The 128423-nt window shown below is 58.7% G+C and overlaps 6 protein-coding genes across 12 annotated transcripts in view; 5 read left to right on the forward strand and 1 right to left on the reverse strand.

Moving 5' to 3' along the window:
- Nucleotides 1–8738: 8738 nt before the first annotated feature.
- PRX (periaxin) lies at nucleotides 8739–37859 on the forward strand. Of its 2 annotated transcripts, none has more exons than XM_084612150.1 (7): nucleotides 8739–8803; nucleotides 22936–22991; nucleotides 23865–23948; nucleotides 24322–24450; nucleotides 25396–25582; nucleotides 26809–27002; nucleotides 29056–37859. In XM_084612150.1, the coding sequence occupies exons 1-7, from the start codon at nucleotides 8746–8748 to the stop codon at nucleotides 35314–35316; spliced, it is 6969 nt and encodes a 2322-aa protein (XP_084468276.1). In that variant the 5' UTR covers nucleotides 8739–8745; the 3' UTR covers nucleotides 35317–37859. The 2 variants fall into 2 exon arrangements, with proteins under 2 accessions (XP_084468276.1, XP_084468277.1); XM_084612151.1 differs by having other exon boundaries at nucleotides 25423–25603.
- Nucleotides 37860–41520: 3661 nt separating this feature from the next.
- On the forward strand, nucleotides 41521–43659 carry HIPK4 (homeodomain interacting protein kinase 4; the record flags this gene model as incomplete). Its single annotated transcript, XM_084612440.1, has 1 exon — nucleotides 41521–43659. The coding sequence occupies exon 1, from the start codon at nucleotides 41752–41754 to the stop codon at nucleotides 43657–43659; it is 1908 nt and encodes a 635-aa protein (XP_084468566.1). The 5' UTR covers nucleotides 41521–41751.
- Nucleotides 43660–51263: 7604 nt separating this feature from the next.
- PLD3 (phospholipase D family member 3) lies at nucleotides 51264–68623 on the reverse strand. Of its 2 annotated transcripts, XM_084612688.1 has the most exons (13): nucleotides 68321–68397; nucleotides 67654–67794; nucleotides 63339–63518; nucleotides 60209–60274; nucleotides 59178–59326; nucleotides 58639–58822; nucleotides 57608–57728; nucleotides 56710–56837; nucleotides 55666–55866; nucleotides 55277–55416; nucleotides 54524–54689; nucleotides 53503–53602; nucleotides 51264–52387 (listed from the first exon to the last, which is right to left on the reverse strand). In XM_084612688.1, the coding sequence occupies exons 2-13, from the start codon at nucleotides 67663–67665 to the stop codon at nucleotides 52188–52190; spliced, it is 1647 nt and encodes a 548-aa protein (XP_084468814.1). In that variant the 5' UTR covers nucleotides 67666–67794; nucleotides 68321–68397; the 3' UTR covers nucleotides 51264–52187. The 2 variants fall into 2 exon arrangements, with proteins under 2 accessions (XP_084468814.1, XP_084468813.1); XM_084612687.1 differs by lacking the exon at nucleotides 67654–67794 and having other exon boundaries at nucleotides 68321–68623.
- A 5299-nt stretch (nucleotides 68624–73922) lies between these two features.
- Nucleotides 73923–87114, forward strand: LOC311511851 (uncharacterized protein C19orf47). Of its 3 annotated transcripts, XM_084612761.1 has the most exons (9): nucleotides 74005–74106; nucleotides 75408–75495; nucleotides 76601–76715; nucleotides 77767–77848; nucleotides 78501–78635; nucleotides 80849–81004; nucleotides 82351–82421; nucleotides 83724–84128; nucleotides 84766–87114. In XM_084612761.1, the coding sequence occupies exons 1-9, from the start codon at nucleotides 74016–74018 to the stop codon at nucleotides 84781–84783; spliced, it is 1161 nt and encodes a 386-aa protein (XP_084468887.1). In that variant the 5' UTR covers nucleotides 74005–74015; the 3' UTR covers nucleotides 84784–87114. The 3 variants fall into 3 exon arrangements, with proteins under 3 accessions (XP_084468886.1, XP_084468887.1, XP_084468885.1); XM_084612760.1 differs by lacking the exon at nucleotides 84766–87114 and having other exon boundaries at nucleotides 73923–74106; nucleotides 80849–80995; nucleotides 83724–84462; XM_084612759.1 differs by lacking the exon at nucleotides 84766–87114 and having other exon boundaries at nucleotides 83724–84462.
- Nucleotides 87115–88702: 1588 nt separating this feature from the next.
- Nucleotides 88703–121605, forward strand: AKT2 (AKT serine/threonine kinase 2). Of its 3 annotated transcripts, XM_084612624.1 has the most exons (15): nucleotides 88704–88816; nucleotides 91501–91601; nucleotides 104817–104957; nucleotides 107290–107418; nucleotides 108039–108150; nucleotides 109816–109969; nucleotides 110797–110928; nucleotides 111564–111629; nucleotides 112285–112353; nucleotides 113222–113344; nucleotides 114118–114246; nucleotides 114864–115078; nucleotides 115625–115712; nucleotides 116384–116486; nucleotides 117177–121605. In XM_084612624.1, exons 3-15 carry the CDS (start codon nucleotides 104912–104914, stop codon nucleotides 117254–117256), a joined length of 1446 nt encoding a protein of 481 aa, XP_084468750.1. In that variant the 5' UTR covers nucleotides 88704–88816; nucleotides 91501–91601; nucleotides 104817–104911; the 3' UTR covers nucleotides 117257–121605. The 3 variants fall into 3 exon arrangements, with proteins under 3 accessions (XP_084468749.1, XP_084468750.1, XP_084468748.1); XM_084612623.1 differs by lacking the exon at nucleotides 91501–91601 and having other exon boundaries at nucleotides 88703–88816; XM_084612622.1 differs by lacking the exons at nucleotides 88704–88816; nucleotides 91501–91601 and adding an exon at nucleotides 101851–104144.
- Nucleotides 121606–126454: 4849 nt separating this feature from the next.
- The window catches only part of CCNP (cyclin P), a 6381-nt gene continuing 4412 nt past the window's right edge, over nucleotides 126455–128423 (forward strand). Inside the window, exons 1-3 of the mRNA XM_084612816.1 lie at nucleotides 126455–126555; nucleotides 127187–127264; nucleotides 128212–128305. Coding sequence (XP_084468942.1) covers nucleotides 126484–126555; nucleotides 127187–127264; nucleotides 128212–128305 — 244 coding nt within the window. The 5' untranslated portion in view covers nucleotides 126455–126483. The remainder of the gene's footprint in view (nucleotides 126556–127186; nucleotides 127265–128211; nucleotides 128306–128423) is intronic.

Consider the following 128423-nt stretch of genomic DNA (forward strand, 5'->3'; position numbering starts at 1 on the left):
CAGCAGAGCCTGCGTCTGACCCCCGCCCAATCCCAGGGACTCCCGCGCGGCAGAGAGCCCAGGAGTCCCGACTCCCAGCCCTGGCTGCAGGCACCCGGCTCCGGGCCCCCCGCTGCAGGCAGTCTTGGTGCTGAGTGCCCAGGCCCCAGCCCCCGGGCGCTACCCCCTTTCCCCTCTGTGCACTGGCAGCGCCGGCCCTGCGGCACCGGGTGTTTGCAAGGTGCCCCGCATAGCTGACCTGCAGGGCTCTCCCCAGCCCCGGGCACGGTACGTGCTGTGATCCTGCAGTGCTGGCCTGGGACAGCCAGGTACCATGAATCCAGGGTCCCAAAAGCCTCCTGCCCGGCCCTGCAGCACCGGGTGTTTGCAAGGTGCCCCGCATAGCTGACCTGCAGGGCTCTCCCCAGCCCCGGGCACGGTACGTGCTGTGATCCTGCAGTGCTGGCCTGGGACAGCCAGGTACCATGAATCCAGGGTCCCAAAAGCCTCCTGCCCGGCCCTGCAGCACCGGGTGTTTGCAAGGTGCCCCGCATAGCTGACCTGCAGGGCTCTCCCCAGCCCCCGGGCACGGTACGTGCTGTGATCCTGCAGTGCTGGCCTGGGACAGCCAGGTACCATGAATCCAGGGTCCCAAAAGCCTCCTGCCCGGCCCTGCGGCAAGACGCCATCTCCTGGGACCAGCCTTGGCATCAGGACAGGGCTGCTCTGGGGTTCTGGGAGGGCTCCTGAGGGGGCTGTGGCTGCAAAGACCCTCGCAAACTACTCGACTCCCCCCCTCTTTCAGGGGCTCTGTTTGCGAGGGGCTTTCTCCTTCCACCGGGTGTGACGCTCCTTCCAGCCACCTGGGCGGCTCCTCCATTGCCCTGGGTGGTGGCTTCCCACAGACCGTGCCCCGTGGGAGCCGCAGTGTGTGGGGGCAGGGCAGGGCCCCGTTCCCTTGTCGGGGTCACGGGGCTCTCTGCAGGAGCTGCCAGTCCATGCAGCCAGGCCTGGCACGCGGCTGTGGCGTTAATCGGGGGGGGGGGTTGGGGCAGACCCAAGTGGCTGCTTCCTATTTCCTCCTCTGCTCGTTACACACGACTGGTGCGTGGCGTCCCCTCTGCGTGGGTGGGAACGGCTGCCCGGGGCGCAGGACGGCTGGGACTCGGGGCCTGGGGACTTACGAGCGGGACCTGGGCAAAGTGCTTCTCTCAGGAGGGGTAGGGACTCGGACGCCTGGGTTCTGTTCCTAGCTTGGCCGCTGTCCCACGGGGGGATCTTGGGCAAGCTGCTTCCCCCCCACTGAGCCTGGCAGATAATGACCTGCCCTCTCTGGAAAGCACAAAGCCCAAGAGGCGTGCTGGGCGTTGGACACGCCGCACTCCACTGCCCCGGTCAGGTGCGACGCGGCTCTCGGCGGAAGGCCCGGCTCACGGGAGCGCGTCGGACGCCCCCAGCAGCAGTAAGTGCTACGTCCCGCCCCGAGCTGGGTCTGGCGCCGGAGTGATTTACACGGCCGCTTCTCCGCTCCCAGCACGCTCCTGCCGGAAGGAGGGGGACTGAGGTGCTGATGCCGAGTGTAGGCTGGGGTCGCTGACGGCGGCAGGGGGAGGCCGGCAGAGTGTCTCTTCGGAGCCGGGGCTGGCTTGCACGGCCCTGAGCGTGTTCGGTGCATCGCACACAATGGTGCGAGGTGTGCGTCTGTTACTGGGGGGGGCAGGGACCCGATGGACACACGGGCTCCATGGTGATCAGATGGTGAGCTGAATTGGGTCAAACTTAATTGAAACCAGGTGTAACAGCTGCAGAGAGCTCGGTGATGGAACCAGGTCACTAAAACAACCGCAGCCTCCTCCCAGACCACAGGCACACCTGAGCAGAGGGGGTTTGATGGCTGGGAATTGCCCGCTGGAGCGGGGCGTCTGCGTGAGAGAAGCTGCGGAAAGCCGAAGCGGCAGCCAGAACTAGCACTGGGAGGAACCTGGCTCAGAGCAAAGCCGCCCGTGGGAGCGCTTTTGGGCAGAGTGCTGGCTGGGAAGGGGCGTGAAGCTCTTTGCTGATGCTGTCTGCTGGTGTTTTATTCGTGCTGCCCGAGGGAAAGCTGTGTCTGTAAGCGACCAAAGACATTGTCACAGCGTTGTGTCCCCCAGCTTCTCCATCAGCTTCTCTTCTGCACCAAAACAGCTCTGGAATGTGGGCGACCTGCCTGGGCCCGAAAGGGGCACCAGTAGCAGACTGTCCTTGCCCTGAAGAGCTTCGTGTTGACGTAAAGCAGACCCAGGAAGGCTTTGCCCCGTGTCAGGGGGTGAACAGAGGCCCCAGGTCGGCGGCAGAGCTGGGACTCCAAACCCAGAGCTCCACAGACCGAAGTCGGGATCTGAGGCGGTGCAGAAGGGACGCTGCCGGAGCTGGAGTGGGGGAACTGAGGCAGCGTCCAGTGCCGCTTCCGGCAGCCTGGCCCCGGGGCTTTCCAGAGGCTGCGAGGTGGGGCCGGGGGCATGTCCGCTTGTCTCCTGGTGGAAGCTGCCGCAGGCGGAGGATGTCCTGTGTTTATGATAGCTGGGCAGGGCTTCTCTCCCAGAGCTTGGCCTGTTCCCAGGGAAAGGGCACAAACCGTGTCTCCCCTGACGGGATCTGGGGCGGGGGTGGCTGGGCTTCAAAGGGGGCTCCATATCTATCTCCCCTCGGCCCGGCTTTCCTCCTGGCTCGTTCGGAGCAGAACCTGGCACCTCCTGGGCGCTGCCTTGGGAAGTGCTGAGAACCCGGAGCCTGGCAGTGCAGCAGCCAAGGGGCCGGGGTCCTGTGCGGAGCGGTCCTGGCCTCGCATCCCCTGGCGCACCATGGACAGCCGAGGTCCTAGCGCGCCAACAGCCCGGCCCCTGTGAGGGGAAATGAGCAGAGCCCAACCTTCTCCCTTGAGAGCAAGCCTGGGATTCGGAAAGCAGCCTTGTGACTCTGGGGAGGGCCTGAGTCCCGGCTGTGGGCGTCATGGGCCCCTCCCCAGAGTCACTCACCGCCTTGGAGAACTTGGGTCTTCAGTTCTCAGCTTCTCCTTTATTTCTCCCCTTTTGCAAACGGGAATCTTGTGAGGAGACTCGCTGCAGCCGGCTTGGAGCCCCTCAGGCCCGCTTTGCCTGGCCACTGAGGTGTCCCTTCCCCTTGGGCTGAAGAGCGGCTCCCCTCTGCCTCGGTGGGGTCTAAACCGTGCACTCAGAGAAGGAGAAACCCCCCAGGGCTGCTGGCACATGGCGCTGCTGGCAGAGCTGGGAATGGAACCCAGGAGTCCTGATTCTCCCCCCCCACCCCCCGCTCTAACCACTAGCCTACATTCCCTCTCCTCCATGGATGCTGCTTTCTGGTCAAACTTCCTCTCTCTGACCGATTCAAGTGCCAGTCACTGAAAGTCCTGGGTCAATCTACCCACCTCCTCTAGCCCGTGCCCTTGTCTTCACGGCCACACCGGCTGCTGCTGTGAGACACGAGGCGCGGTCTTCCATCCGTGACCCAAGGGACGTGGTTTTCGGGGCCCGGGGGCAGATCTCCAGCGAGGGCCGGGGCCCCCCACCACGCCGCACTCCGGTATCGGCGGGAGGGCAGGTCTCTTCCTTTCCTGTTTGGAGTCGGACAAGTATCCGCACAAGCCTCCCTCGGGCCCGATGCTGCATCTCCGCCCTTCGCGTCACTCCTGCAGATCTCAGCACAGAGCCATTCCCCTGCCCGGCCGCTGGGTCCCCGATGGGCAACAGGCTCCGGGTTGTGCGGCTCGGGCCTGGGCTCCCCTCCTGCTCCTGGGGTGCCCACACGCTGCTGCCAGCCCGGTCCCTCCGCCCCGACACGGGGAGCAGCCAATTGCACTTTAATTAACACCTTGCGAGACCTGCTGTTTGCAAGGTGCTGACGAGGGTGCATAGATCAAGGTGCTGCTCCCACGCTGCCCCAGGAGGACATGCTGGGGCCAGCTGGGAAAAGCACGACACACACACCCCCCCCCCCCCCGTGATGAAGTGGGACTGTTCTTAATGTTTCCTCTGAATAGTGTGGGGTTGCCTCAGTTTCCCTAGGCAGTTCTTAAGTATCTAAGGGGTGGGATAAGGGTGTATGATTGTTGCAGAGCCCTAGAGGGCAGGTGTGTGCAGGGGTCTGGACACAGACAATGGCCGACACCCTGTTTCCTGGCCACTGATGGCCTGGGCCCTTCCCCCCTGCAAGGTGAGAGCTAAAGGGTTGGAGAACAAAGGAATCCGGTGGCCTCCTGGCCTGAGAAAGGGACAAAGCCCAGAGGAGGAGGGGCTGGAGGGAATTTCAGTTTGGGGCTGGCTGGGGACATGGAGTGAAGGGCAGACGTGGTTGTCTGGCTCCCTGCCCCCCAAAATGGACCCGGCTGAAGGGTCCTGTTCTCTGCACCTGCAAGCTCTGTGTTAGACCATGTTCCTGTCGTCTAATAAACCTTCTGTTTTACTGGCTGGCTGAGAGTCCCGTCTGACTGCGGAGTTGGGGGGCAGGACCCTCTGGCTTCCCCAGGAGCCCGCCTGGGCGGACTGGCTGTGGGAAGTGCACGGAGGGGCAGAGGATGCTGAATGCTCCAAGGTCAGAGCCAGGAAGGTGGAAGCCGGGGAAGTCTCTTGCCCTGCAGACAGGCTGCTCCCTGAGAGGAGACTCCCACAGAGTCCTGCCTGGCTTCGTAGGGAGCCGTTCCAGAGCATCACCCGGGGACTCCAGGACAACTGGTGGCAGGGGTGGGATGTACTGCACCCCGCGGATGGCGCTTCCTGCAGTAAGTGACAGGGGAGCAGTAAAACAAAGGGGGATTGCTGAGGACCAGGCGTGCTGAAGGCTCAGAGAGGAGCGGTTTCAGGGGGCGGTTAACCCCTGGGAGTGTGTGACCAGCGAGAAGGACTGTGCAGTAGTGGGGTCCCCTTGGGGACTGCGGTGAGCAGTTTCAGGGGCGGAGGAGCCTGCGACTTGGGTCTGGGAGAGAGAAGGACTTTTGCAGTAACAGGGTCCCCCGGGGGATTGCAGCGAATGGTCCCGGGCCGGAGGAGTCTGCAGCTCGATGCTGGCAAAGAGGTGGTGACCTCGAGAAGGGCTGGCACACTAGGGATTCTCCCTGGAAACCGTGGGGAGCTGAGAACACACGGGCCTGTGAGTCCACAACACCTTGGGAGGAGCGGAGTGATGGCCTGTCACCGTCTCCTTCAGAAGGACATTGTAACCCTGTGCAGAAAGAGGGTTGAGCATTGGGAAGTTCACCAAAGCAGAGTTAATCATGCAGCTGGAGGAGGATGACCGCTCTAAGGAACAGATTCCTGACCCCAAATGGGGCTACAGCAGGATCTGGAAGCAGCTGGAGCGGGAGCCAGACATCCCCAAGACTCCTGTCCCTGACCAGATGGGGGTCTTCACGATCGGGTTCCCCATCGGGGGATCGGAGACGGACGGGATTGGAGCTGAGTCCGAGAGAGCAAGAGGACCGTGAGAGACAGCGAGAGCCCGAGAAAGAGCTGCAGAAGCAGGAGCAGCATGAACTGGCGGTGGGGGAGCAGAGAGGCCTAGGGGACCTCCCCGGGGTGAGTGGGGATAGATCCCGGGGGGCCAGTTCCGCAGGGAACCTCAAGACTAAATTGCTGCCCCTGGTTAAGGAGGTGGGGGGTGTGGATGCCCACCTCACTGACTTTAGCAGGCTGGCGATTTGAACCAGGGGGACCCTGCGGAAAAGCCCCGGTGTCTAGCTCCCTTGCTGGGTCCCGAGGCCATAGACTCCGTCAGCCAGATGGGTGGGGAGGTGGACAGGCTCCCACTCCTGACCCCAACCTGTATGTCTGTGTGGAGTTCCCTGGGGCCAGGCCCCTCGGACCCCCAGTGGGAGCGGAAGGGGATGGCCAATGGGGAGACATTCCTGGGGTGGCGAGATCCTGGGACAGAGGGAACTGGTGTCAGGCCCTGGGTGGTGCAGCCTCAGATGCTGAGGGGCTGTGTGAGCTGGGTGAGGGTCCCAGGGACGAAGCCCCTCGCCCTGCCTATGCAGACCCAGGAGGGGTCGGGCTGGCTGGTCGTTGGGGTGCCCCAGGACACCAGCTGCGAGACCCTGTTGTGGGGTGACTGTATCTCTTTGGGACAGGATCCAGGCCCTGCTCCTGTAATGTCCAAGGGTTTGAATTTGAATCCAGGGAACCAATCGGCAGAGAGGGAAATGGTCAGTGAAAATGCAGATGACCTGGCTGGCAGGGGGGAGGAGCTGCTAGGCTCAGGCTACCTGCCTGCCTGTAACCAGACCCCTGGGGCTGGGTGGGACAGAGAGATGCTCCCTGCCCCCTTGCACACCGGAGAGGGGGGCTCAGGGGGCTCACCCTGGCTCTGATGCAGTGAGGAAAGCAGCGAGCTCGCTGCCTACCCCCACTGGAACAGCAAGGGCAGCCCTGAGCACGGGGAGAGCTGAGACCCCAGCTGAGTGGGGGGAGACACAGGCAGGGCAGGGGATCTGTGGGGAGTGGCAAGGTGCTGGGTAAGGAAAGTCTGGATGAGCCTAGGCAGCCTTGTGAGCTGATGGCTGTGTCCAGTCAGCAGGGTGGGAAGGCGAGGAGAGTGGAAGATGAGTGTCCCTGGACCTTACCTGTTATCTGGTTCTGGATTCAGCTAAAGTCCAGGAAGGGAAAAGGGTCCTAAGTTTGTCTCTGCTCGGGAGAATGGCCCTGTAACTAGGGTGCATCCAGTTAGTGTCTATGTAAAATCCCAGAGACCAGACAATTCTGGTGCTTGTATTTTGCCTGTTGCTAGTGTGTTGTTGGGAAAGGGTGTAGCAACTCTGTCTAATCAGGGTGAGATCCTAGCCAGGGCACAAGGAGAGCATGAAGGTGTGTGATTGTGTTACCTACTGAGGGTGTGGAAACCTGTAGCAAGAAGGAAAAGATTCCTGAACTTGTGTGTAGCAAAGGGAAGGAGAATGCTTCTAGCCTTTTATCTAGGAAGTCTGTCAGTTTGCCTGAAAGGGGATTGTGTAGGAATCCGCCGGATGGGCCAGAGGTAATTCTGGATGTAAGGGAGACCCAGAAAGAGTCTGTTGTTGCTCAGGAAAGTGTTCCTCTAGAGCAAGCCCTAGGGAAAGAGGGTAAGAGCATTTCTGTGAGGGGTGACTTGTTGCATAGAAAAGCCCCTAGGGAAAGGAATCCTCAAGGAGTCTTTGCAAGCAGTTTACTGCAACTGAAGGGTGTGAAAGTGATTTAATCAAGCAAGTTTCAGTTCCTAACAGCCAGAAATTTTCTGTTGTGAATGGATCCACTGACTTTCCTGTTGAAAGATCCAGTGTGGAGAGCTTTGAGAAGGTCTCAGATGAAGTGAAAACTGTTAAGAACGTTAAACAGTCCGATAACCAAGTGGCTGTGTTTGGCCAGCTTGTTGGGGAGAAGACCCAATCCCAGTTTGACCCCCTGGGGTTTTGGGGTGGCCAAAGGGCACAGGCCGCATAAACCTTCCCACATGCGGCCTGCAAGTGTTGTTGACCACCCCCGACCTAAGGGAGGGCGTGAAACTGGAAGGGCCTGGTGTAACTCCTACCAAGGAATGGGAGAGATGCTGGGGCATCCCCGGGAACGTTGGTGGCTTCGAACTTCCCCAGGTCACTGGCTAAAGTGACCCCACTCAGTTCGTCACATCTCTCCCCCCTTCGAGATCGAAGTGGGACTGTTCTTAATGTTTCCTCTGAATAGTGTGGGGGTGCCTCAGTTTCCCCTAGGCAGTTCTTAAGTCTCTAGGGGGTGGGATAAGGGTGTGTGATCATTGCAGAGCCCTAGAGGGCGGGTGTGTGCAGGGGTCTGGACACAGACAATGGCCGACACCCTGTTTCCTGGCCACTGATGGCCTGGCCCTTCCCCCCTGCAAGGTGAGAGCTAAAGGGTTGGAGAACAAAGGAATCCGGTGACCTCCTGGCCCGGGAAAGGCACAAAGCCCAGAGGAGGAGGGGCTGGAGGGAGTTTCAGTTTGGGGCTGGCTGGGGACATGGAGTGAAGGGCAGACGTGGTTGTCTGGCTCCCTGCCCCCCAAAATGGACCGAGCTGAGGGGTCCTGTTCTCTGCACGTACAAGCTCTGTGTTAGACCATGTTCCTGTCGTCTAATAAACCTTCTGTTTTACTGGCTGGCTGAGAGTCCCATCTGACTGCGGAGTTGGGGGCAGGACCCTCTGGCTTCCCCAGGACCCCACCTGGGTGGACTGGCTGGGGGAAGCGCACGGAGGGGCAGAGGAGGCTGAATGCTCCGAGGTCAGACCCAGGAAGGTGGAAGCCGGGTGAGCTGTGTGGCCTGCAGACAGGCTGCTCCCAGAGAGGAGACTCCCCCAGAGCCCTGCCTGGCTTCGCGGGGAGCAGTTCCAGAGCATGGCCTGGGGACCCCGTGACAGGGCGTATTGCTGAGATGGAGAGCCAGGACTCCTGGGTTCTATCCCCAAAAAAGCGAGTGCCTCCTCCAGCACCCAGCCCTGGCCCAGCGTGGCCTCCGGGGGCCTGGCATTGGCCCGGCCTGCCCTTCCCCTGCGCCGCCCGGGCACCGAAGCCAGGGGCTTTAACTTCTTGTCTCCCTCGTCAAATCCGCCCTGCGCAGGGAGGGGGAACAATGGGCCGCTGCCTGAGTGGAAATGCTGACGCCGGGTTTGCGCTAATCTGCTGGGTCCGCGGCCCATTCTCTGCTGTGAGCAGGGGGCTTTAGCCTCCGGCGGCCGGGAGCGGGGTGGTGGGGAGAGCGGGCCGCGGCCAGGCTGGGGACGGCGCGGCGGGAAGATGTGCGACTGCTTCACCAAGGCTCTCGGCACCGCCTGGTCCCTGGCCGCTCGGTGTGGTAAGCCGAGATCTGGGGGCGAGGGGATTTCTGCACCCAGGAGCTGGCCCGAAGGCCAGCGCCCAGTGCCCGGGAGGTGGGGGTGATTCCCAGCCGCTGGGACCGGAGGTTCGGCTCTGAGAACCGGGAGCAGCTTCCCCCGGGCCAGCGCTTCCCGAGCCCGTTGCTGTCGCAGTGACCCGCGGGTGGGGGTCTCGCTCCGTGTCTGCCCAGGGCCAGGGCCGGGGCTGCTCCGGGCGATCGCTCAGCTACATCCGGGTCCCGCTGCTGCCAGGGCCCCTGCTCCATCTGAATGCCCTGCAGCCAGCCAGGGGCTCCTCCTGTCCCGCTGCCAGCAAGGCCAAGCCCCAGAGCGGGGAAGGGGAGCCCTGAACTCCGGGGTCCCAGCCCTACCCGGGGGTTTGGCAGCTTCTGGTTCTTCACCTGGGAGCTTCCCCGAGGCCGCTGGGGGTCAGGGCAGGTGTGGCTGGGATGGATTGCCGCGATTTTGTTTCCAGCAGGCCTGGAACAGACCCTCCTGGTTCAGCCTCATCTTTGCGCGTTTACTGCCCCGGTCTGCTGCTGCCTGCGGTCCCAGCCGAGGTGGCAGACCCCTCCTCCCTCTCCGGCCGTCAGGCCCAGCAGTGCACGATGCTAACCAGTCATCCCCCTAGTGCTTTGCACGGCTGTGAGGGACATGGCACCATCTCCTCCCCTCCCCCCCCCATCACGGTAGGCAGGGGCGTGCTGGACAGGACAGTTCCTGAGTCCTGACCCCTGCCTCAGTTTCCCCCACCTGGGAACGGGCTAACCCTGAGAAATGGAGAGTGAAGGGTTATAAAGCGCTCGCACCGGTTCTGCTGGCAGGCCGAGGGCTCAGCTCGCTGCTGACAGCAGTGAACGCGGGAGCTGCCAGGCGCAGTTAGCTCAGTGCGGGGCCCTGTGCGGCAAGCAGCCGAAATTCCCTTCCCCGTCCCTCGTGCGGACGCTTGCCCTGCTGTGCAAGGTGGCTGGCGCGACTGGGTCGCACGTTGCATCGTGACACTGGGGCAGGGTAGGGGCAACCGGCCTCCGTGCAAACCGCGGCAGCGTGAACTCCCTCCGCACTCGGCCGCAGGCTGCCGCGCCCTGGAGAAGGTCCCTAAAAACACCAACCCGTGGCTGGTCTCTGGAGCCCATGTGCTGTGGGTCGCTGTCTCCCTGGCCGTCGGCTCTCACTGGGCCCTGCTGCCTGCCAGAGGGGCTGCCCCCCCCAGCCCTGCCCCCTGCCCTGTCGCACGTGGCAGCAGCGTGACCGGGGCTGGGAATGGGACCTGGGGCAGCGCTGGGCATGTCCTGGCTCCTAAGGGCAAATGTGTGGGTGGGGGGGATCCGGGGCTAACCCTGGCAAAAGAGATGCCATAGCTGGGATGCCAGGGAGGAGGTCTGGACGCTGGGAAGCCCAGAGCAGAGGGGGTTCTGCTGGCTTTGGGGTAACTGGGGATTTGGGGGGGCCCTTCTGCACATGGCCCGGTTAGGGTTGGCAACTTTCTAATCAGAAAACCAAACACCCTGTGGCCCCGCCCTCTTCCCTGTGGCCCCACCCCCTCTCTTGCTCTCCCCCACACTCACTCACTCTCACTGGGCTGAGGCAGGGGCTGGGGGTGCGGGCTCTGGGGTAGGGCCAGGGATGAGGGGTTTGGGGTGCAGGGTGGGCTCAGAGCTGGGGCAAGGGGTTGGTTGTGAGGGGGATTGCAGGGGGCGGGAGGGGACTCCAGGCTGGCACAGGGGGTTGGGGTGTGGAAGGGGCTTCAGGGGGCGGGGTCCCCCATTGGTCACGGTTCCAGGACCCGCGCGGAGCCAGGGCAGGCCCCAGCTGTGCCGCCGATTGGACTTTTAATGGCCCGCCTGGCGGTGCTGACTGGAGCCGCCAGGGTCCCTTTTCACCTGGCATTTGCAACGCGGGGCTGGTGTCTAGCCACCCTGCCCCACCCACTGCCCCTCTGCCTGCTGCAGTCTTGGGCTGCCCTGCAATGACCTGCAGCCTTGGCCTGGCCCAGGCTGCAGTTGGTGGCAGAGACAACTGGGGGGCTGCTCCCGCGTGGCAGAAAGCCCCGTGCCTGGGACATCCCCTGCCCGGCGGTGCAGTTCCCGCCAGGGCCAGGCAAAGTGGAGCGTGGGAAGCTGCTGGGGAAGTCCGGGCCCCGCCAACCCCCAGGGTCTGGTCCCAGCTGCTCTGCTCCCGGGAAGCTGGTTTTCACCCTGACTCGTCTAAGCGTTCAGAAATCTGGCCGCTCACTCAGGGGGCCTTGAGCTTCCGAGTTCAGTTCAATCTGCCCAGGATCTTCTCTTTCCCCCCGGAAAACTCGGACAAATGTCTGCGTCAAGTCCCCTTCAAAACTGTCAAACCTTGAAACACGGGGCTTGGGGCGGGGGGAGGTTGTTCCTTTCTTCGCAGATGATCAGGTTGTTTTCTTTGGTCCCAACCCCCCTACTCCCCCAAGAAAAGGGAGGGAGCTGGTTTGGGGTGTCTTGGATTTTGCTTTTGACCCGTTTGAGTGTAATGTGACTGGCTCGGGAACGGCTCCGTGCCCCAGCGCTTCCCCGCACAGCGTTCCCCGCTCTGCCTCCCCCGCGTACCAGCCGGATCTCGCTCCCGGTGCCCTGGCCGCAGCGCAGGGCGCGGGCATGGGGGACGGTGCCTCCCTGCAAACTGGCCGAGAAAGGCACCTGCCTCTGGTCCCCAGCTGCCCCTGCCCCTTTAAGGGCTGCGCCTGGACTGTAAGTAATATGTGGATCCCATAAGGGGCCGGGTGCACACAGACACAATCCCACGGACTCTGATGTGGGCCTGGCTGCAGCCAATGGCTGGGGAGTGCCTTCCCCTTTCTGCTCTGGGCTAGAAGCTGGCTGTGCCTCCAGCCGCCTTTTCCCAGCCAGCTGCAGGGCTCGCTGGCCTGGGCCACTTCCCTCCCGCTCGGCAGCTTTCGGCTCAGCGGGCTGCGGGTCCAATCTCTCCGCAGGCGGGGCGTGGAGAGCTGGGGCCAGGGGGGCCAGCTCCCAGGTAAGGCGCTGCATGGGGGTGGCCTGGCACTGCCCGTCTGTCACCTCCTGCGGGTGGAAGAGCAGCAGCAAAATGTGCCAAGATCCCACGGGGGCTTTTCATGCGTCTTGTCTTTTTAAAAACGAGTTTCCTGCTACTGAACCCCAGACCAGGGCGAGCTCCCCACGCAGCGCCCTGGCCTTTGGGGGAGCTGTCGTGCAGCCCCACTCGCTCCGTGCACTCGCTGTCGAGGGCGGGAGGGGACCCCCGTGGATTGCCGGTGGGGTGGGCGCACGTCCTCTGGAAGCTGGGCTGAGACTCGTCCTGCTCATTTCATGCAAGGATGGGGGGGCCTGTCAGATAGCTGCGAGCACTGAGCTCTGCCCGCTGGCTGCAGGGTCGGCTGCCAGCAAAGTCCTGCCCCGAGGGCAGCAGCCGTGGGTGCAGAGAAGCTGCAGATGCTCCAGGTTTGCCCTGGCTGGCTTCGCTGCTGATGCTGATCCCGTTTGGGGAACGGGGATGAGCTCTGTGCCCCCCTAAGTTCTAGAGTTGGGGGGCTGGGCTGGGCGGCTGCTGGCTTTGGGGGGTCTTTGTACTTGTCACGGGTGCGAGCGCTGCCGAGCGAAGAGATGAGACCAAACCTCTGTGGGGAGGTTAAGCTGCGTCACTTCAGGCCCACCCAGCGCTCCGGTGCGGGGCTTGGGCATGGGGGGCTGCTACCAGCAGGTTTCAACGTTCAGTCGCTGGCCAGCGGGGTTTGACCCCAGGACGGCCGGGCCGCCCAGTTCAGTGTGGGTCACGGCAGGGCCGCTGGTAGGCACGAGCGGGCTGAGCAGCCCCTGCCCTGCAGCCTGGGCTATGTCACCAGTGCAAAGCAGGTGTGCAAGGGGTGACTGGTGCAAACGCCTGCACGAGGGACTTGGGGTGGGTGTTGTGTGTGGCTGGACCGGGGGCCCGGCCCTGTGAGCTGAGCCTGCGGCTGGATTCTCTGCCCAGCCGCTCGCAAGGCTGCAGGGCCCGGTGCTGCTCCGCGTGGGGAGGGTCCAGGTGCCCCCGCCGGTTCCAGGGCGTGCAAGGTCAGGCTGGGCGGGATCCGGTCCTGTGCGGAGCCAGTCTAGAGGGCAGGTGGGTCTGTGCTCTGACGCGCTGCCCAAGCACCGAGGTTGGAGCTCAGGCACCCTGGGGTGCATAGCCCCCCCCCGGCTGAGCCAGCTCTGGGCTCTGACCCTTGCAGACAGCAAGTCCCTGCTGTGCGCTGCCCCCCCCCCCCAGGACCCCTCCCGGCTCAGTTACGCTGGGCAGAGACTCCCGGCGGCTCCCCCATGCAGGAAACCGGCCCTGCCCGCTTGGCCTGGCTGGTGGGGGCTGTCCGTGCCGTCCTAAGCTAGGGATGGGAGACGGGCCAGGTCTGCCCGCTGCCGTGCCCCAGCAGGGCCAAAGGCCCCCGGGCCGGGGGACGGGACAGGCCGGTGTCTGCACTGGCGTGGCCGGGCTGTGGTGCGATTGGGCACGGGGCAGGCCCAAGGCGGGCGGGAGACGGTGAGGTACCCGCTGCGGGAGGTGCCGGAGTGAGCAGGGGGCTGCGCCAGGGGGCTTCTGTTGATCTGCCTTCTGGGAGGGTGAAAACCCCCCGTTCTGCCCCCTCCTGGGTGTAACCCACCCGGCTTCCCTCCCTCCCTCTCCGAGGCAGTAGGGCCGTGCTCTGCTCCGGGGTCGGTCTGTCCTGTAGCGACCCTCCGGGGCTGGGGTGGGGCAGGGCCTGCCGCAGAGCCCCAGGCCCCAAACTAGGGGAGTCCAGTGGCCTTTGCACCCCCCTTTACTCTGCTGCAGGACTTACAGCCCCGGGCTCGAGGCCGATTTTCCCTCTGTCCCCAGTCCCCGGAAACGCCCCTGTCTGAGTGTTCGCCGTGCTGGCAGCTGTGGTTTCTCCCCCCACGGGCAGGGCCGTGCATTGCCCCTAGGAAAGCCTGGGCTGGGTTCACTCCCCCGGGCAGGGCCTGCGCCGTCCCTCCAGCACCGGGCCGGTGTCTGCCACCGGCTCTGCTTGAAGGGAAAGACGCCGTCTCTGGCGGAGTCCAGAACGAGCCGGGGAGCCGGCCTGGGGACCACTCGGACTTGCAAACCCTCCGTGGCTTCAGAGCCGGAACCCGCCAAGCGCCACCCTGGGGTCAGAGCCCCCGGCACGGCTGCTCGGGCACTTTCCTGTCCTGGCCGGTCCCAGCCCAGTCTGGCAGCAGCAGCTCGAAGCAGGGGCCCCGGGAGATCGCTCCTGACCAGGCAGGAAGGCCTAAGGCTTAGCCCTGGCCCTGGGGCTCTGCTGCAGCCTTCCTGCGCTAACGAACACAGGGAAGGCCGCGCTCGGGGCTGTACAGACAGGGCGTCGGGAGCTGCATGCATGCTGGGGCCAGGTTGCTGCGGGATAGTGGCTCATGGTTTATTTAGCACCACGAGCGGCAGCTACCGGCAAGTACCAGAGTCCGCCGGGCTCCCCGCCTTGCCAGGAAGATGGGCTGAGGTGCCCCTGGCTTGTGGTGGCCCCTGCCCGAGGGCCCTGCGGGCTGGAGACCAGGGCCCTAGCTGGGTACATTGCACCTGCCAAATGTTCCTCGGGGGGCCTCGGATCAAGCCGTGCCCTCGCCGGCAGGGCGCGTGCCCCTGGCCTCCCGCGCAAGAAGCCCTGGCAGTGCAAGAGCCCAGCAAGTGCTGGATTAAAGGGTCTGGGGCCCTGGGCCCTGTGGAAATTGGGGGAGGGGGTGGCACCTTTGCTCAAATTTGGCCCAGCCACCCCCACCCCCGGTCACGAAGGGGGGGTGAGGGGCTGGGCTCAGTCCACCCACCCCAGTGCGGTGGTCGGGGTCCCCCCCGAGACGGGGGCTCTGGGCGAGTGCACCCAGTGCATGCTGGTTACCACAGGCCTGGGTGCGACCGTCTCTGAGCCAGGGGCTTTTGCCGGCGCGGCTGTGCTGGCCGGGGGTCACCCCGTCCGCCGGAGCTGGGCTGGCCCGAGGCGGGAGCGGAGAGCTGGCTTTAGAGCCCCCTCAGCGACCTCTCCTGGGACAGGTGGGTTTACGCTGGCCGGAGGGGGCGAGGCTTTGGCTGGCATAGGAAGCCGTGCACGAAGCGCGCCGGCCAGCCAGTCCCCCCGGCAAACTGGCCCGGAGGGTCTGTTTGGCCAGGGGCTGTCTCGCTTGGCCTCACGGGGAGCTGGGACTGGACCCGAGGGACCCGTGGACCTGATGCTCCACGGGACCTGGCCGGCTGCTCTGGGAACCCAGCCACTGCTGCCCCGTCAGTGGTTCTGCCCCGGGAGCCGGGGGAGCTCCGCAGGGCCACGACCTGACCCCCATGCCCTGCGGCCAGCGCCAGCCGGGCAGGATGCGTGCCGTGACTCGCAGCACAGGAAGCCACTTCTCAAACTCCTGCTGGTCAGATTCCCCGGCCCCGCTTCCTCCAGGAAGCAACTTCCCAAGTTTGTTTTGCCTGCAGCCTCTTCGGCCCCGAAGGAAACTCCCTGGGGCTGGGAGGTGGGAACTGGCGCTGAGCGGGACGCCCGTCCTGGCAGAGCTGAGGTGCTGATCCGTGGAGGGCGAGAGCAGGGTACTTCAGGGCTGCACAATCTGACTGGCTGCAGCGGAGACCCCTGCCAAGGGCTGCCCGAGAACCGGCCCCGAGCGAGCCCAGGGCCAGAGCGTTGGAAAACCAGGGCAGGAGAACGGCCCCAGCCAGTTCTGTGCCCAACACAGAGAGCGCGGCTCGAATTCAATTGCTGGCTGCTTAGATCTTCCACTTAATCGGCTCTAACTCTTTGATTCCCTCCCCCCTCCCCCGTGCCGCATTTAATTAGATCATTATCTCTGGCGCTAAACCACTTCCCCGGGCTGGGTCTCCTGCCGGCTGGGTCGGGGCTGGCCGCAGGCTGCGTGGCGCGGAGCCCACTGGGGGCAAACGGGAACCTGCTGGAAAGTCTAATTGGGCCCTTCCAGCGGCAGGACGCCCCTGGGCCCTGGTGTGTGACGGGAAAGGGCTGGATCCCCCTGGGCAATGGAGCTCCAAGGCCGGGGCTGTGCAGACCGGTCGGTGCCCCAGAGCTAGCTGCCGTTGGCAGGGTGCGGGAAGGGGCAGTCTCTGCATAGGGTGGGCCGTGGGAGGAGGAAAAGGTGCAGAAATGAACTTTGTGGGCCCGAGAAGCCACTGTCAGCACCACAGCCTGCCTGGAGAGTCTCCCTTCCGCCTGCCCCAGCCCACGGGCTCCGGGCACGGTGTGGGGCTCTGTCCACTCCTGCAAGCTTTGAATCCAGCACAGTGAGGTGGGTCAGAAATTTGGTGTTGCAGGAAGGCTTAGAGACCCTGACTGAGAGGGCGGCCCCATAGGCTACCCTGGCACACGGTGAGAGTCCCTGCCCCAAAGAACTGACCATCCAAAGGAAGGGTCATTGTGCCCATCTTACAAATGGGGAAACTGAGGCACAGATAGGCCTGACTTGCCAGGGTCACATGGGGATCTTCCCAAATCCCAGTTCCTTCACCACTGGGCCAGAAGGACCTGGCTCGTGTTTCTAAGGGAGTCTGGAATCTAGCCGGGTTCACGGGGGCTAAAAGCGGGAAGTAGGGAGGCTGAGCTATGGGGTTATGTTTGCCTCTGTCCCGCAGCCTGGGGCAGCTGGGGTGGACATGGGAGCAGAGTTTGGCTTGAGGCGTTTGCACTTCACGGGCACTAGAGAGTCTTTAGAAATTAAAAAACCTGCACGCCCCAGTGTTTGCTTGTAAGCAGAGGGCACTAGCATAGGTCGTTCTGTGGGGGCTGGGAGCCAGGACTCCTGGGTTCTCTCCCCAGCTCTGGGAGGGGGATGGGCTCTAGAGATTAGAGCAGGAGGCTGGGAGTTGGGTTCTCGATTCCCAGCTCCTGGCACAGATGTACTGTGAGCCGGGCATGTGACTACCCCCCTCTGTCTCTCACTTTCCCCACTATATAAAACTTCTGAGTCTGCCTGGCGCGGTCGGGGGCACCCCCAGCCATTGGGGGGAGATGCTGTCTGGCCTGGGCTATGGGGACACTCCATGGCTAATAGCTGTGGCCTCGCACTGCCGTGCTGGGGAAGGGGCCTGGCTTTGCCTCTGGCTCTGGCCCCACGGCTAAACCCCTTTGCCGGCTGGCTGCTCGCCCACCCATCCAGCCGCCTGGGGCCGTTGAGGCCGCCAGGCCAGAATTAGAAACGGGAAGCCGGAGCAGGGTGGAGCACAGCCGAGGCGCTGGAGCCAGGGAACTGGGGCCTCCCGGTGCCGCTTGGCCTTGGGCCGGGCCTGAGCCACCACTCAGGACCGGGGCCAGCCCAGGCAGCTTGGCCTTGGGCTGACGTCTCTGCCCGGGGCAGGATATCGCCGGAGAGCAGCCTGTGGCTGGCCGGTGAGTAGAGGGGGAAGAAGGAGGCCTCGGCCTGCCCCAGCTTGGAGCCATCCCCCCGTGGGGCCACGGGTGGTTCTTCTGCAGATGTCCCCCGGCCTCGCCTCGTAAATGCAGCCACACCATCCAGCGGCCCCTGCCTGCACCCGCCACCCCCTTGGCCACAGGGTCGATGCTGCGCCCATCGCTGCTACATCTGGGCCTCGGCCTGCCTACTGCGTGTTTGTACAGCGCCAAGCACAGTTTGGCAAGGCAGCCTAATGGGGAGAGCACTGGGCTGGTGGGATACCTGGGTTTTCTTCTCAGCTCTACCAGTGACCGGGCCTCTCTCTGTGCCTGTTTCCACATCTGCCTGGACTGCCAGCTCCTTGGGGCAGGGATTGTCCCTTTGTTCTGATCGTACAGTGCCTAGCGCCAGGGGGTGTTGGTGGCCGTTTGGGTTTGGTTTGCTTTGGTTTTTGTTGCTGGCACAAAGAGCTAAAACTCCACACGTTTTCATCCCTTTGCAGCACAGAAAGCCCGCGTCTCCCGCAATAGCCACCGATCCCCTCCTTTTCCACCCCCCTTTAATAATTTTTTTCTGCTGAGCCTATAAAATACTTGGCATTCCCCACTCCGCTCTTGCGGGGAGGAGAGGCAGAAGGAGCCGGGAAAGGCGAACAAGCTGCCGGTTGTCCTGCTAGCGAGTGGGACGAATTCGCGACTCTCCTTTCATAACTTTCCCCCTAGAGGGCCCAGGGTGCTTTAGACGCTGGGTGAGGGGAAAGCAGCGCAGGGGGACGGGTCTCTGGGCGGCCTGGGGTGGGGGCTGTGTCTGAGGTGGGACTGACCCCCCCTGCAGAGAGGCCTGCCTGAAGCCAGGGGCCTCTGCAGACGGAATGAATCTCACCCTCTGCCCAGCATCTCTGCCCCCGCTCCCCCGGGAGGAGGACTTGGGTTCGCCTCTCCGCCCGCCCGGGGCACAGGGCTGGCTGCTGCTCCCACCCGCCCGGTTCCGTTCTGGGCGGCATGGGGTTAACGGGAGCCGTGGTTTGCAGCCTCTGTGCAGAGCTGGGGAGACAGTGTGCCCCCCGGGGTTGCGCCTGAGGCTGGTCTCTGACCCCCAGGGCCGAGCTGCCCCATGCTCCGGAGGAAGGGTGGCCTTGGGGTGGAGGCAGCGGACAAGGCTCCGGGAGGCTGCCCAGGCTCCTTGGGCAACTTCATCTCTCTGGGCCTCAGTTTCCCCACCTGGGTGGGAGAGCTGGGCTCCGGGGCTGGCTGTCTGACAGGGCCACAGAGGCTGAAGGACAGGGAGTCGGGCCACCTGGGTTCTGGTCCTGGCTCTGTTGCCTCCTTATGGGCAAGTTGCTTCCCCACGGGCTGCTGTGTCCCTGCCCCCGTGTGCTCCTGCATGTCTCCCGCTCAGGGTCTGGGCAGGCCCGGGACCAGGGGTCTCTGAGTGCTACCCTCAGGCACCCGGTAACAAGCTGCGCCAGCTCGACACGCCGGGATGGAGCTGAGCCCAGGCAAAAGGCCGCATGGATGCTCCTGTCTGGCTTTAAACCCGGCTTGTTTCAGCGTTGCGTGGGAGCTGGGCATCGCGCTTGGGCTCCTGGTGCTCGGTCTCTGCCGGGAAGACCCGACTCCTGCTGCCCCCGGCGTACGGCAGGGGACGTTTCTTGCTCACGTGGCGGCAACCTTGAAAGCGTGTACGTGCATCTCCCCACAGGCCAGTGCCAGGTGCCCCAGGGGGAACGAACAGAACAGGGAATCACCAAGTGATCCATCCCCTGTCGTCCGTTCCCAGCTCCTGGCAAACAGAGGCCAGGGAGACCATTGATGGACCTGTCCTCTATGAACTTTAGTTCTTTTTTGAACGCTGTTATGGTCTTGGCCTTCACAACATCCTCAGGCAAGGAGTTCCACAGGTCGACTGTGCGTTGTGTGAAGAAATACTTTCTTTGGCTCGTTTTAAACCTGCTGCCTGTTAATTTCATTGGGTGACCCCTGGTTCTTGTGTTATGAGAAGGAGTAAATAACACTTCTTTATTCACTCTCTCCACACCAGTCACAATTTTACAGACCTCGACCCTATCCCCCCGAGTCGTCTCTTTCCAAGCTGAAAAGTCCCAGTCTTATTAATCTCGCCTCATACAGAAACTCTTCCATGCCCCTCATCATTGTTGTTGCCCTTTTCTGAACCTTTTCCAATTCCAGTCGACCTTTTTTGAGATGGGGCGACCACATCTGCACACAGGATTCAAGCTGTGGGCGTCCCATGGATGATTACAGAGGCAACGTGATATTTTCTGCCTTATTATCTGCCCCTCTCTTAATGGTTCCCAGCGGTCTGTTCGCTTCTTTGGCTGCCGCTGCCTGTGGAGTGGATGTTTCCAGAGAACCGTCTGCAGTGACTCCAAGATCTCTCTGGAGTGGTAACAGCTAATTCGGACCCCGTCATTGCCCATGTGTAGCTGGGATCATGTTTCCCCATGTGCACCACTTTGCATTTGTCAACGCCGCGTTTCATCGGCCCTTTTGTGGCCCAGGCCCCCAGTTTTGTGAGGTCTTCTTGTAAATCTCCGGAAGGTCCCTGCATGGGTGAGTCCCTGGACTCTCTATGGGGGGGGGGGGGCAGGGCAGGGCCCGGCTGTCCCCTGGGAATGGGGAATGACCCTGTGCTCAGAGCCACGCGCCCGCTTCCACTCAAATTCTTCCAGCCAGATTAGCCAGCAGGCTCCCCTGTGGGGACCGATCCGCAGAGCTGGGGGGCGCATTCCGGGCAGCTCGCACCCTGCATGGGGAGGGAGCTGCCGGGGCTTATACGTGAACCCCAGGCTGGTGCCCACCTGCTTTGCCATCAGCACCAGGTGTGTTACCTGCCAGGCTGAGCAGGGGCGGGAGGAGCGTCGCCCTGGCTTGCTGGGCAGGAGAGTGATCGCTGGCCTGCAGGCTAGACGCTGGGCTCGTTACGAGGCATTTTACAGTAACACCTCCAGGCACTGACCGAGGCCGGGGGGGCATCAGGGATGCTGCACCGACACCCCCCCCCGAGAGCGGGGGGGGCCCTGGGGCTGGTTGCTGCCCCAAATCGCTCCTGGTCTGACCGGATAAAGGGTGGACCAGCCCCAGCTTATAGCTTGGGACTCCAGCCCCGGGAGCTCTGGGGACAGGTGGTGATAGAGCGGGGAGCAGACCCAGGGGCCGGGCACCCCGACCCGATGGGCCTCGCCTCCCTCCAGACCCTGGAGTCCTGGCTCCCCAATGCGCTGGACCCCGCTCCCCTCCCCGACGCGCTGGACCCCACCCTGCTCCCCAAGCCAGGAACAGCCCCCGTCCGAGAAGAAGAGCCGGGGGGGGCGGGGGGAAGCTGTGGAGCCTGCGGGTGAGGCGAGCCGGGGCTGTGCAGGGACATTGTTCGGGGTCCCGGGAACCTTTGCCCGGAATGCCAGCTATGCCAGCGCAGCCCTGGGCAAGACGCAGGGGCCCATTGTTTCCCGGGGGCTGGGAATGTGAGATTTCAGCCAGTGACCTTTCCAGGGACGGGCCCCGCTGGCACGGGCGTGGGAATGAAATGCCACCGGACCCCGTGCAGAGATGGGTGCCCGACGCCAGTCTGCCTCCAGGCAGGGACGATGGGGGGCCCCCATGAAGGGTACAGTGGGGGGCAGGGAGGTGCAAAAGGGAGAAACCTCTTTGGGTCTGGGGCATGGGGGGATCTGCCAAGGGGCGTCAGGTGCAGGGAGCCACAGGGAGAAAGACATGGCCCAAGTCCCTGAGCAAGTCACTCTAGAGCTTGGAACAGCAACCGAAGTGGAAGCCAGGACTCCTTTGGTTCTCTCCCCAGCTCTGGGAGGGATGTGGGGTCTAGTGGTTAGAGTGGGGGGGTGTCGCTGGAAGCCAGGACTCCTGGGTTCTCTCCCCGGCTCTGGGAGGGATGTGGGGGTGACTGGTTAGGGGAGCAGCCTATGTGGGGGCAGGACATTGCCATTCAAAGCATTCTCCCCCCCACCTCCTGCTGGCCTTGCCCCCAAGGCTGTCAGGGGAGTGAGATGAGCAACATCTGTGCTGTCCCCTGGCCCCGGGACTGACGTTGGCCAGTCTTGCCCATCCATCCCCTCCCCGCAGGAGCTGGTGTGTCTGTGCGAGGGGCAGGCTCTCCCCAGGGGCACGAGGATGGTGAAGCTCGAGCACATGCCTGCAGCTCACCAAACCTTCCCTGGCTCCCTGCTTTTATTGCAGGCGGGAACTCCTCAGGCCATGCAGCTCAGCTTCTGAGCAGCCCTTGCCGTGCGTGGGCCCACCCTGCCTCCACTTTGGGTGGTGGCTTCTATTCTTCCCAGCTATCTTGCTCCACAAAAGGGTTAATTGCTCCTTCCATTTAGCCCAAAAGAAGGTCTGCAATCCACAGGCCAAAAGACCCATTTGCTGGCAGCTGTGAACGCCATCCCACATACCCACCAGAGAAGGAAGTTGGTGGCTGAATGAAATGGGACTGAGTTGGACTGGTTTGGTCTGAGGTGGCACCTTGTGCGGCTCTGAGTATGGATTGTAAAGGGAGCGCCAAGCTTCATACCCCTTATGGAGATGAGCAATCCCGTGCCAAACACCCCGCGGGGCAGCTGGCTCTTGCCCTACACCCGTGGTCCTGCCTAGGAAATGAGGCGCTTGCCAGCCCTGCCTCCCCAAGACTCTGAGACATCCTGGGGATGGGTGCATGGTCCAAGCCCCCTGGGCAGACCTGCCTGCATGGGGGGCCGTGGGACCAGTGCATGGTGCAGCCCCACAAAACACAGCAGTGGGGGCGCCGGGCTGGCAGGGGGCTGGGCTGAGCAGCTGGCTGGAGGAGTGATGGGGCTGGGCTCCCCGTCTGTATTATCTGGGTGGGGTTTGGGCTGGTTTCCCTTAGGTGGAAAAACCATTTCCGCTCCCGCTGGCTGGAATAAACAGGGCCCCCCTGGGATGCTATTTCGGGACGTGGTGGTTCCTGAGAGGGCGGGGGGGGGAGTGTGTGTTTAGATCAGGTTCCTTTGAACTCGGGGTCCGCAAGCTGCCCCTACTCTCCCCTCACCGCACGGCCAAGTCACGGCGGGGGAGGGAGAAAGTGGCCTAGGGGTGAGGTTATGTTCCTGGCGGTGCCTGGGGCTGGCCGGGGGTGCCTGGGGCTGGCCAGGAGCTCCCCCCCGCCCCCGCTGTGTTCAATCCCACTATGTTGCGTGGTGGTTTGGGGCACGGATGTGTTCAGCGTGGCTAGGGTGTGACCCCCAAACACCCTTCACTGTTCCAAGCCACTACATGGTGAGGCTACGGATCGGGCCAGGATGGGGGGCGATGGGCAAACTGGGCCCCAGCTCACCCCACCGGGGAATCGGAGCCAGCTGGGATGCAAGACCCTCTGCTGGAATCTGGGGCGCTGGACGGAAACCCCTCAGGGTCAGCAGCTCCCCCTGAGAATGGGGGAAGATGCCCCCGCCCCAGTGGAGAGCCATGGGAGCTGCTCTCCCAAAGATCTTGGCGGCCTGTGGGCTGGGGTCACCAATGGGATCCCTCTGCCCCCCTGCATTGCCCTGGCCAGATCCCAGCAGTCCCCTGGCCTTCAGCCCCGAATCTGGTGGTGGAGCCGCAGTGTATTTCCGGGCAGCCTCCTGGGGGTGCTGCGTGACTGTCTCCTCCCCCCCAAACCCCCCTCGGGCCCTCTCCCCTTCAGGGCTCCGTTCAGTGGTGCGGTTTTCTCTGTCCCTTTCCTGGCAGGCGCAGAGAGAGACCGGCCGGAAAGCCATGCTGTCAGCACAGGAAGCCAGTCTCCCGTAAGTAGCTGCACAGGGGGCTGCACCCGGCTCCCTGCTCCGGTTCACAGGGGTTTGGGATCTGATCTGCAGGCCCGGGGTGAGGAGGGAGCATGGGCCCAGCTGCTAAGGGCAGCCCTGGCTCGGAACCGCCCGCCCCTCCTGGATTTCCAGGCCACTGGGCGCAACCCCTTGGCTCTGGGGGCTGCAGGCCGGTTACCATCAGGTTACCATCACGTGGCCCTGCCCGAACGCGCTGCAAGGGGGACGAAGGGGAAAACGATAGGCAAGAGCTGTGGAGAGGGATCTAAACTCTCTGTTTTGACCAGCTGGGGCTCAGGGCTCTGGCAGACGGGAGGCCAGGCTAAATGGGCCCCCGGTCTGATCCTATTCCCGATCCCCGCACCAAGAAGCGTGTGGTCCCCAAGAGTCACCCTGGCTGGATCCCAGGCCAGCTCATGTGGTTGATTACACCCCACCCCACCCCCTCCCCCGTTTTGTGGCCATTTGGGGTCCTGGAGGGGGAAGGGCCTGCAGAGCAGGGATAGAGGTGGAGAAGAGGGTGCCGGGCCCTGAGCCTCGTCTGCTTCCTGCTGGGACCCCGCTGCTGTTGGGGCTGCCCAGCCACCCCCGAGCATTTGGGCCTCGGCTTGCAGAGTGTGCGCAGCAGTCTAACGGCCGGCCTGTAACGAGGGTAACAGCCTCCCACTGCTGCTGGCTGGTCGAGCGATTCCCATCACTCAGAAGGTAGTTTTTTGTGCTGCAGTGTGCCAGGTCCTAGGCCCCGCTGGTACCCTGGGGGGCAGTCAGCATGTTTGCCTGGCTGTTTATGGCTGGGGCGGGGGGGTCGGCTCCAGGCTGAGTCCTGTGTTTTCTCTCCCCCCGCCCCCCAAGGCAGCGGAAGTAAAGGAGGCGAAGCAGCCTGGACAGCCCCAGCCCCTCCTGTCACCCGAGGAAGCCAGCAACGCGGAACGAGCCGTAAGGCCGGGCTGGGCAGGAAACGGGGGCAGAGTGAAGGGTGGGGGCAGCAGAGGTGGCTGGGGAGCCTGCCCAGGGATCGTGGCTCTGAAAGACCTTTCTCTGTAGCCGGGCTGGTCCTGCGAGTCAGCAGATCGCCGAGCTAACGGCTGGATCGGGCCCTGCTGGGCTGGGAGCTGGGGGACAGGCTCAGAAAGCACAAGTCCCAGGGACGTTTAGTCTAAATAGACAAGATGGGCACAGAGAGGGGCACAGCAGGTCAGTGGCAGAGCTGGGAGAGAACCCAGGAGTCCTGGCTCCCAGCCCAACGCTGTAACCCCTTTCTAAGCTCCCAGCACTCACCCCACCTCTGCCCCCGCCTCCCCCGCTGCAGGCCCAGAAGGAGAAGCTCCATGCAGAACTGAAGCGGGTCTTGCAGCGGAAAGGCGAGAGCCAGCCCAGCACCACGGAGCCAGAGACGCCACCTGTCCCCACCATGGAGACCCAGACCAGGGTGACGGAGGTGAGGATGAACCCTTCCTAGCCTGCCCACCCCCAGCTGCTAACGGGGTGTCACCCTTCACTCCCAGCACGGATCCTCCCTCCCCCCCATTTAAAACAATGCAGTGGCCCCAGGTCTCGCCGTTCCAGCCCAGCGGCTTCCGGCAACAATTCAGGTTGTCGGGCCCTATCATACTAGGGCCTCCAGAGCCCGGCCAGGGATCAGGGCCCGGTTGTGCCAGGCACCGTGCACACCTCTGCTGGAGAGACCCTCCCTGCCCCAGCCTCCGGGGAGGACCCTGCGGAACCCAGGATGCCACCGGCGACCTGTGGGTCCGTCACACGCCAGGAGCTCTCTCTCGGGAATTTCTGCAGCCCGCCAAAGGCTCCCTCTGGCCGGTCCCCGCTCTCTGGTCTCACCCTCCCAGGGTGCAATCCCCAATTCTTCCATTTTAAAACCGGGCCCCGGGCTGCTGCACTCACGTACCTGCCGTGCTCAGCGGGGCCCCGGCAGTCTGGGAGCAGACGCCGTGGTGTGTCCCACCACAGGAACAAAGCACTGCAGAGGAACAGAATTTTAAAGCAACTGAAGGTCTCCAGGCCTCTCTGTCCTGCCATCCCTACGTGCCAGGCAGGGCTGGCCCAGCTGCCCCTAACCCCTTCGCAGCAGCCATGGGGCTCGCAGGGTCAAAACCTGTGTCTCACACACAGGCTTCGAATCCAGCTCGGACCCTGTGGCTTCCCATGCACTTGGTTATTCCCAGGGAACCGTGGGTGGCAGCAAATGGCTCCTGTCTTGTCCAGGATCCATCTTCCTCTCCCTGGGGCTGGTCAGTCTCACGGCCCCCCCGTGAAGAGGCAGACCCTGGAGGGGGGTCATGGGTAGCCAGCACTGAGCCCACCACTCCTGGCTGAGCCCAGGGCCCGGCTCCCGTGGGCTCAACTCAGTGCCAGCTTCCCCCTGCAGCTTCTCGCTGGGTCTCTCCCCCGCCAGGAGGAAGCGAAGATGTCGGAGCTGGTGGAGATCATCCTGGAGACGGAGGCCAGGGCCGGGGCCAGCGGGATCAGCGTGGCTGGCGGGGGCAAGGAGGGGCTCTTTGTCTCCGACGTGCTGAGGGAGTCCCCCGCGGCCAAGGCCCTGAGCCTGAAAGAAGGTGCGTGGCCTCGTTCCTCAGGTGGGTGGTGAAGGAGGCAGCTGAGGACCCAGCTCTGCCACTGACTCCCTATGGGACCCTGGGCACGGCCCTGGTACTCTCAGCCCCAGCGTCCGGTCTGGGAACTGGGGATAACCTGATCTCGGACGGGGGCTGGGCCGCGTAGCTGGGCTGAGGATCGCCCCTAGCTTTGTTAAACGCTCGCTCTGTGGGCAACGGGAGGGAGGTGGCCCGTAGCTGGTGGACCCCCAGTTCCACTCGCAAGATAGCAGTGCTGGGCAGGGCTCCCCCTCTGCGTGTGCGACGTCATTCACAGTTACCAGTGGGACGGGTGCCCACAGCACAGCGGGCACTAAGTGGTCCCCTTGCTGACAGCCCCAGTAGAAAGGCCAAGGGCTAAATGGACACTGAGCTCCGTCGGTGCCTAGAGGGGTCCCAGCAGGGTAGGGCACGTCGGAGGGGCTACCCAGGGCAACACTTGCCCAGCTGGGTGGATGAATTTATAACCTTTGAGCAGCCAGAGTGAATGTGCCAAACCACAGTGGCCCTTGGCTGCTGCCTGGGGATGTGGAGATGCCCAGACTGCTGGTTGGGGCTGAGGACAGAGAGGATCCCCTGGCGCTGAGGCTGTTGGCCGGGCTATCTGTGTCTCTGGCTTCTGGCTTAGGAAGAGGTTAATGCCACAAAGAGTTGGCAGGAGAGAAGCATCTGCAGCCGGCTGCTGCCGAGTGGCTCGCATGGCCTTTGTCGCTGTGCATTCCCTGGCCTGTTCTGCTGACAATGAGCTTAAGCCCATGCTGTCCACAGCAGCGTGGTAAGCTGGGAGCGGAGGCTGCAGGGGATGACCCAGTGACCGCGGGGGGCTCTGCTTTTAAAATGCTGGGAGAGGAACAGTGGCCAATTTCCTGACTTCTACATGGTGCAAGACTTTATCCACGCACCTCCCATGCCCCCATCGCCAGAGCGTTTTGCGATCTCAGCAGGGAACCGAACCCCAGCTGATCTCCCAGGTCCCTGGCTCAGGCTCTAACCACTGAGCCATTCTTCCTCGCTTGGTTGGAGGAGGGCTTTGAACCCTGGCCGAGGTCCCCGCTTGTGCGACGTGCACTTGGCACTCACCCCAATGGCTGCCCCAAGGTGAATCTGGCCCGTTGCTTCTGTTTCTGTTGCACCATTTGCTGTCCCGTCTCCATAGCCCCTAAACTCCCCCCAACCCATCCCTGCAGGTGACCAGCTCCTGAGCGCCAGGGTTTACTTTGAGAATGTCCGGTACGAAGATGCCCTGAGGATCCTGAAATGCGCTGAGCCGTACAAGGTCTCCTTCTGCCTGAAACGCTCCGTTCCCCGCTCGGATGTCCCCGGGAGCCCTGCAGCCGGTGGCCTGGAAGTGAAGGGACCCCAGGCGAAGATGGCCAAGCTGGTACGCAGTGCCGGCCCCTCCTGCTCACCTGTAACTCAGACACGTGTGTGATTCAAACGACTCGCAAAGTGAAATGTTAGAGATGGGGGAGGGGGCTGGGGGGAGCTTGTTTGTTCATTTATAACCGAGCTGCGCTTCAGAGACTTGGCAAAATCTCTTGGGCTGATTCTCAGTTACCCGCTTCTTGCACGCAGGGGACTTTAAAGGCCCCTTTGCGCTCCCTGTATTCTGGGCCCCTGGTGTCAATTACTGCAGCCTCAGGGTGGCTCTAACTCCTGCTTCAGCCCTTATGGGCCCTGGGAGGCAGGAAACAACCACAGTGCAATGCGCTCTGGCCATGCCCCCGATCCGCCCCCTAAAATCAGAGGCTAGGAGCAGGGTCCTTCCGCCAGCCAGGGAGGGCCCTGCAGAGTGGCTGGGATTCTCTGATGGCCACTTTAGTCCCAGAAGGGCCTGGGCATGACTGAGGATCAGGCCCCAGCTCTCTGAAACGTTAGATCCATGCTGGGGACTGCCTGGCTGGGCCAGGCTGACTGGCAAGGACCCTGTCTCGCGAGGGGAAGGGGAGGGATGGAGCAGAGGGTCTCCGATCCCAGCAGTAAGGGATGAAAACGCCCCCTTACAGGGGGTCGCTCCGAATCAGTGCAAGACTGTCCTTGTTTGCTAGTGCCTCCCCCTGTCCCATGTTGGACTCTCACCCCCCTTGTAGGACAGAAACACACAGGCTCTAGGTCTTGCTCTTTGCCTTTGAAACCTGGGTTTGAGGAGCTATTTCCCTTCGTACTCACTGCTAGCCCCATCCCCTGGTGTCACTCGCAATAATGCCTCTTCCGGTTGGGAACCTGCAGGAGGGGACACCAAGAGAGACATCTAGGGGCCTGGGGCTCCACGGGGCGTGGGGTCTGGGGTGTTTGCATTTGCATATTGGTCTATCAGTCCATGGGTATAACAGCGAGGGAGTGTGTTGGACTGGGAGCCAGGACTCCTGGGTTCTATCCCTGTCTCTGGGAGGGGAATGGGGTCTGGTGGGTTACAGGGTGGGCTGGGAGTCAGAACTCCTGGGTTCTATCTTGGGTCTGGTGGGTTGATGGGGGGAATCAGGACTCCTGGGTTCTATCCCAGCTCTGGGTGCGGCGTGGGGTCTGGAGGGTTAGATGGGGGGTGAGAGCCAGGACTCCTGGGTTCTATCCCAGCTCTGGGTGCGGCTTGGGGTCTGGAGGGTTAGATGGGGGGTGGGAGCCAGGACTCCTGGGTTCTATCCCAGCTCTGGGTGCGGCGTGGGGTCTGGAGGGTTAGATGGGGGGTGGGAGTCAGGACTCCTGGGTTCTATCCCTGGCTCCGCCAGTGACTATTCTGACCCTCCCAACACATCACCTCTTTATGCCCGAGTTTCCAGGCCGGTTAGTGCAGGATGACCTAGGCCAGCTCTGCCCTGCACACTTACTGCAGTATAACTACGTTGCTCAGGGGTACCCCCCTCTGAGCGACGTGTTTACGCCCACCTTAGTGCCCTGTGTACCCAGCGCTACGCCAACAGGAGAGGCAGAGGTGGAGCTGAGGCGATGGGACAGTCTCTCCCCTCAGCTTAGAGCGGCTTTGCCAGAAGCACTCCAGCAACGCAGCTGCGTCGGTCCAGCTGCGCTGATGCAAGCCTGGAGTGTTGAGCGGCCGAAGCAGTGGGAGTGGGCTGGCACGTGGTTGTGAAGCAGGGAGAGAGCGTGGGCTGGTAGCTGCTATTATCCCGAATACATCCAAACATAAGGAAACACGCCGTTAGCCTAGGAAGGCAGGCAGCCTCCTGGGAGTGACTGCTGGTGATGGGGCAGGGACATACGGAGGATGCCGTTAAGATGGCAATCCAGGAATGTGGATGCAGGCTGGGATCACAGGGACAGAGCTGCAGTGTGGACACCGGCTGCAGGCTGCAGTGTCGGTCCCAGGTTGCATGCTGCTAGCACGGCAACCGAGGTGGAGGTACCGTTCCCACGCTGCACGCTCGCTGGACCCTGACTGACACGGCTGTGTTCTCCCCCTCTCTCTCCTCTCTCCCCAGAACATAAAGAGCCTGGTGCCCATGAGAAAGCAGAAGGGGAAGGGCTTGACGAAGGCCCCGGCGGAGGAGGTGGCCCCGACGGGCAGCGCAGAGCTGTCGGCGGGGAAGCTGGACGTGGCTCCTGTGGACGTGGAATTCTCCTTTCCCAAGTTCGCCAAGCTAAGGAAGGCCAAGGGCGCGGCCGGGCCCAGCCCAGACCTCTCCGTTGAGCTCTCCTCTTCGCGCACCAAGGGGAGGAGGCTCAGGTTCCCCAGGCTGAAGGTGAAGGAGGCTGCAGGCGTGCAGGCGTTGGCTGTGGCAGGGACACTGGAAGCAGCCTGGCCCAAGCGGAGCGTGGAAGGGGAGGCAGGTGTCCAGGGGAAGGCTCCCCAGTTCACAGCCCCATTCCCCAAGGTGAAAAAGCCCAAGGAGGATGCTGGGCTTGCGGAGCTTGAGCTCAAGGACCAAATCAAGTTCAAGGCCCCCCAAGTTGAACTGGACATTCCCATCCTTGATCTCAAAGCCCCCAAAGTTGCGGCTGGAGTGGAGACCCCGGAGATCTCAGGCAAAGGGGAGGCCTTGCGGATCAAGCTGCCGAAGTTCGGGGCATCTGCCAGGCCTGCGGAAGGGGAAATCGAGGTGGAGGGACTGGAGGGGAAGCTGAAGGTGCCCAAAGTCCAAGTGCCCCGGGTTGGGATTTCTCTGCCGATGGCAGGCAGGGAAGCAGAGGGGCCAGAGGAAGAGCTCAGAGCTGGCATCAAGCTCCCCTCAGTGGAAATAGCAGCACCCAAAGTAGAGGTGGATTTGAGCCTTCCCAAAGTGGAAGGAGCCCTGGAAGCCCCAGGCGCCAGTGCCAAAGGGGAGGGCTTGAAAATAAAAATGACCAAGTTTGGCGCATCTACAGAGGAAGGCACACTGAAAACGCCTGCCGTCCCAGCCCCCAAGCTCAGCACCTCTCTGCCCAGCGACAAAGGGGAGGCCGAGGGGCTAGCCGGGAGGCACAAAGCTGGCATGAAGCTCCCATCCCTTAACATAGGGGTGCGGCAGGTGGACGTTGAGATCCCCCTTCCCAGGGGGACGGCAGATGCAGAACGGGAAGCAGAGCCTGCTGAAGCCACGCTGGAGCTCCCCGACGTGACTGTGAAGATCCCCAAGATCAGCCTGCCCACACATGGGGGCAAAGCCAAAGAGGAGGAGGTAGAGAAGGAGTTCAAGGTGCCCCAGGTGGAAATGAAAGTGGGGAAGGCAGAGAGGGAGAGCCCCGAGTTGAAGACAAAAGGTCCCAAGATTAAGATGCCGAGCTTTGGAATCTCCCTGTGGGAACACAAGCCCGATGCGGACACCAAAGCGAAAAAGCCTGCCCCCGAAGGGAAGGTGAAATTCCCTGGGGTGAAGATGCCCTCCATCGACATCTCTGTCCCCAAAGCTGCCGACGTGCAGCTGCCTAAAGCGAAGATGGAACCAGCTGGGCTAGCTGGTGAGGGGAGGGTGAAAGCCTCTGACGGGGATGGTGCTGAGGGTCCTGAGTTCAAATTCAAAATGCCACAGGTGTCGCTTCCAAAATTTGACCTCTCTGGCATGGCTGGGAAAGCCGAGAGCAAGGACCACGTGCCTTCGCCCAAAGCCCCGCACCTGGAGGCCGATACTGGGTGCCTGGAGATCGCGGCTGGGAAGATAAGTGTGCCCACGCTGGATATCTCTGTGCCGGGGATTAAGCCAGTTGATGTGGAGCTGCCAGAGGCCTCTTTGCGAAAGCCCGAGCTTGAGATAGCTGTCGAGAAGCCGAAGATTGAAGTGAGGCTGCCCGCAGGGAAACCTGAGGGGAGGAAGCTGGAGTCAGGGCTGGAAACGGCCCAAGCCAGGCTGAGTTTCCCGTCGGTGAAGATGCCGTCGGTGGACATCGACATGCCCAAAGTAGGCGTTGACCTGGACCTGCCAAAGGCAAAGCCTGGCTTCGAGGGGGAGCTCAGGGCAGTGGCAGGCCTGAAGGAACGTGACCTCCAGCTACAAAAGCCCCAGGAGCCTCTCCTGAAGTTCGGGGCTGTCTGCAAGGACTTGGAGGTGGAGATCGATGTGCCGGCTCCCAAGGCCAAGGCTGACCGCCCCACGCCACAAGCAGAGGTTGAGCTCCAGGGTGCAGCCTTTGAAGGCCCAGATCTAAGTGGGATGGTGGCGAAGATCCCCAGGGTGGATATTTCGTTTGGGAAAGAGAAGCTGGAGGGTGAGGAACTGGAGAGAGCAGGGCCGGAAGGGAAGGGCAAAGCAGATATGAAGTTCCCAAAGGTCGGCCTAGAACTCAAAAGCCCCGAAGTGAAGCCCGGGAGCCTGGAGGCCACAGTGAAGCTGCCCTCTGTTGAAATTTCAACACCTAAGCTCCCTGAGGTGGCCATCGAGACCCTGCTGGGGGGAACAGCCGCTGTCGACATCAGCGGAAAACTGCCGGAGACTGATACCAAGCTGAAATCGCCCAAATTCTCTTTCCCCAAATTTGGCATCTCTGGCCCAAAGGTTAAGAAAGGAGGCCTGGAGGCTGCGACGCTACAAACTGAGCTGGAGGCGGAAACCCTGGAAGCAAGTGCCAAAGGGCCTAAGCTGAAGATGCCAAAATTTGGGCTCTCGTTCTCTAGGTCGAAGCAGGGGGACGACGTGGATGGGCCCAGGCACTCTGCGGAGGGAGACGGGAAGGCTCCCAAGGGGAAGGTGGAGATCTCAGGGCCTCACGTTGACTCGGACTCCTCCGAAGCCAAAGTGAAGCTGCCTTCAGTGAAACTTCCCACGGTTGACATCTCTAGCCCCAAAGTGGATGTGGACATTGACTTGCCCAAGGGAAAGGGGGACATCTCGGGGGAAGGGGTCACACAGGCTGGGGAAACATCGCCTAACATCAGCATCGAGGTCCCAGACATTAAGCTAAAGATGCCAAAATTTTCACTGCCAAAATTTGGAGGCCAGGGCAGGGAGGAGGAGCTGGAACTGGAACAAGAGACCCTCAAGGGGGAATTGAAAGGGAGCGCCGAGGCCTTGTCCGGAGAGCTGGATGGGAAAGCAAAGGGCAAGGAGGCCAAGATGAAGATGCCCAGGTTCAAAATGCCATCATTTGGCATTGCCAGGAAGGATGTGGAGGTGCCTGGGCCCAGTGTAACAGCTCCTGAGAGTGATGTGAAAGGCAAGAAGGGGAAAACAGCTGCCAAAGAGCCCGACATGGCTGCTGGGAGCCCAGAGGAGAAGCTAAAAGGCCCCTTCATGAAGATGCCAAAACTGGCTATCTCTTCTCCCAAGGCTGACCTGAAAGCAGAAGCTGATGTGAGAGGCTCCAAAGATGAAAGTCATATCCAAGGCCCCGACATAGAAATTAAAATGCCCCAGGTTGAGCTGCCAAAGTTTGGAACCAAAGAGGAGAAAGCTGACGTGGAGGTGTCCAAGAGACCGGAAAGCCCTGGCACCAACCTAAAAGTGGGCACTGTTAAGATGCCATCACTAGAGATCTCTGCGCCTGCCCAAGTTCCTTCCTTGCAAATCTCCGTTCCCGGTGTAAAAGCAGAAGGGGAGCTGTCGGTGGGAAAGCCGGTCATGGACATCTCCGAGGCTGACATCAGGGGGTACGAAGGAAACCTGAAAATCCCCAAGGCACCTTCCATTGGCATCTCTGCACCAAAGCTAGACTTGGATATCAACTTGCCGAAAGCCAGTGTGGAGATGCTGGGCCAGCATGAGGCTGGGCTGAAAATAGAGGGGGATGCCACCTTTGAGAAACCAGACACCAAAATTAAGATGCCCAAGGTGGAGCTGCCCAAATATGGGCAGGAGGGTTTCCTGGGGAAAGACTTGGATAGAGAGCTGAGTGGTGCCAAGGCGGAGATACACCTCCTCCAAGGACAAAAGCTGAAAGAGCCTTCCATAAACGGCCAGAAAGTCACCCTGGAGATGGAAGGGGGCAAATATGCAGCTGGTGTTACTGAAGCCTCCCTGCTGGGTTCCAAGGTCCGGGTGCCCAAACTGGATATTTCCTTGCCCAAAGCCAGGCTGTCGGAGGTAGAGCTACCTCTGGCCGAGGGGGAGATCACCATCGAGGAACTGGAGGAAACCGAGGGGAAATTTAAGCTACCATCGGTTGGGCTACCTAAATTTTCTACCCCGAAGGTGAAAGCTCCAGAGGTGGGATTTGATGTTGGCTTAAGCAGAGATCGAGACTTTGCTCTGGACATGTCTGGGCTGCACGGGAAGGTGCCCAAAGTCGAAGTGAGTGGCCCAAAGATTAAGCTGCCTAAATTCGGGGGAGTCAGTTCTAATGACCAATGGGAGGCAGATATAGACTCATCCAAGACCCCCAAGGCGGAGCTTAAACCCCCCAAACTCCGGGGGAGCCTCGAGACCCCAGGCAGCGAAGTGGGAGTGAAAGAGGCCAAGCTCAAAATGCCATTGGTTCCCATTGGCTTCACCATGGGCAAGGGAGAGGGGGAGAGTTCCCCCAGGGCAGAGGACTCTGAGATGGATGGTTACGACAGCAAGTTCAAACTGAAGATGCCCTCATTCGGGATTTCCAAAGTTGGCACAGAGGCCAAGGGGGACGAGTCCAGGATGGACACCCAGCCCCTCTGCCCCACAGCAGAGGGAACGGACTTCTCCTTTAAAATGCCCCAGCTTGCCATTCCGGATGTGGGGTTCTCGGTAGGCCCCGGGGAAGCTCCAGCTTTGGTGGGGGGGAAAGCCGAGATGGGTGGAGACGCCATGGCCAGGGTCGAGAAACCGGCAGGTGCTGAAGATCTGGAGCGGGACGTGGGAGGGTTAGAGATCAGGCTCAAGATGCCCCAAATCAAGATGTCGCCATTCGGGATTTCAGGATCCAAAGGGGATGAGGGGAATATGACGGCATCTCTCCACAGTCACAAGGGGTCAGACAGGGAGCAGATGGGGGGGAAGAAATCCCTGTTCAAAATGCCGGACCTGGAGATCTCCGCCCCGAGCATCAAGGCGCACGCAGAGTATGAAGTTGACGGGGCTCAGCTCCACCACAGTGGCTCCAAAGAGCTGCCGAGAACCAGTGCCGCTGGCATCCGAGATGAGAAGGGTTGTGGCGCCAAGGCTCCAGGAGTGAAGGGGGACACTTCTGAAGCCGAGGCAGGGAAGAAGTATAAAATGAAGCTGCCCAAGTTTGGGATCGCCTTGCCCAAAGCCACCCAGGAAGGAGGAGAAGGGGACCTTTCTAGGGAGGAAAGCAAGGCCCAGGAGACTGAAGCCAAGGTGAAGATGGCCAAGGTGAAGAAGGCGGTATTTGTGCTGGTGAAGCCCAAGGGGAAGGGGGTGGAAGCATCCTCTGGGCTCTTGGAAGGAGATGGCGAAGCTGCTGCTGGTTTCTTGGAAGGGGATGGGGGCGGCAAGGCGAAGGTGCCTAAAATAAAGCTGAAGCCCAACTTTGGGCTCTCCCTCTCCAAACCCAAAGCTGGGGTGGAAGTCAATGGGGAGCTAGAGCCCTCGGCCCAGGAGGTAGGGGAGCTGGAGAAAGGCTCCAAGCTGAAGCTGCCCAAGCTGGGCTTCTCCAAGACAGAGGTCACGGACCTGGTCACCAGCGGGAAGGGGTCAGCATCTAAGCTCAACAGGGAGGAGGGCGAACTTTCCCTGCAGAATGGCTCCCAGGACAGCAAGGCAAAGCTGGGCAAGATTAAGCTGCCCCAAGTTGAATTCTCCTCCCCATATAAAGCGGCGGAGATGGACCCCGAAATGAACCTCAAGCTGGTGAGGGCAGAAGAGGCCAAGGATGAGGCTCATGTCAGCACCTTCATGGCTTTCAAGGCGGCCAAGTTCAAGTCCCCCAAGATCACGTTCTCAGGTTTCAAGAAGAAGGAAGGGGAACAAGCTGAGAACGTGGTCTCTTCAGCTGCCAGGACAGAGATGGCCTTGTTGGAAAAGGGGGAGAGGGACCGAGATGCCAAGCCAGAGACATCCAAGATCTCGCTGGGCTTCACCTCCAAGTCGAAGGGGGAATACAATGTGGAGAGAGGCGAGCTGGACGGCAGAGAGAAATCCCCCAAGTTCAAGTTCCCCAAGCTGGCCCTGAGCCCCAAAACCAGAGGGGAGCTAGAAGTCACTTCCGAGCAGCAGGAGAGAGGGGGCTCCTCCCAGTGGGAAGGAGAGAAGGGGACAGGGGTGCTGGAGGGAGTCAAGATTCGGACGCCCAAGCTGGGTTTCTCCACTCAGCTGGAGGAGCAGATCCCGGAGGAGGGAGGGGGCCGAGTTAAGCCGATCAAGGGCGAGATGATGGTGGGGAAATCGTCCCCCATCTGAGGCTGGGCTGGTGCAGGGAAAGCAGAGACTTGAACAGCCCCCCCTCTCCCCCCCCGCGTTGGGAGTTTCGCAGGCTGGCATCTGTACAGTTCTGTGCCTGTGTGTGACAGATGCACTAACCACAAGATGAGCTTTCAAGCCACAGCGTGGGCTGGGGGTGGAAATGGGGGTAGGGGGGACCCAGTTGTTCTAATAACCAGCCCCAGTGTGGGCTCCTCCCTGCTCTGACTCCTCCCCGATGGGGGCCAAGTGGATCTTCTTGGGGCAAGACTTTTTTTAAAAAAAATTGTTGGAAATAATGTGAATAAATAACCAAGCTCCACTTAGTATTTTTTACCATTTTCCCAGGTTAATAAACAGCCCCTTTGACCTGGTCCAGCTCAGGCCCGGTCCCCCCCAAGGCGCTGCCTCGCGTGGGGACTCGCTGGCTCTGACTGCACTAAGGGGCTCCGAATGTTTTGGTTTTTTTTAACTTAGGCTTTAACTCTTGTTTCTCGGGGTGGCTGTTCCGTTCACACTTTTAAATTAAGATGCTTGCAAACTAATGGTCAGTAAGATAACGGTAGGAGATTAAAGCAGTCGTTTCTTTTCAACCAGAGACCAGTGCCTTCTTACTAGCATAATGCTAAGCTCAGAGAAAGGAGTCGATTGGAAGAGGAAAGATAACGTGAAATTTAAAACACAGCTCACTCTGTACTGCGCAGCTTGTTTGTATTCTAGTAACCGGGGTAAGGCATTTCCAAGAAAGGAGCAAGGAAAGGGCAGGGGGTTGACTCTGTTACACTGCTCAGCGGTAGGAAGGGGCCTTCGTGGAAATCGGGTTCCTACTTTTTAATGAGTGATTCTAGATGGGGAGAAAGCTGGGGTTTGATCCTGTGAGTTCTGAAAAGCCTGGCCGGGCCAGCTCCACTCTGTTTACCCTGAAATTCCTAACCTCTGGCTGCCCTTTTTATCAACACAAATAGCAGCTGAGTCCGAAGGGTTCCTCCTTGGAAGGTGGTTTAAAAATAACTGGCGTGTCCTCTCCCAGCGTGGGAGCAAAGAAGAGCCTTCTCAGGCAGGGCAGGGCTGTTGAAACTGCTACGGGTTGTGGATTTATCACAGGTCCCCATGCCCAGCCCCTCTGGTGGGGCTCTGTTAACCAAAGCAAAGAGGAGACATTTCCCTTGGGCGGGGGGACGGTCAGGGTTGCAACAGGGCCATGATCTCAGCCCCCTCACTTGTTTTTTGAGCACCTTCCAAATAGGAAAGAGACCAGGAACCTCTGCTGATGACTGGAAAGGCCTCCACGAGACGTGCTTAGAGCCAAGGGCCAATGAGCCGTCACACTCCTGTCGTCTGTAGTCCCCTCTTAGCCACCGCTGCATGTGTGATCTCCGGAGAGCCCCTCCCCAGCATTATTACTGGGGAGATCAGGACTGTCCCGGCCCTAAAGAGCTTGCAATTTACATGGATGAGACAGTTAGAGAGAGGCTGATTATCCATACTTCAGGCCCAGAGAGATGCAGTGACTTGCCCAAGGTCTCCCAGGGAGTCAGTGGCAGAGCTGGGAAATGAACCCAGGTGTTCTGAGTCCTAGAACAGTGCCTTACTCACACAATTGTGCCCTTCCCCTACAGCACAATCCCACCCCAGTGCCTCAGTCAGCCCAGGGGAACAAACAGGGAGCTCATTAAACATCATGGGGCTTTGAATGTTCCTATTTACATTTTCCCCAAAAGAAAGGATTGAATACGCCCTCACTGGTAGTTTGATTTCTAGCTGTTGTCTTTGTGGGGGTAGGAGTCTGTCCAGAAATTCCTCTGTTTGCTTCTGGGGGCAAATGTGTACATACAGTAGAACCTCAGAGTTATGAACACTGCAGGAATGGAGGTTGTTCGTAATGCTGAACAAAATGTTAAGGTTCAAAAGTTTACAACTGAATGTTGACTTAATACAGCTTTGAAATTTTTCTATGCAGAAGAGGGTTAAAAGCAGCATTTAATTTAAATGTACCAAGCACAGAAACAGTTTCCTTGTCAAACTTCCCCTTTATTTTTTTGGTAGTTTACATTTAACACAGTACTGTACAGTATTTGCTGGTTTTTGGTCTCTGCTGCCTGATTGCATGCTTCCCCATGAGGTGTGTGGCTGACTGGTCAGTGTGTAACTCTGGTGTTTGTAACTCAGGTTCTACTGTAGATTCTATTGCTTAACGAAGCCATAACCCACCTGAGCCTCGGTGTTCCGGCAGCAGATTTAGCTTGTATTTAACGGGAGAGATTACAGTCCATGGGTGGGTTGGTGTGTTAAGCACAGCAGATGTCATTGCCATGGACTGGAAGGGTAGCTTGGTTTTCGTTATGATAAATGCAGGATAGAAGTAACAGGGCAGAGGACAGGCCCTCGTTTGCAGTCACATTGTATTTCCTGCCTTGTACCTAATGTGTAACTGTGTGATGAGGGGAATAAGGGGGTGGGAGTTTGGGTGCCTTTTCATAGCTAATCGTGTATTATCTCATATACAGCATACCTGCCAAGAGATAAACCTTGATCTTACTTAATGAACTGTGTTGCTTTGACCTCTTTTACTGAAGATATGTGTATTATTATTGGCATTTTATTTTCAAGATTGACTGACCCGATGACTGGAAAAGAGATTTTTTTTTAAAAAGGTGGGAAACACAGAACCCCCACCCCACGCTCGTGCCAGCTTCCTGAAGGCGGGGATGGAGCGCTAAGCTCGCTCCAGGGGGCTGCAGAGCCAGCTCCCTAGCTGTGGAGCATCTGGAAACATGGCCCTAGGACGGCTGGGTGCTTTTGGATCCTGGCAGCCTAGACATTGTAGTCTGACTGACTGCACCCGCACAGGCTCCCTGGGGGTGAAATCCACCCTGCTGCCAAGAAGCCAGCACAAGGCCTGTGTACTACTTTTCAGCCCAAAGGCTGAAGCAGGATCTAAGTGGTACCTAGGCCTTGTGGGCATAGCATCCCACTCCAGTCTAGAGCTCCACCCACGTCCCCTTCAGTGATCTCTGCTGTGTCCAGACCAGCACAGACACCAGAACAAGGCTCCCAGGGCGAGAACTACCTTCCCCCAAACACATGCTTGGGGGTTTCTTCCCCTTTCTCTCTGCCCAGGAGACACACAGGCAGCCCTGCTGGGATGTGCATTGGGCCTGATTCTCTGCTGCCCTGGCTTCAAATGGATGCAAAACACTACTCAGTAAAGCCGGTAACAATTCACTCCCACTTCGCATTGGTGCAAGTCCCTGCAAGGGGCAAGGGTAATGGGGCCCCTTGGTATCATTTACACCAGGGTAGAATTTAACCCACTCTCTTTAAACTTGTCCACGGCAGCAAGCGGATGAGCAGGAATTAGCTGCTGTGTGTGTGTCAGCTTCCCTTTGAAGGGGCTTTCTTTAGCCAAAACCATTGCCATTTCCACCAGCCGGGAGGGCGTTTGGAGCAGGGGCAATAGCTGGAGTGAGGAGCTCTCTTCTCCCCTGCGCTTTGTCAGGGCTGTTTTAAAAGCACTGCTTAGATGCAGGGGGCCTTTTCTGATTCCCATTAATGCTAAATGCCCCTTTCCCTTGGAGTCCCACAGAGCTGGGGAGGGCCCCGTCCTCTCACCCTGCCCTGCCCAGAGCGATGCTCAGATCCAGTAACCCCCCGGGTACCTTGTCTCACAGCCACTCTGCTGCTGCTGCTTTTTCTTTCTGTTCTGGGTTTGTCTGAATAAAATTCATCTGTGATTGCGTGGAGCCCTGGGTGGTGTCTTTCTTCGGCCTTGGGCAGATGAGACCTCGGGCCGCAGGGCTCCTGGGCTGAGCGCTCGAGGTGGAAGTGAAAGATAAGGGTCCATGTGTCAGCTACCACTGGCCAGAGAACAGACCTTTGGCTGGCCCCACATGCTGCACTCCCGTCATTATTTGTATGCCCCTGCAAAGCCCCATTCTGCTGGGTGCTGCGCCCCCACCCCTCGCACTGGACAGCGTCTGCCCTGGGCAGCTGCCTCTCCCAAGCCACATCTCCAGGCTACAGGTGGGGAATTGGTGCCCAGCTCCCGTGGCACTGTCTGCCTCCTGGTCCCACAGGGAGTCGGTGCCAATGTTGGAACTGAACCCAAATGAGTCCATCCCTTCAGCAGGAGTGAGGGGACCTGAGCCTGTCCCCTGAGCTGGGAGGGGGTTGGACCCAGGTGACACCTTTGCCCTGGAAACTGGACAAAGGCTGGAGGAGGAGCTGGGGGAAGGAGTGAGGCTGCTGGAGGGGTTTTTGATTGTACCCACAAGCTCTGTGTTAGACTGTGTTCCTATTGTCCAACAAACCTTCCGTTTTACTGGCTGGCTGAGAGTCATGGTGAATCCCAGGAAGAAGGGTGCAGGGCCTGGACTCCCCCTCACTCCGTGACAGTCACTTACCTGTCCTGCCTCTTAGCCTTTGTGCCCCGGTGTGGAAGTTCAGGACCCTTCACCTCTGGAAGTGGGTGAGAAGAGAGCCTGGTGCTGAAATGCTGCAAGCCAGGGAAGAGAGATAGGAGCCCTGGAGTGGGCTAGCCCCAGCCCTAGATAACACCAAGCATACGGCCAGTGTCCAGGTTTCCATGCCACTTACCAAGGCTCAGGGCACCCTCTGGTGGCCAAAAGGCAGGGACAGAGGGGTTTGAAAATACTCTCCTCCCCAGCACCGCACGGCGGCTGCACCGCTCAGAGGGGTGGAGAAAGCAGGCCCCACACCTGGAAAAGTGCAAGGGGCCCGACAGGCTGAGCTCAGCCCCCCTTGGGCACCGACGAAGAGGCAATTTTGAGAACAGCCAAGCCATTTGGAAACTCGGGCCCCACGCGTTGGAGTTGTAGCCTTGGGAATCAGGCCCTGAGCCCCCTGGGGAATCTCGCGCGGTCACTTCACCAGGGCAGCGGGCGTGTGAGCGGCAGTGAGCCCGACGGCACGGAACGGCTGGCTCAGTGAGGTCTAGGTTAGGATGTGAAGGTGTGACATGACACCTGTTTGCAGCCAAGGCCTTTAACACGTGTGGAACTGGCTCAGGTAATGCCTCAGCGCTGCTGATACATCTTAACCTCACGCCCGAAAGCCTCACTCGCACAGCTAAGCAGTGGTGGGCAGTGCAGAACGGAGGCAGGGGGGCCGCCACACACAGATATCTAATGCCAAAGCCATACACGCTGGTTAGGCATGTCTCGTTATGGCAGGAGCAAGTGTAAGGGACTGTGGGGTGAAAACCCAAAATGATGGCTTTTAATGCCCATTTTTCAGATTTAAAGGGACAGCATCCACACGCAACCATTGTGTTTCTGCCTGCCGAGCACCTCTGCAGAGCACCCAGGGCCCAGGCCCGTGACCGGGGCCGCAGGAGCAGAGCGGTGCCTGGGATGGGGCAACAGGGAGTTGGCCCAGAGGCTCTGCGTGCAGAGGAAGTGGCTGGAGCTTTTCTGTTCATTCTTAAGGGGTCTCCGCTTCCCATGTCTCAGGCAGGTTGTGGGGGATGGGAGGGGAGGAAGAAGGGGTAACTTGCGGGGATGGTCTCAGCATTCAAATGGAAAGCAGAGCCCCAGATCCCAGCACCCCGGGGCGTGGGGCGTTCGGAACAGAGCAGTGGAGTTGGCATCCTGGCTGTATGGGTTAAACTGTGGGGCTTAGCGACACAAACTGAGCTAAGGGGCAGTGACAAATTCCTTGCTGTGAGTGTCAGCCCCACCCCAGGGGCTGCAGCACACTGGGTGTCTCATGGGTCTTTGCTGCTTCCCACCAAAGCAGCAGGCAACGGCGGCTGGCAGACACAAGCTGCTGGACTCAGGTGATGTGAACTGGGGAGGCAGGACGCTAGCTAGCTAACCCAGGCAGGGGCAATTGTCTGCTCCGCAGTGAGCCCTGAGTGCACAGTGCTTCCGATCTAGTATTGCAGGGGTGGGACAAAGGAGTCGCTGGACCAGTGATTCTGAGCTGCTCTATGGCAAGTCCTCTGTTCCTGATCCTGTTGGTGAGCCTTTCACATATGACCTGAAAGGCCAGCCATGCTCACGCCTCAATGCAGGCTTGTGTGGAAGGATTTGCCCACAGGTTGGACTTTGCTCTTCTGTCCATGTTCATGGCACTTGCAGCCTGGACCTATGACACAGCACAACACTTACTGGGTGATCAGGGCTGAGAACCCCTATTCCAGGATGGCCCTCGGATGGACAAACACAGGCCTCTTGATTTTCATTGTAAGGTAATTTACACCCACTTGCAGGGCTCCTTTGCTCTGCCAGAGTGGCACAAAGGGGACTCAGTGTACATGAGAATGAGGGCATTTGGTTTTTTCTGGGCAATGTGGGCTAGATTTCCCAGTGCACTACTCCAGTTTTACACTGGCATAATGGGGTTTTGCTGGTGTAAAACTGGAGTAACTTCTTTCCCCCCACAATAGAACTTTCTCGGCCTGGCAACTTTGGAATGACGGGCACTGTTGCATCAGCCCCAGTTCCGCGGAAGGGCAGCGAGGGATTCTCTTTGCTCCAAGGAGGCAGAGCATTCTTTTGCAAGAGGCCAGTTGCCCCTGTGTTTCTGAGCTCAGCCCGACGGGGAGGGGGCAGTTACGAACAGAACATGGTAACGATTGAGTCGGGCAGTGAATGTTTTGACGTCATAGAGATTTTGGGGAAAGGCACATTTGGGGAAGTGGTGAAGAGCTGGCGGAGGAGCACGGGGGAGATGGTGGCGATCAAAATTCTGAAGAATGATGCCTATCGGCGCAGGATCATTAAAAATGAACTGAAGCTGCTGCAGACCATGGCGGGGGTGGACTCGGAGGAGTCACACATTATCCAGTTCCACGAGTTCTTCCATGACGAGATGAAGTTCTACTTGGTCTTTGAGCTCTTGGAGCAAAATCTATTTGACTTCCAGAAGGAGAACAATTTCTCTCCTCTGCCTGTCAAGCACATCCGGACAGTGACCACGCAGGTGCTCAAAGCCCTGGCCAAGCTGAAGGAGCTTTCCATCATCCACACGGATCTGAAACCTGAGAACATAATGCTGGTTGACCAAATGAGGTACCCTTTCCGAGTCAAAGTGATTGACTTTGGGTCAGCCAGCATCTTCAATGAGGTGCGCTATGTCAAGGAGCCATACATCCAATCCCGTTTCTACCGGGCACCGGAGATCTTGCTGGGCCTACCTTTCTGTGAGAAGGTGGACGTGTGGTCTCTGGGCTGCATTATGGCAGAGCTGCACTTAGGCTGGCCCCTTTACCCTGGGAACAATGAGTATGACCAAATCAGGTACATCTGCGAGACCCAAGGGATGCCCAAGCACAGCCTGCTCAATGTAGCCAGGAAAGCTCACCACTTCTTCAAGAGAAACCAGCATGCTGAACTGGTAACCCAGTGGCAGCTGAAATCCTCGTCCGAGTACTTGGCAGAGACCAAGGTGAAATCTGTGGAGAGGAGGAAGTATGTTCTCAAGTCCCTGGAACAGATGGAGTCGGTGAACATCCACAAGATGATCTACCCAGACAATGAAGCCCTGGCTGAGTACTTTGACCTGAGAAGTATGGTGGAGTTGATCAAGAGGATGCTGACCTGGGACTCACATGAGAGGATCACGCCAAGTGCAGCCCTGAAGCACCCTTTTATCTCCATGCAGCTGCTTAGACTGAGCTACGAACTCACCCAGTACTATCAGCTCTGCCTGCGGGGCTTCCAGGAGTCCATCAAGCGGGAGAGCAAGGACAAGCAGGAAGTGGCTTTTTGCAACGCCATGGACGAGGACACCTTCTACCCAGCACAGGAGTATTTCAAGGAGGAGGAGCATGTACACGGCGTCTCTGGCCTCTCCAGCGTCCAAAGGACCATCGACCAGATGGACGATCTGAGCATTACCGAGCCAGGCAGGGAGGCTGCCATGAACTTGTTAGGAGAAGGTGCCAGGATGGGAGCGTATGAGCCCTCCACTCCTGCTGAAGTGGCCAGCATGACCCTGGGCCACATGGGAGTGCACAAAGGCACTTACCAGAACCCCCGGCTAAACCACGAGCAGCATCAGGAGCCAATCCAGGCCTATTACAGGAGCCGGTACGGCAGCTCCAAACACCGCAAGCACCCTCGTCACACCAAGTCCGACCCCACTTTTGGGAACTTGATCCTACTGGGACAGCAGTCTCCTGGCGATACTGTCAGCTGGGAAAATGAGAGCAATGCTGGCATCTCCCCTGTTGCCTCCTCCCTCCCAGAGCCCAGCAGCCTGGACGATCAGAGACATCCACTTTCTCCTACCACTAAGGTACCAGGGACACGTCCATTTCGGCTGGGCAGGAGCTGTGTTGTTTCATTATTAGGAGTCACCCTTCTTGGGGTCAGCTAACATAGGGTTTGCACCAGGCCTTTACAGATAAACCCGAGATGTGCAAGAATCTACCTGGATCTATGAGGAAGTTCTACAAGGCAGATCCTTGAGCACAGTAGATACAGGGATCTACCTTGATAGTCCCACAACGAAACAAGGGATGGGCCAAGACCTCAAAGGTAGACACCTAACTCCCTTTGATTGCAATGGGTGTGAAGCGCCTAATACCTTTGAGAATCTGACCCTAAGTGACCACTAGCTGTCCTTCCCCATTGTGGTGACTGATCTATCTATCCCCATACACCATCTATCTATCTATCTAACTTTGCTAGACACTAAAATCATGGACTGAATAGAGACACTGAATTTATCACAGCAATCCACTAACAACCCACCCTCAGTTGCCTTTTTTTTTTTTCTCCCTCCCTTTCTTTTCCCCCTATGACTGGAGGGGGCCACTTCACCTTGAATGGTCCCTTGAAATATGTGTTAACTACTGTGCTAAATTTCAGAGTAGCAGCCATGTTAGTCTGTATCCGTAAAAAGAAAAGGAGTACTTGTGGCACTTGTAGAGACTAACAAATTTATTTGAGCACAATCTGTTCCACCTTCTATTTAGCCGTGACACTCTGAGTACATTTCCCAGACCTGAAGAGCTCTATGTAAGCTCGAAAGCTTGTCTCTAAGGTGCCACTAGTACTCCTTTTCTTTTTTCACCCACAGAAGTTGGTCTAATAATAGATATTACCTCAACCACCTTATCATCCATCCACCCATCAAATCTATCTATCTATCCATCTATATATCTACACCAATCACCTAGCTGCCAGTAGATATCTCATTCTTCTTATTTATCGTTTAGATACCATCCCAATTATTATTATCATCATATAGTGCCAAGAAGTGTCAACATAGACAGAAGGCCCATTGTGTTAGGGATTGCACCTACTCAAAGAGAAAGGCAGATCCGTGCTACAAATAGCTGATGGTCTGACAGGCCAACAGGCAGACAAATTCAACCTCAACCCAATTCTGTGTGCAACCAAAGATCAGACATTCACAGGAGGTTGAGGGGAGAAGTTGCTCAGAAAGTTGGTTACTTTTGATTGGAGTTTTGGGGTGAGGGCATGTTCAGTGTTCGCTCTGGGTTAGACTGAGGCCAGCAGGCTGAGCAATCAGTTCTGGAGACAGGGTGGTGTACCTCTAAAGCATAGGGGTATTTAAGCCTTGGCTTCTGCCCTAAAACTGAAGTCTTATTATTTATGATGTGCACTGTGGTAGTGTCTGGAAGCCTCAGCCGAGCTCAGGACTCCATGATGGTTAATATTATTTATTCTACAATGCCCACAAGTGCCCTGCACTTAACCCAGAGAAGACACCGAAGAAGGGTCCCTGCCCAAGGAACTTACAATCTAAGGGCCCAGTTCTGCAAAGACTTAGGCACACACTTCACTTTATGCTTCAACGGGACCCCTCCCATACATGAAGCTAAGCACAAGTGTCTTTGCAGGATCAGGGCCAAATAAAACCTGGATCCTGCAATGGGATTAGCATTGGCAGAGCCTTGTGCTTGCATGGAACCCCTCTGACTCAACTAGGTTGGTGTCAACCTGTATGGACTTGGTTGCAGGATCAGGGTCTAAGTCTGTTCATGTCTAAGCTGCTGTACCTGAAACCAGGATTGCACAAACTTTGCCAAGAGATGGACTGTGATGGTAACTCATCAGCATGCCAGGGTCTGCAGCTAATGTATGATTATTATATATTGATTGATTAGCTGTTTGTGTACAAAACCAATTGCAGCCTCCCTGCCTGATCTTTGATGGATACGACTGGTCCCATCAGCCAAAGATCTGCTTCCCTATCAAAACAGACAGTGGCCACGAGTCATGTTGTAGAAAACCCATCTTCCATTCATGGTTACCTCTGCACTCACACAATTCCCCTGCAGTTTCTGATGTCATTTGGGTTGTTCTTTATTAGTATTTAAGGACAGCTGAACCATGGCCAGAGATGCAACAACAGCAGGGAGGCTGGGAGAAGCTTCATTTAACCCAAAATGTTACTTCAAAGCTTACCCTGCAGATGACGCGCTCTTGAGAGTCATGACTGGCTGATCAGGGACTACCTCCTTCCCTCCTCTTTGTCCTGACTGGCGGCCTGGCTGAAGCTTTTCTTGTCCCTGCTGGAGACACAGATGCTAATTAACATTCATTCAAACGGGGCTGTTGGGAGCTACATGGCCTCATGTGAAATTAAACTAGTCCAAACTGGGAAAACAGCTGAGTCCGAGAACTCTGGGCTGCCCTGTCCCTGAGACAAGGGGCTTGGCGACCTTGGGGTTTGCCTGGCTGTACTAGTGTCCAAACCCTCAGCTTGTGTGAACAGGCAGAGCTGTATTGAAGTCAATGCAGCTCTGTAGATCTAGGGGTTTAGTACAGCTACAGCAGGGGCTGGAATGCCCCGTGTAGACGAGGCCGGCGCCCCAAGGAGCAACCTGGCTCTCCAGTCTCAGGAGTGAGGTCAGGTTTTGGGCCTGGTGTTCCTCTTGAGCCTCTACTTCTCTCGCCCACAGAGAGCCCAGCCGGAGCTGCCCGACCCCGAGCCGCAGCTGCCCAGTGCCAGCACCTGGCTGGGCGGTGATGACTGGCTGATTGAGAGGAGTGGGGAGAGAGCCCCAATCAAGAACGCGCTCCACCTCACGCCGAACAGGCACCAGCCCTACCTGCAGCACATCACGAGCCACCACTGAGCCCAGGGCAGCCCGCAGGAGGGACAAGCCAGGCGGAGACACCCCCCACAACCCCTTTGCAGAGTCCTTTGCAGCCATTAAATTATAGAGTGTTCCCACCTCAATGCCGTTTACTCGTGAAACCCAAAGCTATCTCCCTATTATTGACCAGTGTCAAACCCGGCTTGTCCAGTGGCCGGTGGGCCATGGTGCCATCCCAGGGCACAAAGTCCATCTAAGGGAAGGCCAAGGCCACGACTGCATGGGGATAGCAGCCAGCTGGGGGCATGTGGGCGTCACCCTGGGGCCGGCTCATTTCTATTTCAATAAATGATTTATCAGTGGCAGACCGTTGAATGTATATTGTTGTGGGATGGAAACCAACGCCCAAGCCCCCTTATCTCACTTCTCTCCCCACACCCTGTCCCCAGCAAGGCCAGCCCAGGGCCCAGCCCCCATCCGCCCCATGCTGCCCCGCCCCCAGGCACAGCAGGCCCAGGGGCCAGCCCCCTTCCACCCCTCCCCACCCCCAGGAAAAGCCAGCGCAGGGCCCAGCCCCATTCCACCCCGCCCCACCCCCAGGCAAGGCCGGCCCAGGACCCAGCCCCACATCTGCCCCGCCCCGCCCCCAGGCAAGGCCGGCCCAGGGCCCAGCCCCACATCTGCCCCCCCCCTGCCCCCAGGCAAGGCCGGCCCAGGGCCCAGCCCCACATCTGCCCCACCCCGCCCCGCCCTCAGGCAAGGCCGGCCCAGGGCCCAGCCCCACATCTGCCCCGCCCCGCCCCGCCCTGCCCTCAGGCAAGGCCGGCCCAGGGCCCAGCCCCACATCTGCCCCCCCCTGCCCCCAGGCAAGGCCGGCCCAGGGCCCAGCCCCACATCTGCCCCCCCCTGCCCCCAGGCAAGGCCGGCCCAGGGCCCAGCCCCACATCTGCCCCACCCCGCCCCGCCCTCAGGCAAGGCCGGCCCAGGGCCCAGCCCCACATCTGCCCCGCCCCCAAGCAAGGCTGGCCCAGGGCCCAGCCCCACATCTGCCCCGCCCCGCCCCCAAGCAAGGCCGGCCCAGGGCCCAGCCCCACATCTGCCCCGCCCCGCCCCCAGGCAAGGCCGGCCCAGCCCCACATCTGCCCGCCCCGCCCCCAGGCAAGGCCGGCCCAGGGCCCAGCCCCACATCTGCCCCGCCCCGCCCCCAGGCAAGGCTGGCCCAGGGCGCAGCCCCACATCTGCCCCCCCCACCCCGCCCCCAGGCAAGGCCGGCCCAGGGCCCAGCCCCACATCTGCCCCCCCCGCCCCCCCGCAAGGCCGGCCCAGGGCCCAGCCCCACATCTGCCCCGTCCCGCCCCCAGGCAAGGCCGGCCCAGAGCCCAGCCCCACATCTGCCCCGCCCCGCCCCGCCCTCAGGCAAGGCCGGCCCAGGGCCCAGCCCCACATCTGCCCCCCCCTGCCCCCAGGCAAGGCCGGCCCAGGGCCCAGCCCCACATCTGCCCCGTCCCGCCCCCAGGCAAGGCCGTCCCAGAGCCCAGCCCCACATCTGCCCCCCCTCCACCCTGCCCCCAGGCAAGGCCGGCCCAGGGCCCAGCCCCACATCTGCCCCCCCCTGCCCCCAGGCAAGGCCGGCCCAGGGCCCAGCCCCACATCTGCCCCGTCCCGCCCCCAGGCAAGGCCGGCCCAGGGCCCAGCCCCACATCTGCCCCGCACCGCACCGCCCCCAGGCAAGGCCGGCCCAGGGCCCAGCCCCACATCTGCCCCCCCCTGCCCCCAGGCAAGGCCGGCCCAGGGCCCAGCCCCACATCTGCCCCACCCCGCCCCCAGGCAAGGCCGGCCCAGGGCCCAGCCCCACATCTGCCCCACCCCGCCCCCAGGCAAGGCCGGCCCAGGGCCCAGCCCCACATCTGCCCCACCCCGCCCCCAGGCAAGGCCGGCCCAGGGCCCAGCCCCACATCTGCCCCCCCCGCCCTCAGGCAAGGCCGGCCCAGGGCCCAGCCCCACATCTACCCCCCCCTGCCCCCAGGCAAGGCCAGCCCAGGGCCCAGCCCCACATCTGCCCCCCCCCTGCCCCCAGGCAAGGCCGGCCCAGGGCCCAGCCCCACATCTACCCCCCCCCCCCCCGCCCCATCTGAGTGGAGGAGAAGCTGGTAAACAACCAACCGCCCTTGGGGGCGGGATGTACCATTCTCAGCCTGGATGGGGGGGCCCGCAAACCTGCAGGCTTTAATACCGGCCCTGGTTAGCAAATAACCACAGCAGACGCTCTGAGGCAAAGTTATGGGCTTTGTTTGCTCTCCGGGAAATCACCATGGGAGTTTTATTATCTCCAGCCCCGCTCCGCTCCCCCCGTCAGTGAAATGGTTCCTTCCCAGGCCGAGTGAGCGCCCGACTGTCAAACTGCTGGAGTGAACCATTGCCGTGGTGGGGGCGCTCGGAGGAGTTGACCAGAACTGATCAGCGAATTGACATTATTATTGGTATTATCTTATTATTTACCCAGTCTGTTTACTTAGTCTACACTGTGTGCTTAGGGTGGTTTTTAAATAAACCTGGATTTTTTTGAGGGGGGGAAGGCACCTTTCTCCCTCCCCCTTTCCAAGGGAATGGTACCTTCCCAGCGCTATTTAATTGTGTTGCTCGGCGCCTGCCCCTCACAGCGGCTGGGGCGCGGGGCCCTGGGGTGGGCGAGGCCGGGGTGGGCCGGGCCGCTCCCCCGAGGGAAGGGGCCATGTCAGGCCAGGGTCTTGGGGCAGCCTCGCTGTGCTGGCCTATCACTGAACCAGGCCACTGTGGTGTCATGGTGATGTCATCAGGACAGTGATGTCATCGTCAGGACATGATGTCACAGTGATGTCATTGGGGGCAGTGATGTCATCAGCGTGAGCCCAAGTGGCTAGGGCAGGGGCCCGGCAAACTTTTTGGCCTGAGGGCTGCATCGGGTTTTGGAAATTGTACAGAGGGCTGGCTGTGGCCCCGCCCCCACCTCCTATCCACCTCCCCCCGCGACTCCTGCCCCACACCCCCCCACTCCCTGTCCCCTAACCACCACCGGACCCACACCCCTGACTGCCCCCAGCTGCCCCATCCAACCCCTCCTCTCATTCCTGACTGCCCCTCCAGGACCCCTGCCCCCATTCAACCCCCTGTTCCCACCCCGACCCCTATCCATGCCCCCACCCTCTGACCACCACCAACCCCCGAACTCCCCTGCCCTCTATCCAACCCCCTTAACCCCTTACCATGCCGCCGTGCAGCCCAGGGCACTGGGTCCGGCCAGGCTCGGCAGCTGCACTGCCCCAGGAGCTTGCAGCCCCCCCACCCAGAGTGAGCTGAGGCTGCCCGGGAGGGAGACAGCGGGGAAGGGGCCGGGGGCGAGCCTCCCGGGGCAGGAGCTCAGGGGCTGGGCACGAGGGTCCCGCGGGCCGTAGTTTGCCCACCTCTGGGCTAGGGCTTCAGGACTCCTGGAGGACCTCATTTCGCTCTTAGAAGGGGCAGGGCCGGAGGCTGCTTTGCATTTTGGGGTCTGGCACACCCTAACTCAGTAGTCCCCAACCTTTCTGTGGGAATGGCACATTCCTATTCCCAGAAGACTGTGGCGGGCGCCAGACACCCTGCTGCCGAAACGCGGGAGCGGCAAGACGCGTCGTCGCCGAAATGCTGCCGAGCAACGGCAATGGTTCTCGGCAGCATTTGGGCGGGCGGTTCTCCAGCGGCCGCGCTCGGCGGTGCCATTTCGGTGGCGCGGTGTCCTGTGAGCGCAGACAACTGCCCCGGCGGGTGCCATTGCACCCGCGGGCACTGCATTGGGGACCCCTGCCCTAACTTAACTGCGTTTTCTCAAGATCTTGAGGGTCATTTGGGGTTGAATTCACCACAGAGCAACAGCTCCTTGCCGCAGGCCCTACTGCCACAAGCTCGGACTCTCTCCTGGGTCGTGTGGAATTGCTCAGGCTCAGGTTGGTGACATTGTTCCATGTTTCCTGAGTGAGCCGCGCAAGCCCTGGAGCGAGCAGCCGAGTAACAAGGTGCAAGCAAACGACACAATGGCTTGCACCCAACGATCGCACATGGCAGAATTTCCCAGTTACCCAGGGCTGGCTGGTTTCCTCTGCCTTGCGCCCTGGTCAGTCCTTTACAACCTCTGCAGAGTGATTACAAAATGCTGAGCAAATGGAGAGGTCTGATGAAATGGTGTTTACACCTGCTCACTCAGGTGTTCCTGACTTCTCAAGTGCAGGCTAAGGAGAGAGCCAGGTCCAGTGATCTCAGCCAGCAAAACTATTTCAACAGGATTTGCTGAGGCTCATCTGCAGCAGTCCGAGCATTTGGCAAGTAGCACAGTGCAAGCCCCAACCCAGGTCAGTCTAGATTTTCCAGTGCCCTATACCTTGTGTCACTGTCTACACCGGTCCAAAGCCGATACAGACTGGTGTGAGTGGGTTATTCTGTTTGTAATGACACTGTGCAATAGCCACATGATTAGGATTAAGACATTTGATCATTTGTGGGCCCAGATTACATTAAACTGACACATGAAGGGATTTTTTTGCATATTTTTCCCTCCTGATATCACTGCAGGGCAGAGCAAAGGTTGCGGAGGTGCCTTAACAGTGTATTTCTTATCTGCACCTGTTTGGATTTCTGTGAAGTGTAACATGAGCTGTGAATTGCTGGGGTTCATAATGCTTGGTTTGGGGAGAATTGCAACATCTTTGTGTCCCAGTATGTCCATGCTGCTGCCTCCACGTGCAACAGACCCTTCCAAACACCGCTGCCAAAGCCAGAACGCAGCTACAGAAGCTTCAAAGAGCAGTGACCACTGGGCCAAGGAATCTGCCAGCAAGAACGCTGCGTGCAGGGTTGTGGTAGCCGGGTCGGTCCCAGGATATTAGCCAGACAAGGTGGGTGAGATAATAGCTTTTATTGGACCAACTTGTGTGGTTTTTGGCACTTCTCCAACCCCCCTAATATCACTCAGTCTCCCATAGTCTCCTGGCTGCAAACTACCTGGACAGGAAAGGTGGAGTTACCCCGATATCACGATGGGCCCAGCTAAGAGTTACCTGAACCTCTCTGTGTTAGTCTGTATCCGCAAAAAGAACGGGAGGACTTGTGGCACCTTAGAGACTAACAAATTTATTTGAGCATAAGCTTTCGTGAGCTACAGCTCACTTCATCGGATGCCTCTCTGTAGCCTATCTAATCACCATACATAGATCCAGGTGTTAATCATTTTGCTTCATTACAACCTATTGCTTCCAACAGAGCCTCAAGTCATTCTGCGCTCAGAGAGGAAATACGGTACGTTTGAGGAGGGCACTCCACATTTTTCTGACACTGTAAAGATGCTGCATCCCTGCTTTGAGTACAAAATGGAACTCAACCTTTACCTGAGTGTTGTGACCTGCAGCTCCATAGCTGGTGACTTTATTCAAGCCTATCTGCTGTTCTCCCCCTCAAGTTTTCAGCTATTGAGTTAATACTTTCCTTGTTCCTTGCAAGACCATGCTACAGATCCCTGCCTTGCAGTGAATTTTTGGAAGTTCATGGCCTGGCTCAGCTGTTAGTGTTTGAAGGTAGGGTGACCTTGTGTTCCAGAGAGACACCAGGGCTCAAAAAATGATGAATGCCATTGCAGATAAACCAAATGGGTTAGCAAGAAACCAGGTGAACACCGGATATTTCAGGCTCTGGAAGGGACATGTCAACCCCACCATGTTTGCAGTGCTGGGGTGGCCATGTTGCCCTGATGTGTATTCTTGACATGCCGTAGCCAGGTCATTCTGTGATGCCAGGATTTCCTTCCGTCAGTCCTCAGCGGCGTAGCCTCCTAGTGACCTCTGCAGATGTTTTCCCACTGGCCCAAGGTGCTGATGTCCCTGCTGTATTTGGAGTTCCAGTCCCGTTCGAACACAGCCTGGAGTTGTTCCTGCACTGTGAGCTCGCCCTGGGCCTTTGCATCGCACTGGTTCACCACAAGCGCAGATCCTGCAGTTCTGACAAAATAGTCTCCTGACCAGTTGGAGGTACCTTCAGGGAGAAGGAGGAGAGAGCTTATCGCACCTGCCGGCCCAAATGCCGTCATGGCCCTGGCAGCCCTGGGCTCTCCCGTATCGGACACTTCTGTTCTACCAACCCAGGCAGGCCCAAAGAATCTCTTCTGGGTGTGCAGCCTGCCCCAGCATTTCCTGGGTACGCCACCAGCCTGCAATTCTCAGCCAGGTCTCCCTTTCCTCTTGTCCTAACTAAGAACACGCCCTCCCCCCCCGGAGTCCTAGCGGCCCCCCCGGAGTCCAGCATCACCGCGTGCAGTTGCTGTTCTCCCATGTGCACTGACGGGGAGCACAGACCTGCCATGTGCAGGCCCCTCCGCTGGCTCCCTGTGCGTTTCAGGCTTGAGTTGAAAGCTGCCTACTTTACAGTTAAACTCCTTCACGACCTTGTTCCAGCTGTCCTGACCCTACAGCCCCTGGGCCCGAGTCTCACTCACACAAAGGCCCCTTTAAACCATTCTGGCAGTGTGTAAAAGAGCCTTAAAGCGAGTGGGAAGGGCCCCTGAGCAGCCCCCTTTGTGCGGGTGCCATCCCAGCTGGGGTGGGGCTGGTGTAAGGCGTCTGCCCCGGCCGGTCTCAGCCCCTGGCCTCGGAGTGCGGGCAGAGTGCACAGCACCCGGGCTAGTCTCTGCTCCCCAGAGGCTCTGAGAAGCAGAAAGTAAATGAGAGCAGACTTAGGCCCCTGCAAACTGACACCATTTTAAGGGTCTCTCCCCGCATGCAGGAGCGGAGTAGCTGAGAATCGTACTGCTGGCGTGCCTCTCACTCTGCCCCCCTCCTCGTTCCCCAGGGCCAGCTAGATTCACCTTCTTCCCGCCACCGGCCATGCAAGGGTGGTCTCCTCTGCAGGCAGTCGGAGTGTGCGTGCCGCGCTGCCTCCCCATCTCCTGTCAAATCTTGGCTGGACACATCACGGCCTTTGCCCGCCTAGAGCTCCCGGGCTCTCCCGCGCTCTGGGTTATTTAACTATATTATCCAGTGTGCGGGAAGACGGTTTGTCAGTGAGCCAAGGAGGAAGGATACAGGACGTATTTAATAGTGTTGGTAGGGAGGGGTCAGCAGTGGCAGTTCGATCCTTCAGGCTCTACTCACCGATGTAGGCCACCTTGTCGGTGACCATGTACTTGTTGTGGTTGACTCTTGCATAGGGGATCTCAGCTTGTGTTTCATTGGCTGGAACCGTGAAGAGTCTCTTCAGATGGAAGGGAGGAAAACAAAGACCCCACAGAATGAGTGTCCTAATGCATCAGTGCACTATAAACAGCGGCCATGGAAAGAGTCGCTCTGAACCCATAGCCTGTGGTTTGTAGACGAGGCCTAGGTGGACAAAGCCCTAGGTCCTGATTCTCTGGCCCCTGCACCATGTGCGGTCACTGGCGCCCCTGCAGAGGGAAGGTAAGATGCACCCACCTTGCCCGCTCTTTGTGCTGGTATCCATGGCGGCACAACGCACAGGGCAACAGGAGCGAATCAACCCTTACAATTTGATCCATCTGGTCTCAGCAACACCATGTGTCTCTGGTGCAGCTCACCCAAGAATCCGGCTGCTCTGGAACAGACTGAGCAGATCTGCCCCAAACCGACTCCTAGCCACAGCACTGACCGGGGCTTGCCACCGCCAATTTCTCTGCTGTTTTCCCTGGAAGGTGGGCTCCCCTCACAGCTGCTTCCAGGACAGGCACTCCCAGCTGGGAGTGTGCAGCCGATTTCCCCAGAGAACCTTGCTCAGAAGCAGCACTGAGTGTTCAGCAAGGTTCCTAGTTGGACATGGCCAGGTTGATTTCATGGCTTGGGGAATGAGGAACAATGGTCCCTTTAGCCTCAGCAAGGCCCTTTGGATCCAGCTGGTCTCCTACCACAAATACGATCCTGGAGAAATCTTTCAGGCAAATGCTCCAGCATCCTATAGATGAGGAAACCAGTCCAGACAGGAGCAGTCTCAATGGAGCTCAGGACTACACATGTTAGCTTTAACTGTGGGCTTAAGTGCTTTGCTGGATCAGGGCTTTAGTGACTTGCCAAAAGCCACAAAAAGGGGAATGAGTGTAAGAGGCAAGATCTGAACTCCAGGATTCCTGACCCCTGCTGCTGTGCGAATCGGAGCATTACTCACCACTTCCACACTGTAGTGTGTCCCATTGTCCTGCATAGCAGCCAGAGATTTCAGAAAAGGAAACATGGCTGGCTTGGAGTGCTCCCAGCAGCCAATCAGCAGTCGAATATGGACTTGCCTTTCGTAGGCTGCTTTCCTGAGATGATTATCAATAGTTGGCCAATACCTGGGGAAACAAACAAGGCTTGCCCAGGTGCCTCTCTGAGTTACTAGCTACAGTGGTGGCTGCCCGGTGTCCTTTTAAAGTAACTTTTTCAAATATATTGGCCTGAATTTTCAGAATGAACTAGCAAATTTTGAGTGCCCCATGTGTGATGCCTGAAAGAAAGGGCATCTGATGAAGATCGGGTCCCTTTAGGGCATCTCAATTTGGGCTGCTAAAACCACAGGTCCCTTTTGAAAACGGGGCCCATGGGTTTTACTCTGAGCAATCCTAGCGGTTCCCAGGAGGGAGCGTGGCCGGAAAAAGGTATGGAGCGGATCGGCAGCAGACACAGGAGTGTTAAAGGGAGAAGTCTGAGCAGCACATAGGGCCCAGGAGGAAACAAAGGCTGAGAGACGGGCAGTGGAGGTGGGTAGAGCCTTAAAGGATGAGGATAACACCCCCCTGCCCTTGTTACTGAATTCAACTCGGACACAGCTCATGCCCCAAAATCTCCACTGGCACACACTGCTCAGCGAACTCAGCACAGCCCTGTGCCCAGAGCGGGCTCGGCCTGAGAGCTGCTTCGCAACGGGCCGCTGAGGCGTTACCTCCGGGGGTGCGAGAACTCCATGGTCGGCAGGTAGCTCATCACGGCGATGTGCACGAACTGGCTGGCGGCGTCGATGATGCTGAGCAGTGCATGGAGGTCCTCCGTCCGTCCCTCGGCACACAAGGCTGGCGGGGAGCTCTGGGCACAGCACAGAGGGGTCAAGCTGACAGCTGTACAGCCGGGAAGGAAATTTTCCTTCCATATGCAGCACTGCCTGACTGGTCAGGTGCAACACGGCGGGGTTTAACTCACTTTGAAGCAGCATGTACTGGCCACTGCAGGAGGCAAGCTAACTGACCAGAACAAGGTCTGTTCGGTTACGGCAAATCCTACATGAAACCAATTAGAAGGAGCAGAAGAGGGTTACCCTGACGTGCCTCGACTTACAGAAAGGTACACGCCGGCGTCCGTCCCGTTCAGCTGCACCTCCAGAGGCGTCTCCTTGTTGTATGTGGTGGAGTAATTGGCTGGCCAGGGTGATGGAATGGTGGCGTCCGGCACCCCCAGAACCCAATAGGCTTCAAATATCTTCCCTAAGTCCTTGGCCAAGCAGCTGCAGTTGTAGACAGCTGCACCCAGCTCCTTCACCTGCAGGGCAAGCAGCACAGAACTCTCCGTCACGTGCAGCCCGTTGGCATGAGGAACTCCCAGCGCTGTGATTGTGCAAGCCATGTATTTCTTTGGCTGGAGGTTTCAGGGCCTGTGGGGACGCCTCCCCCCACTTTCTCTCTAGCTACTCTCTCTTTTATTGGCACCCCAAAGAATCTAAGCGACAGCGCTGGCCTTGCCCGTGTCTCTGCTGGCACAAGGCAGGGGCTCATTCTCACACCCCCAGAACAGCCAATCAAATTGGTGCTGGAACCAGTCCACACTGCTCCTGGGGATTTGAAATCCTGGCCCCAGCCCTGGAAATAACATTTTCATGAGGCTACACGGGGGGGCAGGTCTGACCTTGAGCCCTGGGCACTTTGCTACAGAGATGCTTCAATTTTCCTGAGGAAGGGTCTTTGGCAGCCCCCAGGATTCCCATCCACTGCAGGCTTGGGCATGAAGAATCCTAGATGTTCGAGACCAATGCCCCAGTTCTGCAGCGAAGTCCGTGTGGCTGGACTCCTACCATGGCCATTGACATCAGTGGGGTCTGTATGGGGATGGGGTCAGCCTCCGTGCTGCTCTTTGCCAGACTGGGGCCCAAGTCAGTAACAGAGCTGGGACCACGGCCCAGGAGTCCTGGCTTCCAGTTCCTACTCTCCGCACTAAGCGACGCTCCCTCAGCTTTCCCTGCACCCCAGAACCAGCCCCGCCTCAGTCCTAGCTAAGAGCCCGCCCGGCGCCTGCCCCCTCAGGCCGGCAGAACAGGCAGTCAAAGGGACAAGCGTACGTAGCACCCCAGCTCAGGCGAAGACCCCCTTGCCCCTCGGAGGCGTTTACCTGGGTGAGGGAGCGCCAGTCCATGTTAGCGCTGCCAAGGTAGATGTGGGTCTTGTCAACGATCCAGAACTTGGTGTGCAGCACCCCGTCCGTCAGCCTGCGCATGTCGACTTTGCGGACAGCGGCCCCTAGGGTGTGTCAAGGACATGGAGCTCTTTCACGGCCAGGGTCCCGGAATCGGGTCTTCCCTTTGTGCCAAGCGGGACGGTCCCTTCGGAGAGCCGCACAGGCGACAGTGGATCGAACGGGGAGAAACCGTCCAGAGGGGGCCTTGGCGAGCCGTTTCCTGATTCCCCGGGTGTCTTACCGCAGAGCCTCTCGTGACATGGCCAGGCGGTGCCCAGTAGTTCGTTATCAGAGGGCTGCTCCTGGGCGCTGACTGTAAGGACTCGGGGACTAGAACCTGGGTCTACGGTGCTGCAAGAAGTACCGCCCAAGAGACCCTGAGTGACAGTACCCTGCAGCCCTCTGATTGGCCACGTGCCCCTACTGAATCCCAGGGGCTGGCCCAGGAACTTGTCTGGGCAACCACATGGGCCTTGGCCTGCTGCAGTGCCCTCGTCCCCGATCTCCGACCCTGGCCTGACTCTGACCTTGACTCTTGTTTATGGGATCCAACCTTGTGATTCCTCCAACTCCTGTCCTGGTGGGCAGACCTCAACCCAGTGATGACCGTGAGGCCAGACCGCCTACTCCCCGGTCCCTTACACTGATGGGGCTATGCGGGCTGCTTTGGTGTCAGAACAGCCAAGATACTAAAAAATGCTTATTGAATTTTGGGTCCCCAAAGTGTAACACCACGAAGGGGCCTGATTTTCAGAGGGCAGGTGCTCAGCTCTTTCTGGAAATCAGGCCCCATTGGGGTCTCAGGTTGGGCCCCAGCACTCAGGAATCTCACCGCTCTGCTCCAGTGCTTGGAGGTCGTCCAGGGGCTGCTTCGAGGACGGGCTGCTGACTGCGATTCTCACCAAGACGCCTCGCTGGGGTAACTGCAGCAGTTCTGCCAGGATTTCTTCACCCTGGTTTTTAAAAAGAGCAATTAAAAATGCCAGTAAGTCCAGAGGAGGGACTCTCTGCCAATGCTGCCTCCTCACCAGGTCAAAGTGGGCATGATTCATATGGCGACGTGCCTGTGCCTATATATACAGCCCCATGGGGATCACACTGATGAGGGGAACTTCACCTCTGACTTGTGCCAGCCTCTCCGCATGGGGCAGAGGCTGCGCATTGGGGTTGCTCAAGCTAATTCTGCCTTCACAGCTCACGGTGCTCTCTGTGTGGGAGGGGCGGACTCACTGCATCTCCTTCCAGTCTCGCCCTGGGTTTTTTTCTCTGCCAGAATCCGAGCCAACTCTGATCATGACCCGCTCTGATCTAACCAAAGCCATGAAAGAGGCTTTGCAAAAGGAGGCTCAAGCTCCGGCAAATCAATGTTCCACTCAACAGCCTTCCCTAACTGGCTCCCTTGACGGCCTGGGAAGAGGAACCCGTTACTGGCTGGGTAATTAGATGCTAATTTGGGGGTGGATTTAGCTGATTCGACTGCGGTTTTCTGCCCCAGCAGAGGGACAGCTGGCTCCTGTGCGTTTCACTCGCATTGACACAGTGGTGGCAGAGGGAATGAATCCAGCGGTACCAAGAAGAGTCTCGGCACTCTTCTACAGGCCGGTTTGGTAGTGATGGACTGAAATCGGCAGATGCAGTTGGATCTGTACAGCGTATTCCTGTACGTTACCATACAATGTCGTCACGTTGGTGCCAGCCCTGCAGGCCAAGGAGCGTTCTGGCCCCATCCACCAAAGCATGTGTGCCTCCCGCTGAGCAGGGGAGCAGTTCCACTGACTTCAGCAGGTTGGCTCCCAGCCTGGAGCCCGAGGCGGGATCAGGCCCTGGCAGGATCCAGCCCCTAATTCAGCTTTTGCTATTTACTTGGTCAGCCGTGGCTTCCTGAGTGTGCGTGTCGTCGTTTGTCAGGGTCCAATAGAAAGATGCGATGTCCAAGCTGCTCTTAGCACCTCTGATCAGATTCCTCCAGGCCTGAAATGTGGATGGGTTCACCGTGCTGTTGTCTTCATACACCATTCCCTCGGGGATGCTTTCCACCAGCACAATCCTAGCAGGGACGACAGCACTGCTAACTCTCTGAACTGTCACAAGTTGGGCCCAGCTCATCATGGCCCTGGGCCTCCGGCCGTCACTTACAGCCGTGCAAAGTGGGGTGAGGCACAAGAGTGGTGTGTTGCACTGGTGTGTACATGGCTGTGCAAAGTACAGGACGACAATGAACTGGGCCTGTTCTGAGAACATGAATGCGTGGGTGCGAAGGATACTGGGATAGGCGGCGCAGTATTCTGGCAGCGCACGCCACGGGAGAAACGGAGCAGATGGCTGGGGATTGCTAGTGAGCAAAGGCCAAGGCGCCCTGACGTACAATAGTTAAAAAGCCCATGCTTACAATATTCACGCACCTGCAAGGGTCACTGCATGTGTTGTCTGGATCCTGCCCAACGTTCCCTCTTTCCAGAGGGGAACCGAACGGAAAAATGAAGAGACAAGTGAGAACCCCGGCCAAGAGCATGCCCACCAGGATCACGGCCGGCAGGGCACAGCGGGAGTACTGGGGGCGGAAAGAGAGAACGAAATGGAGACGGGCAGGCAGCAACACACGCAGGTTTGAGACAATCAGCTGAAGAGCCAAAGCCTGGGCCTGATTCGCCTTTGCCCCGTGCCTGTGCAGCCATTTACACGAGTGCAAAATGGGTTTGAAATGCTACTGCATCACAGAGCATTTTGCACCCCATACACTGTTTGCACGGGTGTCAATGACCGCACAAGAAGACAATGGTTAGACCCGCAGAGAATAGTTCTGGTCTCACACCAGTGTAAAACTGGTGTGTCTCTAATGTCTTTAATAAAGTTACTCCTGGTTGACTGCAGTGTAAGTAAGAGAAGAATTAGGCCCTCTGATCCCAGGCACTCATTCCTCCTCCCTCATGCCCAGGTGTAGCCAAGTCTGACTGACACAAGACACCTACCCAGCGGGTCATAAACAGGTGCAATGGAATCCAGAGAACACACTGGACGAGATTCTGTGCCCACTTACGCAGGTGTAAATTGGGAGTAAGTCCCCTGAAGCCAAGGGGGCCTGATTCTCAATTGGCAATTGCCGCACCGAAGTCAATGGAACTCTGCTGATCTACACCAGCTGCGGATCTGGCCAAAGAGAGTCGCTCCGGTGTGAATGGCGAGTGGGGGCTGTGGTCACGGTGCTAATTCTAGAAGTAACCCGTAAGTGTCCCCTGCTCTGGCAGTTCTCAGCGAACACAAGCTGTAAGCTTCACGCCTCTTAAAACCACCCCCGGCAGCGTGATGCAAACATAAGCAGAACCAGCCCAGCATGACAAGGGGAATGCAGAACAAGCGCTTCCTTTATGGGGCCGTTCCGCTGTGCTGACTCCATGGTTTTCTGGCTTAGCTCAGCCCATTGGAGACAACTTACCTTGTGGGAAAGCCGGTTTGGCTGCTCAGATGGCAGGAGCTCTTCCCGGCTCTCTAGAGCGTTCAGCTGTGAGGGGACAAGCAAAGACAGCTGTATGCAGTATCTGAAACAACAGAGCTTTGAAATCTCCCCTGCAGACTGGATGCACCTTGTGCAGTGGGGGCATGCAGGGTGTGGTCTGTGTGTGGGGGGGTGACAGGCCCAGATGAACACAAGTAGTTAGGTTCCTAGCTTTCAGTGGTTTCAGTGGAAGTTAGGAGCCTGACTAAATACTTTTGTGCGTCTGGGCCATAGCTCCTCCCAAGTTGCCATGCATTATTAGATCATATCCTGCAGTCCATGGCGTCCCTGGCGTTTTGCCTGATGCTTGTAAAGTGGCTGGTCCACAGAGGACAACAGCCTACGGCTGCTGCTGACTAAAGAAGTCACTCTTTAGCTCAAGCGGGAGAGGTCTGTACTTTGGTGCAGATGGCCTGTGGTGAGTTGCTATGTAAAGACTGCACAGTACATCTCTTTGGTGCAAATCGAACCACTGGTCTGGTTCACTTTATGAGGAGCGCACCTATCTCACTCATTTCACTGAGAGCAGAATGTGGTGTGTACAATGATGGGGAAACAGAGGATTCTGTTTCCTTTCAGATCCAAGGGAGAAGAAAGACAGTTCTGCAATTCACCCCATGCACCAATGACTTTGTATTGTGATGGGGCAAGGCCCGATGGCTATAGAAAAGTCGTGGGAGATAGATATATTAGCTCCAGGCTAAACAAATCCCTGGTACCAGGATAAGTGAAATGGCAGCTGCTCCAGGTCAATTAAGACACCTGGGGCCAATTAAGAACTTTCCAGAAGGCAGGGCGAACGCTAGGACACCTAGCTGGGGCTGGCTGAAACTAGTTTAAAAGCCTCCCAGTCAGTCAGGTGGGTGTGCACGTCAGGAGCTGTGGGAGGAAGTCGTGCTGTTGGAGAGGCTGAGCAGTACACACCATGTCAGGCACAAGGAAGGAGGCCCTGAGGTAAGGGTGAAGTGGAGCTTGAGGAAGTCGGGGCTGCTGCAGGGGAAGTAGCCCAGGGAATTGTACGTGTCATGTTTCTAAAAGGTCAGCTACCATAGCTGATACTATTAGGGTCCCTGGGCTGGAGCCTGGAGTAGAGGGTGGGCCCGGGCTCCCCCCTTCTCCCCCTCCCCCGATTAATCACTGAGACTGGGAGACAACAGCGACTGTGCAAGGGAGGATAACTTCTCCTCACCTCCCTCGCTGGCTTATGATGAAAACGGCTCAGTAGACTGTGACCCTTGTCTCTAGAGAAAGAAGGATTACGTGGAGGGTCACAGTGAGCCTCTGAGGGTAGCGAAATCCGCCAGGAAACGCGGGACCCACGGAGACAAGGACAGAGCTTTGTCACAGTATGGAAACAGCCCATTTGCTTTGGGGACTAATTGCAATCACAAGCCTGGGCTGGCAGTGGCTGAAAAGAATAAAGCGCGTTCACATTTTGCCTTGTAACCTTTGGCCTTCCTCTGTTGGTTTTTTCCACTGTTGGGTTTTAGTGTCCCAGATGCTCTCAGGGAGAACCTAACCCAGGGGCTCTGTGCAGGTTCAGCTGAGGGAAGATTCCAGAGCAAGGCCTCCCGGGCCTTTGAGTGAGCATTTTACTATCACAGCCAAACATTAAGAGCAGGGGTGGGCAAACTTTTTGGTCCAAGGGCCACATCTGGCTATGGAAATTGTATGGCGGGCCATGAATGCTCACAAAATTCAGGGTTGGGGTGCAGAAGGGCGAGAGGGCTCTGGCTGGGGGTGTGGGCTCTGGGGTGGGGCCAGACATTAGGAGTTCAGAGTGCGGGCTGGGGCAGGGGGTTGGGGGAAGGGCTCTGGCTGGAGGTGTGGGCTCTGGGATGGGGCTGGGGGATTAGGAGTGCAGGAGGTTGCTGTGGGCTGGGACAGAGGTGTTCGGAGGGTGGGAGGGGGATCAGGGCAGGGGGTTGGGGTGCAGGAGGGGGGCAAGGGGGCACGCTCCAGGCAGCGCTTACCTTAAGCAGCTCCCAGAAGTAGTGGCATGTCCCCTCTCCAGCTCCTACACGTTGGGACAGCCAGGGGGCTCTGCACACTGCCCTGTCCACAGGTGCCACCCCTGCAGCTCCCATTGGCTGCGGTTCCCGGCCAATGGGAGCTGCGGGGGCAGTGCTTGGGGCAGGGGGAGTGTGGGGAGCCCCCCGGCTGCCCTACATGTAGGAGCTGGAGGGGGGACATGCTGCTGCTTCTGGGAGCCTCACAGAGTGGGGCAAGCCCCCAACCCCACTCCCCAGCTGGAGCGGGGCAAGCCCTGGACCCCGTTCCCCGGCGGGAGCTCAAGGGCCAGATTAAAATGTCTGGAGGGCCGGATGTGGCCCTGGGCCGTACTTTGCCCATCCCTGCATTAAGGGTACCTGGCAAAATTATCTCCTCAGCTCAAATCTCAGTCCTGCTATTTTGCTGGGAATTTGGCCACTGGCCCCTTTTGTAAGGGTCTGGGGGTCTAGAACCCAGGCTTGTGGGAACCTGGGTAACTGATGCACCACATTGCCTCTGGGGAGCTCAGCGAAGTGATGTCCACCAATTACTGGAGGGTGAGGCAGAGCGACGTTACCCTGGGGCTGCCCAATTCAGCCGCACTCGCCGGGTAAACCAGAAGTTCCCGAGCAGCAAAGCTGACCCCGGCTTGCTGCTGCTGCAGACCTCATCTTGGACCCTGCCTCTTCCCTTCGACCCTGGCCCAGGCCCAGCTGCCTCCGTCCCAGCCATTACCCCTGGCTGGAGAACGCACCACGAATGCATGTGGATGCCCCTGTTCTATGGAGGGCTGAGAGCAAGCTAGATTCAGGCCGGGTAGATGCTTCTGCTCCATGGCCCCTGGCTGCTCCAGTCCTCAGAGCTGCCTCCGGCCAGAGCACCAACACAGCCCTGTTCAGGAAAACGCGGAAGCAGGGTAATGTTGCTGCAGAATCCTAGGGCACGGCAGCCCTCAGGCATCTGCCAGGCTCCTCCTGGGTTAATCGCAGACCGAGGGACGTATGTTGGGGCTCAGCATTTCCCTACCCTCACGCATGTATACAAAGAACAGGATAAAGAGACCCCAAGGCATTCTCACCTGAGCCCACACAGACTTGGGACCGTCCCGAGCGCAGCCAACGGCAGGGACCAAGGAGGAGACGCAGCGTTCGTGTCCGTTTCTAAGGCAGACCTTGTTGGGGGTCACAGAGGGCTTCATTTTCCCAGAATCTCGTAGGGCCAGGGTTGAGTCACGCAGCAGGAGAACGAACCAGCAAACCTGGGAAAGGCCAAATGGGAGCAGAACATGATTTCACTGGAGTTACACCTCACTTAAGCCAGCGGGAGTGAGATCAGAATTGGGTCCTGCTGGATTATACTCGAGAAGGTGACTGGCTGTAAGTAACCCTGTGACCGCCACATGGATTCTCTCCGCGATTCCAGGGCAAACGTGATCCGCTCACCAGTGAGAGGGGTGTCCATTGCCAACTCCCCCTGCGAGCCAGAACCACAGCTGGTTTCTTTCTCCCTTCCACACCCTCCTTAGCGCTACGGATTCGGCACTCCGGCCTGGGCTGGCATTTCTGTGGCTGCTCTGTGAGCGCCGGGGGGAAAAGGGGGACAGCTGCGCTGGGGCCTGGAGCTCAGGGCCCCCCCTCTACAAATGTCTGTCCCTGGGTGAAACAGGATGGCACCCCAGCGAACAGGGCTTGGCTGCTAGCGCTGGGCAGTAACCTGGGTTTTGCCATGACAGCAGCTGTGGCTCTGAGCAGAACCGTGGGCAGTTCCCGGCTGCGCTGTGCTTGCCGCGGTCTGGGAACCTTTCTTCCTGCCCGTGAAGCCCCTGGCCTGCTCTCCTTTGTCCCGGGTGAGTCACTCGTAACACACACACTTTCCTAGATTTCCTAGCCCCGGCCTCTGAGCCCCCAAGCTAGCTGGGAGGGCCCGAGCAGGCACCCGCTAGCAAGCTGCCAGGTTGAGTTAGTCACACGCTCCCCTAGGCAGAACCCAAACCCAGGACCTGCGGCGTTCGGATCGGGCTTTAAAGCCAGAGGTCCTCAGCTAGAGTCAGCGGTTCCGCTCCTGTGAAGTTAAGACGTGCCCCAGCCGAGGCTGTGGCCTATAAAGTCTGGGTGGGCCTGAAATTAGGAAAAAGTCACTGGGCTATCCATCCCCGCCCACCCCCAGCAACCTGTCTCGCCATTCCCTGCACCCCGGCCGTTCAGCCCCGACACATACCGCTTCCCTCACTAGCGAGCGGCCCCTCCTCTCCCAGCTGGCTGTCCCCAGGTTCTTCTCTCCTCGCACGCCCAGCGTACGCAGCAGGACGTGGTTTTCTGACCCAGCCACTCCTGCGGCAGGCACAGTGCATGGGCGCTGAGCGCCTCCCCCACCTCTCGGTTCCGCCGCAGACAGTCGCTGCCCCAGGAATCGCAGGGTGCCGAATTCCCACCCAGGCATCGCCCTCCCTGCCCCAGGCCTCGTGGCTTCTGGGCTGGATGTCACAAGGGCATGCGTCGTGGGTCACAAGGCTGGAGACACCGGCATGGGGGAGGCTGTCGTGTGTCTTGCAAGCTGGGGACTTGGGCAATGAGAAAGAAGGAAGGAGGTTTCACTGCAGGAGTGGTCAGGTAGCACATTCAGGGCTGTGACGCTTGCCTGCAGAGGTCAGGAAAGACCTTTCCCCCGCCCCCACATAAAGGTGGTGGCAAAGTCTCTAATGACCCCTTGCTAGCCCACATCAGACCCAGTGCTCCATCCTTCTCCTCTTTGCCTTTCACACCATCAGCCCTGCTCTTCTGGAAATCTTGTCCCCCCTTGGCTTCAGAGACTCTGTCCCGTCCTGGATCCGCCCCCTCCTCCAACTTCCTGTGGGGTTTCCACAGAGCTCTGTCCTGGGTCCCCGTTTCTTCTCCCTTTACACCTTATCTCTGGGCCATCTCATCTACACACCTCAGTTCAGCTACCGTCTCACTGACCTACCTCTCACCTTCTGTCCAAACTGAAATCTCAGCCTGTCTCTGTGAGATCTCCTCGTGGAGGTCCAGCTGGCAGATCAAGCTCCGCATGGCTAAAACCGCTCTTCATCTTCCCCGTCCAAGTCCTCCCTGTTACCCCCATTCTTGCTCACGGTGGACAACCCCACCATGATGCCTGTCACTCCGGCTCCTAACCTGGGCATCCCCTTTGACTTGGGCCTCTCTCTAGGTCCTCACATCCAGGCTAGATCGAAACTTTGCCCACTCTTTCTGCAGAACATCTCCAAGATCTGGCCTCTCCTCTCCATCCGCACAGCTAACTCTCTCAGCCAGGCCTTCCTCATTGCGGCTGGATTGCCGCAAACTCCTTCTCTCTGGGCTTGACCCGTGCAATCTTCCCCCCCACGCCCGTTCAGAGAGTGGCTGCAAAGAGATTGTCCAGCCTGTGGCTTTGACTGCATCACCCTCCCTTTGCGAGTCTTTGCTTTCAGGGCTCTCCATGGACTATCCCCACCCTACCTCTCCTCACTCGTTAGATGCCGACTCCTGGCTCCCATCAGCCCAGACCCCCAGCCTCCATCTCCAACTTGTTAAATGTGCAAACTTGCCCCTTTGTGCTTTCTCTGCTCCTGCCCCTTGTATTGGGGAGGCGCGTCTATAAACATTGGCCCAGCTCCCTCCTCGTCCTCCTGCACCCGCCAGGAAGCACTCCTTTGCCGGGACTCCTTCACAGCAGTTAGGCCGCTGGTGGGCCGAGGCCCCTGCCCCTCAGGCCCATTGAAACAGTCTCCTGGTTTCCTGTGCTCCCCCTCGGTCTCCATCCGCTGACCTGTGTCTAATGATTGTCAGCAGTTTGGGGCAGGGACCATTTTCTGGGTGTGTTTGTTCAGTGCCTGGCCCAGCGGGGGCCTGCGGCTCCTGGGCGCTACCCTAATAAATCCCAATGCTGCTCCCTGTAGTATCCAGCCATGGAATTCCCTCACTGCAGCGAGTCCTTAGCCCCGTGGGAACGACCCGGTCTCCTTGCCCCGGTGCTGACGCGCTCAGCTCCGTCTCTCCGGGTTTGTGGCCATTTCTCCTCAGCGTATCCCCCGCCCGCTCGCTCTCTTACTCCTTTTCATTCTCTCTCCATCCCCACTCCCCCGGTTCCACTCTGCCAGCCCCTCCCGCAAAATCTACACACTGCTGGCCCGCGGCCTCTGTCCCGGGAAGCCGAGGAGAGAAGCTGGGGCTGGCCAAGGTAGCCATTGAGCGCAAGGTCTCTGGGGGCCTGGGGAACGTAGATCTCCATCTGTGCAGCCTGGCGTCCTGCCCTGGTGGCTGTGCCCTGGCAGGCCTGGCGGGACTTTGCCTCCAGAATGGGACGAGAGCCCAGCAAAGATCCTGCTGAACCTGTTCTCTTGCAAAACTTCCTACAGAACAACTGAGAGGAAACACGCTCAGCTCCTTGGCCCTCCAACAGCCTGGCACGTCCCCAACCTGCTTTACCAGCCGTCCCCAACGTGTCTTCCCAGCCAGCCTCCAGCTGCCCTCACTGGCATGCACTGACTAGCCTTGTCCCCATTTCACAACCGGGAAAACTGAGGCAGAGAGGAGTGAGCAAAGAGAGACAGGCCGCCTGATAGTCATGTTAATAAACCTGTAAGGTCGTCAGATACCATGATGCTGGGCTCAGCAGAAGAAGCTAAATGGCCTTGGTTAATACAGTGTAGTTGCAGCCGTGTGGGTCCCAGGATATAACAGAGACAAGGGGGGAGGTAATAGCTTTTATTGGACCAACTTCTGGGTGGCTTGAACGCTTGCTGCTCTCCCCAACAGAACTTGATCCAATAAATGATCCTACCTCACCCACCTGGTCTCTCTGGATTAGCTGAAGTGAGTTATCGAAGGTCAAGAAGTGGCAGACCAAGACTACAACCCAGGTATCCTGGCAGCCCCCAGTCCGACTTCCTAAGCACCAGACCACCCTTCACTCTCAGAGCTAGGAACTGACCCCGAGATTCCTGGCTCCTGGTCCGCTGCTCTAGCCACTAGGGAACCCTACTTCTCCAAAGCCAACACCGAATGAACAGCTGGTGACTTTCCCCAAGAGTCACCAGCCGGTTCCTAAGAATAATTCACACTGCGAGCCGGCCCCTCAGCTGGCACAAACTGAGGTCGCTCCCTGGATTTCAGCGGAGCGCTGCTGATTTACACAGCTGAGGATCCGATGCTCTGTTTCCACTTCTCCAATTCAGGTCCTGAAGAAACACAGAACACACGGCCTCCATGAGCACCAGGGCGGGTTGTTACTGTTGCGAGATTTCCCTGTGCTGAAAATGCCATGTCAGGGTGAGTTCGTATCAACACAGCGTGTCCGGTTTACATGAACATGCCGTACCGTCGGCCACCATACCCACAGGCACCGGGTGCTGCGGGCCCTGATTCGGCGCTCACCGACATCAACATGGCTCTCCATTGACTTCAGCGTGAGCAGGGGCAGGTCCCACAACAGCCAGGTGGCCTTCACGACTCTAGATGGGTCAGTTGCTCTACAAAGTCTGCAACTTCCAGGATTCAGGGTCTCTGACGTCCGGGCTGCAGAGGGACAGATGAAAATCCCCGGTGGCTTTGCTGTACTTTCTGCTGCTCTGATGCGCTGTTTATCCAGGACAGGAGAGCAGCGTCCGGTCCTCGCCCTGGCCCATTTGTAGCGACAGGCCAGGCGTGCTCCTGGCAGGTTAGCTGTTCCCTCGGGGTTCACCGTCTCCACGTCCCAGTGATGGGGGGGCCGGTGGCAGGAGTCCAGCTGTGTGTTTCCTGGGGGAGCCATAGCTGCAGGGTTTTGATGCCGGAGCTGGGCCCGAGAGCCAGCCGGCGTGGGCATCGTGCCAGGCTCCTGCTCTGGGTGGGCTGCCCCACACCTCCCGCCACGCCTGGCACTGCTGACCCCTCTTTGCACGGGTGGCACTGAGGACACAAGGTGCAGGGCACCCGTGCCTCAGGTCCTGGAGGGTTTGCCTCCCGAGCCCCCCCAGAATAGTCCTGTGGGCCTTACCCACAGCGCCCCCCTCCGCCAAGGTCCCGCTCCCCGGCCCAGCCCTGGCCCCGCTGCCCCACCTACCTGCAGGAGCAGCGGTTCCCACGCTCCCTCCGGCTGGGTCCCCTCGGCGCCCGGCGCGCAGCAGGTCGAAGCCCGGGCCCTGGAGAGGAGACAGCGGCCTTCCCCCGCCCAGGGGTGGAGCCTCGGCCGCCCTCCAGCCTGCCCCTCCTGCGGGCGGGCTCCCCGGCCCGGGCCGGGAGCTGTGTCTTCCCTGCCCCCGCCCGGAAACCCCCCGAGCCGGCGCCGGTGCACCGGGGGCGCGGGACCCGCTTTGCATCGCTGCGCTCTGCCCCGGCCACCCCCGGCCATCGGCAGCGGTTCCTGGGCGGCACTGGGGGGTGCGGGACGGGGGGGGGCTTTCGGGAAGGCGCTGGGCACTGACTCGGCCGGTCTGGTTCAATGCCTGCCTCTGCCCCTGACACCGCATCTCCCTGGGCCTCAGTTTCCCCGTCTGTAGCAGAGGGAATCATCCTTCCTTTCTCCCCCCCTTAGGCTGTCTGGGCTAGTTAGACCATCCCCCACCCTGTCTGTACAGCAGCCGGCACAATGCGGGCCTGATCCCAGCTCGGGGCCCAGCCGGTCCACCGTAATTCAAGTACTAACGATCTACATAGACCACTGCTCTCTCCTTCTTCGCTGGCTGAGTTACAGTTGGGCCTAGGAGCCCCTTGCGCCCGGTGCTGTACAGACCCAGGACAAAAGGACACTCTGAGTATTAGTCAAGAGATGGCAGCTGGATCCTGGCAGGCGGGAGAGCACGAGGGAATGAGACGATGCTGGCCAGCACCCAGGCAGGGCTCTCAGCCCACCGGCCACCTAGCCGCTGTCAAGTTTTTTCTGGGCAAAGGAGGCTGCTTTGCAGAGCTGTACGAGGAGGAGCGACACCGGAGAAAGCGCGAAGGGGTTGTTTGAACTCTCGACAGGCGGGCAATGGAGGCTGGTGTCCTGGGCCGATGGGAGGATGCTAGACGGAGCCTGAGACAACGGCCTGCCTGGGTCAGTCGGCTGGTGTGGTCCCCTGACCCAAATGAACAGAGCGAGCTCTTTCCCACTGGGATTACCGTTAAGAACTGATTGCAGTAGCACGAAGGGATCATGGCCCCAGCACGCCGGGCGTAGGCCGCTGTCTCCCAGGGAGGAACGCGCAGCCGGTCCCACCGTTTGTGCTGTTTGACCCAGTCCAAGTGATGACTGGGCTCACTTCGTAACTTCGGCACCGGGCGATTATTGGGCATAGCTCAGGAAGCAGCGCACCCAAATCTGCTCTGGGTTTGGACTGAGCAATGACTACAGCACCGGGGACTAAGCAAGACCTGGGGAGTCAGGATTTGACCCAGCAACTCCGGGTCACACCCACAGCAAGCCAAGTTGTGGGAAAGAGATCTTTACTGAGCATTGCACCGAGGCCGGTGTCACGCAGTGAGAGGCCTGCGTTGGTCTGGTAGCCCCAGGGCCCAGCTTGCATTCCTTCCTGGGCCCTTGGGTATCACACCAAAGTAGCCAGGTCTCCCTTGAAACTGGCCCCTCTTTTCCCAGCCCCACCCATCATGTGACACTCCCAACCCCCATGGGTGCATGTCACTTGCCTTCACAAAACCCGGCCCCCCCATCAGGGCCCCCTGAGCAGAGAGGGTGAGGGCTGGATGAGCCATGGAGGCATCCCAGCCCCCCCAAGCTTGTGGCGTCCAGGGATGACATGGGAACTGAACTGAGCCATGCAACAGGAACAGTTTAGTCTGGATTCAAACCAGCACCCTTGAGGTGAATGGACCAACACTTCTGAGCCGGCCAGGGCCCTCCTGTCAGACAGAAGTAGGCAGGATTTATGGACCCCCAACTTTCCTTCCAGGTCAGAGGCCAGGGCCTCAGCTGGTATCAATCAATATGGTTCCATTGCGGCCAACAGCGTGCGGAGTCTGCGGCCACCATGTGAACTGCACAGTCTCAGATTTGAAGCCAAACGGGAAGGGACCATTAGAGTCTCCTGATCTGACTCCTGCAGCCGGCTGGAGCACCGAGCTCTGTAGCCCGGCGTGAGGCTGTTTTTTTGTGTGGTTGCTCCCCCTTATGGAGAGAGGTGGGACAGGGCAAGCAAAGCCCTTTGTTATTACAGTGTCTGTCACGTACTTCAAGATCAGGCCTGCTCCACCTGGGAGGAGGGGTGCAGATCCTTGTTTTACAGAGAGGGAAACTGAGGCACAGAGGTGCCGGGATATGCCCCAAAGACACAAGGGCTGGCCGCTCCCCTGCTTTGCAGCGTGGGGCCATTATCTGCACCCAGGGCTGGGAAATGCTGCCACCCTGCTGAGCGAGTGGAGAAGATTCCTTGGGCCACACATTTGTCTCCTTCCTTGGAGGTTTTTAAGGCCTGGCTTGACAAAGCCCTGGCTGGGATGAGTTGTGGGGGCTTGGTCCTGCTCTGAGCAGGGGGTTGGACTAGATGCCTCCTGAGGTTCCTTCCAGCCCTGATCTTCTATGATGACACAGGGTGCTGGGCTAGGGAGTTTGTGGCAAGAGCTGGGGACAAGAACCCAGGCGTCCGGGCTCCCAGCCCTAACCACGAGACCCCACCCCAGCCCAGGGCCGGGAGGGAACCCAGGCGTCCGGGCCCCACCCCCCAGCCCAGGGCCGGGAGGGAACCCAGGCGTCCAGGCCCCCACTCCTCTCCCAGGGCCAGGAGGGAACCCAGGCGTCCAGGCCCCCACTCCTCTCCCAGGGCCGGGAGGGAACCCAGGCGTCCGGGCCCCCACTCCTCTCCCAGGGCCGGGAGGGAACCCAGGCGTCCGGGCCCCCACTCCTCTCCCAGGGCCGGGAGGGAACCCAGGCGTCCGGGCCCCCACTCCTCTCCCAGGGCCGCGAGAGAACTCACGCGTCCGGGCCCCAGCCCCGCCCAAGGCCGGGAGAGAACCCAGGCGTCCGGGCCCCAGCCCCGCCCAAGGCCGGGAGAGAACCCAGGCGTCCGGGCCCCCACTCCTCTCCCAAGGCCGGGAGGGAACCCAGGCGTCCGGGCCCCAGCCCCGCCCAGGGCCGGGAGGGAACCCAGGCGTCCGGGCCCCACCCCCCCAGCCCAGGGCCGGGAGGGAACCCAGGCGTCCGGGCCCCCACTCCTCTCCCAGGGCCGGGAGGGAACCCAGGCGTCCGGGCCCCCACTCCTCTCCCAGGGCCGGGAGGGAACCCAGGCGTCCGGGCCCCCACTCCCCGCCCAAGGCCGGGAGAGAACCCAGGCGTCCGGGCCCCCACTCCCCGCCCAAGGCCGGGAGGGAACCCAGGCGTCCGGGCCCCAGCCCCGCCCAGGGCCGGGAGGGAACCCAGGCGCCGGGCTCCGGTCGCGCAGGCGCGGGGCAGGGGTGACCGTGCGCCGCCAGGCCCAGGGGGCGGGGCCGAGGCCGCCCCGCGCTCTATGGTTCCCGCCGCCTAGAGGCGGCTCTGCGCGGGCCGCAGGGGAGGCCACTTCCTGTTCTCGCTGGTCGGCGCTTCCGGCTGGGCCTGGCTCCGGGCCCCGCGGAGCAGCGGAGAGGCCGGGCCGGCGCGGCGGTGAGCGGGGGGGTCTGGGGGAGAGTTGGGGGGCAGGGGATGGGGGCGGGGCCGTGGTGACGGGGGGGTCTGGGGGAGAGTTGGGGGGCAGGGGATGGGGCGGGGCCGTGGTGACGAGGGGGAGTCTGGGGGAGAGTTGGGGGGCAGGGGATGGGGGCGGGGCCGTGGTGACGGGGGGGCGCGTGGGAGTCTGGGGGAGAGTTGGGGGGCAGGGGATGGGGGCGGGGCCGTGGTGACGGGGGGGTCTGGGGGAGAGTTGGGGGGCAGGGGATGGGGGCGGGGGGCGCGGGGGGGTCTGGGGGAGAGTTGGGGGGCAGGGGATGGGGGCGGGGCCGTGGTGACGAGGGGGAGTCTGGGGGAGAGTTGGGGGGCAGGGGATGGGGGCGGGGCCGTGGTGACGGGGGGGCGCGTGGGAGTCTGGGGGAGAGTTGGGGGGCAGGGGATGGGGGCGGGGCCGTGGTGACGGGGGGGTCTGGGGGAGAGTTGGGGGGCAGGGGATGGGGGCGGGGGGCGCGGGGGGGTCTGGGGGAGAGTTGGGGGGCAGGGGATGGGGCGGGGCCGTGGTGACGAGGGGGAGTCTGGGGGAGAGTTGGGGGGCAGGGGATGGGGGCGGGGCCGTGGTGACGAGGGGGAGTCTGGGGGAGAGTTGGGGGGCAGGGGATGGGGGTGGGGCAGTGGTGACGGGGGGCGCGTGGGAGTCTGGGGGAGAGTTGGGGGGCAGGGGATGGGGGCGGGGCCGTGGTGATGAGGGGGAGTCTGGGGGAGAGTTGGGGGGCAGGGGATGGGGGCGGGGCCGTGGTGATGAGGGGGAGTCTGGGGGAGAGTTGGGGGGCAGGGGATGGGGGCGGGGCAGTGGTGACAGGGGGGCGCGGGGGGGTCTGGGGGAGAGTTGGGGGGCAGGGGATGGGGGCGGGGCAGTGGTGACGAGGGGGAGTCTGGGGGAGAGTTGGGGGGCAGGGGATGGGGGCGGGGCAGTGGTGACGGAGGGGCGCGGGGGGGTCTGGGGGAGAGTTGGGGGGCGGGGCAGTGGTGACGGGGGTGCGGGGGGGTCTGGGGGAGAGTTGGGGGGCAGGGGATGGGGGCGGGGGCCATGGTGACTAGGGGGTGTCGGGGCATGGGGGGTGTCTGAGGGAGAGTGGGGGGGCTGGGGATGGGACTGTGGGGAGTCTGGGGGACTATCGGGGAGGAATTCGCTCAGCACATGGAGGGCGAGGTGGCTACTGAGGATTTTAGGGGGGAGAAATTCCTGGGGATTTGAGAGGGGTCGTGGGGCAGGGGTCGTGGGTTCCTGATCTCCTGCATTAGACTAAGCAGTTTGTGTCCCTAGCCGGGGGGGGGGGGGGCAGTTTGAACCCAGGCAGTGGCCCCACAAAACCAGCCACTCTTGCTGGTCCAGCTGGAATCATGGTGGGACCAGCCCTCCTGCCTTGAGTGCAGGGCTTTGGGCTAGCCGAGCTCTCGAGGTCCCAGCCCTGATTCCAGCCCTCAGAAAGCCTGGTGAGCAGCTGCTAGTTATTGGTTCCTGTGGCCGCGGCCCGTCCATTTTTTAACTTTCATTCGCTGGCTGAAGCATGGAAATCTCTGTCCCCTTCTCTAATAGGGAAATAGTCCCAGCCAGGCAAGCGAACATGCTCACCAAGCACCCACTCAAGTCACCGTACGCTGCCAGAGCAGCAGGCCCCGCTCTGAACCCTCTGGAAGCGCGGGTCCGAAGTAGATGTTCATTTGCTCCAGCAGTGCATGATAACAAGACCCTGGAGGGATAATGACAGAGAATCATGACCTCGAGGGGGAGACAAGCTGCAGGAGAGAAGGAAATCTTAGCAACCAGATCATGATCCTAAAAATGCTCTCAAGTAATGAGCTAGGGACAGGATATACAGGAAACTGACCACCATTGTCACCATGTGCGTCTGCATGGTCTCCATGAGCTGCCACTGCCCTCTGCGGCTGCCTCTTTAAAAAGCACTGAAGTATTTGTAGCCCAGGGCAAAGGACGAGAGCCTAACGTGGTCTGTCAAAAATCCCTTCTTGTCATAAGAGCCGCCATTGTAGAACCAGACTGGGGGCGTTGTGCTTTAAACTCCTGGCCTGGGAGTGGGTAATGGGCTATTCTTGTTCCATGAATGCCAGCGATGGAATTCTGCCTGCGTCATTTGTGAAGCACAGTTGCCTTAATAATATGTTGCTTCATTGCAGGCTTTTCACCAACGTGATAGCCAGGCCCCGCCGGGGTCTTTCTGGATTTCCCACAATGGTGTCAGTTACAATGGGTAAGTCTGAAATGAGGCTATTTTGATTTTTGAAGGTATCCCCCTTCTTGTGTAAACAGAGATCTCAGTAAGACGATAGCCCCGGCGTAAAGGTGCTCAGAAGAGCAGATTTTATCGCTAACTTTTGTGGCATATTTAAATGTCAGAGGAATTCAGCGGCTGGTGCTTGAGCAGCCAGGCTGATGTGTGACAGCAGCTGTGAATGCTCGGCATGTGGTGCCAGGGATCTGTGTGCTAAACCACAGAAAAGATACTGAAGTGACATTACGATCATGACTGAAACCTCCAAAGGCCAGGAAATCCAGAGATAAAGCTCGTGACTCCACTGCCTGTTGCAGCACATAGAGCATAATGTCCTGCTGTTGTTTAGAGTCCTCTGCAATTCTGATAAACTTGAGGGTGGATTATGAAGAGTTCGTACTTTAATTCTGAGTTTTGTTTCATTCTCACTTTACTTCATGAAGCTTGAGCTTAGAATACATTCCATGCTTTCAGATTGAATGTACCAGCTGATGATGTGATGCTGCTTTAATTTAGGTTTCTCTCTCCTCTCTGTGTTTCCAAATGACTAAGAATTTGATGGATAAGGAAGCTGCAGTGAAGCATTTTCAGTAATAGCTGTGTGATGATTTGTGGCTCGTAAAGGTTTAGCCACCCACTGATTCTTTTCCTCCCCCCAGAGAAGTAACACCAACATCTTCATGAAAGAATAATGTTGAATCTACACAAAACTGGCTAGAGGGAGGGAAGGAAGGCACCTGCTTGGTACTGATTTACCCTGCTGCTGTGTGGGAGTCTCAGGACTTTCCAAGTAGCACTGTGGGGACTCAAAGGTTTGCCTGAGGGCCAGAGTAGTGACTTGCCAGGAGCCCAGGAGATGCATCTAACTGACCTACAGTGCATCAGGTTGTAGTTTCCCTGTGGGAGGCACTGTACAGCCACAACAGAGAGATGGTGCCTGCCCCAATGAGTAAACAATGGAAGTGTCAAACGAGACGACAGCCAGCCAGGGAGTATCAGGCAATGATGAGACCATGTTGGTCAGCACAATGGGCAGTGTTTTCTGATCATCCACAGGCTATCGTGTTATGGTGATTTATGATTTCTCTATTTTTTGTCTGTTTCTCTCTCCCTGTGTCTCAAGCAGTTGTCACTGCCACTGCATGTATTGGCTGGCAGGATGACTACTCTGGGGGCCTGCAGCTCTTGTCAGATCTCTGCCTGGTTCGAGGGCATCAGAGCAGACTGCTGTTAATTTAATCGCATTACTTAGGATCTGTTTTGTGTCTTGCATCTTTCAGCTACATCTGAGTGGATTCAGTTTTTTAAGGAAGCTGGGATTCCTCCAGGCCCTGCTGTCAACTATGCGGTTATGTTTGTGGATAACAGGTGAGGCTTCAGCGAGACACAGGCAACCATTTTCCATCACTTAAAATAAAATAGTGGACATGAACATCCTGAACTGAACATGCTTCACAGTGTCAGCGGCAGACTTATTTCTTCATTAGCCCAGGCTAAAGGAAAGGGGTACATGCTAAACTTCGGGCGCTCTCTGTGCTTACGGCAGCTCACGTCCCTGCTCCCTGCCTCAGCGGGTGAGAAGACATGCTGCTTTTAGAATACCTTGCAGGTGTAAATAGCCCTGTGTATGTTAAGTATTAATTGTCTCAGGGTGAGTTAAACGTCTCTTGAGTTGAATAGGGACTTCCTTTCTGGGTGGGAGGGACAAGTTTGCCACTAAAGAATCTCTTGGGTAATTAATTGTTGGAGGATAATTAGCATTGGAACATCTTCCCCAGGGGTGTGGGGGATTCTCCATCACTGCCAGTTTAAATCAGGATTGGATGTTTTTCTAAACATGCGCGGCAGGTCTCTGGCCTGTGCTCTACAGGGGGTCAGACTAGTGTTCACAGTGGTCCCTTCTGGCCTTGGAATCTTGCTCCTAGCCGTTCTAGTCCCCATCGTTCTGTGTGGAGTCCTGGGCTCCACACCCTGCAGCCCCAGTGAGGATGCTGCTCACATTGCACCAGTATTCTTTTGCTGGGAGGAATGGACATAGCTCTTCGCTCCAGCCTTTCAGCAGCGCTCCTTGGTCCCCCAGCAGGGGTGACACATGAGACTTCTGTCAGATGATCTGACCCTGAGCTTCCCAGCACTTGTGGGCATGTAGATCCTATGATATATTTTGCAGGAGAAAGAAAGGGTATTAGCCCTGGTGTCCTAGCCAAATTCCAGTCTGCTTAATTAGTTACATTAATATTAATCGGATACCTGATTCTCTTTCCCTTCCAGCATTGTGAAGCCTAGCTGCGTTCTGTTACCAGCTGCTGCCCTCCATCGCAGAGCTGAGATATGATCTTTTTGTACTTTAATTATCTTGCATAGGGTTCATGAGGGTCAGTTAACTTGTAAACACTTCGAGATCCTCCAGTGTAGGGTGTGGAAAGTCTTTACCCATTGATGAAGTATTTGCTCCATGCTTTGTTCTCTACAGAATCCAGAAGAACATGCTGCTGGACCTGAACAAGGAGATCATGAATGAGCTAGGGATCACGGTGGTGGGGGATATTATCGCTATCCTCAAGCACGCTAAAGTTGTTTACAGACAGGTAATCTGTCTGTCGGTGGGTTGGTTTGCACTGGTCACACCAGTTGGTTGGTTTGCACTCTTCCTCATCAGTGTGAGCTCAAGTAGGCTTTTCTGTTTGGACAGCCGGAGCTTGGTGCCAGGCTTTTGAACCACAGGGTGTAAAATAGTCTAGGAATCAAATTTTCTAAACTTCAGTGACTTCTGCCCTTTGGGAATGCCTCTGGATTTCCCCAGAAGCAAGGCTCACATTGGAAAGTGAGGATAATTAACCATCGGGACAGCTTTCCAAAGGGTGTGGTGGAGTCTCCAGGATTTGGAGACTTCAGCTCAAGGCTGGATTCTTCTTTCTTTCAATTGCCAGCTACTGGGCTGGATCCAGGACTCACTGGGGTAAACCCTCTGGCCTGTGTTGTGCAGGAGGCCAGACTGGATGATAGTGGTCTGTTCTGGCCTTAATAGTTATGAATTTTAAAGATGTGGCAGCCCATGAAACCCTTCCTAGTGTTCTAACGCATTCCCATAGCACCTTCCGTTTAAAGCTCTCCGCCTGCTCTGAACCCACACAGCCAGGCTGGACAACAGTCCAGTGGCGTAGGAGGGGAGCCTATGCCCCCGTTTTGTGTATGGAGTAAAGCGAGGCAGCGACGTAAGGCTGCATGACTGGGGTCACATAGCAAGTTACTGGCAGAGTTTGGAATAGAACCCAGGAGTTCTGACTCTGGCCCCTTTCTCTGAGCACTAGACAGTGCTCACTTCCCGATGAATGCTGAACTTGAGAGGTGAGGGGAAAGTGCTAGACATAAGCTCATTCCTATGCCAAACCCTGGGCAGAGAGCGGCTCTTACGCTGTATTGGCCTGTTTGGAGCCTTCCGGCCCATCTGAGGGAGCCGGGTGTCCATGCTGCTTCAGCCCTAAGAACCATCCCGAGGGGAGTCCGAGAGCCATGCGGGTGTTTGCTCTGCTTGAACGGAGCCTTCATATTGCATTGGGACTTTGCCTCCACGCTGTCAGGGAGAGCAAGGGTGACGGGAAATCCTGTCGAATGGGAAATCGCCTTGGTCTCTTTTAGGAGATGTGCAAGGCAGCTACTGAATCGGTGTCCTCCAACCAGCCAAGTGCGCAGTCCGAGCGCCGCAGGAGCACCACCAGCGGTACGTACAGGCCCGCGGGACCGACCCTGGGCTTCGGCACGCGCCGTAAATCGGGTCTCTCCTTCCCCCTCCTAAGCTCCGGTGTTCCGCCTCACGTCTCCTCCGAAAGGGAGTCTCACACCTAATCTACATATGCTGGAGCATGTGGCAGCTGTCTTCATCTTCAGTACTGATCTGTAGCCCATGGAGACCTCAGGTCCCAGCAGAAGATGCGCTGGCTTGATTCTGTCTGTCTGGTGATTCCCACTAGGCCTGATGTTGCCTATGGGCTGCTCTTCTGTATTCAAAGGAGGGTGCCATTGTCTGGGCCACGCTTTGGCCACTCTCAGCTTAGTGGCTTTTAGCTTCCCAGGACGCAGTCTCTTGTCTTTATGAATATGGTACTAGAATTGCTTGGGAAATGACTTCGTTGCTGGCTCTCCTGCTTTCCTGGGGTGTAGGCAGCAGTTGTAATACCCGTCGTCCTCTGCACCACTCCGTTGTTTAACGGGGCAGGGCTAGCACACAGGGATGCTTTTTCCTTCTCAGCCTGACCAAGCCCCTGGGGGTTGGGAGCTAGGGAGCAGAACAGGAGCCCCGCTCCGTCATGTACGCTAGGAATACGTCACCGGTGCCTGATGTAGCTCTGTCACCAGCTATTCTTGCCTTCCAGCTGCCACCCGTATGATCGCTAACAGTTTAAGCCGAGATTCGCCACCTGCTACCCCTGTCCGTAGACCCGACAACAGTACGTCCAAAATCTCTGTTACTGTGTCCAACAAAATGGCTGTGAAGAACGCAAAAGCAGGTATGAGGGAAACCTCTGAAATGCAGCATTGGGAGCTCTTTTTTTCTCTCATTATTCTAAAGTGTTAGGTACTGTTGCTGTGAGCTACTTACCCGCTGCTGTGCTCCACCCCAGAGCTGGTTGCGTTTCAGTGGTGAGCGTGGTGATTTCTGCCTGGTTGTGTGATTACTGATTATGTTTTGTGTATGGGCCTGTAAGGTGCTGTGTAAATGTAAATTACCGTTCTAAATAATTGGAGGGGGGGGGATCTCAAAATTGCCATTATATCCATAACCTCCCACTTCCAGGTCACCAGTTCAGATCCAGCCTAGTCTAGAGGTGCTGCCATCTAGTCGCTGTTGGTGGTGGTCATGGTTCAGGAATTTCTGCCCCTCTGTCCCCTCTTGTGGTCTTGTCCAAGTGCACCTATTCCCTCAGGATTCTCCCGCTCTCAGACTGGGATACGAGGCTATGGCACTGTGCTTATGCCCAGCAGGTGCTACTGACCTCAGAAGCCACAGGTCTGTTCCTCTGGGGCTTGTGACCAGCACTGGACACAGTGACCCCAACCAGCCCTCTTAAAACAGAGCTTTGTTTAATCTCAGCAGGAGGAACCCGGCCTAACAAGAGAATAGAGCTTAAAACAGAAAAAAGCCCACATGGGTGTTTACCTGCCTAGAGGCTCGTCTTCCTTTGGCAGAGACCCTAGCAGACTCAGCTTCCTCATCACCCTCAGCCTCAGGAAGTCGGGGGGCAGTTTCTCCCCGTTAACTGTCTATCCAAACCAATCTCTCTCCCTTCCACGGAGCATGTTTCTTTAAATCCACCTCAGGCTTTTGAGCTCTTCCCCATTCCTGAACTCTGTGTGTCCCAGTTCTGGGAAAGCTGGGTTTGGCGACAGCATATCACAGTTAATTGTCTGGGGTGTTTGCTATGGGGCTCCTATCTGGGCTGTTGTCTGTTTTCCTAGGTAGTTTCCTGTCCCCCTGGTTACTGAATTAATGCAGTGTGTGCATAACAGTAAACATTTCTGCAATACTCAGACAAACATATAGAGCATATAAAATTCATAGATCGTTACAGGCAACTCCAAATCTATCAATGGGGGTCTCAGTCCAGGTCCCAGAGGACAGATATTCCCTTCGCTGAAATCCACCCCCACAACTAACAACAATAAGTGGTTGTCAATATTCCCAGCAGGGGAGCCAAGGGCTGCATGATCAGCAGAGAGCGAGCTCTCCTGGGGGATGCGGGGGCTCCCTCCAGGGCTACCCTCTGTATGTACTTTGTTGGATAGAGGATGTCAGTCCCACGGCTGGCAGGCCTGCTAATGCTAAAGTCCTACTCAAATGGCAGCTGGTCACAGGTGATCTGCACTGCACGGGGACTTTGGGGGAATATTTCTGCCAGTTGTTCTGATCCAAAGTCCAGCACTGAAATGTACTTAGCAACTCTGGTTTTGTAGTTGCCTCATTATTAGCTGGGTCCTGTATGAAAGGAATATGGTGGAAAAACAGGGCCACAGAAATAAACCCAACCGTGTTCTTAAATCACTGCATAAAGGCCTCTGGGCAGAAGTGGTGACCAGGGAACCTTCTGGGTCATGTAATGATCTCCCAAAAGCTCTTTGGATGGAACAGGGAGCTCAGACTAGTTCGTGGGAAGACTGGCTGGAACAGAGCAAATGGCCTCACGGATAGCTGAATTGGCACACCCAGAGCAGCTGGCAGCCCTGCCCCAGTTCTGGGGATGAAGCAGTGGAGGGAGCTTTGGAGTGAGGTCTCCTTGTGGAGACTTCAGTTAGTTCTACCAGATCCACTCCTGAGCAGTGCGGTGTGGTCACCAGTGACGCTACAGCCCAGGAGAGGAACCAAGTGCAGCATGGGATGCAGTGTCCGTAGTGTTCTTTGATGGGTCTCTTTCTCTTTCCCCAAACTGTTCATCTGCAGTGGATCTGCCAGTCACTGAGGCCAAGCAGCTGCCTTCTCTGCAGGCCTTCTGGAGAGCAGAGAGTGCATCACAGCTGCTCTAGGGTACTCAACTCTGGCCACAAAGTGTGACTGGTGGGGCTGCAGAGCTGTCTGCCTTAATCCGTCCCTAAATATTGACTCCTCTGCCCCGAGCCTCTGGAAGCAAAACGCTTTATCCAGCAGGGTCCCCGGAGTGCGGGAGCTGATGGGGTAAAGCTGGAGTTAGCAGAGTCTGATCTCTTCTCCCCTTTGGCTTTTCCCCAGCTTTATGCGATCCAGCGGACGAGAGCCTGGTGGGCCCGGTGAAGCGACGACGAGTTACAGCGGAGATGGAAGGGAAGTACATCATCAACATGCCAAAAGGTACCACGCCCAGGACTAAGAAAATCCTGGAACAGCAGGCAGCAAAAGGTACCACTGGTATGTTCTTAGCCCCTTGGCAAAGTGTGTGTCTGTGCCTTCCCCAGATCCATTTGGCACATGGACGAACCCCGCATCAAGAGAGACCAGGTGGAGGAGCTCATATCTTTTATTGGACCAACTTCTGGTGGTGAGAGAGACCAGCTTTCCAGTCACACAGAGCCCTCCATCAGGGCTGGGAAGGAACTCCCAGCAAAGTGCAAGGCAGAACAGAGTTTAGCACAGTCAGTCTTACGATCTGTGCTAGCGACTTATGCTAAACAATCTGTTCCACCCTGTAGTTAGTTGTGACGCTCCAGGTACGCTTCCCAGCCCTGAAGAAGAGCTCTGTGCTTGTCTCTCACCAGCAGAAGTTGGTCCAGCAAAAGCTATTACCTCACTCCCCTTGTCTCTGCTGTCTGACATGGGTACAGCTGCACTGCCTGCCCCCTGATGTCTTACAGTGAATGTGGCTGCTGGTGATTAGCAGAGACCTAGTACTTAAGACACGCTTGTAAAATAGAAGGTGAACGGTACTTCCACGCCCGCTCAACGAGGTCGTGTGACGGGGAAGGGGGGCGAGCCACGTCGAACCAGCCCTGTGAGACTGACAAACTAGGGGTCACACACATGAGGCCTGATCTAGACATGGAGTTGGTACTAGTGGGTGTGATATCATTAACAGTGTGGTTATACTGGTACAGCCCCTAGTGTGGAAGCATTTATGGGTACCGAGGTGCCTTGTACTGGCACAGCTTATTCCTCTCCCCATGTGGAAATAGCTGTACTGGGGTAAAGCATCTGGGCACTGCGTCCACATGAGGGGTTGTGGACATTCAGTTAGGCTGCTATAGTTGAAGGGGGACAACTTTTTAGCCTAGACAAGGCCTTCGTGTATGTGGGACTTTCAAGGGAGGCCTGAAAGCCAAGGTCCTGTTGAGAGTCATGCGGAGAGCCCGAGAGCACCTGGCTGGTTTCTGTGAGAGTCCTGGCCAAGTGCTCCTTTCCCGCAATGTCGAGCAGCATGTTGTACCCTGGCCGCTGTGCTCCACTCCAGAGGTGGCTGCATGTTAGGAGTGCTGTGCGCACACGAAGTCTTTGCAGCTCTTTGTGAGCCTTTGGAAGGAAGAGTGGGAGAGGCATGTCAAATATTCTCCTTCGGATGTCGGTGTGGGTACCGTCTGCAGTGGGGTTTGCAGCATCTGCTGCCAACGGGCCGGGGGGGGTATTTATAGAGGCAAGGTGGCCATTTCCTGCTGAACTTGGCTCACATCTGATGTGATGCCCCTTGTGGGTTTCCTAAAACCTTCCCCAGTTTCCTTCTTGTGGAAGCCTGAAAGCCCTTCTCTCATCTTTGCTGCTGCCAGGTGTGCCCAGGACATCTGTGTTTGACCGGCTGGGAGCTGAGATGAAGGCAGACACAACCACTGGGAATAAGGTGAGAGGGAAGGGTGTTTCCATGGTGGTGGAACCTGACTAGCTTGTGAGAGAGCACAGGGGCTGCGAGCGCCCTGCGTCCTGGCCAGAAGTCCCTTGCTGTGCTCTGTGTTCCATTGAAATCCAGGGCATGGCTCACCGTGAGGGTGGGACAGTCTGGCTCCTGGTGTCATAACCAGGCGTGTATGCTTTGCACGCACAGGGCAGAAATGCTGTTGGTGGGGGGGTCTCGGAGCTCCTTCTCCTCCAGCTCGGTGTTACCGCTCTGTGGCCCATCGCTGGTGTACTTGGGCTCCCAACCTGAGCGTTCCTGTTCTCACAGCCGCCTTCATTGCCTTCACGTCGATTCATTCAGGATCCGCAGCCACAGTTGAAAGGCTGAGAAGGGGTCAGGTCATTTCTGCTACAGCTGGCGTTCGTTAAATCAGAGAGAGCAAACCCTCCGCTCCCTGGCCGTTTGCGGCCTCTGTGAAAAGATTCAGGTCTGGGATCCATTCCTAGTGGACAGGTGCTCGTGTCACAGAAATAACCACGATACTTAGCGGCCTTGTTGGCCGCCTTAACCAAGAGAGGGTGTTAAATGATCCACGGAAACGAAGGTCCCCTCTGGGCCATGGTGTGCATGTCGGGGGAGGGGGGAAGCACGTGCCCTGATGCTTCTCTGCCTGTTCTGGAGGTGAAGGACTTGGGTCTCTATGGTTGACACGTAACACCTGTCACTGTTAGCACATTCACATCAAAACCTGAGGCGCACCTGAAACAGAGAGGTGGTGCTGGACTGGGATTGAGGAATCCTGCGATCTGTTCCCAGTTCTGCCACCAACCTCTGGGTGACCTTGGGCTAGTCATGCCCCCCTGTTCCTCAGTTTCCCCAACTCTGCTATGGGCTAGATACTGATCTCGTGTTGAGATCTAGAGACAGAAATTTCTACCTCAGAGCAAGGTGGTCGTGTGATTATTAACCCTCCAGAATTGTATGGCTCTCTCCAATGAACATGAAGTGGAAGAATATTTTACCGACCATGCTCCGTTTTAGGAGAAGAATAATCCCTTGCTCTGATCTAGCACTTTTTGTCAGTGCATCTTGGAGCACATTGCAAAAGAGGGCTATATAATTTCTCCCATTTGGGGAAACTGAGGCATGGTGCGGAAAGGGGACTTTCCCCAGGTCACCCAGCAGGCAGATAGCGGAGCTGGGAACAGAACCTGTGTCCCAGTCCAGTTCTCAGTCCACTAGGCCAAACTGCCTTCCCATTTTTATTCCTTTTGCGCATGTGTGACTAATGCCTGGGATGCATTGCAGCCTACAGGGGTCTTCAGCCGACTGGGGGACACACTGGAGGCAGAGGAGGATAAAGTCACAGAGAGCGACGACGACTGCTCCGTCCTGCAGTATGCTGGGGTCCTGAAGAAGCTCTCCAAGCCTTTACGCAAGGAAAGTGCCAAACCAGGAGTAACCATCAAAGCAAAAGCCACGAGCTCGGAGGCAAAACCAGCTGTGACGACCATTCGGCGACTTGGCAACAAGAGCACTAGCCTGGCGGCGAAGGAAAAGAAGCCGGAATCAGCGTCCAAAGTCAGTGTCGTACAGAGACTGGGCAAGCCCGCCCTGCCCACTGAGGCCCAGGACAGCAGCGTCACCAGCACGAAGAACAAAGCTGAGCCGCAATTCAGGGTCACTCTAAAGAGGACTTTGGGTAGTGCTAAGGTAAGCAGCACCAGTGAAATCTATAGCGCTCAGATGGACAATACAGGGACTGTTAGTGTCTTTAAAAGACTGGGCAAGAAGGCAAACTGACCCGTGAAAAGCGCCTGGAAGGTTTGGTTCTGTGGCCGCTAGCGTCCGAACCACTTTGTCCTTCGTCTGCATTGTTACCACTCTCTTGACGTGCGTGAAACCCTCTGTGGGGGATTCCCCGAGACCCGTCTCTGTCTCCTTCGGCAGGATCGGGGCGCCTGGCCCACACCCAACTTGGCTTGAGTGGAGTGTGCGTTTGCTCTGATCCTGGCTCATTCCTTACCATTAAACTCAAAGGGTGCGAGCTGCTGTGTGAAATGAGTTGGGATTCTTGCATGGTGGGTGCCTACGTCAAAACAGAACCATCACAATTGGTGTCAGTTGTGAGCCCCCTTGTCTGGAGGCCTCAGCAGAGACGACCAGGCGAGAATGGGCCATGGAGACTACGCCCCTACTCCCTCAGTGGGTCTGCGGCACGGCGGAAGCCTGGGCTCTGGATAACGGAGGGTTTTCTTCTCCCAGGCTGTTGTCCGAGCACCTTTCACCAGCGCTAAAGTTCACTGAAAGCTTTTTTCTATTCTTTTTTTCTATCTTTTTCCCTCTGCAGGTTCTTGCCTGTATCTAGGAAGTAGCATCTCGAGGTCTCCGTACAGAGATAATATGGAGTGGGGACACTGTGCTGGAACTCTTGAGTCTAAGAGGGTTTCCTAGCAACCTATAAAACCAAACGTAAGGGCTCCAGGACACTGCGCAGACGTTTGTTTGAATGTTGTCAGTCCAAGAGTATTAATCTAAGAACCACGGGAGATGTCTCTTCTCCTTCCGTCCTCACGCCTGCTCTTGTGCGAACATTTCTTAGTACCTTTGCTAGCTTCGCTGCACCTGCCTCTTCCCAGTACAGCCTTGCACTTGTGTTCCAGGCATGGGTTTCCACCCGGCTCTGTGCAGACATTGCACTCTGAGAGGTGTGGCATGGGTTCTAACAGGTCCGTGGGCAGCTCCAGTGTCTGCCAGGAGCATGCTACGCGTATGCGTGGCCTGGATGTGTTTGGTCAGTTCAAGAAATAATATTTTGTTTGCGGGGGAGGGGGAGAGAGTTTGTTCAGACTTCAGTGGCCAGTTGCCCTAAACTGTAAAGGCTGTCCAATTCTGCACAGGGCCAGCTTTCTCTTCGGATTTCCCAGGTCAGATCGATCGGCCTCATCCCCAGAGGCTAGATACTGGCGTTGCTTTCCCGGAGGCAGCAGAGCTGCCCTCTCCTGAAGGGATTTCAGCACCCTCGTGCTGAGTGGCTTGGTTTTGAGTAGGCCGGAGACTCAGCAGTGAAGTAATTTTGCACATGTGCAAATACAAAGGCAGATGTCTGGCTTTGGTTACGTCTCAGCTTCTCTGTCCCCAGGGAAGGCAACAGGCCTTGCTCCCCTTCCTAAAAGGCAGGACTCCTGTACATTATTTTCTGTAGGGAGACTAGACGGTTATGCTGCTGTGTCCAGCCTGGGACAGGAGCCAGGGTCGCTACCATGCTGTGTGGTGGACCCCACGCAAAGCCCCATTCCGAGTGGACACGTGCCTGTATCGAAGAGCCACGGGTGCAGTTGGTGCTGTCACTCCTGGGGGAAAGGCCGAGGACCGAGTCCTCTCTCCCATCTCGGTCAGAACGTAGCATATGACGGGCAGCTTGTCCTGTTCCGTGAAGAGAGGGTAGTCACAGGGCTGTGGGCCAGCTAGTTCCAATGGCAGTTTGTGCTCCCCTCTTCCCCTCCCTAAAGGGGGTTACTCCTCCCTAGTAGGTACTGGGGGAGCGGGGAAGAGGTTAATGCCCGTCAGGCTAGCTGGGCAGCTGTCTGGAGTTCACAGACAAAGCTTGGCAGTGTCCCGAGAGAGGTTCCCTGGCTCTGTACCTGCTGGAACACCAGACTAAGGTGGTCACATGCAGCCCACAGACCTGGAGCATGGCGTGCAGCCGCACCCTCCCTTGGTGAGTGCTGCAGGATATTCGGGTAAAGAGCACTAGGTTAGCGCTAAGTGAGTTATCTTACTAAAGAGAGTGTAACCTGCCAGATAGGCCCCAGCTGGCAACGCTCCATCTTGGCATAGCCGGATATGCTGGGAGCATCTGTGGGACATGGCGCCGGAGCAAAGATGAGTGGCTGCCGTTGGCTTCCTTACCAACTGATTAAGTGTGGTTGTCACTGTAGACCACCTCTGCCCTAACACCAATGCTGCGTTAGCCTGCCATGTCGTCGTGCGGTGTCAGGTCTCTCTCTATTGATACTGCAGCTGAGGCGCTGGACTGAAGGACTGACTGTTAATCCAAACAACGATTCCTCCATCTTTTATCTACTGTTCTTTATTAAGCCAAACAGGCGGTTTAATGTCTCTGGATATAGGCCTCCTCCTGAAGGAGATCCTGTCACCTTTTTTGCTGTGGGTTTACTGCATCCCTTTAGCTTTTCTATTTTATAATCTGGTTTTCAGTGGTTGCCTGTATTGGTCTTCCTGTTTGTTCTGAAGTGCTAACTTTTCTTGTGAAACGCCCACTTTGCAGGCTCCTTAGGCTTTATAACGGGGTTAAAACAGGAGTGTTCAGCTGTGCGATGGAGATGAGGAGGAGAATCTTTGCTGCAGGGTGTTTCTGAAGGGAGGGGATGGGGTTATTGGATCCAAGAAAGGGAAGTTTGGTTTTTTTCCCCCCCAAAGACAAAATAGGAAAGATGGCATAACCCATTACTGAGCATTTTCGTTGTGCCTGCAAAAGGAGGGGTAAGTGTTCTGAATGTTTTTACACTGTTGGAGGCAAAACACTTTTTTTAAGGAGGAGAATGAAATCTGCACCCAGGCTACATTGTGTAGTCAGCGGCCAGGAGGCAGTAGAGATTTGTGTAATGCACTCAAGGCACGTGCCAGGATTCTTCAAGGATTCAACGTGCTGTTGCAATAAAGCATAAAAAAGACATACTCCTCTCATCCCTCCTTGGGCTTTAATGGATCTCTGCTGCTCGGAAATCCCTTTGGTTGCTTTTAAAGCAGAAGTCATGGTCTGGGGTGGCCTTGCAGATAGGGATAGTGCTATCGACTTACTGAGCACCTTCAGAGCCTCCGTGTGAAAAGAGCTGCACAATGGTGGACGTTATCCCCCTCTTGCAGATAAACTGCTAGTCAGAGTGCAGTGGTGGCCTGCCCAAGGAAGGGTCATGGCAAATCCGGGGGCAAGGACCCGGAGTCCTCGTCCCAGTTTGAGATGTCCGACTCTGGCTCCTAGAGACTAAACCACCCCCTTCTGCCCAGGGTGCTCAAAGCGTTTTACCCCTAGCAGTTTTGCAGGGAGTTTGTGCTTGTATTGAATATCTGCGGTAGCAGGTACCCCGTTTTTCCATTGACTCTGTTCCCTGGGGCAAAACTACCACGGTGCTGCCCAACAGCGTCTGTGAGACACTGTTGTTTTGCTAGTCTCTCCTCTGTTGCCTGGCAAAAGAAAATCCGAGGGTTTTAATTAACACTTGTCTTCCTGCTCCTGCTCTTCACCAGATCCCAGGGCCAGAAGGGAGCTTTCTGATCGGCTAGTCTGACCTGTCTAACCCACCTGCCCTCACTGCTGTTGCTTCATCCTTCCCGCCCTGTGCTTCCTTCGCTCAGCAAGCTCTTTACTGAGGATGCTGCTGAGTTCTGCCCCCCTCTTTCCCCCCGTGGGGATACTGCCATCTCTGCTTCCTGTGCCAAGGGGTAGCGTAGCAGCGCTGGTAAGCAGCTGCTGTGTTCCCCCCTGCCCTGGGGTGGGGGTGAGGAGGGGATGTATGGAATATATACACTGTAAAGTGTGTAGGATGCAACCCAAGAATTGTGATGTGTGTTGCAAATACACTCTAGCAAACGCTCCTAGGCTGGACCCCTAGGCTGATTTCACTGCTAAATCTGCTTTCTAGGTGTCTGCACAGCCAGGGGAGGTTAGCACACCCCCAGGAGTCCTGCAGGCACCAGGCTGAGCTGGGCTCAGCTGCTGCAGGGTGGATGTGTGTCTGAGGGCGTGGGGCTAGTGCCTGGTGGGGGCTAGTGCCTGGTGGGGGCTAGGCTGTGGGGTTCTCCTGGGGAGGGGGTGGATGGAGATCAGGCCCTGCCCTGCCCCCCCCCCCCAGGACTCAGGGTTCTGCTGGCAGCTGGGGGGGGGATCAGCCCCCCCCCCCGGACCCCGGGGTTCCTGTTTCTACCCTAAGCCTAACCCCGCACTGTTTGCGTCTCCAAAATCAATTATGCTCTATGGAAATTTATGCAAATCTATGCAGCGGCCAGAGGGCGGGGCTCTCAGGGCGCCCCGCCCACCAGCGGTTGCAAAGCGCTGCCAGCGTGCGGACGTGGTAGACTGAGAGGCGGGGGGCATGCGCACTGGGCTCCAGTCCGGCGCAGGCGCAGTCAGGCGCCGCCTGCCGATGCCGCTTGGCCGCATGCGCAGCGCGCCCTGTCCCGCCGTTTCTGCGCAGTGCGGCCCCTGGGCGGGCCCCGTCCCGACCCCCGCTTCCGGTGTATTGGAACCCGGGGGGCGGGGTTTCCGGGAGCGCGGGTGCTGCGGGGCCTGACGCGGCGGTGGAGCTGGGCCCCGCGGGGAGGGAGGCGGCACCGGGATGAGCAGCAGCCGCCGAGGGAGCGCGGGGCGCCCGTGACAGGTGGGGAGGCGGCCCCCCCCCGAGCGATCCCCCGCGATGGTACCGCCCGGGCCCCCAGCTTGCCCCCCCCCCCGCGATGGTACCGTCCGGGCCCCCCTGCCCGCACCCGCGCGATAGTACCGCCCGGGCCCCCCGCCTTCCTTCCCCCGCCACGGTTCCGCCCGGGCCTCCTCCCGCGATGGTACCGCCCTGGCCCCCCCCGCCCCCCCGTGGTACTGCCCAAGCCCCCTGCCGGCTCTCCGCCACGGTACCGCCTTGGCGCCCCCTCCCCGCGATGGTACCGCCCGGGCCCCTGTCCTCACCCCCCCCCGCCATGGTACCTGCCGGGAGCCCCCCCCGTTCCCCTTCTCCCTGATGGAACCGGCCCGAACCCCCGGGCCGGGCGGGGGGGGCTCTCCCCGGGGGCGCGCGGCCTGGGGGGGGGTGTCTGTCCCCAGGGGGGCCCGGCCTGGGGGGGGGCCCGGCCTGGGGGGGGTCTGTCCCCAGGGGGACCGGCTGGGAGGGGGGCCCGGGCTGGGGGGGGGTCTATCCCCAGGGGGGCCTGGGCTGGGGGGGGGGTCTGTCCCCAGGGGGACGAGCTGGGGGGGGCCTGGGCTGGGGGGGGTCTGTCCCCAGGGGGGCCCGGGCTGGGGGGGGGCCCGGGCTGGGGGGGGTCTGTCCCCAGGGGGGCCCGGGCTGGGGGGGGGCCCGGGCTGGGGGGGGTCTGTCCCCAGGGGGGCCCGGGCTGGGGGGGGTCTGTCCCCGGGGGGACCGGCTGGGAGGGGGGGCCCGTGCTGGGGGGGTCTGTCCCCAGGGGGATGGGCTGGAGGGGGGGGTCTGTCCCCGGGGGGACCGGCTGGGAGGGGGGGCCCGGGCTGGGGGGGGAGTCTGTCCCCGGGGGGATGGGCTGGAGGGGGGGGTCTGTCCCCGGGGGTGCCGGCTGGGAGGCGGGCCTGGGCTGGGGGGCGGTCTCCCTTGAAAGTTCAGCAGGGACCCTGGCTTGGGGTTTCTCTCTCCAGGGGGAGGATCTGGGGGAGGCAGCTCTGGAAGGTGATTCTGCTCTCCGGCCACCCGCCCCCCTGCGCCGTCACCCTTCTCCAGCGCAAGCTTCTGCCTGTCCGGCTGCTCTCGGTGGCACCTTCCTGTCCGAAGGCCACCGGGCACCCCTTCCTCTTGTGCGGCTCCACGCCCTGCTAGGTTCGGGGCTGGAGTGTCTGTGACACCGGTACCCTCCTGCCCCAGTCCCAGGCACCTGCCTCCCCTGATCGCCTTTGAAAATCTCAGTGGTTGGTACAAAGTGTGGGGGCCCTGGGGAAGGGCATATCCTGTTAGGAATGTGTGTTACGAACCTGTCCTTAGCGCTTTCACCCTTGTGCTTTACGGGACAATGCTGAGACCCAAAACGGTGTCGTCTCCTCCTGGAGAATCCCTGTGTAACTTGTGCCTCCAAAACACCGAGAATGTCTTGCTGTTTGTCACTAAGACTTCTTTGAAAGCATCTGCTCCTTGCCATTTTATCCACAGGACAGGATGTAGGACGTCGTAGAGATGCAAATCTTTGAAACTAGTGTTTGGCTTCTGTTTTTCATTGCCACTTGGAAACCATAAACACTTAAAAATACACCCAAACTGTGCAAGTTGTAGGGCTGTATTTTTATCTCTGCATGCCAGTGACAGGGCTGAAAACCACTTGCTCTTCACTCTTGTGGATTCTTACTTGTCATCAGAATCCCTCGATAGCAGTATGGTTTGCTGTCAATATGGGAAAGCTGGGTAATAAACAAGGCAATATACTAAAAATAACTCAGAATAGCATTCGGGGCTTTGAAAACAGGTTTGTCTGCTTGCTTGCTGGTAAGTTAGAATTGGCAAGTGGGCAGTTGATGTTCTCCTTGTTGTTTCCATCTTCCGTTGTGCTTTGGGCAGCAGGTGCAATCTTGCTCTGCGTTGTACATAAGGTTGTATTAGAAATCCCAGCTTGTGTTGGCATTGAAAAATATAGAAAAGCAGATTTCCATAGGCCTTAAAATACAAGGGAGGTTAAGTTAATACTGAGCTTTTAATCTTAGCTTCCTGGAACTCGATTGCTTGGATTTCCCACTCTTGAAATGTTTTAACGCTATCACTTTTGTAGGCAATATGATTTGATTATAGTTGAGGTCAGAGCTCCATCCTGCTGGACAGACCCTGCCTCAAACAGCGGAGATGCTAAGACAAGATAGACCCAGGGTGCAAGTGGCGGCTGAGGCCCAGAATGGCGAAATAACTTCTCAGCTGAAGTTGCAGCAGGGCAGTGGCAGATCTGGGAACGGGAGCAAGGTTCTCTGACTGCTGGTCCAGCGCCGCCACCAATGGACTGCACTGCCTCAAAGATTAACTGTGTCCATCTGTCTGCTCTAAGGCAATGACTTCAGTGGGACGCTTTTGAGCAAAACGCTCTTTTGTCAGTGTTTGCAGGGTGGTTAAAAACACCGCTCTCCAGATAATTATCCAGCCTTCGGCTTTGCTGGCTGGAGTTGTAAGGGGGTAAGGAGGTGCAGTGCAATCTTGCAGAGAAGAGTAGAGGCGAATTTCAGGTGAAGGGGCTGTTCGTGTGGGGAAGAGGCTCTCCTTTGCCAGATGCAGTGTCTGCCCCAAACTTAGTCAAGGCTCAGTTGTAAGCAATTACGGTTGTTTGCTTTTCATTCAAGACTGTCCCCTTCCAGTAGGAGCTGAGCATGTAACCAGAGCTGGCCTGGTGAGAAACGGGCAATCAGGGCTTCCTGACGGAATGTACGAGGGGATTCTCAGTTTTCCACTGGAACAGGTAAAACTGTTGAAATCTGTACAGCTTCTTCATGGTCATTTTACTAAGGCTCACCTCCCCGCGCTCCTCCTGAAGCATGGGGTAGCATGACAGCTGTCCGGGAAATGAGTCTGGTCTAATAGAACAGGGAATGGAAGTCAGAACTCCCGGGTTCTGTCCCCACTCTGGGAGGCGAGTGGTGTCTAATTGTTAAAGCAGGGGGGCTGGGAGCCAGGACTCCTGGGTTCTATCCCCAGGCCTGGGAGAGGAATGACGTCTAATGGTTAGATGGTGAAGTCTAAAGGCCAGGACTCCTGGGTTCTATTTCCAGCTCTGCCACTGATTTGATTTGCCCAAGGTCACATGGCTTGTCCCATCTTAATTTTACCATCGGGGGTTAACATCTGCCTCCCAAGGAGAGGTGCCTGGATTGCTTAATGTGTGGAAAGCTGTGAGATTGTTTGACACAAGGGCTGTAGAAAGGCCATGTGCTGTGATTACTTATTACCATTAACTAGCGGATACCTGGGAACCTGCTGAGAAGCCCTGGATCTTGGGCGGAGCACTGAGCCAAAGGAAGAATTGTAATGAAAGATGTTTCTGTCTGGAGAACAGAAATGTGCTTTAATCAGAGAACAGGTTCAAGGTCAGATTACGACATTTTTCAGAAATGTTCCCTGTTGCAGCATGGAGCCACTTGTGATCAATTTGGGGCCAGAACTGCTCAGCAGACTTGGCGATTAGGGTGGGTGAATTTTCAGGACAAGGAGTAAATGGGAAAATAGACCCTCCCTTTCTAAACGATGCAGTTTTGTTCGTAGGAACTTTGTGCAGGTCTGTGCACAGGATCATTTCCAAATACCTGTCCTGCCCCGCCCCCAGGAATTCGCCTGCCCCTGCACTCTGCATATCAGCCTGCACATGCTGTGTGGTCTGAGCTTGCGGGTTATTGACGCTCTGTAGGAGCATTGTCTTTCCAGAGGAATGTAAACCACGGCTGCTACGTGTGTGGTATGAATTGTACCTACCGTTATCTGTCAGTGGGTTACCAGGCCAGTGCTAGTGAGGCATCCCCATCTCCACGGCTCTGGATTTGATCAGGAAGTGAGCTTGGAACCAAGGTGCAGAGACATGCGGTCATTCCAGCCGATCTGAAATAATGGGTTAGTGGGGTAATCCCCTTGGGGCAGTTCAGTTGTCGTTCTGTTCGGCGCTGTTCGAAGGGAGAGGTGTGGGTGGCTTGCTTTCCCGGTGGAAGTCCCTTTATCTGACGGGCTGGTGCAGGAGGAGGCATGTCTATTAATGGTCCTGAGAAGCTGACTTAGAAAACAAACTTGTCCTGTGATGTGACCAGTCAGAAATGACACGTGGCGCTTGGCGAGACTTGAAACCCTACAGCAGCACGTCAATGTAGACGCTTACTGCGGTGATGGGAGGGCTTCTCCTGTGGTCACAGAAAGTCCACCTCCCTGCAAGGCGGGAGCTAAATCAAGAGAAGAATTCTTCCATTGACCTAGCGCTGTCTGCACTGGGGGGGGGGGGGGGTAGGTCGGCTTAACTGCATCGCTGGGGTGTGTGGATTTTTCATACCCCCAAGCGACAGCGCTCGGTCGACTCAACGTTTGAGGGTAGACCTGGCCCTTGTTTGGTCCCTGTCATTGCTTGGGTTCTTAGGTCATCAGTACTAACGAGTGGGCAGGTGCTCAGGGCGGGTGCAGTCGGAGGAGATGGTAACCGCATGTTTACCTGTGTTGAACACTTGTACTGGACTCGCTGAATAATGCTGTGGGGGTGTCTGTCCTAGTGCAACTCCGAGACTAATCAGTAACTCGCCAGCATAGGGCGTGTTCTGCTTTGCAGCTGGAACAGCCGCTCAGAGTCCTCGTCAGGTGCGTCAGTGTCGCTGGCCCCACTTTAAAGATGGGGAGCGTGAGGCACAGTGACTACCCAGGGCATCACAGAAGCCACAAATCTTGCCTGTTGCTGGTAGTGTCTAGCCACCGTTCCAGTCGGTGTTGTGACTCGTAGCCCACACACCCTCCCAGACGTGAGCTGGACAGGGGAGTCCTGGCTCCCAGCCTTATGCTTTAACTAGGCCTTGCTTCCCCTTCCTGGAGTAACACTTGGAGTGTTTAACATCAAAGCTTTTTTTGCAGACATAGGCCTGTGGGTCCAGAGACCTCTGAGTCCCATGGAAGTTGCTTGTGGAATTCCAGGTTGCCGATGGCCAGGAGTGGCTCCCCACCTGTGGGATTGAGCTCCTGTGTTCTCAGCCCTTAGGGTGAAATGTGCTGACGCTGTTTGTCTGAGGCAAGAAACAGAACCAACCCTCTGCAGCGTGTCCAGCTGCCTTGGGCTGCGGAGGAGGGTTCGAACAGGGAAAGTGACTCTTTGCAGACTTTGAGAAAACCGCGAAGCAGTGTCCTCTGCTTCCCAGGGACGCCGAGAGGGGAGGTGCTGCTCCTTTGCGTTAGCCAAAGTGCTTCCTTAGCCCCTCTCATGCCTGCCCCCAACTCGCTGCCTATTGTCCGTTTCCTGTTGTGAGTTGTCGGCATCTGTCATTCATGCCCATGTCCGATGACTCAGCTGATGCTGCAGCCATGACCTCCAGTGACTTTCTGCTCGCTAGTGAGCAGATATCCCTTTATTCCTAGCATCTTCCCCCTCTGTAAAGTTCATGCCAGGCTTTACAACTGCCTGGAAGTGAGCATGGGCTGTTTGACAGTAAGTGAGGAGCAGTGATTCAAGCAACCCAAGCAGCCTTTAAAACCCAACCAAGGAAATGCCATGCTCAAGCAGAAGTGCCAAGTATTAGCTGTGTAGCATCCGGGGGTGCCACTGGGTGACAAGCTTCTGTATCCAAAAGAAAGCATCCGTGTTAGGTTCGTTTTATTCAGTATTGAACCTTCTTTCTTATTCTGAGACAGAAATCCTCCCTGGCCCCTGCATACGGCTTGACATGGATTCCATCGGGCTTTTGCACATGTCTGCACCCATCCCTGCAATCTGTCTGGCAGAGGCAGATTTATATATTTTCCTTAATTGGATGCATGATGTGGTGAAGCAAACCTAGAGCCAAGAGCTGTGAACTCTGAAGTTCAAAGGCTGGCTTTGACTCTGCAGCCTTGTCTGGTATCAGAGTTGCCCCACTTTGACTTTGAACTGGGGTGCAAACCCCTCTGTAAACACTCTTAAACTCTGCTTGTTTCGATTTTTAGGAATAGAGTTAAGCAAAATCTGTATAAACCGGGTTTAAATCTAATTAAGAATGTCCACACTGGAGTTCACATCAATTTAATGGGACCAGTTTAAAATCATGCTTTTAAACTGAAGCAACTTTGAAGATACAAGGCCTAACTCTTCCTATGAATTTGTCAGGTCACTTGATCTCTTCATCAGTTATCCCATCCATATAAATGGGGTGATTAATATGTATGTCTAAAGCGTTTCTTAAATCTGCCCTTTGTCTGCAGCTCAGATTTCTGTTGGAAATGGCGCATGTATACTTTCTGGAGGTGTGCTGCAGGAATTGCTTTGTCTCCTAGTTCCCTGGTCGTGATGCTAATGCTCAGATTCGTGACAGAGGAAGGGGAAGCATGCGCGTCCTGGTCTCGCTCGAAGCTGCTGTTCATGATCACGCTCAGTGTCGGTGCTTTGGTGACATCCAGACAAGCCATCAGTCAGTGTGGCTTTCAGTTCTGCAAGGTGTTAATCGGGACCTCCGGGGAACCTGTAGTGTGGCCTGTTGTTGTTTTTTTCTTCCCTTGGGTTAGTCTGTGGTTTTTCGGGGGGGGGTTACAAAATGAAAGTATGAAAGATTTTTGTTTCAGGCTTCCAGGAAGTGATGTTTGATGGAGCTCAGTGATGGAATGGAAGGCTCAGATTCTGCTTGTCCCGGGCCGTGTGCTGGCGTTTACCTCTATCTCGTGTTGGCTGTATTACCATGAACAGCACGCGGTGCCTGTAACAGCCCTACTCAGCGCTGGGGAGTAGTGAAGTCTCCATAAGGTGTGGGGTTCTCATACAGTGCTGCCAACTCTTGTGAGGTTTGCCATGTTCCATCAATCCCCAGCTCCTGGAGTCAAGATTTGGTGATTATCTTGGCCTTCATTTAAACTAAAATAAGTTCCTAGCCCTTGTGGCTGTGGAGAAGCACTTGAAAACGTGACCCAGAAAGCAAATCAAAATAACCCAATGTCTGTTATTTTGTATACTTGTGTAACTTAAACCAATTCCATGATTTTTGGTGGGCCTTTCTCAAGGTTTTAGAATGCTTTGTGCTGGCAGGGCTGTTTATCCTTTATCTTACTGTTAAAAAAAAAAATCCACTGGGCTCATGAGTTTGGTACAGCTTGAGTGTTAAGTCAAGCAACACGACAGTTAAAATTTCCTTTGCACCTTTCATGTCAGGAGCCTGGTGCTTTTGAGATATTGAAAGCCACGATCCTGCACTTTGTTCCAGGCTGACTTGAGACTTTGTAATCCCTCTGAGCTTGGGAAATTGCTATCCCCATTTTACGGCTGGAGAAAGAGAGGCATGGAGGTGCAGTGACTTGCCAAAGCCAGTAGTGGTTTTAGAAATAGAACACAGGAGTCCTGACTCTCAGATCGGATGTGGCCCCTACATAAAACATGTTGTTTTTTTAAAAAAACTTGGCTACAGAATGAAATGCAGGTTCATCTGTCACTCTGCCGTGCTCTTCCCACGTCACTCAAACCTCTGGTCCTCACTTCTCCCTCTGGCAACTGGGGGGGGGGGTCGTGATCTTGCTTCTGTTTTGTCTGTTTGGATTGTAGGTGCTTTGGGACAATGAGTACAGTGCCCCTCTGAGACTTGGCCGTGCGATCGTAGTGCCAGTGAGACACCCCGACTGAACGATGCCATGCCTAGTGCCAAAGTCATGGCTAATAACCTAGGTTCTCCGGGAAATCGTAGTCTGCCAGACTAGCCGGCGCAGCGGGGAGCGCACCGAGGCGGGAGGAGCTGCATGTTCAGTGGAGAAGCTGTAGATGTGTGTTATTTCCCTCTAGCTTGTTTTCCAGCAATGAGTCACTGGGAACCCCCTCGTCCCCCCCACCAGGCATCTTTTGACACAGGTGAACGCAGCCCGTTACACGTATCTCAAAGGTGAAATCAAGGCCACATTGGGGCTGGAGCTCTGTCACCCCGGCACATGTGGTTTTCTCTTACTTCGGGGGCCTCCTTTTCTCTTGTTGATGTTTGACCAGCCAAAATACTAGACTCGGCAGAAATACAGGATGTGGTGACGTGTGGTGAACTGAACCGTCTCGCGCGCGCACAGGGTAAAACTCATCCCTCGCTGTGTGGATTGGTGGAGATACTTGTTGGGTCTTTCGGGGGGTTGTGCCCCAGTGTACGTGGCTCGCCCATCCCTCTACTCTGCTGTGTACCGGAACGGTACGGATGATCTCCCTGCTCCCGCTGGGACGTCGGTGTGGCCCAGCAAGCCAAATCCATGGTGTATAAGTGCATTTGATCGGATGCAATAAGCACTTGTTTGTAGTTCTTGAGCCACCGGAGCGGTTTGCCGAAGGATGTCAGATGTCAGACAACCAAGTGGAATAGCTAATGTTTACTGAGCCTTTTGTTCCAGTGTCTGGCAAACGTAAACCTGGGGAGGGGCTGTGCCAATCCGCAGACAGGCTGGGCGGGTGCCTGAGAAGAGAAGGGGCATTGTTTCCCAGGGACGCTTACGCTCCCCTGGCACGGGATGCCACCCCAAGGTTCTGCAGGGAGCCTGGGGTCTCTTGTGGGTCCCGACAGGTTAGGACTGTTCTCTGCCGGGGAGCTTTGCTTTATACACTTCCATCCTAGCCACTCCTCTGCTTCTCCCCGTTCTGCACATCCTGAAAGGAGTAAACAACCTAGTGTGTACTTAGCTGAGTCTCACAGCCAGCTAGTCAACAGGCTGGCCTCCCTGCCCCCCTCTGGGGTGGGGACGGGGTTAGGGGGGCGGACCAGAGCTGCGTCTGAGCGGCAGCATCACTCCCCACAGTGCCCCGGTGGGACGGTACCGAGCAGAGACCCCTTCTGGCTAGTCTGTAGCAGACCTGTCTGCATCTGAGCTGCTCCACTGGCCCCTCTTTGTAGAGCACTGCATGTCAGTCTCTCTTCGAGATCTCGCCTTGCACCACCGAGTATTAGCCCTTTGCTGCTGGGAGCTGATTCCCGCCCCACCTCTGACATTAAAGCCACCAATCAATCCAGTGCCAGATGCTTCAGAGGGAATGAACAGAACAGGGCAATTATCGAGTGATCCATCCCCTGGCGTCCAGTCCCAGCTTCTGGCCCTCAGAGCTTTAGGTCCTCCCAGAGCGTGGGGTTGTCTCTAACCCTCTTGGCTTGTAACCATTGATGGACCTGTTCTCCATGAATATGGAATATATTTTACTTTTAGCTGAGGATCTCAGAGCACTTTGCAAGTATTTAACCCTTCCAGTGCTGCTCAGGGAGGTTAGGTTCCTAACGTAAGTCCCGTTTGACAGAAACTGAGGCCCCGAGTGAAGAGCCGACCTCCCCAAGGGGATGATGCTCTGGACTCCTGGGCCTTAGCTCGGAAAATGCACAGAGAGGCAGTATCGAAAATCCTGCTCATTTAGATCTGCTCCCGCTCAACCAGCTGGAAGCGGGGATGCCTGGGGGCAGTTTTCTGGCCTGCACTGAGCGAGAGGTCAGACTCTTCAATTTAATGGTTCCTCCAGCCTCAAAGTCGCTGAAGCAACGGCTTTATTTCCAGTGAACCAAGCTTTCTGTGGGCGTGCCCGCAAGGCCTAGTGCCCCAGCCCCAAACCTATGCTGTTTGCATTCCAGTCCTGTGCAGAATCTCTGCCGGAGGGCAGGGCTCTGCGGAGACAGGTGCTGTCCATGCACGCCGACCCGGGCACCTGTGACCTGCCGGACTGAGCATTCAGAGCAAGGGTCTAAAGTACTGAAGGCTCAGTCAGAAAATCGATAGGCCAGTCCCTGCTGCATCTGTCTGTTTGCTGTCCCTTGCCTCTCTCTGGTGTTCTCACATGGCCCCGGGGCCCCAGCAAGTCTGCAACTCGCCATCTTTAATAGATGGGTTTTTCTCCCACTGGGCCTGGGAAGCAGCTGAATAACGGAGACCCTGGTGCGCTGAGGTCAGACAGGAAGACAGCGTCTTAGCAGGGACTTGAAGCTGGCTCTGCCAAGTCCCCGACTAATGTGCTAACCACTGGGCGCTCCTTCCGTCATGCAGCTGCAGCGAACCTTCTCAGAAGAGCCGTCCTTTCACACCTGGCCCATTCCTATCTCCAGGCCAGCAGGGAAACTTACGATCACCCAGAAGGCAGGCCCCGAAGCGGAGCTCTCACTCAGCAGTGTCACGTGCTGGTTCTGGCGAGCTACACCTAGTGCCACGAGCCAGCCTGGCTTTCTCAGGGATTGGGTAGGGAGGGCAGTCCTTCTACCCCGAGACGGATTTTCAGCTTAAGACTCCAGGCATCTCTGGTGGCACTGTAACCACCGTTGGGCTCTGGCTGTTCCCCGGCAAGGAACTGGGGGTGCCAGGGGAAGCTGATCTAGTGAAAGTGAGCAGAGGGATAATGGAAGGTGCTGGATCGACCCTCCTGGGGCCCAAAATCTCCAGGATACAGCCCTTGTAGTAGCAGGGAGAAGCTTACGCATGCACCGGGATGGGGTCCCCCAAAGCGCTCTGAGATCTGCTGGTCAGAGCTGGGTGTGTGTGAGTGAGAGAGAAGGACAGGAGGAGCTCAGGTTCTGCAGCCCGTTTAGCCCTTCCCCGCTCCAGGAGGTGACTGGCAAGTCTGGCCCTCTGGGGTGGGGGGGCCTGTCAGCCTGCCATTGGATGGCGGTGCCGGCCTGGCTGCTGCTGAGCTCACTCAGTTTCCAGCTGGTGACCTCCAGGTGAAAGGCTCCTCACCTGCTCTCCTGCAGGAGCCCGCCAACCCCGGCCAGCGCTGAGTTCGGAGTCTGAAGAAGTGGCCACCGTGAAGTGATCGCATCCCCTGAGGCTCCAAGGCTCGTGCTGCCTGGCTTCTCCTCACTTACTTCTAAAGGTCGCAGGGTCACTCTCACCGCGGTCCTGGCAGGCGAGAGCTGGCGCGTCTGAGCAGGGACGCTGCCTGCCCGGACATCACTTTGCTCTCTCCCATTGCATGTGGCTGCCCAGTAAAGTCACCGAATCCCAGGGTGGATCCAAATGCCTCGAGCATTTCTTGTGCTAAGGGGCGTAATGCTCCCCATGGGTAAGCTGATCAGCTCCGCTCTCAGGATGCTGCCGGATGTCGACACTTTCCACTGCTTGTTCTGTCCCTGAGGAGCGTGTGTGGAACCCTGGGCTTTGATGGCACTTATTGCGGAGCGGTGAGGACGGGTCAGGTGACGGGTCGATCCGAGCCGCTCTTAGATTGCAAACTCCTCAGGGAAGAGACTTTGGGGGAGACGTTTCAGAAGCATCTAAATGAGTGAGGAGCCAGCAGGAAGGTCAGTGGGGCTTTGGCTCATAAGTGACTTTGACCCGTCTGAAAACCTTACCCTGTGTCATCTGGTGGGGGCATTCCCAGACCCCGTGGCCTTACACCGAAGACAGCTGGAGAAAGGGTTAGTTTTCTCCCTCTGGGTCAGAGCCAGCCATGGTTTATCTGCAAAGGTCTGGTCTGTCTCTGCTGTTCTCTTGGCTCCAGCTTGGTCTGAGCATGCGGCAGTCACAAATACAGGTGATCTAGTCACTGTTAAAGGCATATGATGTTCGTTGGAAGGTGGATCCTCACCGTTGTGCCGTGTCCCACAGTGCTTTCCACCTGCGGGCTCAGAATCGCTCCCAACTCCTCAGAATTGTTGGCATTCCCCAAATGGTTTCTCTTGGCGGGTGTACCCGCGCCAGCTGGCAGTTTGCAGGCTTTGTGGCCACTCTGAGAACCTGTGGGACCCTACAGAAATTCCAGCCCTTGATAATATGGTGGTTAATCTGCTAAGATTTACGCTTATGCTGGAACTGCATCTTGTCTCTAGCTAGAGCCACAACGTTTGCTCAGTCCTGGGCTCCAGGCTCTTCTCGGAGGAACATTGTTTTTTAGCCTCTCCTTGCCTTGGCCTGCGGCCCTGGGATGGAGGTAATGTTACCTCCTGTGCTTGGAGATGGCCAGGTGAAGGGCATGTTACTGGTAGGTGAGGATCCACGTTTGCCGTTCGTCTGACCGGCGCTGCTAGTGGAATTTAAGAGGAGGGCTGCGTGGAGCTCTGGACTGGGACTCAGCAGACCTGGGTCCTGTTCTAGCTCTGCCGTTGGCCCACTGCATCACTGTGGGCGAGCCACTTCCTGTCCCCGTGCCTCAGTTTCCCCTCTACGAACAGGGATGATGCTACTTTCCTTCTTTGTAAAGAGCTTTGAGCTCTCTGGATGAAAAGCTAGGGGTTCTTATTAAATCAAAGCGAGCCCAGCCAGGCTGTGGGCTTGACGCCACCTCTCTGCCAAGCTCCAAAGAAGTCGTTGGTGGGGAAAACAAGAGGCGCGAATGGGCGCTTCCAGGAAGTCAGTTCTTCTGCCAAGGGTGCAGTAAGCCACCGGGCTGTTGGTCTGGCCTGTTTCACCCACATATTGTTCATTATAAACTATTCCCCGGGGGGTTTCTCGCAGACCGACAGGACGCCTCTAACGAGGTCACTCAGGGAAAGGGTTACGTTCTGGTGCCAACAGGATCCTCTGAAGTCATCTGGGCAAGGGGATGGTTCCTTTTGGAAATCGATTCTCTCCATATGCCACCAGGTTCACTTTGTTTGCTGTCCCCTAATCACATGGCTCTGTCTTTCCAGCTGCCGTCCATTCGCCTGCGTTCTAGCCTATTGCAAATACCTTTCGCCTTGTGCGGGAGGAAGACCCGGGTATGCGTTCGCAGCCTCACACTTGCGCTGCGTGGGAGCATCTGGGGTCAGCAGCTGCAGTGGCTTCTCTCTCTTGTCTTATGCCGAGACAGGGCCCTCTGTGCCACAGGTCACAAGACGGGAAGATGCTGTTATTGCTGGACCTTTAGCACTGTTATGTAAATGAGTGAAATCCAGTTGCAACGCTGGCTTTGTTTGTTAGCTAGGATTGCAATCATAGTTCTGTATAAACTTGTCTGCTGGGGTCAGAGTGATGTCGTCTTTCTCCCAGTCTTGTTTCTGTTCAGTTTTGCCAATGAAAATACATGTAGATTAAATCGCCTTATTTGTGCAGGGTTTATTTAGCTCAGGCCTGGAGCACGCAGGGAGAAGTGTGGCATTTCTGTGGCCGCATGCAGCCCGCGCCCGGCCCGCTCGCTGTCTGCTGGTGTGTGGACCATAATTCTCTGACGTTCCGTTCTGTAAAACCGGGGGACAGTCAGCGCATCGAACTGGAAGCTTGAAGTGCTGGAGTCCGGCCCTTTGGCTGCCGCCCGCTCAGGCCTTAGGCCAATCCCTTCCCAAACGCGCTGGCATGTCTCCTGCTCTCTTTGCCTGTGTCCAGGGTGCCTCACTCAGGAGTTTGGCAGATCTGTTTGAAAAGCCCCTGTGATTGCCTCGGGCTAAATATTGCTGAAGTGCCTGTCGGGTATTTCCAAATGGGCGCAGCCGCCCGTACGCCCACAGGCTGGCCTGGCATTGGGTCGCAATATTACACGTTGCCTCTTGGGCATTTGCCAGTTTGGTCTTACGGGGCGAGCTTTGGTCCCCTGGTCTCCAACCTCAGTTACCCCAGTGGCTGTTTGGGCGAGTCCAGATGTGTGGGCTTTGCTCCCGAGCGGGAGGACAGGCTGCAGAGATGGGAGCAGAGAGCTCTGGCCAAGCGTCTGGGCTGGTCAGATCTCCGAGGAAAACAGGGCAAGTAGGATCCCTTCTTCAGCCCGGCCAGCAGAGAGCGGGCGACGCATGTCTGTGATAGGGCACGAGTGAGGAACCCCAGTTCCCGAGAGGGGTGCGCACTGGCGGGCACTCGAGTTGAATAGGAGAGCTGGCTAGGGGGCAGCATGCCCGAGCTCCAACAGGTCTTCAACACCAAGGAACTCTTGGCAGGCGATCTGACCTCTTCTGCTGAATGGGCTGGAGCTTTCTGGGGCCCTGTCCTGGCTCCACTTGCTCCTATTCAGGCGGCCCTGGAACCAAAGCAGACCGCCAGCGGCGTGACGTTTCACCCTTCGCGTCTCCACATGAACTTCCCTCTGCAATTTCCCGTCCCCAAATGGCAGCAGGGACGTGGGAGAAGCCGGATGGCGAGGCCCGTATGAGGAGCAGCTGAGTTGTAAGGAAAGGGGACAGTGAGCAGCACAGCGGGTGTTGAAAATTAGCGGGGTGTTCTGTGATTGGCCATTCCTGAGTGGTTCCAGGAAAGCACGGATATGCGAGGGCACCAGAAATAGCCAGGGTAGATGGGGCAGCTTTACACCCTGCAACACTGGGATAGCCGCCTTTCTAGTGACCTGAAGTTTTATTTCAACCCTTGTCTCTGTTCATTCTAGTCCTGTCCTTCCGATGACCATGGAGCGTACTTTTCCTACTTCAGTCCTGCTGTTTGCCGGGGCTGCTAGCTTGGGCGGAGCTAGGACTGAAGCGGAGTGTGTGAACTCCCCGGCTTTGGCGGCTCACGCTGCGTGGTCACTCAACCGAAGTAGCTAGTCCGGGGCGAGGGAGCCTGTCACGCTTTGATCGCTGATGTGGGGGGAGAGGGTCCCTCTGCTCCACCAGCCCGGTGTCGTGCTGAGTTGAAAAGGCATGTCCAGGGCATGGCATGGGGAGGCAGGCCCAGGCCCAAAGTGACTGGAGACCCAGGAGCCGGTGGTGCTGTTGCTGGGCCGTGGAAGCCCGGCGCTGTGCCTGTACATTTTTACCTTCCTGCGCGGGTCTCGTGACCCTACACCGCGCCGGGCTCCAGCCTGGCCTAGGGAAGCGCCCTTTCGCGGGTTCGAGTGGTACAGCTGCCTCTCCTGGAGCACCCTGATTTCCCTGCCTCGCCACTCCATCGTGGAGCGAGCGGCTCCCCGGCCGAGCGCGCTGATCCTAATAGCCGAGCTCCTGCAGTGCGGGGCCCTGGCACTGGGGCCGGGCGCTGCAGGGCTCCTGGGCTTGCTGGAATGACAATAGATCCAGCAGGCGTGCCGAGCGGCCTGGCAACTCCCGGCACTTGGCGCTCCTCGCGCACCGTCACTAGTGGTCTGTTCCCAGAGCCGGGCTGCGCTCGAGAGGGGGAGGGCTTGGCAAGGGGTGCTGTCGGCAAAGGTGTCAAACCCTGGGCTGGGTGAGCCCCGAGCTCCCCCTTGGGGAGCAGTGCAGAGGCCTGGACCTGGAATCAGCGCTGGGGTGGTTCAACCCGGTTGCCAGCAGGAGTTTTCCTGACCAGCCTGCACAACGGACACTCCTCCGCGCCCGAGCGGAAGTGATGGCAAGCGCTCTCGGGCAACGGTCCTGGCTCTGTGCCAGCCACAGCCTCACCTGTCCAGCGTGGGCCCCGTGGGGTTCCAAGACTATCCCTAGCCCTGCCGCCTCCAGCCGCCCCCTCTCTGCCCGTCAGCTGCTGCTCCGGCCTGCCGCCCCGCAAGTCCTGTCAGGTGACGTGGATTAATTTTTCTCCAGCTGTTTGTTTTGTAAGGGCTCTTGCCTGTGGAGCGTGTGTGTTTTCCCCGCCAGCGTCTTTGATCTGAGCATGTGCGATTAGTGCCTCTTATCTCCAAGGCTTTTGATCACCTGTGATGGTAGCACATGGTGCTGCGGGGAGATAAGGGTCGCTGGAAACAGAGGTAAACACCTCGCTGGCTGCCTGAGCAGGTAGCTGGGCTCTCCCTGCAAACAGGGCTCTGATCCCGGGGCCTGTGTTTACGGAGACCACATGGAGACCACATCCATGTAGCGGGGGAGTTTTTAATGATACCCAGTGGGGCGGTTTCCTACTGATACTGCCTTTCTGTCTTCACGGGAGAGCTGTGTCTGTGCACGGCGCGGAGAAGAGGGCACTGGGGGACCAGAGGAAGGGCATCTCCGATCACCCCCCCACACCCCCCCGTCTGCCTTCTTGGTTTGGTTTGTAAGCTCACAGGGGCAGGCGCTGGTGTGAAGACTCTCGCTGCCGTGTGCTCAGTCCTGTGGGTGGAGGGGGGCGGATTCGGTCCCCGTGGCGAGCGACACTGGATCTTTAGTGGTGGCGTTCGTGGGAGCTCCATCCACAGCTTTGTCTGGACATCCAGTGAATTCTGCGATGGCAAATGGCCTCTTTTCTTCTACAGACGCTCACTGCGCCCACAGCTTGTCCTGCAGCGGGCAGCGTTACCCTGGTTCCTTGTCCTGCCCTGCAGAGGTGGCTGGGAGCTGGGGCACCAACATGAATGAAGTGTCAGTCGTCAAAGAGGGCTGGCTGCACAAGAGAGGTAAGGATCCCACCCGAAGGTGGTGCGTGTTGGGGGCACACAATCACACCAGCCTAACTAAAGGTGGGATTTTAAACCGGTGCAGCTTTGTGTGTGGACACTCTGATAGGGTTTAAACTGGCCTATGCTGGTTTAGTTTGCACTGTGAATTGTTTTAAACCGATGTAAGTGTGGCTACGCAGGTATTTGTACTTGCTGAACTAATCTGGTTTTTGAACTGTTGCAACTTGTCTGTGAACCCAAGCCCTAGCTGTTTGCATCGCGGCTTTCAGCGGCTGCAAGCCTTTTCTGAGCCCTGCAGATAAGCTTGCTGTAATCCTGAAAGAGGAGAGTGCAGAGACTGCTCGCCCAGGGTAGCAGGGCTCCTGCAGCTCTCCTCTGACCCGCTGACTCCAACAGCAGGTAGCTTGCCCCCCTTGCTGTCCGTGGGCAGCCCCTACGGGGCGTCCAGCACTCTGAAAGCCAAGCTGTAACTGCAACTGAATGACAGGCCAATGTCCTGCCTCCTCTCCTCGGACCTTCTGGCCTGTCCAGCCTCTCCGTCATGCCTCGGGCAGGAAGTCTCCTTCCGGAGCAGCTTCTGCCATGGGCAGATCCGGGGCGATTCCTTGCCATGCTGTGCTGAGGGATTGGGGTGGCTCCAAAGGAAGGTGCAGCCTCTGGCTGCAGGAAGGCAGCGCGGGGCAGAGGCTCTGTGCTCCCTGGTGGAGAAGGGGAAGCTGTTTGAGGGCTGTGCCTGGCTTAGTGGCATCTTTTCGGCTTCGGGGCACCATGGGCAATTGCCCCTTGCAGCTGCCGGAGAAAAGGAAGGCTGTGGTCACTCAGCTGCCCAGCCTCCCCTTTCCCTGCAGCACACAGAGCCCCGGAGGAGTGTGGGGTGGAAGGGCGCTCAGACAGACAGGAGCCCTGCCCGAGCTGGGCCCAGACTGTGCCTCGCCTGGCTGGGCTGCATTTTCTGAAGCTAGGGCCTGAGCCGAAGAGAGCAGGAGTCTTTCCATTGGCTTCTGTGGGCTTGGGAGAGGCCCTCGGCTCGGTCTGACTGCAGCACGCGCAGGGAGCTCTGTCCCGGGCCCTGGTCGCAGCGCGGTTAGAGCCGTGTGCCAGTGGTCAGGCTGAGGCCCAGTTTGCCCGTTTCCCTGGCCAGCGCGGACAAAAGATTATCTCTGAGACCCATGGTAAGTGTCTCAGCATGTGCCCGGAGCAGGGCTTGCTGGCGTCCCTCGCACCCCGGAGCAGGGGCTGGAGAAGTGGGGCTGGCATGGCTTCGCTCCTGGAGCTGCCAGGCATGTCCTCCAGGCCAGCATCTCTGCCCTCCCCTCCTGGGTGGCTCTGCGCGAGGACCCCAGGCCAGCGGTCGCTTTTATTTTTAGCGTCCTAGAGTGCAGGGGCCGTGCAGCAGCTGCGCAGGGGGTTATTTATAGAGACGCGGAAGGTGGGCCTGTGTTTTCCTTGGTTGCTGAGCACTTTCGGGAGCAGGCGCTGGAAGCCCTGCAGCTCGGACACATCCTGGCTGGCTCCCATTATTCCAGTGGCGTGCCCAGGGCTTCTGGGTCTAGCAAATGTCTCCTCTCTGCCAGGGAGAGAGCAGGGGGTCAGGATTCAGTGCTATTTCTGTACGTGGCATGGTGTGCCAGGACCAGGGGCTGAGGCTAACTGTGTGAAGCCACATCCCTTAAAACAGCCACAGAGCCGGCCGCTTTTGGCCATGGCTGCCGCTTGAGCTAACGTATCGGCTAATGTTCGGGAAGGGACCTGGGAGCCAGAACTCCTGGGTCTGTTCCCAGCTTCACCACTCTCCCTCTGTGAGCCTTCGGCAGGTCGCTTCACTAGCCTGCCTTTGGGTGGGCTTCCCTGGGAAATAAGACTGTTTACCTGCCTTACTGGGATTCACAGGGGCCCCAAAGGAAAAAGCAGGTGTGTGGAGGTTCCCCAGAGGTTAACCCTGAAATACCTTAAAGGACCCTCATTTCATCACTAAGGATCTGTCTCAAGTGTTGGCCCAGCGTGGCCGGCGCGGAACCACTCCCACCCTTGGGAGGCCCAGTGCCGCAGTCTCAGTGTCCTTGGCTCTGTGTGAGCCTCTTGCCGCTAAAGCCCCAAAGTGGCTGTGGGGAGCTGAGAGCACTGTGGGCCTTTGAGTCTCTGGAGCGTCTCCAGTGAAATTCGGTGGTTTGTCCCTTCGCTGGCTCTTTACTGCGCCCGGGCCTTGCCGAGAGCAGGGCAGCGGCTCGGGTGCCGAAGTCGAGGTGGGAGCTGGTTTGAAGCAGGCTCTGTAGCGAAGGGACAGAGCGAGGCATGAAATAACACCAGGCATAATTCGGTTTTGTTCCAGGGGAGTACATTAAAACATGGAGACCCAGGTACTTCCTTCTGAAAAGCGACGGCTCTTTCATCGGCTACAAGGAGCGGCCCGAGACGTCTGATCACAGCTTGCCACCTCTGAACAACTTCTCGGTCGCAGGTGCGTCTGCCGGCTAAACCCGGAGGTGCAGGGGGACCCCCAGGGACATGTCCGTGTGTCTCCCCAGCAGATGCACGTCCCCCTTCTCATGGTGCCCATGTCCCCTCTGAAGCCAAGAGGAGAGTTCAGTCTCCAGGAGCTTTGGGCCATGGTGCCCGACATTAGTACCCCGCGAACGGCTTGTCCAGCAGCTGTGTTCCCCTCTCTCGCTGTGGGGCTCTGAGGTGACCGCCCCGGAGCGCTGTCTGGCAGCCTGCCCTGCTGTTGCTCGGGGGAGAATAGCAACCGGCTGTCCAACACTCGTGTGTGGGACTAGTGCGGGTTTAGTCCCATAGTGTTAGCACCGTTGAGAGCCCTGGTGTGGACGGGCTGCCGGCTGCCGTCTTTGAAAGGAAGCTGGCACCCTGCAGAGGTGGCACCGGGAGGTGGCTGGCGCCAGGCCCCGGGTGCTGCATGTGAGGCCGACAGGCGGCATTTAAAAATGCAGGGTAGGGATTTTAATGGGATCCTGCGCTGAACAGGGAGCCAGTGCAGGAGGTTCCAGGTTAGCAAAGGGGACCTGGTCTCAGAAATCGGGGCAGCCTGCACTCCGCCCACACCCACTCCCCCTCTGCCCCCAGAATGCCAGCTGATGAAGACGGAGCGCCCCCGGCCAAACACCTTCGTCATTCGGTGCTTGCAGTGGACGACTGTCATCGAAAGAACCTTTCATGTGGACTCTCCCGACGAGCGGTAGGTGCAGCTCCACACACTCCTGTCTGCGTCACGGGGCGCCCGCCTCCTCCAGGCCACCACGCAGCACAGGGCCTGGCGGGTTGGGGGGGCAGGCTCCCTGGGAACTTAGCTCTTTGTCTTCAGATTCCTTGGCAGCCACCTGCCAGCCAGCCCTCCCAGACCTGCTGAGAGGCAGATGTTCTCCCCACATCAAGGGGGAGAGGGGGGCAGAGGGAGAAGGGTGTGTCCACCCTAGACCCCCGCAGACCGACATCAGGGACTCCCTGCATGCTGGGCGTGGCACCGAACAGCTCTGGTCTGAACAGAGGGTGGGAACGGGGATGTGAAGTATTTCGGTGCCAGGCAGGAGCGTTCACGTGATCCTCCCCTGGAAGGCCAAGCTAGGGGCCTCCGGCTCCAGGTGGGCTGTGCCTAGCTGTTATAGGGGAGGAGACGGAACTCTGTCTGGCTCTCTGTACCCCAGGCCCCGCAAAGACCCCCTTCGTGGCAGGCTGGAATTTCTCCCATGAGTCCCAGCTCCCTGCTAGAGGTGCCTGGCTGTGAGCTCCTTGCCCCCGCAGCCTCTGCTGCCCTGGGAGCTCTGGCGAGGTCAGGCAATGCCAGCTGCCACCCGGACAGGCATGGGACCTGCAGCTCATGTGCACTGGCTCCATTGAACGGAAGGGAATGGAGCGGTAGCGAGCAGGTGCGCTGGTAGGGGTGGCCCCATGCACGCCCGCCCTCTGCCCAGCTGCTGGCGTGGAGGTGCCCAGGTCATGGGAGCCGCCACGGGAACTAGCAAGGAGCCTGAGGGGCGCAGGCGTGGCCTGCCTTGGAGCGTTGCATGCTGGGACAGCAGGTCCCCTGCCCCTCGTGTGTGGGGGGTGGGATTAGGCCTTTTGACCTGGGACCTGGTTATGCGTGGCCATCGGCCGCAGTGCAGAGCAGGTGTGTGACGCTCTCCTTGCACCAGAGTGAGGGGTGCCAGGAGGCGCTAGGTTGCGGGGAATTGAAGCAGGCTGAGCAGCTGATCTGACAGACCGACCCCCACCGGCAGGCGCTTCGTCTGGGGAACCCCACTGATGGCTCGGTGACCCTCGGGCACTGGCCGAGTGGGCACCCTTAACTGGTTTGGCCTGGCTGCCCTGTGTGGCTTCCTGGCTCCCGCTCAGCCTTGTGAGCGAAGCTGGGCTCTGGCAGGGGCTCCCGGCCGGAGGGGGAATCGTGGTGCACTGTGTTCACCGCTTGAGTTCTCCTCAGCTAGTCCCCAGGGGCTCCCTGTCCCCCTCGGGACCAGGGGGTCTCTAGGCAGCAGTGAGAAGAGCTGCTTGCTCTGAGCACAGCATGTCCTCACGCCAGGGGCCTCTTGCAACCGGAACAAGTGGGAAGTTTTGTGTTTGTGCTAATTGCAAAGGTCCGCTCCGAAGTGAGGCTGATGGGTCGCGCTGGCAGAGTGCGAACCGGGGGTGAGGAGGCCCGGGCTGAAATCAGTCAGGGCAGCGCTGGGACCCGGGGTCACTGCTGTGGGAGGAGGAAGCGCAGAATCCGAGCTGCCAAGACCCGGCCTGCTCAGAGGTGCTGACGCACCCGTCCATCCCTCGGCTCCTGCCGTGTTCTCCCCCTGCAAGCAGCAGTGCAGCTGCCTGGGCCCTGCTGCGGTCCTGACCCCTGTGCTCACCGCAGGGAGGAGTGGATGCACGCCATTCAGACCGTCGCCAACAGCTTAAAGAACCAAGAGCCCGAAGAAGACACGATGGATTACAAATGCGGCTCTCCCACCGACACCACTGGGGCTGAGGAGATGGAAGTGGCCGTGACCAAGACCCGGGCGAAAGCAGTAAGACGGCTGGCGTGTTGAGGTTTCTCAGCGGGGGTGGGGGTCGTGGTTTCGGGGGGCAGGATGGGAAGGAGGTGGGGGACCCCAAACCTTGTTTCGGCTGTACTGTGAGGTCGCAGTCTGGGAAAGGTCAGAACCTTCGCCGTCGTGACGCTGTTCCTGTTTTCATTCGTTTGCTCCAAGCTGCTAACGTCTCCCGGCCAGGTTCTCCAGTGCGCTCTCTGAGAGCCTGGGGAGGTGGGATGGCGAGTCACTCCAGCTAGGTCCCTCACAGGGGCTGATCTCTCAGGACACCCGTCCCCTGCGACAGAAACGCACTGTGATTTCTTTCCCCCCGGGCTGCATGTGGTTCACAGCACTTGTCTGAAACCGGTTCCCTTCCATTTTCTCTGGCCAGTCATCTTCTGTCAGCTCCTGGGGGTCTTCTTCCATGGGGAGGGGGAAACCATTGACTTTTTCCTGTGATTTCTGCAAGCCCCTCTCCTAGCCACTACATTGCATATTTGTCTGGAACAAGAGCCTGCTCCGCAGGGAAGTGGGAGTCGTGGTGTTTGAGGTTGGCCATTGTGCACAGAAGCACACAAGACCATGGTTTAAATTGCCAGGGTGAAACTGCCCCCCATGCGCGCCAGAGGGCTGGAGTGGGCCATAGCTGGGTGTCTTGACCTCATGCTGTTCTTCTACCCAGGCCGGAACCGTTTTTAGAACTAGCTACCCCGGCGGGAGAACCCCTCGGTTTTCGATAGGCTCGTCGGTCGGCATTTCCCCACCTTCCAGCCATCCCATGCCGCAGCGTTAACCCTCCCCCCGTCTGCCTTTCTCCCTAGACCATGAACGATTTCGACTACCTGAAACTCTTGGGGAAAGGCACCTTCGGCAAAGTGATCCTGGTGCGGGAAAAGGCCACTGGGCGCTATTACGCCATGAAGATCCTGCGGAAAGAAGTCATCATCGCAAAGGTACGCGGGGCCGTTCGGGGAGGGAAGGGTCAGCGCGGAGGGGCTTGGGGGCCTGAAACAAGGTGTATTCCAAACCTGCAGGCGTGTGCTGTGCATGCTGTTAGGTAACATCATCCTCTGCCGTTTGTGGCTCGCGGTCCGTCTCTCTCCTGTGTGTGTGTGTTTGCCTCTGGGAGCAGGGGCAGAAATTCTCACCTATGCTTCAAAGACTTAGAAATGAATGTGTTCACCCGTTGCCATCCGCCTTCGGCTGTAAGCTGCTTGGGGCGGGGGCTGTCTTTCTGTGTGGGGTTTGTACAGCACCTGGCTCCAGGGGGGCTGCTACATGGCTGGGGTTCCTCAGGAGTAGAGCAATAAATGTGTGGGGGGGACTGTGGGTGCTGAGTCAGCAACACACTTAAAGCACCTGCTTCACTTAAAATTCAGTGGGACTTGAGCATGTTCTCCAGCGCTTTGCTGGCCAGCGGTGAGCATTGTGCCTTGGCCACTGTTCCCCTCGGGCATGAATGCTGCCCCCCCAGGGCTGGATTCCGGTCCAGACCTGCCAGCTCGAAGGCCAGCGGCTGCGGCTCGGTGGGGTGGCCGGCTGGCTTTGAGTGCACGACTGATCTCCTGCGGTGTCTGTCTCCCCACAGGACGAGGTGGCGCACACGGTTACAGAGAGCAGAGTGCTGCAGAACAGCAGGCATCCCTTCCTGACGGTAAATCCGCCCCGTGGGTCTCCGGGCGGGCAGGGCGGCCGTGCCAGCCGGGGAAGTCCCCGTGGGGTCTCCGGGCGGGCAGGGCGGCCGTGCCAGCCGGGGAAGTCCCCGTGGGGTCTCCGGGCGGGCAGGGCGGCTGTGCCAGCCGGGGAAGTGGGCTGCTTACATGCCGGCTGAAACCTGAAAGATCCTTCAGACTCACAGTGTCCTCCATCAGCAGTGCAGCAAGTGCCCCTGGGAAGGGCAAAGCTCCAGGTCTTCAAACGGCGCCCCGAGCTGGGTGTCCGGGTGCAGAGTGCTCATCTCTCGCTTGTCGGCGCCAGGGCAGCTGAGCCTGGGAGGGAGCACGAGCCAGGGCTGCGCAGTGGCTACTGGGCAATGAATGTGCTGAGTGCCCAGCTCCTGCCATTGGCCCCATGCTGGCGCTGGCAGCCGAGAAGCCCTGCGCTGGGCAGGACTTGCTCACTCATCCAGGAGGCCGCAGGGCGGGCCGCTCGGCAGCAGCCAGCAGGCTCGGCGTGGGAGACGGGATTCTAGCTCTGCCCTTCCCTGGCGCGGGAGCTGGAGTGACACACCGTAGTCCCTCTGCCGTCTCGGGAAGCGCAGAGCCATGCAGCCGGCCCCTGCCTCTTCTCAGCCGCTCCCTCTCTTGCAGGCACTGAAGTATGCCTTTCAGACCAACGACCGGCTCTGCTTCGTGATGGAGTACGCCAACGGAGGAGAGGTGGGTCCCGCCCGCACGGTGCGCTGGGTGCTGCCCGGCTACCTAGTCCCCAAGTGAAAATCAAACAGCAGCACGGACTGGGGGAGGGGGAGACGTCTGAGGCTGGAAATGCGAAGGGGAGAGATGTGGGAGCTGCAGAAGAGCCCGTTCTGCCCCCCGCACTGGTGAGGTGGCCTGTGGGCCTGGAGGAGGGCGTAGGGGGGTGCAGAGGAGTCAACGGGAAGATGACCCATGTCTGTGACCGATCCCCCCTACCCCCCTCTGCGGCAGGACAGAATTTCAACTTGTCCATCATCTATCTCACTTGGGGGGCTCTCCAGTCTTACCAGCAGCTTGTGCTGCAGGGAAGTGTCAGCCCCGGCCCCTGGCAGGAGCCCTGCCGTAAGGAGCTGTGACCCAGCTAGTCAGGACTCCTGGGTTCCCTGCCCAGCCATCACTGATTGGCCATCTGGCCGTAAGAACGACATTCTCCCAACTGTGGGGGGTGGGGGGGGATTGTTACCCACCTCCCGTGGGGTGGGCGGCAGGTGTGGCTACGCAGCACTGACCAGCCTCTCCCAGCCAGCGTTCCCGGCTGTCAGGCACCAGCTGGCCTGCTGCTGTGACTGCCCCCAGCAGGATTCCTGCTGGCCTTGGTAAGGGAAACACAAGTGTCTTTGAGGGAACCTTTCTGAACTGCCTGGCTCTGGGTATGTTCTCCCCCTCCTGCCCCGGGCCTTCTCCCCGCCTCGGGGGCTGTCAACGTACAGGGCAGTGCGCGTCGGACCCACCTGCCGGCGTTCTCGCCGGCGCAGCTGCCAGAGCGCTCGGCCCTCGTTTGGCTGCTTCCAGGCTCTTACTGCCCCCGCTCCGTTTTCCTTCCCTCCAGCTGTTTTTCCACCTTTCGAGAGAGCGCGTGTTCACGGAGGACCGGGCCCGTTTCTATGGTGCTGAGATAGTGTCCGCACTGGAGTACCTGCACTCCAGGGACGTGGTCTACAGGGACATCAAGGTAATGTCAGGGCAAACAGCCGGTCCACCCGGGTTCTGGCTAGCTCCCGCCTTCCGCACCTGTGGCTGCAGCTGGGGTCGGTGCTCAGAGCCTTTGGGAACCAGGCTCTTGCATTTTAAAAAATGAAACTGAATTCTACGCCCTTGGGTCCCTGTTCCCTCCTTGCTCGGCTCAGCCGGTGAGACGCAGGCAGCCGGTGAGTGTCTCAGCAGCGCTGTGCCCTGGCTGGATTTCGTCACTGCAGGAAGGTGTCTGGAGAACAGGAGGCAAGGGCCCCTTGCTCCTGTCCCTGCTTCTGAGGGCTGGACTCAGCAGAGGCTTGGCCGCGAGCAGCCCCGTTTCTCAGGGCTCCATCCCAGCCCCCAGTACGGCCTGGTGAGCGCTTGATTCATGGAGAGGGTAGTTTAAAACTTCCTCTTTTACCTAACCTCGTGTTCTGGATGATCTGCCCTTGGCTCGCCTTTCTGCCCAGAGGCTGTGCCCACGAGGAGAGCCGGCTTCAGGGTGGGATTCTGGGCTGCTCCTGAATGCAGCCAAACTGCCTGCATCCCTTGCAGGCCGCATCAGGCCCAGTGCTCTCTCGGGGGTTGACGAGGATTGACTTGCTGTTGATCGTTACCCAGGCCTAATGTTGCTGGTGGCATCTTTATGCTTCCCTGGCCCGCCCCGGACTAGCCACTGCGCCCCATCGAGCTCACAGTCTCGGCTCTGTGTGGACGAGCGAGCGGAATTAACCGGAGCTTTGACCCCCTCGCTCCCTCTCTGCCTTTCAGCTGGAGAACCTGATGCTGGATAAAGACGGCCACATAAAGATCACGGACTTCGGGCTCTGTAAGGAAGGCATAACGGACGGCGCCACCATGAAAACCTTCTGCGGGACGCCGGAGTACCTGGCCCCGGAGGTACTGATCTTTCACTCTTAGGTGTATTACGATAGCACCGCCCTGTCCCAGGCCAGGGGCCATTGGATGGGCAGAGACCGTGCCTGCCCGAAGAGCTCCCAGACCACAGGTTGGGGGGGACGGGACTCGCCCAGCCGGACAGTGACGAGCCTGGGAGCAGAACCCAGGCATCCTGCCTGCCCGGCCCGGACCCAGCCCCCTGGGCCAGGCCCACAGACGAGGGGTCAATGTCCCGTGGCCGGGAGTGGGGTGTAACAGGAGGTTGGTGGCAGCACTGAATGCTGCTGCTAGACACACCTCACAAACCAGAGCGTCACCCTGACCTCAGGCCAGCAGGGCCCCTAGACACGTCCGAGAATCCTTCTGCTGCTCGGCTGGGACGAGGCCCTCGCTGCACCAGAACGGTCCCTTCCACTCCGTTTCTGGCCAGCTTGTTCCCCACTCTAAGGTAGAAACAAAGCTGACGAGGAAAACCCTCTGCCTAGGTGGATTAGTGTGTTTAGAGCAGGGGGCTGGGAGCCAGGACTCCTGGGTTCTCTCCCGGCTCTGGGAGGGGAGGGGGGCTAGTGGCTGGACTCCTCTCCGCAGCTCACAAGCCCCCCCTTTTCCCCGCACAGGTGCTGGAGGACAATGACTACGGGCGGGCTGTGGACTGGTGGGGGCTGGGCGTCGTCATGTACGAGATGATGTGCGGCCGCCTCCCCTTCTACAACCAGGACCACGAGCGGCTCTTTGAGCTGATCCTCATGGAGGAGATCCGCTTCCCCCGCACCCTGAGCCCCGAGGCCAAGGCCCTGCTGGCCGGGCTGCTCAAGAAGGACCCCAAGCAGAGGTGGGTGGGTGCTGGACACATGCACCCAGGGGCTCGCTGGGCCCAAGCTGGTCCCATGGCGCCAGCTCTCACTGGCTTTCTTCCGGGGGTGGCAGCTGCTCCACGGCAGGTGCGTCGGTCGCTGTGGAGACGGTCAGGGCTGGGAAAGCACCGGGAGATCCCCCATGGCAGGTGCAGACCAGAGGCGAAGTGTCCTCGGTCTCCTGTCCAGGAGAACCTGGGTTAAAGCTTCTAGGGCCTTCTCTGGGCAGGTCTCTGGCCTGGGTTGGAGGGGGTCAGACTAGCTGATCACAGTGGTCCCCGCTGGCCTCGGACTCTAGGAGTCTAGACACAGAAGGTCCAGCGGGACCAGGCTGAGGGTCTAGGTAGACGCGCTGGTTTCGGTGTTGCTGATCGATACATGCCAGGATCCTGTGGATTTACAAGGGGCTCCCTGACCTTTGGCACCATCTGACTAAATGGATTTAAAATCGCACCTGGAAACCAGTGCAAGTAGCCCAGGCCCTGGAGCGAGCGCCAGGGAGTAAGGATGCTCTGTGTCTCCAGGCTAGGAGGAGGGCCAAACGACGCCAAGGAGGTGATGGAGCACCGCTTCTTCACAGCCATCAACTGGCAAGACGTGGTTCAGAAGAAGGTAAGAGGGGGGAACCCTCTTTGCTGTGGAGGTCCTGGGTTTTTTCTCATCCCCTGAACCACTTATCTGAAGAGTTCTCAGAACAGCCCGCTGCCACTGAGTGTACGTGTGAGGCTGTGCAAAACCCACCCTTCGCTAACACCTGATCAGCACAGAGCAGAGCTCATGATACACCCCCGCGTGGGCGCGGGGTGAGGGCCTAGGCCGCTCAGTTGCACGGCTTCTCGTGCCTTAGTTCAGAGCTGCAGTGATCGGTTTGCAGACCCGGGGAAGGAGGGGTTGGAGCTGTGTCTAAAGCCAGCCCTGCTTTTCGCGGGAACCTCCCTTCACATGGCAGGCAGGCGTCACTGCTCAGCGACCTCTCTTGGGTTGGTCTAGGTGGAGCTGCACGGGATTAGCTCACGGGGTGAGTGGAAATCGACTCAGTCCCTGGGCTGGTTTCAGATGGCGAGCGGCGTCGCTCGGTGTAACAGGTTGGCTGACGCTGCCATTCAGCAGACGTGCGAGCGTCCACGTGGGGCTGATGTGAGCTGAGGTGTAGCTGGGCCCTGGAATGCAGCCGAAGGGATGGTTTCGGTGGCAGGCGCAGACCCAGCCGTGCTGCCGTGCTGGGGAGGGTGGGAGCCAGTGGGCGTTCCCTGTTACTGATGTCAGCCTCTCTTGCTCCACAGCTCGTCCCGCCGTTTAAGCCCCAAGTGACATCTGAAATCGACACGCGATACTTTGACGACGAGTTCACAGCGCAGTCGATCACCATCACGCCTCCTGACCGATGTGAGTATGACTGAGCTGGCTGCGCTGGGCTCTGGGGAGGGGCTGAAATGTGGGGAGCTCCACCCCACCCAGCACAGAAAGCAGGGGAAGCCTGGCTGGTCTAGTGGCCTAAGCACAGGACCGGGAGCCAGGATTCCTGAGCTCTACCCACTGTCTCATGGCACCGCACTGTGTAGTGAGGACGTCAGCACTGCCCTAGGGTCAGAGTGCGCGGGGCTGTACGCGGCGTGTCTGATATCCGTGGAGGGATGTCGGCTGAAAGACCCCAGGACGCAGGGTTTGATCACGTACTCTGGGAGCACTCACAAGGACCAGCCCAGATCCAGGGCCTTGTATTGTCGTGTGCTGATCAGACACATGGCGAGAGCCGCTTGCGGAGGGAGAAGGGAACGGTGGTCCCCAGTGTAGACTGGGACCCAGCCTGGGAGCTGGGAGTTGGGAGCAAGCCTCCACGGTTCCAGCCCACCGGGCCCCTGGTTTTCTCTTGGTGGGAAGGAGGCAGAGAGAACACCACGTAGCCCAACTCTTGGGCATCTCGGGTTGCACAGGCTCTCTTTAGGCGATTTTTGGAAGCATCCAAGGGGTTTAGGAGCATGAGTCCTGTTGAAGGCCACCTGTGCTCCCAACTCCCTGTGGTGCTTGGAGACCCACCCCCACCCCCACATAAGCCGCTTCTCTCTCTGTCTGCAGATGACAGCATGGACTCCCTGGAGGCCGATCAGCGGACGCACTTCCCCCAGTTCTCCTACTCCGCCAGCATCCGAGAATAGGCGGTGGCAGGCAGAGACTTGGGCTCCGAGCACGGGAGAACTTGTTGGTTTTGTTCCTTGGATTTCTCTCCAGCAATCTGGTCACACACTAGCCCGGCCCCCAGAGGCTGCAGGGCAGCCGCCCCAGCTGTTTGAAACTCAGCCAGGTTGGCATCACACCACCAGGCGAGCGGGGAGACACTAGCTCCCCGTTTCGAGCTGTGTGGAAAGGAAGGAAGTGCTCTTGCTCCGTGGCTCTGAGCAGCTCCAAGCCCTGGCTGGTTCAGTACCATGGGGTTGCTTTTATTTTTAAACTCCTAGAAGTGCTTACAGCTTTTAAAGACACCCCACCCCACGAGACAGCCCCTCTCTCAGCCTTCCTCCAGCGTCCAAGGGCCCAGCGAGCCGGGTTGTCAGCTAGCCATAACCTAAAAAACAAAGACCAGGAGAGAGGTTCTTGGAGAGGAATCCTGCGGAATCGAAACTGACTTGCAAGGAATGACGCCCGTTCTGTCCAGAGATTTCTGTTGGTCACGGAGAGCGACTCTGTGTGGACGTGACGTAAGACGCCACTCGGAATCTCCGCTGGGACGCACAGTAAACCCTCCGAGCAGGCCGAGAGCCCGGCGGGTTGGCCCTCACCCCAAGGGCTGCTGTTTACTTCATTGCTCCAGTGCAGCGAGGAACACTGGCTCGCCAGCCCCAGGGTTGGGTTCCTGGTTCCTGTTTTCTCTTCTGCCTGTTACATCTTTGCAGCCCTTCCTTACACCTGCTGGGAAAGGGGCACCAGCTGGAGCCATGTGGATCTCTGCGGGCAGGCGGGGGGAGGGAGTCTGGTGGGCACTTGGAGATTCAGCAGGGCTCCCACGGCACAAGAGCACTAAGGAAGAAGCCGGCCCTTTCCATGGGGAAGTGGCATGTCAGGAAGGGAGGGGGTTCTTGCCGGAGGAAAGCCAACCCCAGCCCACGGCGGTACCTGTGTCCGACACGCACGGTTGTAAAAGCAATAATGTTTTTCTTCAAAGCTGCCTTAAAGCCAGAAGTCGGTGCGCTCGGTGCTGCGGTCCCTTCACACCCTGCGTGCGGCAGGATTTTACACAGAACGACCAGGCAGCTAATAAACGCTGCAGCGCTCGGCCGGAGACGCGCCTTCCTCCGCAGCTCCTGTGAGCCCCTCGCCCGCCGGCTCAGCCCCCAGACTTCGGGCTAATCTTTTCCCACAGCACACGCCAAAGGCCCCGTTTCCCCATTCGGACACACCCTGGGCTGTCGTGGACACTGCCGAGGGGCTGGGGAGCGCTGCTCCGCCTGTCCCTCCCAGCGCCAGCTCCTGGGCGGAGTGCATCGGGCAGCGGAGACTGGACAGAGAAAGTTACGAGTCGCGGGAGCTGAGCGCTCTTTCCCATTGTCACTAAGCTGCCGGACCGCGTGTGTCAGACTCAAATGCTCTGAAACCATCTGCAGCTTTGAGGGGCAGGGGGAGCAGCTGCCTTCTGCTCCTCCCGGCATCCCAGAGCCACAGCGGGTCTCCCTGCCCAGCGTCTCTGAGCCAGTGTCTCTGAGCTTCGCCTGGGCCGGAAATCGCAACCCCTAGCCCAGAGGCAGAGAGCCATCCGAGCTGCATGGCCTTGAGGCTGCCGATGCACCTGGGGTGCAGGTTACAGCCACGTTGTGCGGGTGAGGTGACCTCAGGGTGCGTGGCGGGGGGACCCTGACTCCGGGGGGTCTGCAGCCGCTTGGACCGAGAGCCTGGCCTGGCAGTTTTTCAGTTAGACACGTTTTGATGGGATATTCTCGCCTGCTCTGGTGCCCAAGCTGGGCTGCGTCCCTGGTGTGTGGGGTCTCTTTCCCCAAGATTTTTACTTAGGTCAGCCGGTTAGCCGTTAATTCTGGGGGTTCGTTCCCCATGGTGCCGTTCCCTTGCAGGCAATGGACGCACTGGTGAATGGCTGACGGCCAGGACACCACGTGGCCTCGTGTTTTGGTATTTAGCCGATTATGCCTGATTTGAGGGATGGGGGGCCAGGGCTCTCGGTACAGATGCCCCAAGTACTCAGCTTAGCTCTTCCTGCTGTGCAAGGTCAGGCCCCGGGATTGCCGCCTCGGAGCTCGGCATGCTTGCCAGCTCCTAATTTTTAAGCTCTTGAGTATTTCTGCCGCCTTTACCAGTGTCCGAGCCAGCGCCGATCTGGGTCCCGGTCCTCTCCAGCTGCTCCTCGCTGAAGTCTCTGAATTTCTTAGGGAGGGCGGGAGCCTCGTCCCAAGAGCCGCAGCCGGCCGTGCAGCCTGGCTGGGATTTGGGAGAAAGACTCCCCGCTGCTCAGCTGCCACCCCGGACAGGCACCCTCAGCAGGGGAGCAGGTAGCCGCAGGCCTGAGCCCGGGCTGAGGCTGCGGGATCTGGGGCTACTCAGTGAGGGGGTCCACAGGGCTCATACGGCGCCCTACCCTGCTGCAACTTCCCCTTAACCCTCCCGTCCCTGGCTGTGGCGCCCGCCCGCAGTTAGCTGGGCTGAATTTGAGGCTCAGGCTCTTTGCGCTCCGAGCCTGGTGCAGCCTCAGCCCCGAGAGAGGAGGGGGGACGGGTCTCGTGACCTGTCCCAGCCTGTGACGCACCCCTGGCAATGCTGGCACGGGGGGTTGGGCAGGTTTCCCCCGCTCGCTCAGGGTGCGCCCGAGAGTCTTGGCAGCACTGGTCTGTCTCCTCCCGCAGCCCAGGGCTCTGGCAGGGGACCCGCAGCACGGGAGGTGGCCCTGAGTGGCCAGAGCCGCTGGCTGGAGTTCGTCTGGGAACTTCCCTGCAGGGGGGCCCAGGCTGAACGGAGGAGCTGGTGGTGTGCCTTGGCTCCCCTGGAGAGAAGCTCGTCGTCCCCCCTGCGATGGGGTCTGCTCCTGGCCGCAGCTGGGCTCGGGGAGGGGAAAGCAAACGAGTGCCTGGAGAGCAGGGCCCCCAGGGTCAATGTTGTCCCCGGGGTCCCAGCAGAAGGTTTATCCCCCTTGTATGGCCAGGGACCTGGGAACTCCCCCAGGCTTACACAGCTGCGGAGGAAACCCCCGTCTCCCAGTCCGGTGCCTTTAACCACCAGCCCAGCTCTCCGAACCTCCCTGGGCCTTCCCAGACTGTGTCAGGCCCGTGCGTGAGTGGCCGGCAATTTCCTCTCTGGAGAAAGGCCCCTTCTGCATGTGCAGAGCTCAGCTGGCCGCTGAGAACCTCCTGGGGCCCCGCATCTGGGGAGCAGCGCGTCAGCCCCACACCGAGCACACGCAGACCACGGGCTGCTGGTCGGGCGGCGCGGCCTGGCTCTCGCCTGGGTGGAGCAGCATTTGTAGATGCTGTCAAAGTGCTTCGTTGCTTGGGCTGTGTATTTCACGCTGCGTTTGTCAGGGAGCCAGGTGGGACCCTAGCAAAGCTTTAATTTAAAACCCACGTGGCCGCCCGGGTTGCCCGTCTGGCCAGATTGCCGGCTCCCCGGGCACGGTGCTGTGGCTTTTTCTCGCAGAGCTTTAGAGCCTTAATGTCCATTTGGCCTTTCGCTTGCTGAGTCGCTGGAATTTCGTGTTGATTCACCTGGCTCAGGGGCTGGGCTGCTGAGTCCTTCCCTCCCACCAGCATTACTGGGCTTGCTGCCCATCCAGTGCCCTTCTGTGCCTCACCAAGCATCCAGGGGTGAACGGCTGCCCCTCCCCGGCTGGCAGGGGCTGTCCCAGGACACGGCTCCCGTTGAGAGCGCTTCTCTGCCCTGGTCTGTGGCCAGCCCGGCATCCGCCCGGCTTTGAGGATGGACGAGCAGCCAGTGGGGCAGGAGCTTTCTCACCCGGTGAGGTGGGAGATTTTACTCTTGTGGCAAAGGGAACCTCCAACGCGATGGGCACCTCAGATGAATGATGCAGACCCTGCAGCTGGTACGCTGGGATCTCGGGCACGGCTCCTGCCAGTGGCCCCCGAGCTGACCTCAGTCCCCAAGCTTGGATTGTGTGAGCTCTGCCGGGGTGCTGGGGCATGCCTGGCGCGGCGAGCAGCCCGGCCATCTTCCCTTCGCCCAGCTCAGAGCGGGGAGGGGCCCAGAAACTTTTCCCCATGTCTGTAGTTGCTGCAGTTGAGGTGCATTTACTTAGACTGACACGTCCTTGTGGGTTTCCCCGACAGCAACAGGGGGACGAACGTCTCCAAAGCTGGAGTTGGAAGCTTTGGCCGCACGCGGCCCGGAGGCCGGGCTGTGATACTTGATTCACTCTGTAAGATAGTTCGTGAGTTCTGACTATTCTCGCTTTTCCTAGTTCCTGGAGTGTTTTGGTTCTGTAAATCTGTCCACGGCGCGTCACCTGCGCCCTCGGATTTGTACGGTACAAGCAATAAAATGGTTTTTGGAAGCTTTGGGTCCATGCGTTGTTTCCCCCTTGTCCCCCAAATCCTGTCATCGCAGCCGCCCGGCGCTGGGGTTTGCCCCAGGAATTGCCCTCGCTCCGGCCCCGTATCCTGTCGGGTGCGTGTGTCCTGCTGCTTCAGAGAGAGGGGAAATCCTGATGCCCTGCAGGGCCGGGGCAGTGGCCTTCTTTCCCAGGCCGGCGCTGGGAAATCCAGGCTCCAGGGCCCGGTTCTGAGGGGTGCTGAGTTCCCAGGGGTCCGGAGGGAAGAGGTGGAGGCTGCGGGCTCAGCCCTAGAGAACCAGGCCCAGCTCCCCCTGTTTCCTTGGGGAGCCCCCCCATGTCTGCAGGAAACTCCCCATGTCCTCTGGGTTCTACATAGACCTGCCCTGCCTGGGAGTGGCCAGGCCCTCCCTCACCCCACAAGCCTGGGTGTGCTTAGCCCCTTGCCAGGTCCCAAGGGAGCCCAGCAGCCAGGGCATGGGGTGGGACTGGCTCCGGGTGGGGGGGTCAGGAGCTGCTCTCAAAGCAACACACGTTCCCGTGAGCCTCTCATGGCCCTATGCTGACAGCGCTGCCCAGGCCCCGGCCGAGACCAGGGCCCCGTGGGGCCGGGCGCTGCGCAGCACAAGGAGATGCGGTCTGGGCCCCTCCGAGTTCCCAGCCTATATACAAAGGGAGGATCCTTTCCCCATATTACGGAGCGGGAGCGGAGGCCGAGAGAGAGGCAGAGGGAGGCCGTGACAAAGGAGGGGACATTTTGCAGTGTCCGGTTCCTAGCCCCTGTGCTCCTTGCTTGAACGCCTCTTCCCCACCCCCTCTCACTGTATGTGGGGCTGCCCTGTGGCCCTTTCATTCCTTTTCTCTGGGCCTCTCAACCCAATGGGGCCTGATCCCCTTCACACACCCCCCCCCCATGCGCACGCACACGATGTCACTGCCTCGGGGAATGCAGCTGTCTCTGGGGTGAGCCCTGGGGCAGGGACCCTTTGTGCTGCACTGAGATGCAGCCCCCTCTGGGGTGGGGCACAGGGGCTGTTTATACCGGGATCTCTCACCCAGTGCTGCGATGCAGCCACTTCTGGGGTGAAACACTGCAACTGTTCAACAGCAACAGCAAATGGCTACAAGGATGGATCCTGCATCCAGCTGAAGCTGCAGGGGAAATTCAGGGAGGCTGAAGGGAATTAGTGCCCAGGATGGAATTTCGCTTGGACATCAGGTTTTTAACGCCCCCCCTCCAGCCCCCTGCCGCCTTTTGGAAAACAGGCCGTGGGCTTTGCGGGGGGCAGAAGCAGAGGGAGTTCCGCAGCCGCCCCCCCTCCCTGGCCCTCGGTTCTCTCCTGACGCCCCACACAGCACGGCCACCCGCAGCCCCGCTTTTCCCGAGGTCACCCAGCCAAGCGGGGCCGGGGCCTGCTGAGACGCACAAACCCGGCTGAGCTGGGCCCCAGCACGGATCCCCTGGGCGCAGGTGGGTTCGTTCTGCCTTTTAGCCTGAAATAAATTCCTGGTGGAGGGGGTGTGAGAGCCGCCCGCCCCCTCCCACAAGCAGAGAGCTGCACAAGGCAGCGAACGAGACGGCTCACTACGTGCACTGGAGCAGCAGTTAGAAACCCCGGCCGAGGTCGGGGCCCCGTCGGGCCCAGGCCCTGAGCATGAGACAGTCCCTGGCCCTAAGATCTCAGTCGAAAGAGACCAAGCGAGGATCATTGTCCCCATTTTACAGCTGAGGAAACGGAGGCCCAGGGACCAGCAGAGACGTGCCCAAGGCCACTATGACAATATGGGACTGTTCTTAATGTTTTCTCTGAATACTGGGTGCGTGCCTCAGTTTCCCCTATGCCTTTCTTAAGTCTCTAGGTGGTGGGATCAGGGGGGTGATTGTCGCAGAGCCCTGGGGGCCAGTGTGATGGCGTCTGCACAGAGACTGGCCGACACCCTGTCTCCTGGCCACTGATGGCCTGCCCCCCCCCCCCCCCCGCAAAGGGGCCGATTGAAGGGGCTAGAGAACAAAGAGATCAAGTGACTCCTGGCCCAGGAAAGAGACAAAGGCCAGAGGAGGGACTGGAGAGTTTGTTTGGAGCTGGCTGGGGAAATGGGGGGAGGTCCAGATGGGGCTCTGGCCTCCCTGGCCCCAAGATGGACCTGACTGAGGGGTCCCGTTCTCTACACCTGCAAGCTCTGTGTTAGACCATGTTCCTGTCGTCTAATAAACCTTCCGTTTTACTGGCTAGCTGAGAGTCCCGTCTGACTGTGGAGTTGGGGGGCAGGACCCTCTGGCTTCCCCAGGACCCCGCCTGGGCGGACTGGCTGTGGGAAGCGCACGGAGGGGCAGAGGAGGCTGAATGCTCCGGGGTCAGACCCAGGAAGGTGGAAGCTGGGTGAGCTGTGTGTCCTGCAGACAGGCTGCTCCCCGAGAGGAGACTCCCCCAGAGTCCTGCCTGGCTTCGTAGGGAGCAGTTCCAGAGCATCGCCCAGGGACCCCGTGACAACTGGTGGCAGTGGTGGGATCTACTGCACCCCGTGGACCGAACATCCTGCAGTAAGCGACTGGGGAGCAGTAAAACAAAGGGGGGTAACGAGGACCAGGCGTGCTGAAGGCTCAGAGAGGAGCGGTTTCAGGGGGGCGGTTATCCCTGGGAGTGTGTGACCAGAGAGAAGGACTTTTGCAGTAACAGGGTTCCCCTGGGGATTGCAGCGAGTGGTCCCAGGGGCGGAGGCATCTGCAGCTCGACCCTGGCAAAGAGGCGGTGACCTCGAGAAGGGCTGATACACGAGGGGTTCTCCCTGGAAACTGTGGGGAGCTGAGAGCACACAGGCCTGTGAGTCCACAACAACTTGGGAAGAGCGGAGTGATGGCCTGTCACCGTCTCCTTAAGAAGGACATTGTAACCCTGTTGTAACGAGGCTGGTTCTGGCAGGACCCCCCCGAGAGGCGCCAATTCCAGACAAACGGCTTCAAGCAGGGCAGTCACAGCCCCAGGCTGGGGTTTCTGTGCCCACCAAGGCAAACCAAACCAGCCAGACAGCGAGGACTTCGGTCTCACCCCACTGGCTAACCACAAGTCACACAAGCAATCCCCTTAGACACCCCAGTTTCCCAGTATCCCCACCAGCGCACCTCGGTATGGGGACGAATGGTTATGAAAACCAACACCCCCGTAAAAGAACAAAGGTTCTCCCGATCCCAAAGGACCAAGCCCCAGGCCCAGGTCAATGTACAAATCAGATCTTACCCACAAATCACACTGTTGCCAGTCTTTTAGAATCTAAAATCTAAAGGTTTATTCATAAAAGGAAAAGGATAGAGACGAGAGCGAGAATGGGTGAAATGGAATCAATGACACACAGTCATGGCAAAGTCCTTGGTTCAGGCTTGTAGCAGTGAGGGAATAAACGGCAGGTTCAAATCAAGTCTCTGGAGAACATATCCCCAGCTGGGAGGGGTCCTTCAGTGTAGCCAAGTCCCTCCAAAGGTCGGAAGCAGGACTGAAGACAGGATGGAGAGGAGGCATCAGCCCTTTCTAGTCTCCTCCAAGAGTAAGAACCCCTCTTTGTTCAGACTGTGGAAAGTTACAGCAAAATGGAGTTTGGAGTCATATGGGCAGGTCCCTGCACCCTTTGCTGAGTCCCCAGGCGTGTCTGCCTTCCCTCAGTGGGTCATTGTATCGCTGATGGTCCTTAATGGGCCATCGAGCAGGCTAGGCAGAGCTGACGCCAACGTGTCTGGGGTGTCCCCCAGAAGCAGAGCATAAATTGGAAATACAGACAGTACAGAGCCAATAGTCATCTCTTTAACTACAAAAATGATACCCACATATAGACAGCACAGTCCTAACCCGCCAACCATCACCTTGTCTGAGACACCTCATTTGACCCCCTTTATACAAGACTTGGTGCCACGACAGGACCTTGGTTGCCACAATGATCTATACGGTCCCAGATTATGTCAATAATGCCACCCCTGTGCAAAAAGAGAGGGTTACGCATGGGAAAGCCTTCGAGCCGGAGTTGAACCAGCAACCCTGCAGAGGAGGAGGGGCCCAGGCCACCAGTGGCCAGGAGACAGGGTATCGGCCATTCTCTGTGCAGACCCCATCACACCTGCCTAGGGCTCTGCAACACTCACACCCCCTGATCCCACCACCTGGATACTTAAGGAATGCCTAGAGGAAACTGAGGCACCCACCCAGTATTCAGAGAAAACATTAAGAACATTCCCACCTCGTCCCAGACACCCAGGCAGTTTGTGGCAGAGGTGGGAACAAAGTCCAACTCCCCTGAGTCTCGGCACAGGGCCCCTGCTGCCCTCCTTGCTCTGGCTGCAGACGCGCAGCACCTGCTGCCCTGGGGCTGTTCCCACAAATACTGTTCTCAAGAATTTCTGCCCCTCACTCCCGACCTACAGCCCCCTGCCCCCCAGCCCTGCCGGTGCCCCTCACTCCCAACCCGCAGCCCCTCACGTTGCCAATGGGTCTGCCCTTGCTTGGGCTGGAACTGCCGGGTGCTTTGATGACGTCCCCAAAGGGGGGAAATGCTCCCTGCTCCCCGCACTGGTCGTGCGCTGGGCCAGGCCAGGCCAGGGGCTTTTCCCGACCCTGCTGCATGCCAGGACCTCATGGTCCCCCGGGGCTGGCTGAACAGACTCAGCCCCTGGGAATGGACCCCCCTCCCTGCAGCCATGGGGGGGGGGGTGAGCTCTATCCCTCCCCGCCCCTAGCCTGAGCCAATGGCCAGGCACTAACCTGGGCTGAGATGCACCAATAGTGTGTGGGGGCCCCCAGCTGACCCCTAACGAAGCATTAATTAGCAGGGCCAGGGCCAGGGTTAGGGCCTGCAGCTGGTGCCTTTCCCCTCCCCCACCCGTTCCTCTCGGGCAGGATGATGCGGGCTGCGCTGGGCCAACCCCCCAAGTACCATGAGCCGAGAGCCTGGCCCCCGCAGCAGAGAACGGTACCGGGACGCGGCCCCCGCGGGACCAGCCCAAGCCTGGGAGGCTGCTAAAGGCCACTGAGCTCCAGCCTCTCAGGGGGGTGCCCTTGGTACCCCAGGGCCTGCCCCGGGAGATTCCCCCTCCAGTAACCATGGGGGGTGCCCCCGGGGAGCCAATGTTCCCCTCCCCTATGGGGCCCGGTGGGGGGCTGTACATGGGAGGGGGGTCTCCCTGCCCTCACCCCCGGTGAGTCAGTCTGGGCTCTTGGCCCAGCTCCGCAGAAAGCGAGTTCCACCCCTCCTTGCCCATTTCGGGTTCGCTGGGCCCGGACACCTGGGTCCTGAGCATGGGGGGGGGGGGGCATCCTGTGCCCATAACAAGCTCCCCTCCAGCGTCCCCCCAAAGGCTGAGGCTGGAACCCAGAAGTCCTGAACCGGCCTTCCCCTGGGGCTTTGCTGTGGGGGGCTCCCTGCTGGGGCCCAGGTTGGGGCTTCCCAGCCTCAGGGGCAAGACAAGAGGCAGCTCAGCCTGGGGGCAGCGACCTCCAGGCCACACTCTGGCTCCCAGGCCCCCTAGGGGATGTTGTGGGGTCCAGGGAACCCCCCCCATGACGGGGTCACCCCCCGACCCCCTGATGCCCGGGTCTCTCAGCAGCTGCAGGCAGAAGAGAAACGGGAGCCGCTGAAAAGCAAGAACAAGGGCATTGGCGGGGACAAGGGGGCCACAAAGGTGAGTTTGGAGCCCCTGGGTGGGGTGGGGGGGCGGCGTTCACTGTCTGCACGGCCCCCACCGCCCCAGGGCTGCAGCCTCAAGAGCAGCCGGATGGGCTCTGAGGTGACCGAGCTCGGCTCCCAGCTCTGCTACTGCCACCCCGGATCTGCCCCCCAGCTATGTGCCTCAGTTTCCCCACCTGTCCCGTGGGGAGAAGGAGCCTTCCTCTGCCTGTGCAGACCGGGAGCTCCTTGGGGCAGGGCCCTGAGCTCAGTCAGGGGGGTGGGGGTGTCTGTTGGGTGCTACCGTAACACACCTAATAGGCAGGCATTGTCCAAGCTCAGACTGTGCAGGGAGGGTCACGGTGGTTTGGAGGGGTCCCCGCTGGGGCAGGAGGAAGTGTCCAAGAAGGCCCCCAGTTGGGCCAGCCCAGCGTTAGGGGGCAGCAGGGGTGGGGGGGTGCAGTGCAGTTGCCCTGAACTTTGTGGGGGTGCTGAAAATGCAGATCAGCTTCTCACCCCCCCCCAAACCTGCTGTTTGCAAACTACCAGCCCCCCAAGTGCTCGGGAAGAGTTGCTCACCCCACACAGCAGGGGGTGCTGGGGCATGTGCCCCTAGCCGCCTGCTGTGATTCTGGGGGGCGGATGGGGAGGCGTGGCCCATGCTTGGGGCGGTGAATCCCGGCAGTGTCTCGGGGTCTCTGTCCTGCCCCGGTGACAAGGGGTGTCGGCCAGGACGCCGGGGTCCTTCTCCCAAACGCCCCCAGTGCTCACAGCTGGGGCTGAGGGTCCTGGCTCTGTGTGGGGCTGCCAGGCTCGGGAGGCGGGGGGCTCGGGGTCACAGACCCGTCATCCTAGGGTGGCTGGCTCCCCCAGGGCAGCGGGGCGCTGACGGGGCGCGGGGGCGTTCTCAGCTCTCCGCCCAGGGCCCTGTGGCATTCCCGCTGCCCCCCCCCTCTCCCGCAGAAGAAGCCGCAAGGAAGCCGGGTCCGAGAGGCGGCACCAGAGAAAGCAGCAGCCGTTTGCCCCAGGGTCCCCGCGAGCCCCGTCCTGCAGGGAGGTAGGGGCCTGGCCGGAGGGGCGGGCCGTGGGGCGGGAGGCCTCAGGCCCAGGGTGCCACCAGCCAGTGCCAGCACGGGGGAGCTGCACGCCGGGCAGCCCGCGATGCACCTGCCTCT

Source organism: Lepidochelys olivacea, assembly GCF_965140295.1.
Source record: "Lepidochelys olivacea isolate rLepOli2 genome assembly, chromosome: 23".
In the NCBI taxonomy this organism is placed as follows: Eukaryota; Metazoa; Chordata; order Testudines; family Cheloniidae; genus Lepidochelys; species Lepidochelys olivacea.

Bases quoted from the DNA above. Each gene is read 5' to 3' on its own strand.
- PRX (XM_084612150.1), top strand. From the start codon at position 8,746: ATGTGCGACTGCTTCACCAAGGCTCTCGGCACCGCCTGGTCCCTGGCC. The intron at 24,451-25,395 runs GTGAGGATGAAC...TTCCCCCTGCAG, and splicing joins CCCAGACCAGGGTGACGGAG to CTTCTCGCTGGGTCTCTCCC. The intron at 27,003-29,055 runs GTACGCAGTGCC...CTCTCTCCCCAG, and splicing joins AGGCGAAGATGGCCAAGCTG to AACATAAAGAGCCTGGTGCC.
- PLD3 (XM_084612687.1), bottom strand. From the start codon at position 68,608: ATGGCCGGGGGTGGCCGGGGCAGAGCGCAGCGATGCAAAGCGGGTCCC. The intron at 63,519-68,320 runs GTAGGTGGGGCA...GGCCTTTCCCAG, and splicing joins GGGAACCGCTGCTCCTGCAG to GTTTGCTGGTTCGTTCTCCT. The intron at 54,690-55,276 runs GTAACGCCTCAG...TTGTTTCCCCAG, and splicing joins GAGTTCTCGCACCCCCGGAG to GTATTGGCCAACTATTGATA.
- LOC311511851 (XM_084612760.1), top strand. From the start codon at position 73,938: ATGGGCTATTCTTGTTCCATGAATGCCAGCGATGGAATTCTGCCTGCG. The intron at 74,107-75,407 runs GTAAGTCTGAAA...TGCATCTTTCAG, and splicing joins AATGGTGTCAGTTACAATGG to CTACATCTGAGTGGATTCAG. The intron at 78,636-80,848 runs GTATGAGGGAAA...GCTTTTCCCCAG, and splicing joins TGTGAAGAACGCAAAAGCAG to CTTTATGCGATCCAGCGGAC.
- AKT2 (XM_084612622.1), top strand. From the start codon at position 103,976: ATGGCAAGCGCTCTCGGGCAACGGTCCTGGCTCTGTGCCAGCCACAGC. The intron at 109,970-110,796 runs GTAAGACGGCTG...CTTTCTCCCTAG, and splicing joins CCAAGACCCGGGCGAAAGCA to ACCATGAACGATTTCGACTA. The intron at 114,247-114,863 runs GTACTGATCTTT...TTCCCCGCACAG, and splicing joins CGGAGTACCTGGCCCCGGAG to GTGCTGGAGGACAATGACTA.